This window comes from Podarcis pityusensis (assembly GCF_964106645.2).
Source record: "Podarcis pityusensis genome assembly, chromosome: 2".
In the NCBI taxonomy this organism is placed as follows: Eukaryota; Metazoa; Chordata; class Lepidosauria; order Squamata; family Lacertidae; genus Podarcis; species Podarcis pityusensis.
Window position 1 is genome coordinate 10984175 of NC_138029.1, and position 142372 is coordinate 11126546.

General features: G+C 45.6%; 5 protein-coding genes and 1 long non-coding RNA gene across 12 annotated transcripts in view; 2 read left to right on the forward strand and 4 right to left on the reverse strand.

Annotated features, from left to right (window-relative positions):
- Positions 1–7088: 7088 nt before the first annotated feature.
- RACGAP1 (Rac GTPase activating protein 1) lies at positions 7089–66102 on the forward strand. Of its 5 annotated transcripts, none has more exons than XM_080994591.1 (17): positions 7089–7220; positions 46671–46770; positions 47896–48098; positions 51073–51203; positions 54194–54263; positions 54548–54601; positions 55476–55553; positions 56495–56612; positions 57313–57440; positions 58311–58475; positions 59806–59901; positions 60117–60315; positions 61575–61680; positions 61843–61975; positions 62104–62239; positions 63486–63594; positions 64424–66102. In XM_080994591.1, the coding sequence occupies exons 1-17, from the start codon at positions 7200–7202 to the stop codon at positions 64497–64499; spliced, it is 1923 nt and encodes a 640-aa protein (XP_080850717.1). In that variant the 5' UTR covers positions 7089–7199; the 3' UTR covers positions 64500–66102. The 5 variants fall into 5 exon arrangements, with proteins under 5 accessions (XP_080850717.1, XP_080850720.1, XP_080850718.1 ...); XM_080994594.1 differs by lacking the exon at positions 7089–7220 and adding an exon at positions 7287–7308; XM_080994592.1 differs by lacking the exon at positions 7089–7220 and adding an exon at positions 35145–35300.
- On the reverse strand, positions 22885–34960 carry LOC308471198. Of its 3 annotated transcripts, none has more exons than XR_013982781.1 (3): positions 34845–34960; positions 33013–33174; positions 22885–26481 (listed from the first exon to the last, which is right to left on the reverse strand). It is a non-coding gene; the product is annotated as an uncharacterized lncRNA (long non-coding RNA). The 3 variants fall into 3 exon arrangements; XR_013982782.1 differs by having other exon boundaries at positions 32918–33174; XR_013982783.1 differs by having other exon boundaries at positions 32918–33174; positions 34865–34959.
- A 3541-nt stretch (positions 66103–69643) lies between the features above and the next one.
- On the reverse strand, positions 69644–79197 carry LOC308471093 (uncharacterized protein). The gene is made up of 5 exons (XM_080995046.1): positions 79039–79197; positions 74595–74700; positions 73605–73711; positions 71052–71224; positions 69644–70062 (listed from the first exon to the last, which is right to left on the reverse strand). Exons 1-5 carry the CDS (start codon positions 79145–79147, stop codon positions 69784–69786), a joined length of 774 nt encoding a protein of 257 aa, XP_080851172.1. The 5' UTR covers positions 79148–79197; the 3' UTR covers positions 69644–69783.
- Positions 79198–84692: 5495 nt separating this feature from the next.
- Positions 84693–91879, reverse strand: LOC308471082 (aquaporin-5-like). Its single transcript, XM_080995027.1, has 4 exons — positions 91415–91879; positions 88046–88207; positions 85710–85790; positions 84693–85560 (listed from the first exon to the last, which is right to left on the reverse strand). The coding sequence occupies exons 1-4, from the start codon at positions 91775–91777 to the stop codon at positions 85324–85326; spliced, it is 843 nt and encodes a 280-aa protein (XP_080851153.1). The 5' UTR covers positions 91778–91879; the 3' UTR covers positions 84693–85323.
- A 31069-nt stretch (positions 91880–122948) lies between these two features.
- LOC308471087 (aquaporin-5-like) lies at positions 122949–134166 on the forward strand. The gene is made up of 4 exons (XM_080995038.1): positions 122949–123382; positions 127732–127896; positions 129692–129772; positions 133548–134166. Exons 1-4 carry the CDS (start codon positions 123020–123022, stop codon positions 133743–133745), a joined length of 807 nt encoding a protein of 268 aa, XP_080851164.1. The 5' UTR covers positions 122949–123019; the 3' UTR covers positions 133746–134166.
- Positions 134167–142084: 7918 nt separating this feature from the next.
- The window catches only part of LOC308471089 (aquaporin-6-like), a 6384-nt gene continuing 6096 nt past the window's right edge, over positions 142085–142372 (reverse strand). The window contains exon 4 of the mRNA XM_080995040.1: positions 142085–142372. This exon is cut by the window's right edge and continues 1613 nt beyond it. The gene's annotated coding sequence lies outside the window, so the exon portion shown is untranslated.

The window sequence follows — 142372 nt, forward strand, 5'->3', positions numbered from 1 at the left end:
CTTCACCTGCTAAATTTGTGCCTGGCAGGCACCTCTGATGTACAAACGCTCTTGTGAGAGAACTTATGAATTGCATGCAGTAAATATTCGACAAAAGCTCCCCACTGAGGAAGCTCAGGTCTACCTTTCAGACATGCAGGGGGGAAGAAGAAGAAGAAGAGTTTGGATTTGATATCCCGCTTTATCACTACCCTAAGGAGTCTCAAAGTGGCTAACATTCCCCTTTCCCTTCCTCCCCCACAACAAACACTCTGTGAGGTGAGTGGGGCTGAGAGACTTCAGAGAAGTGTGACTAGCCCAAGGTCACCCAGCAGCTGCATGTGGAGGAGCAGAGACCCGAACCCGGTTCCCCAGATTACGAGATTACCGCTCTTAACCACTACACCACACTGGCTGTGTGGGAGAGAGAGAGACCTGGAGGTAAGGTGATATCTGAAGACTGAATGAAGAACTATTGTATTCATCCCACTTCCTGCTTAAGTAGGGACGCTTGGAGGGTCTGTGTCTCCTTTGATAAGCCATAGTAGACCAAAAGCAATCGTAAGTGGATTTTGCTCTAGAATTCTTCAGCATATTTGTCAAAATAAAGGAGGACGCTATCTATTCTTTTCTCTTTTTTTAATTTTTTTTATTCAAAATTATAACAAGACATATTATCCAAAAACACATCATCCTTGCCCCCCCCCCCCAATTTTTCCTCCCGGAAGTCCTGCCCGGAAGTCAGTTCTGTCCCCTGGCGGGGGGACAGATAGTCTTAACCAATGCCTAAACAACCACTCACATTTATGTATTTCAATAAAGTTGTGACCAAAATTATGCCAAAAACCTTAAAACAAAAATTATGTGTGTGTTGTGAGTTATTAGGGAGGTGGCTTGGGGACCTCAACACGCAAATACTTTGGACCTACATGCTCTGTCCATTGAGGATTTAAGCCCCATTGGCTTGGAAGAGGTGTGGGGAAAATGAGTGGCACACTTGTCATCTTACCATCCTTTGCTACATTGCATCTGCTGTTTACCAAGCACCGTGCCATAAAGCAAGAATGCACAACCTGTTGCCCTCCGGCTCCCATCAGCTCCAGTCAGCAATGCCAATCTGGAGACCACGCAGAGTGGCCATGTTTGGTCCAAGTCTGCTTTCAGTACAAATAAACCGAAGAAGGGAGAGCAGGGACACCTGGTCGCGGTCTTCCCCTAGGCGGCGAGAGATGTATTGAATTTCTATTTAAATCACAGCAGTCATTTCTAAATGTGCCTCTTTACATATCCATTTGCACATGCTAATTTTGTGAAAATTGGTGCCGTCTCTTAACTCCTTTCCGGTGATGTACTCCTGTTTTGTTTTGTTTTTGGCCACTCTAGGGCCACTGAATAAATGGACTCCATGAATTATCTTTTCGTCCTGCCTTCTTGCCCATAGGTCAGGACTCAGTGGCAGAGAACACAGGAGCCAACCTCTAGGGGCTGAGGAGTCTTCATCTCCCCTAAATAAAATATTTGAGGGGTTCAGGGGGGCCCAAAGTTGATGGGCATTGCCAGTGCTTTCCCCCCCCTAAAATAAATGTCTAGGGGTACAATGGTACCTCAGGTTACATACGCTTCAGGTTACATACGCTTCAGGTTACAGACTCCGTTAACCCAGAAATAGTGCTTCAAGTTAAGAACTTTGCTTCAGGATGAGAACAGAAATCGGGCTCCGGCAGCGCGGCAGCAGTAGGAGGCCCCATTAGCTAAAGCGGTGCTTCAGGTTAAGAACAGTTTTGGGTTAAGAACGGACCTCCGGAAGGAATTAAATACTTAACCCAAGGTACCACTGTACTCTAATTTTCACTCAAGAAAATCACCATTTTATAGTTCAAATCAGGAAAAATAAATACAGTAAATGGACAAACCTACAGATTCACAAAATGTTCAGCGGTATGCGTTCCCCTGCGTCGTCCCCCCCCCCAGAAATAAAGCACTGGGCATTGCCACCACATCATGTGATCAGTTCTGCAGGACAAGGCTTACTTGGGCCTTCCAATATTTTATTCAAGTTGGCACCCCTGGCAGAGAACCTGTTACAAATCCAGAGTCATATTCCTTCTTGGGTAACCTTAAGGGGAGTTGGGGGCACATGTCAAGGGTGGGTGGGGCCAGAAGTGAAAGTGGGTGGAGCAACGGACTCTTCCCTTTACAGTAGACCAGGGGTCAGCAAATTTTTTCAGCAGGCTGGTCCACTGTCCCTCAGAACTTGTGGGGGGCCGGACTATATTTTGAAAAAAAAACAAAGATGAACGAATTCCTATGCCCCACAAAGAACCCAGAGATGCATTTTGAATAAAAGCACACATTCTACTCATGTCAAAACACCAGGCAGGCCCCACAAATAACCCAGAGATGTATTTTAAATAAAAGTACACATTCTACTCATGTAAAAACACGCTGATTCCCGGACTGTCCACGGGCCGGATTTAGAAGGTGATTGGGCAGGATCCGGCCTCTGGGCCTTAGTTTGCCTACCCATGCAGTAGACTGTATTCTATCCACAGAAAAGCCAGTGGTTTCTACTTACACCCACACCTCTCTGTCCTCCATCCAGGTAGGAAAGAGGCCTTAGCACAGTTCAAAAGCATATTCCAGCCAAGCAGAAGCACCTGAGAAAGGTGTGCAGCCAAGGCAGTAAGGATTCTGGTCAGAGGAGAAGCAGCATGGTGGGGCTATAGCACCTGGAGAGTCCTGAGGGCTAAACAGAAGGTGCTGGGTTCAGCCCCCAATCCTAAGGCTCCCCACTGTTGTAGGGGTATTATGTTGGGAGACCTAGCAGCATTCACTGAAAACAAAGGGTTGGTCCCTCCTTGGCAATCTGGATGCTCAGTGGGCTTCAACCAGTGTGCTGTGGTACCCTGGGACGCCTTGAATGATGAAATATACTCGGAGTCGAGAGTGGATTTCATGCTCTTTATTCAGCTCATAGTGGTGAGGAGGAACGGGAGTTCCCCCAGAATGTCTGCTTTATATACATTATTTACACAATGGGCCCAACGTGATTGGCTAATTCCGGGATTCACCTGTAGGCCAATCAGGTTGCGGATTCACTTCCACCTGGAGCTGGATTGGGTGGCTCCTGTGGACCAATAAGACTGCTGCATTATGGACCCTATTGTTCTAGGACCAATCAGACTGCTGCATTCTGAATCCTATTGTTCTAGGACCATTCAGACTGCTGTGTTCTGAATTCTATTGTTCTAGGACCAATCAGACTGCTGCCTTTTGGATCCTATTCAACTCAGTACATAACAAATGATGGTCTGGTGGGCCATGGGCAACACTGGCCTTCATCTCTCTTTCCTTCCCTCCTTCCTCTGATGCCCTCTCACGTTTCTGCTTCCCAAAAGCTTGCCCAGCTGTTCATTGCAGCAGCCCTGGCTACAAGTTCCCCAGGCGAATGGTGTCTCTGGGGCTGGCCTGCTGCCTCCACTGTTGCCTCCCAAGGGAAGAAAGATGGCAGCCTCATGTTCACCTTCGGCCAGTCTCCACTGGGCCACTAAGGCTGGGGGCATCCTCTTCCCAGGTCCCTGTGGGGCGACATGAGGAGACAGCTCTCTTTGGTGTGGGGTGTGTGTGGCTCAGAGACCAGGGGTTGACTGTGGCAGCTACCTGGTGGACTCCCAAGGAGAGGGGAGAGACGAGGAGGCTGAGGGAACCTTCCACAAGGAGGGGTGTTCGAAAAGAGGTGAGGGGCTGCCGGCTCTGCAGGCAAGGGGTGACATAACTGGGCTTCTGAGGCCAGAGAGTGTTTCCCCACAGGGAAACCACAGAATGAATGTAGTTCAGACCCTCCAAGTGTCCCTATTTTCCAGGGACATCCCTGATTTAGAGAAGCTGTCCCGGTTTCTGATTTGATCCCGGAATATCCTGTTTTTCCTTAGGATGCTTCTATCTTCATTGGAGAAATGTTGGAGGGTATGGACCTATCCAACCCCCAGCCCTCTGAAGAAATCCTCTATAGGGAAGTTTTAAAAAAATGTTTAATGATTTTATATGTGTTGGAAGCCGCTCAGAGAACCTGGGGCAACCCAGTAAGATGTGTGGGGTACAAATAGTAAAATTATCATTATGGAATGGGACGTCCCTATTTTCATCGGAGAAATGTTGGAGGGTATGGTAGTCAGTCAAGGGAGCTGTGGACTCAAAAAGGTTGAAAACCTCTGTTCTATAGGAGTGCCAGACTGGTGAATAACACCTGCAAATAAGTACAGTAGTACCTCAAGTTAAGAACTTAATTCATTCTGGAGGTCCGTTCTTAACCTGAAACTATTCTTAACCTGAGGTACCACTTTAGCTAATGGGGCCTCCTGCTGCCATCACGCCGCCAGAGTACGATTTCTGTTCTCATCCTGAAGCAAAGTTCTTAACCCGAGGTACTATTTCTGGGTTAGCAGAGTCTGTAACCTGAAGCATCTGTAATCCGAAGCGTCTGTAACCCGAGGTACCACTGTAATGGATGTGGCGAATTAGGTGCGGCTATGGTTGTAGTTCAACAGTGGCGGCACCACCCTGACTTGGCCCTCCTGACTGTGGAAGAAAGGCTGGGTAATTCTTTATAAATGAAATCTTCATCGCGGAATTCAGTTAATAAGCTGCCATTATGCCAGATTTCAATAAATTATGGATACAGTTTGTATGTGGCTTAAGAGCTATGTTAATCAGCTAGATAATGATCTCCCATTTATACAGCTCCTTTCCTGAATAAGGAACCCAAAGTGCTTAAGACAGGATATAGATAGGCATCTCTTCACCTGACTCTGAAATCCAAGTCCCTGTGGGATGAGAGGAAGCAGCTATTCTCCAGAGGAAGGATGAAAGCATCGCCTTGCATTTGCAGAAGGGACTCGCAGGCCTGCCCAAAACACATTTCTTAAACTGGAACGGGGCCAGGACACGGCTGCCAGCACCCTTTCTCTTTTGCAGAGAGGCTGGGTGGCCGTGAGTGGTTTAGTGACCCTGCGAAATGGGTGTCCTGGTTTGACATTTTTTGCAGTGGAGAAGGCATTGCCTCTGGTGGTGCCAAGTCCTCCTTGCAGGATGCTGGGGCGCTGGAGTGACTTCTGACACGGAATCATCCTTCCTTCCAAAGCTGGTAAAACAGTGGTCCCTTAGCACTGCTTTAGGACACAGGGAGCCAGCAACGAATGAACTGGAAGAGAGCTTTCTCGTTCCTCCCAAAGGCAGCTTTTTAAAGGCACAGGTTCACACGCAAATGTCTAGGGTTTTGTTCAGCAGAGGCTGATCCACCCGGGCAGATTGGGCGCTGCTCCACCAGCCTCCTGCCAGCCCATGCTTGCATAGCTGTCGACTTACAGATTTGAAAATAAGGGACCAGCAGCCTTGAAAATAAGGGATCAGCAGCCAAAATAAGGGATTTTCTGGGTACAGGTATGTTCAACTTCTGAGCCCCTCCGAGCCAAAGGCAGAAAGCCCAGCCAGCAGCCAAACGAAGCCTCAAGCGGTGGCTCCCACAGCGCAGCAACCCGGCAAAGGGGATGCAGCAAGGAAAACCATCGTCACCTCTCTGCTGGGAAGCGCTGAGCAAAGGCGAGTCCCCAGGCAACGCGGCCGATTTGATCGGCACAAGGCATGCAAGCTCCACCCCCCCAGTCGTTCTTAGACTCCTTATTGGGTGAGCAACGCAGCCAAGCAACACAGTTGGAGCCTCCCTCCTCCCTGGCCGGAAAGCAGGGAGGGAGAGGAGCTGTTTCCTTTGAAACCCGGGAAATTTAAGGGACATCATCAATAAGGGACAGCAGCGGGGCACGGCGCTGGGATAAGGGACTTTCCCGCCAAATAAGGGACGGTTGACAGCTATGCATGCTTGTCTGGCCTTCTCATTCATTCATTCATTCATTCATTCCACACCTTTTCCTTCAAGGAGCTCAAGGTGGCATACATTTAATCCCCACAACAACCATGTGAGAGAGGCTAAGCTGAGAGACAGTGACCGGCGTCAGGTCACCCAGTGAGCTTCACAGCTTAGCAGGGATTCGAACCCTGGTCCTAGTCTGATGCTCCAACCATTTGTTTAAAAAAAAAAACTCCTTTTCTTTTTTTATACTTTTCTTTTTCCCTTCCTGATGCTCTAACCATTACACCACACTGGCTTCCTCATATCCTGCCCTCCTTAGCCACAGTGTTTATTAAAAATATTATTTATAGGCCTCCCCCCACTTCTGTATTGATACCAACACTTGCATGCGCCCCCTGGAAGGTTCACTCTGGAAGGGTTTCTACAACAGCAAGGAGATGCGGGTGGCGCTGTGGTCTAGGCCGCTGAGCCTCTTGGGCTTGCCAACCGTAAAGTCAGCAGTTTGAATCCCTGCGACGGGGTGAGCTCCCGTTGCTCTGTCCTGCCACCCTAGCCATTCGAAAGCATACTAGTGCAAGTAGATAAATAGGTACTGCTGCGGTGGGAAAGTAAAAGGCGTTTCCATGAGCTCTGGCACTTGTCATGGACCTCTGCGCCAGAAGCGGTTTAGTCCTGCCGGCCACATGACCCAGAAAGCTGTCTGTGGACAAACGCCGGTTCCCTCGGCCTGAAAGTGGAGATGAGCGCCGCAACCCCATACAGTGGTACCCTCAGGTTACATACGCTTCAGGTGACATACACTTCAGGTTACAGATTCTGCTAACCCAGAAATATTACCTCGGGTTAAGAACTTTGCTTCAGGATGAGAACAGAAATCGTGCGGCAGCAGGGGCAGGCCCCATTAGCTAAAGTGGTGCTTCAGGTTAAGAACAGTTTCAGGTTAAGTACGGACCTCAGGAACGAATTAAGTACTTAACCTGACGTACCACTGCAGTTGAATTCGACTGGACTAAACCATCCATCCATCCTACAACGGCTTTATGGTGTGGTTCACCCTGGTAACAATACAGAGGAAGGATGGGCTATAATAAACATTTTAAATTAAACACACACACACACAAGTCACTTGCGCACACAAATAAGTGGCTGAGGCACACCCACCATTGTGAGGCTTCCCGAGCTGTTATCATTGGTTACGAAGTACCGGTGATGTCACAAAAGCACTTGGCAACTGAGTGAGTCTAAAGGTGGGCCAACAGATTGCAACAACAATAATAATTCAGCATGGCCCAGTTTTCCTCCACCTGCAGGAGCCAAATTGGCAGATGGACCTGGGCGGCCATCCAGCTGCGGGATGCTGTGGAGCATTAATAAGGCAAGTTCCTTTGCTGAGCAGGACTGTGGCTTGAAGGCATCTGATATCACGGACAGAAGCTGGCTACGCTGAGCAATGGAACTAGCAGGTTGGTCGGTGGGCGCTTGTGGGTTCTGCATTTGGAAACCGGCGGATGTCGCAAGGCTGAAGCAGGCTGATGTTTGCGGGTGTAAGCTGGTTGAAATTCACTTTCAGGAGCTGGTTGGCAGAAGTCGGTGGATATTTGTGGGTTGAAGCCAAGGCGCAAATGTAAACGAGTGGAGAGTGAATGACGATGTGGTGGACATGTAAAAGGGTAAAAGAGTATTGGGAAATAATCCATAATGAATTGAAAAAAATGTTTAAAAGTACTTTCCCCAAAAAACACAACAGAGTCCTTTTCGTTGGGGATAATTCAGACTGAAATTCCCAGGTGTCAAAAAAGGTTATTTATGTATGCTACTACTGTGGCCCGTGTTTTGTTAGTCCAAAAATGGAAAACAAGTGAGGTCCTAACTAAAGAAGAGTGACAACTTAAGCTGACAGAATATGCGCAGCATGCAGACTTAACATATAGAATAAGGTAACAAGAAGAACATACATTTAGAAAAGATTGGAAAATGTTTATTGAATATATGAAGGGGAAATGTGTGTGCGTCCTATGGGGCAAATGCAGGCTTCAGGAACTATCCGCAAGCCTTGGGAGCCCGTGGGAGTTCCTGCAGGGCTCCCTAGGCTTGCGGATAGCAGCCTGCTGCCCGAAGCCCGGGGCGCGCTGAAGCAGTGCACCCCGGGCTTCGGGCAGATATCCACAAGCCTGGGGAGCTCCCGCCAGGCTCCCAAGGCTTGCGGATAGCAGCCTGTTCTGGGGCCTGGGGGGGGGAAAAATATTTCCCCCCCCCCAAAAAAAACCCTAGGTGCGCCCTATAGGCCGGTGTGCCCTATGGGGCGAAAAATACGGTAATTCATTCTGGAGGTCTGTTCTTAACCTGAAACTGTTCTTAACCTGAGGTGAGGTACCACTTTAGCTAATGGGGCCTCCCGCTGCCGCTGCACGATTTCTGTTCTCATCCTGAAGCAAAGTTCTTAACCCAAGGTACTATTTCTGGGTTAGCACAGTCTGTAACCTGAAGCGTCTGTAACCGGAGGTACCACTGTATACGACTATGCCAAGAGTGGACATTGATGGATGTCGTGGTAGAAGGCACACGAGGCTTCCTTTCCAGTGTTGAAGGTGCTGTTCCAGGACTGTTAGCTATGCGAGGGGAGAGCTACAGTTACCAGGATTCTTGGTGAAGGGGAAGCTTTAAATGTCTTTTGAAGATAAGATGTCTCCACAACGTTCATACCACTTGAACGGTCATGGCTTCCCCCAGATGATTCTAGTTTGTTAAGGGTTCTGGGAATTGCAAATCTGCGGAGGCTCTCTCGGCACAAATTTCAATTCCTAGGATTTTTTGGGGGGTGGGAGGTGGGCTGGGGGAGCTATGGCTGTTAAAAGTGGAGTAAGACTGCTTTGGGTATATGGTGCGGATGCGGCCCAAGTCTTAAGCACCGACACAGCCTATTGCAGCGGCAAGGAAGCAACTTGCTCCCATTGCTGCATGAAAATAATTATCTGCACAGTCTGAGTCACCGGCAATTTTCTCTGGAGCACCATCACTGCCCTGGGCTTTAGGATTTTCAATATCTTGTAGGGAAGAACTGCTCCCCGATGCATTCTCCTGCATCGTAGCAGCACTTCTTCTTTCGCTGAATGTCTCCCTCTCTCAAACGCAGACTTTGCCCGACTTACATAAGCTAGATCCTCAGTGGCTGTAAAACTCCAAAATAGCTGGCACAGGGACTGGAAAGGGATGGGGGTGAGGACTAGGGACTCACTGTGAAACGGATTATTTGCCCAATAATAGTTTCGTTTCAAATGCAGATAGATCCGTGGACTCGGTTTGATTTTAAAGCCACACATTTAAATGGCAAGAAGCCCCACTATTGCTTCGTTTGCCACATTCAGAAATAAAAAGCGCAGAACTGTCTGTCAAAAGGCTTGTTTTGAGATCAGTGGGGGGGGGGGGGAACCTTCCATTGTCTTCTTTGCAGAAAGCTTCCCTTCTCTCCTGACTCAGAATCTCTCCTCTCCACTGTTGGTAAATCCTTTTGCTCTTTGAAATGAGAGACCAGATTTCACATTTCATGCTCCCCGCCACTCCCCCCCCCCCCGACCCCGGTTTCCCTCGCAGAGTGCGCACGCCAGTTTAGCGCCACAGGAACGATTCCAGATTCCGAGCTCGGAATAAGGCCGTGAGTTCTTTAAACAGCAAAATTCCCTCCTTGGGCAGGATTGTTTAATGCTAGGCTGGTCAAGACCCTAACAAAACACGCTGCGGGGTACAGTCGCCGGCACGATCTCTACTCCGGAAACGCTCCGTGATTCATCCCAAAGGCTTACAGCGCCACCTGATGGAGTACAGTGGAATGAGCGAATACTCGCAAGAAAAAGACTAGGAAAACTCTAAAGCTCATATAGACTGAATGCAGAATATTTCTTCATAGCTGACGAGGCTCTTTTGAATCCCTGTGTACAGCTTTCTTTTAAAATACAGCATTAAGAAAGAGTTGCAGGCCCTCAGTCTTGTTTCTTTGTGATTAAACTCCTCAGGCATGTGTAGCTACTTCCTAAAATTTATGGTAACTGAACAGACTGCATGTTCATAGAATCATAGAATTGGAGTCAGGGCCATCTTAACCATAGGCGCCAGGGGTGCAGGGCACCCGGGTGCTGGGCTCTCGGGGGTGCCAGGCCGTGAGTCTGGGGCCCAAGCGTTGGAGTCCCAGGAAGAGCCCATCCGTCGGTTGGAGAGCCACAGCGGGCTATTCTGCTGCGGGCATCTCTGCGCCGTGAGTTCAGAGGTGAGCAAGGCAGCGAGGTGCTGAGGTGGCCGGCCGGCTCCGCCCTCTTGCGCGCCTGGGATTGGCGTAGGGCCATGGAGAGGCCCGCCCAGCGCACGCTGCTGACACCATGAAGCGCCCAGCTTCGCTCAGTCGCTGATGCCTCGGGCTCCTTATGTTACGTGTTTTCTTTTCCTGAGCAGATCTTTTCTTTTCCTTTTTTTTTTTAATAAAAAATAATATTTATTAAAGTTTCATAGGAAAAAAAGATCACATTAATAAAAAAAAAATTAGTAATAAAAAAGAAAAATACAAAGTAGAAAGAAAAAAGAAAAAAACAGTTAAAAACAATTCCATCTTTTCCTCACTTCTTTTACGCTTGTTTCCCGGACCTCCTCATACCTCCCTCTTTTGTATTCTAATTCAATTGTTAATCCAACAATTCCTTTCCCTCCTTTTTACTCCTACAGATCTTTTCTTTTCCGGGCGGATCTTTGCACCCTGGCGCCACATATGCTTGCCCCTGATTGTAGTGTTAGAGGGGACCACAAGGGTCATCTAGTCCAACCCCCTGCAATGCGGGAATCTTTTGCCCAACATGGGGCTTGAACCAAAGACCCTGAGGTTAAGAGTCTCATGCTTTACCCACTGAGCTAAAGGTATCTGCTTGAGCTTCCAACTTATTACTTTGCCCCTTAGTTCACCTCCAGCGTGAAGAGGCAACCCATCTATATTTGGCTTCAATGACAGATGGTCCCCCTCTGCTCAGTCCCCACCTTCCCCCTTAAAACAACTTGCAACCACCAGATAAAGGGAAGGATTTCCCCCTACAAAGCTCCTCCTTTATAAATAAGCTTCCTGGGATGTCTGGAAGCTCCCCAAGACAGTGCAAGCTTTGGGGCGTGAGGGTGCTAAAATAAGAGAAACAACACCAAGTTTTTGAAACAAGCTCTGGAGAATGGAATTTGACATAGTACTAAGCACGGTATGAATGCACGGAATGAGGGTCCACTCTTGTAGCGAGACGCTCCCCTCCCCCTGTGCCCCCTAAACCTGTTTGGGGGCTTCCCCCACCATCCAGAGCAGATTTAAGGTTGATGTATGATTGAAGGGACGCAGGTGGCACTGTGATCTAAACCACTGAGCCTCTTGGGCGTGCCAATCGGAAGGTTGGCAGTTCGAATCCCCACGACGGGTTGAGCTCTCGTTGCTCGGTCCCTGCTCCTGCCAACCTAGCAGTTCAAAAGCACACCAAAAAGTGTAAGTAGGTAAATAGGTACCGCCCCGGCGGGAAGGTAAACGGCGTTTCCATGCGCTGCTCTGGTTTCGCCAGAAGCAGTTTAGTCATGCTGGCCACATGACCCGGAAAAATTGTCTGCGGATAAACGCTGGTTCCCTCGGCCTGTAAAGCAAGATGAGTGCTGCAACCCGAGTCATCTGCAACTGGACTTAACTGTCAGGGGTACCTTTGCCTTTACCTTATGATTCAGATCTCAGATTTCTGCCTGACATCACACCTTTTCTATGACATACCTGCAATGTCTTGATGCTGCTGTGTGAAATGTATTGTGGGAAGTCACAGGAACTTTCAAAAATACACGTAAGCTTTGTTCTGAGCTTCTTATTTGTTTTTCTTGGAGGTTGTTGCAACAAGGATAAACGATCAGGCTTCTTAGCTGCTGTTTTGCTTCAGTTTTCTTGGCTGCGGCCTTTTGCTTGCACCTAACTGATCCTTGAACCCTAAGGGCTAGAGTCGCTGGTGAATTTGGGAAACGCTTTAAGTAGTGTACCCCAAGATTTTGTCCTTAACAGGGGAGCCATGAGGGGAGGAGATAAGAGAAAGTCCAGCAGAGCGAGCAGACTTCGTTCCATGTGCGCAACAACTTAGTTGACTCTCACTTTCAGTTTACTAAAAAGAGAAAGAATGGAGTTTGAGAAAGAATGGAGTATGTGCAAAAAAACCCAACACCCTTTATGTTCCATGTGGAACAAAACTGAGAAAACAAAATAAATTAAAATGCATCCACTCTTCCTGGATATCTTCCTTGATATAAATTCTCTTTAATAAAAAAAATCCTTCCAGTAGCACCTTTAAGACCAACTAAGTTAGTTCTTGGTATGAGCTTTCATGTGCAAGCACACTTCTTCAGATACACAGATACATGTGTGTATCTGAAGAAGTGTGCTTGCACACGAAAGCTCATACCAAGAACTAACTTAGTTGGTCTTAAAGGTGCTACTGGAAGGATTTTTTTTATTTTGACTATGGCAGACCAACACGGCTACCTATCTGTAAATAAATTCTCTTTGTCATTAATACGATTCTACTGTCAGGTTACAGGTTCAAGGCGGTTCGGAGCATTTAATTTTCCCATCCTGAGAGGAGGGATTTGCCCTACAGCACATACCTATGAAATCTTAAATATTTGAGCCTCAGGTTGCAGCTAGTTAACCGTATAATCCCCAGTGAACAAACTGGTCAAAATATGTATCCCAAAGAATACAAGCAGTCCATTTAAACAAAGCCTGAAAAGATATGCACAGTTGTACCTTGGTTTTCGAACAGCTTAGTTCTTGAATGTTTCGGCTCCTAAACGCCACAAACCCGGAAGTGAGTGTTCTAGTTTGCAAACGTTCTTTGGAACCCAAATGTCCGACGGGGCTTCCACAGCTTCCAATTAAGTACAGTAAGCTCCTGCAGCCAATCAGAAGCCGCGCCTTGGTTTTCAAACGTTTTTGGAAGTTGAACGGACTTCCGGAACGGATTCCGTTCAAGAACCAAGATGTGACTGTATTACCATAAAATACACGAGCCATCCAGGACAGTCCAGTTGAATTCCTTCACAAAGTTCCTTTCCAAATCTTTACTCTTCCTTCTTCTTCCCAGCACATCTTACCCAAGGCTCTCTTTTCCTGTCACCTCACACCCAGGTACACTGGCAACCTTCCAAACTCCCCCCCCCCCCAAATCTCTGTTCACACCTCAAGGCAAGGGGGGAGGCCAGTTCTCTTGCACTGCCAATGGCTCTCAATGGCCCTGTATTATTTCTTCATGGCCCTAGCCTGGCCAGGTCCTTTTGCATAATTGTTGTTGTTTAGTCGTGTCCGACTCTTCGTGACCCCATGGACCAGAGCACGCCAGGCGCTCCCGTCTTCCACTGCCTCCCGCAGTTTGGTCAAACTCATGCTGGTAGCTTCAAGAACACTGTCTAACCATCTCGCCCTCTGTCGTCCCCTTCTCCTTGTGCCCTCCATCTTTCCTGACATCAGGGTCTTTTCCAGGGAGTCTTCTCTTCCCATGAGGTGGCCAAAGTATTGGAGCCTCAGCTTCAGGAACTGTCCTTCCAGTGACCACTCAGGGCTGATTTCCTCCAGAATGGATAGGTTTGATCTTCTTGCAGTCCATGGGACTCTCAAGAGTCTCCTCCAGCACCATAATTCAAAAGCATCAATTCTTCGGCGATCAGCCTTCTTTATGGTCCAGCTCTCACTTCCATACATCACTACTGGGAAAACCATAGCTTTAACTATACGGACCTTTGTCGGAAAGGTGATGTCTCTGCTTTTTAAGATGCTGTCTAGGTTTGTCTTTGCTTTTCTCCCAAGAAGCAGGTGTACTGTTTATTAATTTCTAGGGTTTATGAAGGTTCCCCCCAAATCTATAACACCATGGTTTTAAAGAAAGGGGGATGTTGTGACAACTGGTGTCAAGATGACGCCAGGCCTGTTTGCTTACATGCTGGCCTCCCTCATCATCATCTGCTCTAAGGCAGTCCTTTGAGTCTCCTCTCAGGCTACGGGTTACAAATCAAGCCCCAAGATCCAGCTCTGCGTGTGCCACTGGCCATTGTCTTCCTGCAACTCACTCTGCCTTTAGTGTTCAGGCCTTCCTGGGTAAAAGAGTTTTGGTAGGGGAAAAGGCCGTAGCTCAGGGACAAAGCATCTGCTTTGCATGCAGAATGTCCCAGGTTCTGTCCCCAGCATCTTCCAGTGGGGTTGGGGGAGAACCCTGTCAATAATAATAATAATAATAATAATAATAATAATAATTTTTATTTATATCCTGCCCTCCCCAGCCAAGGCCAGGCTCAGGGCGGCTAACAAGCAATAATAAAAACAAGTTGAATGAATGCAACTTAAAAACAAGATTAAAATACAACATTAAAATACTGAAACATTAAAATGCAGCCTCGTCACAGGAGGAGAAAGGAAAAAGAAAGAGGGGGGGGGGAATCAAATTGACTCCAAGCCAAAGGCCAGGCGGAACAACTCTGTCTTACAGGCCCTGCGGAAAGAAATCAGATCCTGCAGGGCTCTGGTCTCATGAGGCAGAGCGTTCCACCAGGCCGGAGCCAGTGTTGAGAAGGCCCTGGCTCTGGTTGAGGCTAATCTAACTTCCTTAGGGCCCAGGACCACTAGGGTGTTGCTATTTATGGACCTTAATGTCCTCCGTGGGGCATACCGGGAGAGGTGGTCCCGTAGGTACGAGGGTCCTAAGCCTTGAAGAAAGGTCAAAACCAGCACTGAGCAAGACAGGCCGATGGGTCTGACTCATTGCTTCCTTGAATGCTTATGAAGCGAGGTTTTGGAGACCATTCAAAATGGCAGGGGTAGATACTTCCTCGACACCCAGTGGCGTAGCATGGGGGGTGCAGGGGGGCCGGCCGCACCGGGCGCAACATCTGGGGGGGGCGCTTGCACTCGCAGCTCTCTGCCCCTACCTGGCTCACTCACTCTAGGGGGCGCAAATTACTTGCCTTGCCCCGGGTGCTGACAACCCACGCTACGCCACTGTCGACACCCTCCGAGAATGGGCACAGAAGCAGCCGTGGGTGTTGGATGAAGCCAGCAATTGGCCTTTAATGGGGCTGCGGAGACGCAGTCAAACATTTTACGGCTTGCAAAATATGAGCAAGGCACTCCCTCTGGTAATCGCCGGAATCATCAAATTAGCATAAATTCTATTAACAGTTTCCCAGACGAGACTTTCGGAGGCCTGGTCCCCTTGACGCAAACAAAAGGGAAGATAATTGCTTTACAATAAAAGGAATGGCAAAAGGGCCAGTGATCTGAACTTGCTGTTTAATTCTTTCCTTCTTTGAAATCACATTGTGCATGAAAGGACCTTCTGATTCCCTCTGTTCTTGTCGTGTGAAATCAATTGCGCTGCCGCCGGCCATTAGACGGCAGGCCCCCTTTTTTTTATTATTTTAACAAAGCCTTTGTGGAGCAGTGGGAGGAAATGTGCGTTGAGGGAACCAGAGTAATAGGAACAGAAACAGCCCAGAGAGAACCCTTGATCCCTGCTTACCGTGCTAGAGGACAGGAAGATGTTCTGGGAGGATATATTTTGCAGGATTTCTCCCTTTCCTAGCATGAATCCTAAAAGACCTAGGTTAAACCATCATTAGCAAATGAATGCCTATTTCCATCCCTGCATGGTTGCAGAGATACGGTTGAAGACAGACTCGCAACATTTTCTGTGGCTCTCGGTGCTGAACAAATTCCCTGTTCTTTTTCGAAGCTGCAAGCAGCTCATCATTCATTGCTATCTTTCTGTGAAGTGACCTTTGATCACTATAGAAAGCTGTTGGTGCCATTTGACAAATGTCTTTTTCTCTCTCCTTTTGTTCCTTTTTTTTTTACCTAGTACCCTAACTCTGGTACTCTATGTGGACCAAGAGGCCTTCTTTTAAGTCAAGGTCACGACCCTTTGCATCCCTCAAGTTCTTCCTGAGAGCAGTGGAGGAGAGAGGCAGGGATGAAGAAGGACCACTTGTTGCAAAGCTGGGGCAAAGACATCATCTCCTGAGGATGTTACTGGCCAGTCTCTCCTTGCCACAGAGTTGTTGTCGTTTAGTCGTGTCCGACTCTTCGTGACCCTCTGGACCAGAGCACGCCAGGCACTCCTGTCTTCCACTGCCTCCCGCAGTTTGGTCAAACTCATGCTGGTAGCTTCGAGAACACTATCCAACCATCTCGTCCTCTGTCGTCCCCTTCTCCTTGGGCCCTCCATCTTTCCCAACATCAGGGTCTTCTTATGAGGTGGCCAAAGTACTGGAGTCTCAGCTTCAGGATCTGTCCTTCGTGTGCACTCAGGGCTGATTTCCTTCAGAATGGATAGGTTTGATCTTCTTGCAGTCCATGGGACTCTCAAGAGTCTCCTCCAGCACCATAATTCAAAAGCATCAATACTTTGGTGATCGGCCTTCTTTATGGTCCAGCTTTCACTTCCATACATCACTACTGGGAAAACATAGCTTTTACTATACGGACCTTTGTTGGCAAGGTGATGTCTCTGCTTTTTAAGATGCTGTCTAGGTTTGTCATTGCTTTTCTCCCAAGAAGCAGGCGTCTTTTAATTTCGTGGCTGCTGTCACCATCTGCAGTGATCATGGAGCCCAAGAAAGTAAAATCTCTCACTGCCCCCATTTCTTCCCCTTCTATTTGCCAGGTGATGGGAGCAGTGGCCATGATCTTCGTTTTTTCGATGTTGAGCTTCAAACCATATTTTGCGCTCTCCTCTTTCACCCTCATTAAAAGGTTCTTTAATTCCTCCTCACTTTCTGCTATCAATGTTGTGTCATCTGCATATCTGAGGTTGTTGATATTTCTTCCGGCAATCTTAATTCCGGCTAGGGATTCATCCAGCCCAGCCTTTTGCATGATGAATTCTGCATATAAGCTAAATAAGCAGGGAGATAGTATACAGCCTTGTCGTAGACCCACCCAAATCGGCTAAGCAGAGGAAGAGACAGATTACCTTAGCATGGTTAAGAATGCTAAAGGTTAAAATAATAGAATAAGTGTGCATGCACATGAAAGCTCATACCAATAACAAACTTAGTTGCTCTCTAAGGTGCTACTGGAAGGAATTTTTTTATTTTGTTTAGAATAATAGAGGGTCATCAAGTCCAGTCCCCTGAAATCCAGGAATCCCAACACACGGTCTCCCATCAAACCATATTGGACCCTGCTTAGCTTTGCAAATGTCCTAGCAGTTTTATTGCTGCACCACTAGGAGGGACCCCTTTTATTTCAAACAATTCCAGAGGGATCGACCCATAATGTCACAAAATTGTGAGCAATCCACCGGGGGAGGAGGGAATGGACCAAATGTGCATATTGGTCAAAAGTCCATCTTTCATGATTATGGGGTCGTGTCACGAACAGCACCTTCACTTTGGAATTTACCTCCATACCACTGCTTGATAGTGCAAAGGGATCACTTTAAATGCTTTAACATCTCCGTCCTGCATCTTCAGGCTCCCCTCTTACATCTGCCAGCCTGCTTCTATTTTCCTCTGGTTTCCTTCGCATTGCTGCTACCTATGCACAACAGCAATTTGGAAGCAGAATCATTTCAGAACCGCGCTGGTAAAATGCTCTGCTTAGGCAGCTGCCTGGATATTGTTCTGGAATGTTATTATGGTAATAACTCAAAGTGCTTCTCGGGTGGGGGGAGGGGAGTGAAAATACCTAAAATGATTGGCATTCATACTAGAAACGAAAATTTCCTTTGAAAGGGAAGGTTCCTGGAGAACCATTTCGCATGGGCTGCCCGGCCATCTTTGTCCCAGGCACCCTTCCCATAGGTTCTTTGGGAAATTATCAGTAAGGTAAAGGTAAAGGGACCCCTGACCATTAGGTCCAGTCGTGACCGACTCTGGGGCTGCGGAGCTCATCTCGCTTTATTGGCCGAGGGAGCCGGCATACAGCTTCCAGGTCATGTGGTCAGCATGACTAAGCTGCTTCTGGCGAACCAGAGCAGCGCACGGAAACGCCGTTTACCTTCCCGCCGGAGCGGTACCTATTTATCTACTTGCACTTTGACGTGCTTTCAAACTGCTAGGTTGGCAGGAGCTGGGACCGAGCAATGGGAGCTCACCCCGTCGCGGGGATTCGAACCGCCAACCTTCTGATTGGCAAGTCCTAGGCTCTGCGGTTTTACCCACAGCGCCACCCGCGTCCCTATGTAGGAATAGAATAGCACATTATCATTGCTTGATCAGGACTAGCTCACTGCCGTGAGCATCATCAAACAAAATGCTATATGGGTTTTAAAAAATGAATCTGGGAAGGCTTCTAGGCATTCCGCCTAACCCATTAACAATAGTACCACACTAAATGGTAGGAAAATACAGGGGGAAACTGCCATTTTGATGGGCAAATCCAGCACTTCCCAGCATGGCACAACTAACTATCAAACTATGAGGCTGAAGAGATGACCTTGTGACTTAAGATTCATGTGCTTTATTTTCCGTAAAGCAAAATTGCACTGAGGTCCAGTGGACATTTCTTCCTCCTCTTTGTCTACTTCTGCTAAACGCCTCTAATCAAAATTAAATTAACTGGTTCCAAGAGCTGCTGGATCACACAAGAATCCTTTGTTGCATCTGTACTTTCTCCATCCGGTGACTATGCCATTCAAAAATCCTTTGCTGTGATCAACAATTGACAAAATACCGTTCTATTTTCTAAGCTAGGGCACTTGAGGGGGGTCAGCTATGAAGAGGCGGAATCTTTGAGAGACAAAGAAAGCTTTATAAAATGGGGAGAAATGTAAGCAGGAGATATGCAACCAATCCACTTGTAAGGACCTTGAGCCAAATAACTGCACATGTTCTCTATTCTCATAGACAGCATCCACCTCTCAAACTGCTGCAAATTTTCTCAGCAAGAAATTACTGAAGGTGAAACCAGGAAACTATTAGTATGCTTCCAGACATGAAGAATTAGCAACAGCCACTCATTGTTGTTTTTGAATTATGGTGCTGGAGGAGACTCTTGAGAGTCCCATGGACTGCAAGAAGATCAAACCTCTTCATTCTGAAATCAGCCCTGGGTGCTCACTGGAAGGACAGATCCTGAAGCTGAGGCTCCAATACTTTGGCCACCTCATGAGAAGAGAAGACTCCCTGGAAAAGACCCTGATGCTGGGAGAGATGGAGGGCACAAGGAGAAGAGGACGACAGAGGATGAGATTGTTGGACAGTGTTCTCGAAGCTACCAGCATCAGTTTGACCAAACTGCGGGAGGCAGTGGAAGACAGGAGTGCCTGGCGTGCTCTGGTCCATGGAGTCACGAAGAGTCGGACATGACTAAACGACTAAACAACAACAACTCATTGTTCTAAGCTGGAAGGAGAATAGCAACTCTGATTCCCAACTTCTGGAATTCAAATGCCATTCTGCAGCCAAGGAGATGGTCCACTTTTCTTCAGTCCCATATACTGTTGGAGGCAATTTTCATTGGGACCTTGGTATGTAAGGATAGCGTTAAATATATCCTCCTCCCCGCCACCATCATTGAAATCCTGATCATGAGCTTCCCCCCTCCCCACAGCAATGTGGGAAAGAGAGGAATTGATTTAAGGCAATGTTATTTGGAAATTATCGTGTTAATTCCTAGAGTGGAGTGAAGGACCATAGAGAAGCAGATGCTGCAAACCCGACAGAACAGTTGCACAATGAGTCATCCACACCCAGTGGCATAACATGGGTTGGTAGAGCCCGGGACCATACAGAAGGGTGCGATGGGAAAGAGGGGCATGGACAGAGTACGCATGCACATTCATAACAGCATCTGTGCCACCCAGGAGATCGAAGCCACAGAGATAAGAAAAGAAGAGCCGTTCTGTTGTCTGGAGGGGTCACTTCCTGGTTTGCATGGAGAAGCCGTTTTCAACAGAGCCCAGTGACAGAAATGCACAGCTGTATTGAGGCAGCACCGGGTTTTGAAATTTTGTGCCCCTAACAATTTTGTGCCCGGGGCAACTGCCCTGTGCCACCACCACCACCCCGCTATGCCACTGTCCACAACAGAGGTGATTGTTCCACTGTGTCAAAAAAGTTAGATTTTCTGAGCTCTGAAAAATGGAAAACAAAAAGCAAACGGGCAGAAGCTGAACAGGGAAAAGCTGGGAAGAAGATATTTTAATCATGACATTATGCAGATGCCTTGAAGGAGTGAGCAAACCAGTGTGTGGCTGTTCCTCTGTAAATGCTCTAAGTAGAAGCAGCCCTGAGTCAGTTGGATGCTGACAAAGTAACTATATGAAATCCCTTTTGCACATATTGTTGGGAAAAAGCACCAAGGCAAAAGCCAGCTCCAGATGGCTGGAATGCAAAACAGGTTTGCAGATGTACTGTTGGAGAAAAGGTGGAGCCTATTCTCTGTACTGAGCACCGGATGTTAGCTCAGTGTGTCATCTGATCTGTACTGGAAGTACAGGGGAGGAGTAGAGACTCTTCTGATGGAGTCTGAAGGGAACAGTCACATTTCTATGTACTGTTGAGTGACAGGAATAAAACATGTAGAAAGGACTCCTGTCTGTCTCATTTCTCCTCCCTGGGAGAATGCAGGGAGGGAGAGAGAACCAGAGAAGCAGAGGGTGTGTTCTTCTCACGACTAATGAGAAGAATCGCCGGGTTTGTTTACCTAGCCCTGCCGGGGTCGCAGACGGACGGTAAACACAGAGTATCTCACTCAATTGCCTCGGGGGAGGCCAGGTACCTCTGCCTGTGAGATGAAGATACTGACACATATTTTGCCCCTTTAGCCAGTCTTTTCCTCCACTCACTTAACATGGTGCATCCAGTGTCACCAGCCCATTGCATCCCAGTGTTCTGTATTAACACCCTCTGTGACTTTTCGAACCTAATTGGTGATGGGTTTTTTCCTTAATAAAATACAACTGCAGCACCGATATGAACAGGGAAAGTGCTGTTGAGGTTTTTAAGGGCTGCCGATCATTAAAGACTTTCTGTTTACAGGGACAATCCATGTTATTGCTCGATAAGCACGGGGGGGGGGGGGAGGACTTGTAAGAAATTAATTGACCCTTGAATAGACTCTCTTAGTTGCTCCAATTTCAGTTCCTGTTTCACAGGAGGAGGTTATATTTACTGGTTTTACTCTCATTTTTTTAAAATAAAAGTAAAATTGCACTATTTTACTATAAAAACAAAAAAAGTGAGGAAATCAGTATTTAAAAGCCCCTTCACAATAGGAAGCGATACTGATATTCAGGCCTGTTCAGGGGACAACCAATAGGCTATTAATCACAAATCACCTACCGTACCCACATTTCTCAAGAAGCAATAAAGCTAAGTGAAACTGCAAGTAGGAAATTCTCAGCTATCACTGCTGAGAGACTTCACTGAACAGGATTTACATGTGAATAAATATTATAAGAGGATCGTGATAACGGGAAAAGGCATTGATGGATAGTGCTGTATAAGTGATTGTCTAAAATCTCTATTTTCATTCTGTTTCCCGCTGGTTGAAGAAAAGCAAGGTCTCTGTCGTGGTAAAGAAACAATTGTGTTGGAGCAACTAAATCCTATGCTCACTTACCTGTGAGGAGGCCCCATTGACCACAGTGGACATTGCACATAAATCCGCTCCAATTCCCAGTGGGAAGGAGTTGCGGTGGACTGCGTGGCCACCCATTCCCCACCGGGGGCGGGGGACCCTGGCCACATCAGAGCCCAGCCTGCCAATCCGCTGGCTGGGTGTGTGTGGCTGGGGCCGTTTAAACTGAGGAGCGAGCCAGAGGACTTCCACTTTGGCTCGCTTCCTCAATCACCCGCCCTCCCTCCCTATTTTGCAGGATAGGCAATGGACTTGCTATGGACCTCGGTTGGTCGCCTTGGTTGTCCCAGGGGCCTGGTAGGAATTTTTCCACTTGGCAAACTGGCACTGGCCACTTGGTTTTCGCCTACCTCGTAGCAATCATCACAACTTTGTTAGGGTTGCGGTTAGGCATTGTTTGACCTTGTGTGGGGGAGGTGAGGTGTGGCCATCACCTGCCCCTCCATGCTTAAGGGTATTCCGTTAAAGGAATCCAGGGGTGTTGATCTAGTCTGAAGCCCGGCTGGGGGCTAGGGCCTTGACACGACCCCAGCGGGAGCTTGAGTTGGTTCGCATCTACAGGGCTCCCCCTACCGGTGGCTTACCCTTACCGGACTTCCTGCACAATGGGCAGGAGTCAGATATAGTCAGGTCCAATCATTGCCTAAGCCAATACCGCTCACATTCTGTAATTTCAATAAAGTTGTGGCCAAAATTTGCCCAATAACATAAACCTAATATCTGTGTCCTGGTGTGAGTTATTTCCAACGAGGGGGTAGCTGCGGGGTCTCCACAAGCAAACGACTTGACTTAGTCAGTCAAGCGTTTCTCTCCCCTTTATGGTTGGCAATGTCTATCCTTCAATTTGTGCTCCAGACTTAAGAGATTAAAACACATCCTCATTTTACGGTTATGTGAGCCTTCTTGGAGTATTTCTTGGAATGTGTTTGTTTTATTAGCATTGTACTCACTGAGACTGTTCCACGTCTCTGACGGGAACCCCTAAACAGAGGAGGGAGCCCTAGATTTGGGATTCAAGAATGGATTGGATGGGGCATTTATTCAAAATTGTGCCCCACCCAAATCAAAGGGGGTGGGGCAGGGAAAAGGAAACCCCAGGAGGATCTTTCTTCTGAAGTGCATCTCTTTAATAAATGGTTTCATTTACATTCTAAAGGGTTCCCAGGGAGCAGTTTTATTGAGTGGATAAAATAACAGCATATAGTGATGGAAAATAATGCATCAGATTATCCAGCTGTTTCCTCATTTTCCTTCTCTCTCCCCCCACCCTCTTTTGAAAAGCCCCCGGAGCTTTGAGCTTCTGTGCCTCAGTTGTTGACTTAGTCTGTGTCCCTTTCTAATTAGTTTTCTCCCAATAAAGTTGCTTTTAAGACAAAGACGTAGAATGTGTCCATAAAGAAAAACCCATAAACTAATCAAGCTGTTTCCTTTACAAACTACAAAGAGGTATTTGCATTTTTATTTCTGGTTTAAAGTGTTGGCAAGGAGCGCCAATACCGCAGAGGAGGGAAATCATAAACGTTACCTAAATACCCACCCCCGCAATGCCTGTAAAAGCGTGGAGTTTTGGACTAACCAGCAGATTGGCTGACTGACCTTTCGCAAGTGGCTTTATCCATATCTCTCTCCCTGTCGCTCTGACAGCTCCCATCTGCAACATGGCGCTAATCCACTCTGTCCTAATCTAAATGTCTGCCAGTCTGTCTATTCTAATTCTTTTTAACCTGGATTAATCAATCAGTTTTGCTGGGGCTATTTGTTCCACGTGGCATTTTCCTCGTTCTGTCCAAGTAATGATTAGGGACGCTTAGGTTCTTTGCACATGTTTCGGACAGTCCTCTAAAGCCAAAGAATATAAAGGTGTGCCCTTTAGCAGCAGTACAGTGGTACCTTGAATTACATACGCTTCAGGTTACATACGCTTCAGGTTACAGACTCCGCTAACCCAGAAATAGTGCTTCAGGTTAAGAATTTTGCTTCAGGATAAGAACAGAAATCGTGCTCCGGCGGCGCAGCAGCAGCAGGAGGCCCCATTAGCTAAAGTGGTGCTTCAGGTTAAGAACAGTTTCAGGTTAAGAACAGACCTCCGGAACGAATTAAGTACTTAACCCGAGGTACCACTGTACATAAGGTAAAGGGTAAAGGAACCCCTGACCATTAGGTCCAGTCGTCACCGACTCTGGGGTTGCGGCGCTCATCTCGCTTTACTGGCTGAGGGAGCCGGCGTACAGCTTCTGGGTCATGTGGCCAGCATGACTAAGCCGCTTCTGGCGAACCAGAGCAGCACACGGAAATGCTGTTTACCTTCCCGCCGGAGCGGTACCTATTTATCTACTTGCACTTTGACGTGCTTTCGAACTGCTAGGTTGGCAGGAGCAGGGACCGAGCAACGGGAGCTCACCCCGTCGTGGGGATTCAAACCGCCAACCTTCTGATCGGCAAGTCCTAGGCTCTGTGGTTTAACCCACAGCGCCACCCGCGTCCCTCCACTGTACACATATATATATATAATTAAAAATACAGTAAAATGGCTACATACAAATTCAATAAAACAGAACACAAATCACAAAGCAATATGTAGCGTAACAACTGCTATCGTGCATACAGTGGTACCTTGGTTCTCAAACGCCTTGGTACTCAAAAACTTTGTTTCCCAAACGCCAAAAATCCAAAAGTAAGTGTTCCGGTTTTTGAACGTTTTTTGGAAGCCAAACGTCCGATTCGGCTGTCGGCTATTGTTTCCAGGGCGCCTGCATCAGTCAGAAGCTGCGCCTTGGTTTTTGAACATTTCAGAAGTCAAATGGACTTCTGGAATGGATTAAGTTTGGTGCTTTTGTTTTTGCTATTTATTTTGCATTTTTGTGGCATTTTTGGTTAATTTGTTTTTGTGACTGTGTGGAACCTAGTTCAGCTACTGATTGACTGTGTGACTGTGGAAATGGATAAGAGCCCCCCATACAAACAATGACTATCATCAGTGCAGGTAAGGGGGGAAAATAATTTTAATTTTTATCATCTACAATACCGTCTTATTTATTTTATAGTACAGTACATTGATTATTGCTTTCATTTTATGGGTCAACGGGCTCGTTAGATAGTAAAATTCATGTTAAATTGCTTTTTTAGGGGTTGTTTTTAAAAGTCTGGAACGGATTAATCCGTTTAGCATTGCTTTCTTTGGGAAAGTGCACCTGGGTTTTGGAACAGACTTCCGGAACGGATTAAGTTTGAGAACCAAGGTACCACTGTATTTGAAAACCGCACTGCAAAGGCGCTCAGATATTCATTTGAGTTAAACTGCAGTACTAAACAAAAGAAGCTTCAGAGATCTTTTTTTAAAAAAAATTAAGCCTTTTTTTCGAAACGCGTGAAGTTTGAAGAAATGCATGCTGTTATATTTTAATGAGGTATTTGCACTAGTAATGTCAAGGCTGGACGCTGCCATTAGGCTGGAGGATGCAGGATGCCTGAGGCTACAGCAATAGTGAGGTACCATTCAAGAACAGCCAGCTGTCAATTATTTAGTTTATTATTACATTCTCTACCTTGGGTGAGAGACACCATGTGGCTTTTCTGCCTTAGGCACCAATATTTCTTGGTCTGATTGTGAAGTTGTTGTTGTTTCTTTTTTGTTTTTAAGAAAAGGCTGACAGCCAGTTATATTTTCTGCCCTGAGCATGAGAGAAAAGGGGAAGTCAAGGCAGCCTGAGTTGCTAAATGTGTACTTACTCCTAAAAGTGGGCTCAACCCATGACTGGGTGCGTGCGTGCTCTGAACTCTCTCTAAAGCAGCAGCAACAACTTTTTTACATCTCTCTTCACTCTGTGAGTCCTCAAGATCAAATCCCTCCGCAAAGCGTAGATGCTGTTCCTAGTGGTTCTGAACCTGCTCAGCTCAACGATGCCAGCTCCCAGGGCTGAAATTTCACGACGAGAAAAACTCTGTAGATTTCAGGGGCTTTTAAAATACGTTTATTACTCACACAGCAGTCCAATGATAGAGAAATAGTTGCCCACTTTCTGCCCTAGGCAATTGGAAGGCGTATTTAAACTGCATTGGCCATCGTTACTTTGAGTCATAGATGGATGCATTTGTTTGTTATACAGTGGTACCTCGGGTTAAGAACTTAATTCGTTCTGGAGGTCTGTTCTTAACCTGAAACTGTTCTTAACCTGAAGCACCACTTTAGCTAATGGGGTCTCCTGCTGCCACTGTGCCGCCGCTGCACGATTTCTGTTCTCATCCTGAAGCAAAGTTCTTATCCTGAGGTAATATTTCTGGGTTAGCGGAGTCTGTAACCTGAAGTGTATGTAACCTGAAGAATATGCAACCCAAGGTACCACTGTAGATAGATAGATAGATAGATAGATAGATTTTTTAACATATCAGTTCCAACAATCATTTAACATAACTTCTTATCTTATACAATATTTTAGACTTCCGTCAACAACCTCTGATTTTCCGTTCTTTATCACTTGTTCTACATTTCTTAATTTCTCTATTACTTTTAATTGCCCTTAACTAATCATTCTTTTCAAAGTCTTCCTTGCAATATTTCACAAAATCCTCCTTACAGAACTCCTTGCAGTCCTACTAGCACAATCTGTTTATTACAATTGCTTTTCAAATAGTTCAAATATTTACTCCAGTCCTCTAAGAATCTCTGAGCCCGCAGGTTTCGAATCCTTCCTGTTAGTTTATCTAATTCTGCATAGTCCATTAATTTCATTTGCCATTCTTCTTTCGTCGGTAATTCTTTCTTGCTTCCATTTTTGTGCCGCATTTGTTTGTTTAATTAGGTCATTAGCTCAGCACTGTTCTCCCTAGTTGCTATCTTTCAAAACTGTGCGATCCAGGGTTCTAAATCATAGGGTAGGGACACAGCCTGTAAGTACAGAGCAAGCTCTCAAAATATGGGTGGTTCGGGAGGTACAGGCCCTCTAGGATTGTGTCATCAGGCATGCCTTGATCTCTTCCTTCACAGGATGATGGTGGCTTGGAGGACAACACTTGCAGGCAGCTAATAAGAAGCAGAGAAACATAGAATTCGATAGTTGGAAGGGACCCCAAGGATCATCTAGTCCAACCCCCTGAAATGCAGGAATATGCAGCTGTCCTATATACGGGGATCGAACCTGCAACCTTGACATTATTAGCACCTCACTCAAATCAGCTGAGCTAAAGAAAGGGCTATCCTGGCCAGGGCCGGATTTAGGTTTGATGAGGCCCTAAGCTACTGAAGGGAATGGGGCCCTTTATATGTCCAGCTGTCCTTTGTCAGCAACAAATTGTCCCTGTTTTCTGTGTTGAATATATGCTATATGGTAATTTATGGACCTAATAGGTATCTAAAGCCATTTGCACATGCAGAATGTAGGCACCCTATATACAGTGGTGCCTCGCAAGACGAAATTAATCCGTTCCGCGAGTCTCTTTGTCTTGCGGTTTTTTCGTCTTGCGAAGCACGGCTATTAGCGGCTTAGCGGCTATTAACGGCTTAGCGGCTTTAAGAAAAAGGAAACAAACTCGCAAGAACTCGCAAGACGTTTCGTCTTGCGAAGCAAGCCCATAGGGAAATTCGTCTTGCGGAACGACTCAAAAAACGGAAAACTCTTTCGTCTAGCGAGTTTTTCGTCTTGCGAGGCATTCGTCTTGCGGGGCACCACTGTATAGAAATGAGCAAACCAGTGATATTTTAGGGAGCAGGCTAGCAGGCGGGGCCCATTACTTACATCATAGGAGCCTACACAACACAAAACACTGTTGCTGTATGTAGGTTTTATTTTATTTGTTTTTTATCTTATATTTTGGAAATGTACATCCAGTTTTTTTCCTTTAATTTTTTAAAATTAATATACCGTATTTTTTGCTCTATAAGACTCACTTTTTCCCTCCTAAAAAGTAAGGGGAAATGTGTGTGCGTCTTATGGAGCGAATGCAGGCTGCGCAGCTATCCCAGAAGCCAGAACAGCAAGAGGGATTGCTGCTTTCACTGCGCAGCGATCCCTCTTGCTGTTCTGGCTTCTGAGATTCAGAATACTTTTTTTCTTGTTTTCCTCCTCCAAAAACTAGGTGCGTCTTGTGGTCTGGTGCGTCTTATAGAGCGAAAAATACGGTAAGCTTGTTTAGCTTATACTGTAACTAAATGAGTCATAACACTGGTTGGTCTCTGTGACAACGGAATGCCAGTCAAATGTACCATTAGCCTCATCCAGCAAGTTCTTAGTTTCTTTCTGTCTTAAGACCCATGTGATTGCCAGTTTTGAGTAATTATAAGCAGGCCAGTATTTGTCAGTCTTACGAGATTTCATTTTTATTGGCATTGTAACTTTTCGTTAGCTTCCCTGGGAATCTGTAGAAAGGTGGAGTTAAAAGTAATAAACTTCATTAGAAAAATAATTAAAGGTTTGAGCAAGCCCTGGGGCCTCATTTGGCAGTGGGGCTTGTCTGTCTTGTACATTCATCTTTGTAGATTAATATTAACTTAGTTTAAGATTCCCACTGCACCCCCAGCTAGGTAACTGTGGTTTTGCACAATGTCTTTAGCCTTACATCTTGCACTCACACCTAGACTGTACATTTCAGGCTGCTGCTGATGGAGGACTGACTGCTACAACACATTTCATTGCTTGTTCAAATACATCCTGCTTCATGCTGTGACTTCTCCTCCTCCCAAGCCCTGTATGGCGTGTAAATAAGCGTCTTCCTTTATGCCAACTCCTGGATGCAATCTCCATGTGGGTTGTACGTGCTAAAGCACTTGAGCACCCTCCACAATCCACCTCAGTGTTGTTCTGCCAACTCATAATTTAAGCGCCGGCATATATTTTAGAATCCTGCCCTCAAAGCTCACTGCTCTGTTTCTATTTTCCTGCTATGCTTCTTGTGAGATCTGTAAGACACTTGCATATATGAGCTTAGTTAAAAAGTGCGAAACATATCTCAAGGCTCTGGAGAAAAATAGTGGTGCAATCCAGATAACATCGTGTTGCAACAGGAAGGTCACATTCATATGGACAGCAGATACTTGGCTATCCTAAACTTACAACCCAAGGATTGTGGAGTACGTAGGTAAAGTGGAGCTGGGGAAATCCTTTGTTGCGAAGAATGCCTACCCGTATTTTTCGCTCTATAGGACGCACCAGACGATAAGACGCACCTAGTTTTGGGGGGGAAAAAACAAGAAAAAAAAAATCTGAATCCCAGAAGCCAGAACAGCAAGAGGGATGAAGGCTCCCCTTGCCTGGAAGAGGCTGCGCGCGGGTAAACTGCCCTCTGTACCTTCCCCCATCTCCTGCAACAACCGCACACTCGTTAAAGGGAGCGCGGCTCTTGGGGGCTTTTCTGGGAGGTGGGGGAAGGGACAGAGTCGCGCGCTCTGTCCCTTCCCCCCACTTCCCACAAGAGCCGCGCGAAGCCTCCACAGGACAGCGGGGAGCCTTCATCTCGCTGCCCTATGGAGGCTTCGCAGGGGCTATCCAAAAGCCAGAATAGCTAGAGGGAGCGCTGCGCAGCGCTCCCTCTAGCTGGTCTAGCTTTGCGCCTTCATCCCCGTGCCCTGCGGAGGCTTCTGGGACAGCCCGCGAAGCCTCCAGAGGGCAGCGGGATGAAGACATCCCGCTGCCCTGCGGAGGGTTTGCGCAGCTAAGCCCGAAGCTAGAACAGCGAGCTGGAGCGCTGCGCAGCACTCCCTCTCCCTGTTCTGGCTTCTGGCTTAGCCGCACAGCCTGCATTCGCTCCATAAGACGCACAAACATTTCCCCTTACTTTTTAGGAGGGAAAAAGTGTGTCATACAGAGCAAAAAATACGGTACTTTATCCGCTCAGCACCCCCCGCAATCTCCCTACATTGAAAGGATGGTGGAAACTTGTTTTCCATCATTCAGTCTTCATCCTATCTTTTACCCTGGAAGGCCTGACAAAGAGCGCAGCTGGAATATTGATGGCATGCTATCACAATACAATTCCCGCCCCCGCCCCCACTCTTCAGTGATTGTACTTGGCTAGAAAGATGCAATAGAGAAAAGTGGCCTTGACACCAATCTCCATCAATTGTCATCTCTGACGTCATGACACAGACCTGGAGATGCTCTACAATGAGGGCTACAGGGCAAAAGCACTAGTAGTGAAACTTAAAATAGAACTAGGATCTATTCAATCCTTGCTTTTTTCTATTCGGGAACAAGATGGCTTTCTGGATTTAATGCAAACCCACAGTGCTTTCTTTTATATTGCTGTTTTGTGACATGCTTATTGGGGTGTTCTCCTTATAGCATCGTGCAAGAAACCAGAGCAACTGCTGAAATAAGCTTTAACGGTCCAATTTCTAGTAGCAATGATTAGCCTTGAACACAATGGGCAAAATAAATGGTTCCAATGCCCCGCAGCTCCAGGGCCAGAGTTATTTCTAGGTTCTCACTGGCAAATTTCTCATTGGTTTACCTGTTACATGTGCCTGATCATACACATGTGATAGGTAAGGAAGTAAAATACATATGCAAAGCATGAGTTGCTACTTTGGGGTGGATCAAGAATGCTCGTGTTCCTTTAATGGTACTGCTGCAGAATTTGAATTTCTCATTGTTCTGTAGTAAGGGTTGTTTCAGATGGTGGTGCTATCTCACAAATGTGTCATCTGGATCTGACTTTTCTGTGTATGCAGATTAAATCTAATGTTTTTCATAGCTATACCACTGATTCTCACCCATATCTCAGTCCTTTGTGACATGTTTCGGTGCTGTGTGTTCTAGACCTTCCCCCAGCCTCTACTACCCAATTAGCTACTGGGCCCAATTCAAAGTGTTGGTTTTGACCTATAATGCCTTAAAAGGCTCAGGACCGCAATAACTCAAGGACTGGCTCTCCTTGTATAAACCTTCCCCAACTCTGCATTCATCCTCTGAGGCCCTTCTCTGTGTGTCTCCTCCGGAAGGTGGCAACACGAAAATGGGCCTTTTCTGTAGTGGCTCCCCGTTTGTGGAATGCTCTCCCCAGGGAGGTTCATCTGGTGCCTTCTTTATGTATTTTTAGGCGCCAAGCAAAAATGTTCCTCTTCAACCAGGCCTTGGGCTTACAGTGGTACCTCGGGTTAAGTACTTAATTCGTTCCGGAGGTCCGTACTTAACCTGAAACTGTTTTTAACGTGAAGCACCACTTTAGCTAATGGGGCTTCCTGCTGCCGCCGCGCCGCTGGAGCACGATTTCTGTTCTCATCTTGAAGCAAAGTTCTTAACCTGAAGCACTATTTCTGGGTTAGCGGAGTCTGTAACCTGAAGTGTATGTAACCTGAAGCGTATGTAACCTGAGGTACCACTGTATTAAGATTCTACGTTTTTTAAATGTGTCTGTGGAAAGGGGGGCATTGTTTTGCTGTTTTGTTTTAATTATTTACAGTACTTGTTTCTAGCTTGTATTTTATTCTTTGAAATGCCCTGATGGTAGTATATATGTGTGTGTGTGTGTGTGTGTATAAAATAAAAAACCTCTTCCTACTTGGAGCAGATGCATAGGTATTTATACACATTTAACATTTAAAAAATCCTACATAAAGTATAATAATAATAATATTTAAGGTCAGCAAATGTTAGCTGTCCTAAGTTATGAAGTTTCACAACAGGTCCAGCGGAGACGTATGCTTTGGGGGTGGGGGAGAGGGAGGCAACATCCATTTCCATTTGCTTTTTAATACTAATACAGAGTTCTTTTGCAATACTGATTTATATTTTTAAGATACTGAAATTATCATACAGAGAACTTGCACAAGACCCATATAAAGTTCCAAAGTATGTACTCTGCATGTGTTGAGGCTTTGAATGAATGGCTCCTCTCACCTGAAATTGCACCGTGTGCATACAAATGACACACATGGCAAACTGTTCACCCCCAAAAATAAAATAAAAGTGCTAACAAGTTTCCACTGCAGATGCATAAAGGATTATGTTCACTTAATGGATTTTCCAGGGTAAGAGAAAATCCGGATTTAATGTAAAAAGCAGAGGCTCGCATTTTGATGACGACAGCCTCCTGCAGATGGTGCAAAAACGTGTGCAAGAGCAGCACCAATTCCATAATAAACCTCCATCTGGAAGCACCTTAATTCAGCTCAGAGGCTACGGTACAAAACCCCTGCAGGGTGCTGTTGGTCTATCACAAAATGCTTACCAATGCCATTTGCCTCTGAATCTCTCCTTCCCCTACCAAAACCGCTTGGCCTATTGCGCTCACTAAGTTTTCCTAAGCAACCGTTATGTCTGGACTTCTACCTACAACTCTGAAAACATATGTAATATAATATTATTGTACTACATATATAATATTATTGTAATAATTCCTATACGAGACAAAGAATGTTTGCATCCCTGACCCTGTCCGTGTAGTACCTTCGTAAGAAAAGGCCCAAGGGTTGGGTGCAAATTTCAGGCCCCTCTTTTCTTCTCAGTTGGAGTGTACTGCGTGTCATTGGCAATGTGACCCCATCCATGTGTCACGGGGGGGGCGTGCCCATTATAAATCTTGGGTATATACTCATTCATAGCTGTCAACTGTCCCTTATTTGGCGGAAACTCCCTTATCCCAGCACCGTGTCCCGCTGCTGTCCCTTATTGATGATGTCCCTTAAATTTCCCAGGTCACCCAGCTCAGGAGGGAAGCAGCGGCTCGGGGTCCTCCACTGCGAGAGAGGGCGCGCGCTGGCGCCGTCATCCTGGCGCGAGGAGTTCCCCACCCAAGAGGGGGGGGAGGGAGCGAGACTCTCGCCCACGCTGCCCGCGAGCCCGGAGGCGGCAACAATGGTGACAGCTGAGGAGGCGGCCTGAGGGAGGAGGAAGAGGAGGGGATGGGGAGGGACATAGAAGGGCGGCGCTTCAGCGGTGCAACGGCCTCATGCCGGATTGACAGCATCTGTCAATCCTACCAATGTATGTAACTCTTTACAATAGCAAAATCCCTTATTTTGGCTGCTGATCCCTTATTTTTGAGGCTGCTGGTCCCTTATTTTCAAATCTGTAAGTTGACAGCTATGTACTCATTCCATCTTTGCCCCAGTTACGCTACTACAAAGCCTTTTCCCACTCCTATTGCTTATTAAACACCAATTATTGCTGTTAACATCCCCCTTATTTATTTTTATGCACCTGGTGTTTTGTGAGCATATCTGCAATGAATGCCAGACATGTTTAACCGGAATAATTTGGGACTATACATAGGTTTGCGTGGGGTCGTGTGTGTAGTAAGGAGGTACTGCGCGCTGCAGTTTCAACTACGCAAAACGTTTCAAAATTTCAATGGATTAAGAAATGAACGAAAGCAGATGGGTAGAACAAAAGGTAAAATTAAAGCAGGCAGTTTTACAGACACTAACATTACTGAGCTCTAGGACTATGATTAGCTCATTACTGTGAGCAGTAGGGAGTGGGAAAAAGCTGTCATAACCACTCTTTTCTTGATAAGGAACTTACATCTTTCTTTCTTTCCTTTCTTTTTAAATCATGGAACTGTGGACTAATAAAAATAATATCTCCTCTCAGTCTGCTTTCTTCCAGGCTAAACATACCCAGCTCCTTCAACTGCTTCTCATAAGGCTTGGTTTCTAGACCCTTGATCATCTTGGTTGCCCTCCTCTGCACATGTTCCAGAAGTACAAAAACTCTTGCAGGTGGGTGGGAACTCAAACACATCCCAGTGAGGTGCTGAGTAGCCACAAAATGAGGACTCACTGTTGAGAAGATTGAAACAAAAGGGGTAATGAGAACCATCTCACTATTTGGATAGGTCATTTTTTAAACTCACACTGAGAAGCTCTTCCTCAGTCCTGTTGCTGTGCTGCTGGCTAAGTGTGTTATCCAAACCCCGGCTTGTGAATTGTCTCTGCCAGACAAATCGTGAGCCCTAAACCCAAGACCAAACCTTGGGTACAACCACGAGCCCAGGTTCGGATGACATGCTAAGCCCAAACCATGTGTACTTTGTTTGTATGTGCTATATTATGCTTTTAAAAAATAATTACGGGTTGTTTTTGAAAATGAAATATGGATAGTTTATTTTCTATTAGTTTGCACTAGAATTCCACATCCCTATAAGTTGCTCAAATTGTTAGGCAATTGGGCATCTTTTATTTTTTTATACCCCACATTGATCAACAAAATTATTATTTTCTTGTGAACCACCCTGAGATCTTTAGAGCAGGCATGTCCAACCCGTAGATTGCGATCTACCAGTCGATTGCGGGGTGTGCCTGGTTGATTAAAAGAAAAGCAAGAAGCAAAAAAAAGCTCAACTACTTTGGGTCTTCCTCCCCAGTGGCGGAGGAACCCATACTGGCACCCGGGGCGGCGCAGTCTGAACGGAATGCCGGACATGCGCAGTCTGTATGGGCTGCCGCTTGCACGTGGCGGCCATACAGGCTGCCGCTTGCACAGCGACTGTACAGACTGCCGCACAAGTGGTAGCCTGCATGGATGCATGTATGGACACCACGTGAGTGGTGCCCATACAGATTGCGGGCACCCTCAGCCACTCTACAGCTGGGGGGGGGAGGCAGGGGCCATCCTGTCACCCCTCACAGAGTGCCACCCGGGGCGGCCCGCCCCCTCCACCCCCCCTTCCTACGCCACTGTTCCTCCCCAAAACTTTGGTCAATCCAATGGGTAGACCACTGCCAGTTTTTTTTATAGTGGGAGTAGATCGCAGTCTCTTGGGAGTTGGACATGCCTGCTTTAGAGGAAGGGCAGTATATAAATATAATAATAATGGCTTAGCTCACAGCAGTGCAGCAGGAGTGCCGTGTCCACAGTAAATGTTTGGCTTACCATTACTTGTGAACCGGGTTTATGCGGCTCCAACATTAAACCACCCTGCCCCATTTTGATTAACATCCAGTATGATGAAGAGTTCTGGAGCTTGCTCACTATTTGGGGACATTTTGGCTGGCCCTCTAAAGGTAATGTGGATTTTGAAACACAGACACACAGTGCTTTTTTTTCTTAAAAAACATTTAGAGGTACTCTCATTTTCCTACTCATATTGAAATACTGCTCCTCAATGAGGCAGTTAAATTCACAAAATGTTTAGGGGTATGTGTACCCCTGCATCCCCCCAGAAAAAAGCACTGTGTGTGTATATATATATATATAATATATTCTTAATCCACGCCCCCCCCCCCGCAGATATTAAATGCACACGAGTCCAAGCTGGGAAACCCTATTTTTCTTTTAATTTAGGAGTGGGGGGGGGGGGAATTGGTCGTCGTCCCTGCCCTCCTCTAATACAGTATAGAAGAGAAAACTCAGCCTTTTCAGCAATGAGGAATTTAAAAAAATGTCCACTAGAAGCAAATATAAAAGCAGTGCTATGCGAACCACAAGAAAGAGATTCCTTGTCGCTTGCCTTTAATGTTAACCTCCTACCCTTTTCCCGCCTCATGGGCTTGATTTGTCCTGCATGAATGGAATAGGAACTACAGAAGGTGGGAATTGGCCTGAGGTGAGACGGCTATCACAAGAACACCGCCTACCTAATTGGGCCGCGTGGGCACTTAATAGAGGTGAGCGGGGCGGGGCCGGGAGGAAAGAAGCCCTTGCCCTTGAGAAAGACGGCGCCGCGAGCGTCCCGCTCCGGGCTGATAGGCCAAACGCGCGGTGTCGTCACGCTCAGCTTCGCGGTGCCAGTACGGCGCAGCCAATCGGGATCTGGAGAGGCGTCAGGCTGGCGCGATTCAAACTGGGAGGCGGTTGCCAACGGCCGTGCGAAGCCGTTGGGTGACTGGAGAGCGCCTGTCTCTGCGGGCTGAGGGAACAACGGTTCCGCGACGGCAGAAGGGCATTTCCTCTCACGCCGACGCCGGTAGGTAACGGGGGTGGGTGGGTCGGTGGGGGTCTCTCTGGTCCCAGGCCGTCGGGGCTCTTAGAGGACGCTTGGCGTGGAGCGAACATCTGACAGAAAAGGAGTGAAGTGGTTGGAAAGAGCAGGGCGGGCGTCCTGTAAATAATTGAAATAGCATTATTATTATTATTATTATTATTATTTTATTATTATTATTATTATTATCTATTAATAATAATAAAAAATCTGCGTAGTTACGAACTAGCTATTGTGGGGCGAGAATGTGGAAGTTTCCAAATTTCTCCCTTCAAGTGTACTTGTGTCATATATTTTACTTACTCGTTTATTTTATTTATTCTGCCCCCCACTCCATGAAACCTTCCCGCCGCAGAAAGTATTACCAAAGGCTTGTTTTTGAAAAAAATATATATATTCACTTCTGAGGAATGGTGATGGGAGGCGAGGCTTGATGAAGGTTTCTAGCTTGGTGATTTCTAAAGCGCCTGAAAGCTTGCGCATCTTGATCTAAATCCCCAAAATTTATTTTATATAGTTAAGTTTTTACCTTTCTCTTCTGTACATTTTATTTTATTGGCTGGTGGCTGATGCAAATAACGTTTATGTTGATTCTTGGAAACACGAACACCCCTGTGTTATCCATCTTGAGTTCCATGATGAAACAAAGGAAAGAAATGTACAAAATAAACATTAATAAGATATTATGGGAGGAATCTGCAGGCATTGGGAACAGATAGGGAGAAAGGGCAGAATCCATATAGGAAACAGAACACATTCAGTACCTTCAGAGTGTGGCAATGAATGAGCAAAGATCACAGGCAGGTATGTTTTAGGACCTGAAAGCAGAAAGATAGCGTGGGCAGGCCACCCATAGGTTTTTGAATGTCTTATGTAGATTTTTTTAAATTTTGTTGTCCTGTATGGGACAATGACAATAAAGATTATCGTATCAAAGGTATAGATAGACAAGTGAGTATTTGCTGGATACAAGAGTAAACAGGAGGTCAGTGTAAGGAGAGGCATCATGTGAATCTTGAGTAATGAGAGAGGTGGATTTGGTTCCAGAGTGAGAATGGGCATTCAAAGAGGAGATTGTTATAGCCACAGCTGGAAGTGCATGAATTAAAGTTTTTGCTGACAGTGGAGGGCTGGATTTTTGCAAAATTGTCTTTGGAGAAATGACCTTGATAGAAAGAATAGCTGAGGGCAGAGAACAAAATTTCTGATTGACCCCAGTGGAGTAGAGGAAAGCTGAGGAAGAACTTCCCTCTGTGAAAAGGTTGAGTGAGCAATAAGGTCAGGACAGAGTTGCAAGAACCAAGAGCATAAAGGTTATCGAGAAAGATCAACTATATAAAATGTAGCAGTGCACTCTAGGACAAAGAGAAGTACTGTAGAATCATTTTATTTGGCAGCAGAATAATCACTGGCCATTTTGGTGAGGGCAGAAGTCAGATTGTATGTGTGTGTTAAGAGTAGGAAGGCTGAGTCAGCAGGAATAAGTGGTGCGCTTTCAGGAGTTCTGAGGAAAGCACAGAAGAGAAACCAGGCACTGGTTGGGGATGGCAACATGGGTCAAGGGATTCTTTACCACAAGATGTACTAATGGCTGCCAGGTTGGATGACTTTAAAAGATGATTAGATAAATTCATGAAGCATAAGGCTGTCTGTCAGTGGCTACTAGCTACACTGGCAATCTTCTTCCTCCACTAATAGAGACATTATGGCTTGGATTTCTAGCTGGTCCTTTGGCCTGATCCAGCTGAACTCTCTTTTTTGTTGTTTCTTTCTTTCCCCCCCAGAAAATAGTGGCATGTTTGAATGCAGTACAGAAGGAGCCAGTGGAGAATTATAAGTTGAAGAGGAGAGGAGAGGAGAGTGGAGTGGAGAGGAGGGATAATGACAAGGCAGTGACAACCAGAAGTTGAAATGGGATAGGATCAAGGCTAGTCAATTTGCCAAATATGGGCTGGAATGCATCTCGTTCCTGCATGATAAGAACTTCTCCTTGCCTTCCTCTTTTTGCTAAAGTCCTTGCCCTGAGGACAGCAGTCCTGCTTGCAATTATTCCTTCAATAATCTGATAACACCTGCTTCTTTTCTGTGTCTTAGGAAATTCATTCTTTAAGGCCTTCTCATGCTGCTGTCTGAGCCTCCAGGGTGCAGGAATCGAGGAGCGCGGGTATCATACTGCCTTCTAATAGGTGCCTCTTGTATGATTGTGAAACTTTATGACAGTGTCCACGCTTAGACTTAAGCTTAAGTATGGTTTATAGCTAGTGTTATTAGTTTGTGTTTTTTTTATTTTATTTTTAATATAGATTTTTATTGGTTTTACAGCATTTTTTAAACAATACAAACAAATAAAAAGACAAACAAACATGTATAATTTCATAGCCTTTTTTCCATAACCTTCGTTTCTCGGACTCCCCCATACCTCCCCTTTCTGCATCCCTGTTTGCAAAATTATTTCAGCAGCTTTTGAGCAATTTTATCAAATATATGTCCCCTTAGTCCTTTCTCTAACTTAATCTTATGTCACTGTTTCCCCTTTTCTCTCAGCACCTCGGCATTTTAGCATTCATCAATTTTATAATAGCTCTTAAGATAAATTTTAAATTTCTTCCAGTCCTCTTCCGCCGTCTCTTTCCTCTGATCACGTATTCTGCCAGTCATCTCAGCCAGTGTCATATAGTCCATCACTTTCATCTGCCATTCTTCCACGGTGGGTAGGTCTTGTGTCTTCAAATACTTAGTGTTATTAGTTTGTGCACGAGCTCCCTGTTGGTGAAAGCAGCTCGAGCAATTTCTCCCCAGTCCAGGAGCAGCAAACTATGAAGTATTGGCTTAACGTTTGCATCCAAACTAGCACTTGTGGCTGTTTTCCCCACACATATCACATTTGGGAACTTAGGTGTGTTCTTTGGTTCCTGATCATGGTCAGTTAAGCTGATTTGCTTATGTTGCATCTGAAACTGGCCATTGTAATGTTGCTGTTATGTTGCTGTTTATATGCCACCTTTCAGCCAAAAGATACCTACAAAGACAATAATGCAAATACAAACAATAAAATAGTACAAATTCAAAACATTTCAACAGTGTTAAAAAGCAAACACATCCATGTTCCTGCCCAAAAGGCAAATAACATTCCTTACAAACATGTTAAGAGCAGGCAAAAATACTTAAGCAGCATCTTTGCTTTATGGGGGTCCCAGGTGGGGTGGGGCAAGGCACTGTGTCCCCTGTAGTAATGCCTGCCATACAGCATCTCTTTGCTATATGGGTATCTATATTACTGTCTGGAATAGATCTTATTGATACTCAACTGACAACATTTGGCTACTGGCTAATGAATTAAAATAATTTATAGGCAGTTTCGTATTAAAAAAAACTGATGTGGTTTACCAACTAAAATTCTGTTATTGTTATTATTAAATTGAACCACTCTTCAGCAGCGGGTCCTAGGGTGGTTTACAACCTAAAATTCAGAATACTCTCCTTCGCAATACTCTACGGTGTTCCCCCTCCCACCTGTCTCCACCCCTACCCCACCAATGGTCTTTCAGGATTCCATGGCCACTGAGCATGCTTAGCTTCCACTGGGTTATCTTAGTGCGCCCCCCCCCCCCCGGTTTAGGGGGTGTTAAGAGATTTTCTCCCTTATTTCTGCAGAGCTCAGATTGTTGTCTGTTTATGACCAAATTCTAATTTAAACTCATTGGTCTATATGACCTCACTGAGCTGTAGAATTTCTGAATCTGGGCATTCCTGAAGATGCCTGTGACTTGGAAGAGGTTGAAATGGAGTCAGCCACTCAGCATATGGGAATTGCCTATAACTAATCCTGTACATGACTGAGCAGCTAGCTTTGACCCACGGTAAGAAGAACACCTATGATTTGCTGCTTTTTCTTGTGCCTTATCTGTGACCTTTCTGAAAACATGGCATTTACAAAGCTTTCATGGATTTGCAGAAGAAAGACGTTCTGTTGAGTAACCTTGGCTAACACATACGTATGGTGCCTGTCAAAAATGCCTTTCCATTCTCATTTCTCTGCAAAAGTTTTTAGCCCTGGTTTTTCTAAATTTGCGGTATTTAAAATAGGTTTCTTCCTTCATTGTAGTAATAATTTTAAAAAGGAAATAAGACTATAGGCCCACAGTGTTTCCTATGTGGATGAAATAGTGACTATAATTGGATTGAAAATGACAGTACTACTTTGCTGCTATCCAGTATGTATTTACTTAGGAGTTAGACCCATGAGTTCAGCAAATCTTACTTCTGAATAGACAGGTATATGATTGTGTTGTTGGTAATAATGGGTAATATTTTAACGTAAGTATTTGGGGCAGGGGAAAAGAATTGTTTTGTGCTTCCCCAAGCGCAAGTAGTAGCCTTTTGCAGAATATTCAGACATGGCACTTTCTGCAGTATCTACTTGTATTAAAATATACAAGTAGATACTGGCAAGTTTTGATTGTTAAAGCAGCTTGCATTTACCCCAAGGCAACAGCTATGGCTCCTTGTCAGCAGGGCTTATTGCAAGAATTTTGTTTACATTCCTGCTATTTCCACACCAGTCCTCATCCAAGCTAGTAGCCATCAAATACCACAAATGCTCATTTGAGCAAACCTCTTGTAGTCATCAGTGCCGATTTAAATGAATATCTTTAGCTATTGCCTTTACTCTGGGCTTTCATACAACTAATTTCTCACTTGACACAATAATCACATTTTTGTTCCTGTTTGCATGCTGTAATACTGAAAGCTTCAGCCAGTTGTACAAATGCATTTCTCTCATTGGTCCAGATTTATAGCTGGGAGAGAGAAGGTCATATCTGGATTTTCTGGGTCTGGCGTTTTGAGTAGTTCTTTATCAGCATTACATCCACCATAGTCAGACTTACAATGATATAAGGAGTGCAGGGTTACTTCAGCCTGCAGATTTGGAGAGCCATTAATGGTGGTAATTTTGTCTGGAGTGGCAGAAATGGAAGAGGGAAAGGAATAAGGTGATAAAAAGACAACAGGCAATTTCTTCCAGGGAAAAAAATGTGACATGGGCATAGAGATTGCCAGCCTTTTTGGCCCATGATCACATACTCATGCTAGTTGTTTCTTTTTGCCCCTCTCCTGGATCAATCTCCCCTTCTGTCTTGGAAAGACCAAATAAAGGGAGTGAGGCAGAAAGCACCCATCCAAGGGATCTGGGTAAAAGTCAGTTTTCAGCAGAATTAGAATAAATATGCTTGAATTTGCATCATGTGAAGTGTAGTTTGTTAAGGGTGCTCAGAATTGTAGCTCTGAGAGGGGTAAACTAGGAGACAAGTGGCTTCTGGGACCTGAATTGTGGGTGCCAAAACAGAAGGTCTACTTGCCACTGCGGGGGGGGGAGGGGTCGGCAACACTTTTTATTTATTATTTTGAAAAGCATGAACTAATACGCAATTCACATGACACATTGTTAACATCGCATTGTTAACAGAAATTGTTAATACATGTTTAATTTGGTGTTTATAATAAAAAATATTGGTACCAAACTTCATTTTCAAAACACTGTACTCCAGAGCTTTCTAAACATTTCATGTTGGTGACACTTTTTAGACATGCAACACTTTGTGACACAGTGATTCAGTTTTACTAGCAAACCGGAGGCTAAACTAACCCCTTTCCAGCCCCTTGGGGAGCATTTGTGCGACACGCCGACACATTAACGTATTGCGACACACAGTTTGGAAAGCTCTCCTCTACTCTTTATTGTTAAACTCCTTAACGTATTGTCCTTCCTTAACATATACTTCAAAGCTTCTAAGCACATACATTTCTGTAATCCTTGAGTGTCAACCAGGTGCAGAAAATGGCACCCAGACCTCTTGAGGTGCTTGCAAATGGAGAATCTTTAGGCACAAAATGCGCCTAGAGCCCTGCTAATTTCGAATCCTGGGATGTGCCCTCTCTGCTCTCTGATTCCTGTGACATCCCCCTTTCTTCAATCTACCTGGTCATTCCATGTTCATCCTTCCAGTCTTCCAAATCACACCCCTTTCTCTTCTTCCTTCTTAGTCACTCAGTTTTCTGTTCAGCTACTTAGCTGCTAAGCTGAGTCTCAAAAGCACAAAGAGCTGAAATGAAATGAGAAGGAACGCTGCTTCTCCAACTTGCATCAATTCTATGTATTTTTCGAGGGTTGAGGTGTGGGGAAGATAGCCACCCTTCCACCTCTTGCTGAACTGTGCAGCTAGCAAGGTTGGAATTACTTGGGTTTTGCCCTCAAGGTGACCCCAGAATTAAGTTCTTGAGACACCTTAAAACCCCCATCTAATCCTTAGGCAGATCTTACAATTTATTTCCTAATGGTAAGGTGTATATAGAAGGGTAATGTATAGGCATCAACTGTAAGTCTGAGAGTTTTTCTTATTGCATAGCACTAGCTATGTGGTATGTGATTAGAGACTTGGAAGCATTCATCTATAATGGAAAAAAATAATTGTGGCATTTTGTTTGAGTGGGGCAGAGAGGCAACATTCTTTCAAAAACCTGTTCTTCCTGCAGAGATGAAAACAGGGCTGTTTCTACTTTCCTTTTTGTGCTTTCCATAATTTATATTTCAGCTGCTGGCATAAATTGCTAAGATACCAATATTTAGACTCTTGATAAAATAGTTGGCATTCCTGTATGCAGCCTACTAGAGAGGCTAGCCTTTTCTGATGGTTCAAGAGGCTGAAGTGGAATCTGTTACATGTGATTTTGAATAACAGACTTAAACTTTTCCCCATTGTAACAGTTGAAAGGTTCTTGGGCCTGGTTCATATGTGCTAAAATACTCCATGTGGGGTGGCTGCAGCTAAATTGAGAAATAAGTGATACATGAACTAGTACAGTCATACCTCGGGTTAAAGTTGCTTCACGTTGAACGTTTTCAGGTTGCGCTCCGCGGCGACCCAGAAGTAATGGAACGCATTACTTATGGGTTTCGCTGCAGACACTCAAAATGATGTCATGCGCAGAAGCGGCAAATCGCGAGAGGCGCTGACGCGAGTTGCGTTCTGCTCAGAATGCAAACGGGACTCCGAAATGGATCCCGTTCGCATCCAGAGGTACCACTGTACCTGTAGTATTATGTTGTTGCACATCACCCCAGTCTCCACGCAGTAAAAGATTCCAGTTGCTAGTGCTAAATATCCCAAGTTTGTAGCTTGAAGTTTTACTTTTATTAAGTTGAAACAGAAGCTCTTTGGTTAGGTGTGGCTGTTGATTCTGACCATCATGCAGAGAAGTTAACGTAACGTGTTAAGTAGTAGAGTAGTCTGAAATTGGCTTGTTTCAACAAACCCTAGTTAAGATTAAGTACAGATTGTCTAGGTTGGGTGATGCAGCAAGTTGTGGTTAATAAATAATGGAAGCAAAAGCTTTGGCATTTCTTGTGGCTCTGTCAGAGAGAGAGCATGTAAACCCAGAGGGATACTAGGCTCGTTTTTATAACAGTAAACTGCGATGTGACATTATGTCCAGGGTGGATTTGATTTAAATCAAATCAATTTAAATCAGTAGTCAGTAAGACTTGATTTAAATCCCTTTTTTACAGAAAGGTTCAACCTTGCTGGCATCCTCTTAATATTGACAACCGGAGGAAGGTTTCATTTTTGGAATAATAAATTTTTACAGTTATATCAAAAATTACTGATTTGGTTATACTATTTGAAATACATAGACAGATAATTATGAAATTATTGTGAGGTTTAATAAGTTAACTGTTTATAATTGGACAACTTTTCTGCTATACTTTATTGGAAGGAGAAAAATAACCATTTTCTTAATAAAAATTTAAACAATTTATTTCACTAAAACAATAACATTATAGCATGTGGATCCAAGTTTGTTAACTAACGTGGTTAAATTATTTTTTAAATAAAAAAAACACCATAGACTGAGTTTTAGCACACATAAAAACTTAAAACAAATCCTTATTTCCTGATGAATAGCCTTTGGCTAGAATGTAACTTAAATAGAAAATTATCTTTAGAAAGATTTTTCCTCCAAAAGCATTTTTTTAAAAAAATCCGATTTAAATTTTTTTTTTATCCGTCCTGATTATGTCTGAACCTAGCGCAGTGACTGACCCAAGTTCAGCTAGTTAGCTTCATAGCTGAGATCTGGATCTCCTCAATTCTAGTCTAACACCCACTGCACTGGCTTATTTATTGAACTCTGGAGCTGTCAGAAATCACAACTTGTTCTGCAGTCTAACAGTCTACAGTATATACAGTGGTATCTCGGTTTACGAACATAATCCGTTCCAGAAGTCTTAAACCGAAACATGCTTTCCCTAATGAGGCCTCCCACCACCAGTGCCCTTCCACCGTTCGGATTCCATTCTTAGACCTGGGTAAAGTTTGCAAACCGGGACACTACTTCCAGTTTTGCGGAGTTCGTAAACCAAATCATTCTTAAACCAGACTGTTCGTAAACCGAGTTACCACTGTACTGTAAATTCAATGGTTTTCTTTTAAGCAGTGTTAGAAATTAGCCAGGTGCGTTTTGCTACTGGCATAGGTCCAATTGTGACTACGTGGAGATTTCTGAGTGCCAGGTTGGCGACCACAATTTTAAAACCTCTGTCATAGTTCAGAATTACAGTGGTACCTCGAGTTACAGATGCTTCAAGTTACAGACTCCGCTAACCCAGAAATAGTACCTCGGGTTAAGAACTTTGCTTCAGGATGAAAACAGAAATCGTGCGGCGGCAGCGGGAGGCCCCATTAGCTAAAATGGTACCTCAGGTTAAGAACAGTTTCAGGTTAGGAACAGATCTCCGGAACAAATTAAGTTCTTAACCCGAGGTACCACTGTAATACCATTTCCCCTGTGCGTGTTTCTTCTTGCATACAGGGACAAGTGAGTTGTTGTAAGAGCAAGCTACAGTCAAGCAATGTAGTTGAGATCGTAGAATTGTAGCATTGGATCTGGCCCTCAAGGGTCATCTAATCTGACCCCCTGGCGAATAGATATTTTGCTGAGGCGAATGTAACCTAGATTTAAGGTGTCATCTGGCACCCAGCTTATATATCTGAGTTTTTAACTCTGCTTTTAAAAGTATTGCTTGAAGCATGTGGGGAGTGAAAGTGTGGGGGCAGGGGCATGGCCAGAAATTTCTATAGAAACCTCATTCCATTCAGCCTTTTAGAACATCTAAAATCTTACAAGCTGAACAGCTACTGTAGCATGCTTGCTCAGTCAGGATGCTTTTTGTAATTTGCACTTAAAACATTTTTCTGTGGCCTTCTTGCTGTGAAGGTGGTGTTTTGTCTGCAGCAGATGCCAGCAGTATGGTACAATGCATGTGTTGGCCTCTACTTGGTGATAATTTATTAGCCATAGTTCCCATACACATTTCCAGCAGCTACATGGATTGAAGAAGCAATTTCCGCACTGCTGAACTAGCAATTTCTCCTTTAATCACTGCTATGATGTCACAGGCTCTGCTGCTTGAAAAATGAGCTGACCATGTCATGGATTTTAAAAGCAACTTGAAACAGGAACAGTAGCTTGCAAAAATAATTTTTTCATCCCAAGCCTCTTCAGAGATCTCACCAAAATACACCTTTTATATTTGTTAAACATTGCACTAATTTTAGGCTTCACTTGAAACATTTCTAATCCTCCAGATGGTTTTGACAGAAATATCCTGATTTGTATTCCAGCCCATTGTGAATTTCGAAGCATCCAGTTTAAATTATTAATTTAAGTCAGATTTTCTATTTTGTAATTCATATATTTTCTGAACAAGCACTTTTGTTAACTAGTTGTTTGGACAGTGAAAACACTGCACTTCAGCTAAGCAGTCATTTAATACTAGCTAGGAATATACTTGGGAAAATATGGATACGCAGCAAAAATGCATTTTGCATATAGACTCAGCTGCTTTCACAATTATCCCATTTCTCTTAGCAGTGGATTTCTGTTTAGCTCCCTCTGGACTCATGCCAATCAGCTATTTAAAGATTAAGGCCAGGATTGTGTGGTAAAGCACATTTTCTATACTGTGTAGATTTGTAAAAGTAATATATATTTGTAGCTTTCCGTATTATTATTATTATAAGATTAACACACATAATTTGTTGTCATGCTTTATTTACCGTATTTTTCCATGTATAAGATGCCCCCTATTTTGGGGGACTCAAAATTAAGAAAATGGGGGGAGATTGCCCTCATGTATAAGACTACCTCCCCTTTTAAAACATTTCTTTTAGTAAAAAACAACAACCCTAGTTTTATATACAGAAAAATACGGTAATTTCGGATATTATCTCCAATGTTAAATTAAAGGCTGTTTTTAATGTGACTCTTCGAGTGTCGTGAATTCAGTTATAAGATATTAGGTTGGGGTTCCGCTGGTGTAATGGGACTTTCATTTTATCTCTGCACCCTGCAAGCACCCCCAAATCTGCTCCAGGGGGTACCTCAACCCCCTGGAGCTGATTGTGAAATTCCTTGCATGCATGGAAGCCTGTAGTGCCAGCAGAGCTGCAGTGCTGGATATGGCCCATTGAAAGTTAAACTTCCTTAAATGTTTGTATTTGTGTTCTACTTTAAACCAGTGATACTTAATTTTTAAAAACTGTGACCAAACCCGAGTTCTCTTCCTTTAGATCCTTCCTCTAAACTTACATTTTCTTGATGCCTTTGACTTGGTTATTAAACAAAGAGCGATATTCAGCTAAATTGTTGAGTACACAGAATGAGGTCTGCTTGTGCAATGGAACACCCCCTCCCCTAAATCTGTTGCAGAGGGTTGGGGGAATCCAAAGAGCAAGTTTGGGGGGCATTGTCGGAGGGAGGCATGTTTCTTGAGTGGGCCTCACTTTGTACATGCAGACCCCATTTAGCCCAACCTTGAATTATACTATTAATTTCCAACTAACACAATCAAAGTACAGAATCTCCAACATTTCTCTGAATAAAATTGACACATCCTAAGGAAAAGCTGGACTTCCTGGGATTAAATCAGAAACTGGGGTGGCTTCAATAAATCTGGTTTTATCCCTGGAAAATAGGGACATTCAGAGGGTCTGAAAGTATTTGCACCTTTGTGCCTTCCTTATTGTCTCTTCTACAGTGTAAATACGTTGTGCTCCAGGACCTATTTTGTGCCTATAAAGTTTTGTAAAGCACTTTATTCATTGTGTTAATAAAACAGCGCTGCATGGTGTCTCACATTGAGGTTGCAGATGAGAAGGGATGTTGATGTCTTTCAGCAAAAGACAGCATCTATAATGTGTTGATTCTTAAATTGCAAACTTAACCTTGCTGGTAAGAATTGCTATGTCTGGTAGAAGAAAAGGGAATAACAAACCAATTTCTGAATTATTTCAGTTTCTAGGCACAAAGATGGAGACCCCAATGCTGAATTTACGGAATATATTTGACCAACTGATACGCCAAGCAGAAATCCTAAGTGAAGGCAATGAATTACGTAAGTTGTCATCTTTGTAGATGTTGTGTAAGTGCAGAAATCTATAACCTATTCGTAGGCTTTTTCCTGCCCTGTTATTCAAGGAGTCTCTTAGATGACTTGGTTGGAGTGAGATTTTTAAAATTTCTTAGAGCAGCCAGTTAATATGTTAAATTACACTGGAAGCTTGATGATTGGGATAATGCCTTGCTTCTGTAGAAAACTGATCTGCATACCAGCTAGTGGGTTTTGTAGAATGTGGTTTCTAGGCAACCAGGCAGAACATGTGGTTAAAACATTACAGTTCCAGTAGTTACCTTATTTTATCTGTTGCCTTAGGGATGTGATGTTACATTGCCATGTACTATTGCAGGTCTCAAAGAGCCCAAGGGAAGTCTAGTGCTGTGTCACAGAGCAATGACATCCGTAAATAATAGTGGTGGAGGGGGCATTGGCTGGAGGCAGGTTTGTCCAATCTTCTATAGAAGATTGTAGCTTTGCAGGATGGAACGTTTATATTCCCCTTAGGGCAGTGTTAAGCAGCTAAAGGAAATTGGCTTTTTCCTTTTAAATCAATATTTGTATAATTATCTAGCTGAATAGAGTTTCTGGCCCAGACATCTATAATACCAATCTACATCTACTGAAGCATATTACAGCAGTTACATTTAAATTTTGCTTTTGAACGTCTTTCTGGTGTGCTAATCTGTGACCATAAAATAATCTGTTCTCAAGTTAATTATAGCTGCAGTTCTATCCTTGGGTATGACAACCGTCAGCAAGTTCATATATTTATTTAAGTTGCCTTAGCCACGTGTATCTTCTAAGACACTATGTCTTCAGTTGTTCTTAACAAGTTATCTGACTGAGTAGCCCAATATAAATCTTTTTATCTTGATAAAGGGGGAAACTGGCTTGATTTGTGATTATAACTCTTGTGGCACCATAATTTGGATGTTTATTCAAAAGGAAGTCTCAGTATGTGTAAGTTGTGAGATCCTGTGCCTACATTCTCTCTGTTCCGAATAATACCAGCACCTCTGTATTGTAAAATAGAAATGATTAGACTTCTGTTGCAGGGATATTTGAGGAAATGCAAGAAAATAGTCCTTTATAAATGAATTCCGATGTGTATGCCCTTCACAGAGTTTATCCAGCTAGCCAAGAACTTTGAAGAGCACAGAAGAAAGTGGCAGAAAATGGATCTTGAGTTGGCCAGGTACAAAGATCTGCTGATGAAAACAGAAACTGAATGTAGTGCCCTGGATGTGAAGCTGAAACACGCCCGAAATCAAGTGGATGTGGAGATTAAGCGAAGACAGCGAGCTGAAGCCGAATGTGAAAAACTGGTGCATATAACATTTCCTCATTTAGTCTTAATGAAGTAGAGTGACAGGCTTAGAGTGCAATCCTATCCAAGTCTACTTAGAAGTAAGTCCTATGGAATTCAGTGGGGCTTCCCCCCAGGTGAGCAAGATTAGGATTGTAACCATCGAACAAAACATAAAAGCCTTGACTGGGGGGTCATCTAGTCCAGCATCCTGTTTTCAGTAGTGACTGACGGATTACCTCTGAAAAAACTATCAGTACATAAAGAAGACAGCAGCCCTCCCTTTTTATGTGTTCCAAGCACAGAGTGTTCAGATACATACTTCCACTGAACATGAATTTATTTCCGGGAGAAAAGCATAGGGGTTTTCTAGTCACGGTGTATAGTGCAACAAATGCCCAGTTGCTGGTCACCTCTGTGATAGCTTGTTCCAAGGAAGTGCTTCTGCTTCCAGGATATTGCAGGTTTTTTCCAGCATGCCAACACAGCTTGTGAAAATACGATTGTGTTCTCAGCTTGTCATTCAGTTTGGAGTGATGGGGTGGCTTGGGTACTACAGGTTGCTATTTGTTAGAACTCCAAATATTACAGATGACAAATGATGCAACTTCCCATTGTATATGCCATATTGTGATACAGTGCTCAGCCTGTAAAGAGTGGACTACTATGGCAGCTGAAATGTGACTAATTTCAAGAAAACAAGCCACTTGCCAGCTTCACTATGGTCAAGTGAGCTTACGTAGGTGGTACTGAAACTTGAGTGTCACTTGTGGATGGGCTCTCATCCATACGGTCTTTGGATTGAGGCTTGTAAAACTAGACAGCAACAGCAAACATATGATAGGGCAGACAGGCGAGTCATTACTTGGATGTGGTCACATTGCAACTCCCTGTCACTCCATGTTTTCAGTCCTCTGTGCACTTGGCTAAACACTGTCTTGTATTAGGCAAAATTTAGCCAAGCCTGCACATGGCTCAGGCAGGAAGGAAGAAGCCAATTCCCCATGAATTCTAGTGCTGCCTAAGTACTTGAGCATTTTAGGTACTCCAGGGCTCAGAGGGCACGAGCTCTTGAAGTTTGGGAAGAGGGAACAAGCCACTGGTTCCTCACTTATCTTTACTGTCTTGTGTGGAGGACATCTACAGAGTGGGAAGTGAGAAAGAGTTTGCCCCAGCCTAGAGTAGCTGGATTTGCCTGCTTGGTTTACTGCTGGAGAATGCATGCACTGTGATAGAGGCATCATCCAATACTACAACTCTAGAAAGGGGGAAGAGAGGGCCCTGTTCTTAGCTGCCTTATTGTTGTCCTTCATTTACACAGGGCTGCATTATAAAGGCTACATGCAAATCTCTTTATCAGCCTTCTAACCCAAGTCAGCAGTTTTTTAACCTTCTGTTAAATCCATCATGGTGAGTTTAGGACTGTCTCGCAAGAGTGGTGCATGCTCTGGTTATCTCCCGCTTGGACTACTACTCTACATGGGGCTACCTTTGAAGGTGACCCAGAAACTACAAATCCAGAATGTGGCAGCTAGACTGGTGACTGGGAGTGGCCGCCAAGACCACATAACACAGTCTTGAAAGACATACATTGGCTCCCAGTATGTTTCCGAGCACAATTCAAAGTGTTATTGCTGACTTTTGAAGCCCTAAACGGCCTTGGCCCAGTATACCTGAAGGAGCGTCTCCACCCCCATCGTTCTGCCAGGACACTGAGGTCCAGTGCCGAGGGCCTTCTGGCAGTTCCCTCGCTGTGAGAAGCCAAGTTACAAGGAACCAGGCAGGGGGCCTTCTCAATAGTGGCACCTGCCCTGTGGAACACCCACCAGATGTCAAAGAGAAAAACAACTACCAGACTTTTAGAAGAAATCTAAAGGCAGCCCTGTTTGGGAAGTTTTTAATGACTGATATTTTAATGTATTTTTAATATTTTGTTGGAAGCTGCCCAGAGTGGCTTGGGAAACCACTGGGGAAATTGTTGTTGTTGTTGTTGTTAGTATTATTATTATTATTATTATTACCCCGCCCATTTGGCTAGGTTTCCCCAGCCACTCAGGGCAGCTTCCAACAAAATGTTAAAATACAATAGTCTGTTAAACATTAAAAACCTCCCTAAACAGGGCTGCCTTCAGATGTCTTCTAAAATATGGTAGTTGTTTTTCTCTTTGACATCTGGTGGGAGGGCGTATGGAAACGTACTAGGAGCCAGTGTAGGTCTTTCAAGACTGGTGTTATGTGGTCTCGGCGGCTACTCCCAGTCACCAGTCTAGCTGCCGCATTCTGGATAAGTTGTAGTTTCCGGGTCACCTTCAAAGGTACCCCCACATAGAGCACATTGCAGTAGTCCCAGCAAGAGATAACTAGAGCATACACCACTCTGGTGAGACAGTCCATGGGCAGGTAGGGTCTCAGCCTCCGTACCAGATGGAGCTGGTAAACAGCTGCCCTGGACACAGAATTGACCTCTATGGACAGCTGTGAGTCCAAAATGACTCCCAGGCTGCACACCTGGTCCTTCAGGGGCACAGTTACCCCATTCAGGAGTGCTCCACACCTGCCCGCCTCCTGTCCCCCCAAAACAGTAATAAAATAATTTATTATTATTATTATTATGAAAAAGATTATTTACTCCATCCCTTGGCAGATCAGAATTGTTCGTTCTTGGCCTCTTGCAGAAGTCCCTTCCTCTGCTTGCAAAAAGAAGCTCAATATGGTAGAAACTATTGTTATTTGCAAATAGAATTGGGCAAATTGCTTTATGGCTCAAAGAAATCTATTTGGAGTACCTTATCTTTTTACACTGGGTAGCAATTTGATCTAGCTAAATCTTTGTGCTGCTGCTTTAAACTAAGCTGATTTGAGAGACAGGTGCAGATCTCTTTATAGATATTAATATGTTGGTAGTGTAGCAGCCTTCTTCATGAGGCTTTGTGTATTATGGACTGTCATGTAAATGCAAAGCAAGACTATTTTTGATGTTTCCTAACTTGCAGGAGCGACAGATCCAGCTGATCAAAGAGCTGCTTATGTGTGATTCATCGGGGAGTATTCAGCTGAGTGAAGAACAGAAATCAGCACTGGCCTTCCTAAACAAGCCTCATACTTCTATGGGAGGGAATAAAAGGTCAGCTGCTGAGATATTACCTTTGCTGGAGGGTGCCCCTTTGGTGGGCTGGGTTGTAAAGAAGGTAGATGTGACAACCTGATTTTATTTCGCTGGGGCTAGGAACATGTTTTCCAGACCCCTGGAAACCTTGTATGGGGCCAGAAAATGTACAGAACAATCCAAACCCTCGACCCCTCAAGGGAACTTGGATGGAATGGAAGTGTTTCTCTGCAAGCCCCCCGGGAGCTCCACTGTTAGCAGGAAAACCGCGCCAGAATAGAGCAACTCAATGGGTGCCCACCCAAACATTGGTTGGAGGCCACCATCTCTTCCAACAGCAGGCAGAGGAAATCCCAGTAGTGGCAGTGCTGGCACAGGAATTGCTTGATCCTGCGTAGACCCTGCTGCCGTCACATGGCAGTAGTGGCCCTCGTCCAAGCCTCATTGTGCCGGCCTGGGAGTAGGCACAGTAAAGAGCCATTCCTTTTGCCGTGGCCTTTGTGGGCAGTGCAACTGGGAGTGTGGCTCTGGCTGCCAGCTGGGAGTTAGGATTTGGCCTTAGACTTGTTCACACAGAAGAAAATAATTTTAAGACCTCCCTTGTTTAGTCCTAACACAATTTGTTCAGTGCACTCACAAATTGTGTTAGGAGGACTAAACAGATGTTATCTTAAAATGACCATCTTCTGTCTAAACAAGTCTAAAGCCAAATCCTAACTTAATTGCATCTAAAACATCTGTATAGAAGTCTCTGAAAAGGTAAGAACCACACCTGTTGTTTCATCCACTTTTGCCTCTTGTCTCGGCTACCACTGGCATGTGGCCCTCGGTAGGTTGCCGAAAAAGGAATTCAGCCCTTGAACCTGAAGTGTTTCCCCATCCTTGGCTTAGAAGCTACTCTTTAGAATACCAGGGCTCTGCAAATTGTTCCAGGAAACACTGTTTCTTGGCAGAGAATATGGGGGTGGGGCGCGTGTAGTATTGTTTCAGGTTGTAGCTATAATCCTACTTCTTGTTTAAAGGTTTTTTTCTGTGATGTAGCAATGTTAAGCTGAATGTCAATAATTCTGTCTCTACATAAGTAATTAACCTAAAGGTAGGGACAGTTCAGCAATACTTCTTTCAGCAACTGACCTAGTTCTAAGCAGCAGTCATATTTCTTGTCTGGCAAAGGTTATTTATCCGAATCCAGTAGATATTGAAAGGGTTCTTATTTCTTTTTGGTACTATTAAGCATATATTTCTGCTCTGTGCATCAGTAAATGAAATTTAATACTTCAGAACTGCAAGGAATTGCAGAGGAAGACTCTGATTTATAACAGTACTTGAACCAATATTTATATATTAAAGTTGTATGATTTTGCTGAGAATGTTGAGATGCAGCCAATTAGGCCCTCATGTCTAAACAGAAAAGGACTATATAGGAAAAGGTAGAAGACATCAGACATACTTACCTTAATTATAGAATGATCAAATAATGTAATGTAATTTGAACATTCCTCATTACGCAGACTCAAACGATAGTCTAGATTAGAAAAAATCCTGAATGTCGATACTACTTGTATTAAGCTTCCCTACTTATCTGTGTTTATAAACTTATGCACTATGTGCATTCTTTGATAGATGCCACCGTTATTATTAGTCTTCTGCAGCAGATAAAGACACATTTCTGACCAGAGCAAATGATGCCTTGAAGATACAGGTTTTTAAATAACTTGTTCTTCTGGTCAAGGGTTGGAGTGATAGGGGTCATAAACGAAGCAGAATGGTGGAGAGGGAAAGGCATAAGCATGGAAAAACGGGCAAGGGAATGAGTAATACCAATAATTGGCAGCCATGTAGAACATCAATATAACCATTCCAAAGCTCTGGTTTAATTTCTGAACTTTCAGTAGAGATCCACAAGTTGCTAAGAGAATTTATCTCTGATTTATAAGGGTGGGCGAATTAGAATCATATTTTCTTTTCCTTTTTTAACTGTAAGCTGGCATTCTCAGAATTGAAAATTATGCACCAGATGCATCAGTTTCATGTATGAGCATGGGTTGCATAGCTCTGCATGCTAAAAGAATCCAAATTATTCAAATAGAATGGATTATACCAATAACCACATTCCTCTTACTATTGCAATCTCCTTTCAGGAGCCTGTTTTTTTTTTTTTTATTATTATTATTCTTTCGCAAAGATTACGGGACTGGAGGGGAAGAAAGGATATGGCAATTAGAGACCCCTGTGCTGTTAAGCACTTCTAAGCCCCACTGATTGTACAGGAGAGTATTAAGAGACAAGCTTAACTTTCTCCATTGAACCAATGAGATTTAGATGTGCTTAACTCTAGCTGTTTATATTATATAAAAAAATGTGCAACTCTTAGTATACTAATTTCTTATATACCAGATATTATACCCTATGTTTGTATTATATAGGGATGCAGGTGGCGTTGTGGTCTAAACCACTGAGCCTCTTGGGCTTGCTGATCGGAAGATCGGTGATTCAAAACCACGCAATGGGGTGAGCTCCCGTTGCTCTGTCCCAGCTCCTGCCAACCTAGCAGTTCGAAAGCATGCCAGTGCAAGTAGATAAATAGGTACTGATATGGCAGGAAGGTAAACGGCGTTTCTGTGCGCTCTGGCTTCCATCACAATGTCCCGTTGCACAAGAAGTGGTTTAGTCATGATGGCCACATGACTTGGAAAGCTGTCTGTGGACAAACACCAGCTCCCTCAGCCTGAAAAGCGAGATGAGCGCCACAACCCCATAGTCACCTTTGCCTGGACTTAACCGTCCAGGGCGTCCTTTACCCTTTACCTGTGTTTGTGTAGCGAAGTTGCATATGTATTGATTACATATAATTAGGAATGTGCCAAGCTAGACTTCTTTCAGAGTCTGCCTGCCTTCAAATACTAAGAAATTGAGCTAGTAATCATAAGGCCTTGACAAGGGTGTTATCTGGAAGAATGTTACATGCATATGTGTGATTTTTACATTTTTCTTCTTCTTGTATTTAGATTATCTACAATAGATGAATCTGGTTCAATTTTATCAGACATCAGTTTTGACAAGACCGATGAATCACTGGTAATGTTACCATGATCTGCCTTTCTTGTTCTCTCCTTGAATGATGTAGAAATAGGACCGTGTGTAAAGAGAAGTGTGGTGATCATGTGAACTATCTTTGTCTGTACTTCTGTATTAACCTTTTGCTCCTAGATTCCATTCAGTGCTATACCAAATAGTTTTGCGGTCTAGCAGGTCATAAGAGTCATAGATTTAGTAACATAAATTGAGGATAAAACCAAACAAACAACACATAGAAATTTGCTGCCTTCATAATGCCAATCAGATTTTTCTTGTATCTTCAGGAATGGGATTCCACAGTGGTAAAGACTGTCAAACTGAAGAAAAGAGAGAAAAGGGTATGTCCTTTTCCCTTTACTGACTTGTAATGGTCTAATGCAAAAATGAGTTGTGTGTGTGTGTTCGTTCACACAGGTTTCAATTCTCCATTGGTATCCATATGCATATTCACTACTTCACTTAGGTGTCTTGGTATCAAGTGGCAATAGTTACAAATGGTCAAACTGGCAAATATTTTCTAAACTCCTTGAGTGTGAACTTTTAAAGTGTACATCAATATACATATGCAATAATTTGTCCTCTTTTTTTAACGCACATGATGGATAGATTTCCTAGTCAAGTGTGTGCTTCCCTTATGTCAGCAATACAAACAGCCTTTCCAGGCTGGCATAATCTAGAGAGCCACTTAAATTTCAAGATGTATTCCTCTGAGCTGCTTGTTTCAAACCTGGAATTTTCTTTTGAAATGCTTTAATGCCTTGTACAAGGGCTTTGAGATCAAGTAGGACAGATCTGAAGACAGTTTCATGACATCAAAGATAGAAGTTACAATTTCCGTCTCATTTTGGCTTGCAGGATAGCACAGCTGAAACTTTGAGTTCTGTTTCATATATACTAGTGGGGGGTGGGGGTGGAATCCTAAAGCAGAGTGTGTCTTTTCTTCCTCCCTTCCCATTCAATTCTCTTCACTTTCGTCTGGTTACTAGGTGAGAAGTGTATCTTCTCGGCATATCTCAAGCGGGAAAGGGCACTTCAGAAAGGTTTACTTAAAATTCTACGCAGATCATTTCAAGAATATCGCATCTCTTGTAAATACAGATATATATAACATCATTTAGTGTCTTGAGTATTCCAATAGAATGCATTTTCTGCTTTCTCAAAAATTCTGTAGTGTTTTGACCCAAACATGGAATTGCAATTTTTTCTTTATAGCGCTCATCCAGACAGTTTATAGAAGGCCCACCAGGTTGTTTAAAGAAAACTCGTTCCATTGGTTCTACCGTGGACCAGGTATGCAACTTTGCATAGTTTATACAACCTTCCTTTTGTCAGAAGTGCCTGTGGATTTTGGGATAGGTGGAGCGGTGCTTAGTATTATACATTACTTTACGACATAACATGTACCACCCAGAGTGCAATGTAGATGATATGACTGCTTCTCCATACCCAAAATGAAAGGTGGAGAAATGCTGTTGACCCTGATCAGGTGGCAAATCTCCAACTCTGTGCTATCGTACAAATTCATTGCACAGTGGGAATGATCAGCACAATTGGCACCTCAACATCTATACAGAGTGTATCAAATATTGTATGGGTCAACATCTACTTTTTATGAACTCACGGTTCAAGTCTTAATATAGAGCCCTATCTGATATTGCAGCCATTTGGCTATTTACATTGTCATTTATTGTATTGTATTGTGTTTTCCCTGCAGTAAAGCTCTGAGTGGCTTATGTGGTGCTCTGAATAGTTTCCCAGACAATAGTCCACATTCGCTTAACATCAGAATAGCGCTGCATTGTGTGCTCCCAGATACATCATTCAGTGGATCTACCTTTCGATGGCACACTTTGTGAATGACTTATGTATTCTGTTCTTAGAAAATCCTGTAAATGATAAAACATCAGATGTAAGAAGGCTGCTCATCAAGATGCCAGTCATATGTAGGAGTCATCCATGCACTACCATGCCTGGGCATATTTTCATTTTATCTGGTTGGAGCAGGATATAGCAGTAATATAAAGTGTCCAACTACAATCTAGCGGCCAGCTCCTCACTTTCACTGTGGATGCCTTTATTTTGAAGCCAAGATTTTCATATGCTGAGTAGGTGCTCAAGGCTGCACCATTAACATGGATAACAGGTTGCATATGCTTGGGCAGAGAGAGATTCTTATATATGACCCTTAGGTGCATCTTGCACCCGTTAATCTCTTGGCTGTCTCATTTCAGGGAAATGAATCAATAGTTGCAAAAACGACTCTCACAGTGCCTAATGATGGAGGCCCAATTGAAGCAATCGCCACTATTGAAACTGTACCTTGCTATATTGCAGACCGTAGAAAGGCAGGTAAGTGCCTGCTTTCAGATTATTACTTGCATTTCAAATTTAATACTGTGACTTCCCTGTAACCACAGCCGTTAATCCATTTTGCAGCCAGAAGGTTGCTGATACAAGTGAGAGTCATTTTCTGTGACTAAGCACTGCAGAGGATACTGTTGGCTACCGAAGTTCAACAGGAAATGGCAGCACATATTTGAATTACGTTTCAAATCTGTTATGGATAAACTAAGAGCATACTTTCCTCTGTCACTCTTATACTGCATAGTTTTATTCCATTTCGTATTTTATAATATAGAGTAGGGGAAAACACTCCTGAAACATTTTATCTGTTCTGCTTAAATCCATCCCACACATCTGTTTCTATTTCTACTGTAAGAAGGATTAAGGAGGTACACTGAAAGCTGACCGCCAAATATCCCTCCCTCTCAAGCCTGAGCTGCTGTGATGGGAAAAGGATCTAAATGTAACCCTTGTGTGTGTTTAAAGTGAAATCGTCATTATTTTAATACAAAAAATAGGAAAGATGAGACAAAATTGGATATCTTGAAACTTCTTTCTAGTTGCATTAGCTTGCAACTAGAGTAGGGGTAGCTTTTGTGAGAAATGGTATATTCACCCGCTTCTAAATTGGGGGTCCCTATTCTCCCCCTGAAACCTATTTCAAAGGCAGAATCTGTAAAATGACTGTGACTTGTCTCCTCCCAAGCCATTCTACAACCTTGGAGCAGTGATTCAAGCCTGGGAAGCAGGAAGCAGGAAAACAAATCTGAAACAGATGGATCTAGCACTCCTGGGAACACTGGGATGAGGCTACATGAATTTGTATCAAAAACGGTGAGCAAGCAGGCAATGATCAGCCTGTGTGAATTCCTCTTTTGTTATTTTGAGCAGGTTTATTAGTGCTGGGCAGGGTACCAGTTTGTGGACCCTTTTCAAAGTGTTGGCTTTGTCTTTTTCAAAGCCCTAAATATTTTGAGCCCAGAATACTTGACAAATACTTGACAAACACCTCTTTAGATGTGAACCTCTCCTCTTCTCCCTGGGGTTCCTGGGAACCTGAGTACCATCATCTTTTGAGGTAAGCAGGACATCTGCGTTGGTACCCTTTAGCACAATGCAAACATATTTAATCAATTGTTGCTGTAATCTTTTAAGATACCAAGCATACAGTGAAATCATGGCTTAGCTAACTGAGCCCAGCCCAGGGATGCATGTTTAGGGAGACATTAGCAAATTCTGTCTGACATCTCGTAAGCAGAGTAGAGAAACTGTTTTAAATCTGGCTTGCCCACGAAGCCTGCAATTGCAATGAGACTATTGTGTTGTGCAAAGTAGCTCCCTAGCTGCTGCATCATAGCTGCCAGTGTACCCACTTACCTGCCCAGAGTGGCTCATATGTCAAGCTTACTGAGTCAGAAGTTGCATTCAAAGCCTTCTTGCTCATGAAGGCATTTGACTGACTGACTCACGTTGCTGCTGTGGTTTGCACTTGCTGTTCTTAACCAGAATGATATTATGTTTTTCTAGATTGACTTTTATGTCAGTTTTGGTGATTAGCAGTTTTGAGAGCCTCTCTAGCTGACTGGTGGGATGATACTCAAATGAATAAGCTACTGATTTGGATAAGGGTCCTTATCTGGACTAAATATATTTCAGTGCTTATTTCAGATCAAGCTGTTCCTAACATGTGTAGTCTCTCTCCAGGTTATTAAACCTGAGTCGTGTGTTCCATGTGGCAAGCGGATAAAGTTTGGGAAAGTGGCCTTGAAGTGCCGAGACTGTCGGGTAGTGACACACCCAGAATGTCGAGATCGCTGCCCCTTGCCCTGCATCCCTACCTTGGCAGGAACCCCTGTCAGAATTGGAGAGGTATGCTTCTGTATGTGCAGTATCTTCAGTGGCCTACAACTGAAAAGTTTTCTGTTGGATCTAAAGAACAAAATGGTTTTTTTAAAATTTATACTTATTTGTCACTTCTTACACAAAGAGTATCCCAAAGTGACTTGCAGCATATTAAAGCAAAATACTTAAACATGCTTCTCCAGGAACATTTTTAAACTTACAAATCTTACTCAACCTATTGAAAGAATACATACCGTATTTTTCGCACCTGACCATAAGACGCACCTAGTTTTTAGAGGGGGAATGCAAGAAAAAAAATATTTAAAGGGAGCGCTGAGCAGAGCCTGTCTGCATCCCAGGCTCTGCTCAGCTCTCCCTTTCACGAGCCGCGAGGAGCTTGTGTGCAGCGCTTGCAGGCTTTTCCCCAAGAGCCGCACACGCTCCACACGGCTCTTTAAAGGGAGCGCGGCCTTTGGGGTTTTTTCTGGGAGGTGGGGGAAGGGACAGAGCTGTGCCCCACCCCCCAAAAGCCAGGGATAGCCCCGCAAAGCCTTTGCAGGGCACGGGGATGAAGGCTCCCTGTGCCCTGCGGAGGCTTCACACAAAGCTAGAACAGCTAGAGGGCCAGTGATTTAAAGAAAGTCTAAAGCTGTATGCTTCCTATTAGTAACTTTAGGATTATGTACAAACATAAGGTTTCCATGCTGCTTTGGGGTGCTTGTACCTAGCCAGATGTAAAGTGAAAGATGAGCAGAACAAAATAACTGCTAACAATGTCTGCCACCTTTTTCCTAAGGGAACCAGGAGTTAACAGCTGCTCAGTTAGATCTTATCATTTTTTGTGCATGCCTAGGGTTTTTCAGAAAGGTCTTGGGGATGTTATCTTTAGATTATGCAGTTTTAAGTAATGTGGGAAAAAGAATGTGATGTCTCTGTGGTAGAATCTTTGTTACACCTGTGCTATTAACAAGCACACATCCTTCACACCAGCCAGAAAATGTATGATGTTTCTCCAAGCATTTCTAGTGGCTCCACCACTAACAATTTCACAGGTTTATACTCATATTTCTTCATATTTGTACTATGATCTATAACAGAATTCAATAGTAGGATTTGCACTTGAGATTTTGATTGTGGCACTTGGTTGCAAAAATCAGTTTAAAGCAATTTTGCTCCCTATTTTCCTGGAGTGCAGTTATGAGCTGTTTTCCATCAAGGATTCTGTAGGTAGGTTATGGTCAAGTTGTCTGTTGGAAGACCTGAAACCTGTGCCTTTGTCCTCTTAAAGAATCTTTCTTCTGTGAGACTTCTAGTGAGTAGGGTATGGATGGAAAATCACTGTGTTCCTCTTTTTCAGGGAGTGCTAATGGATTTTGTATCTCTGACGCCTCCCATGATCCCCTCCATCATAGTTCACTGTGTGAATGAGATTGAGCAGCGAGGGCTGCATGAGGTAAGAACTTGAAAAGTGTGCATCATCTTGTTTATGCTATTTGGAATGAAGAGAATTATATACTGTCTACCTTTTGGGGCCCTATGAGAGTTTGCAGCCATTGAAGTAAAAAAATGTTTGTGCTGTTATTAAGATCATACCCTTATGCACTGGGAGATGGGGTCCACCAAAGCTAAAAACTTTGAACATAGGTTAACATACTGTTCTTTCAACAGACAGGCCTCTACCGAATTTCTGGTTGTGATCGTACAGTGAAAGATTTGAAGGAAAAGTTCCTTCGAGGGAAGACTGTGCCCCTGCTTAGCAAGGTGGAAGATATCCATGCTGTGTGTGGTCTCCTGAAAGACTTCCTCCGCAACCTGAAGGAGCCTCTCCTCACCTTCCGTCTCAACAGGGCTTTTATGGAGGCAGCAGGTAAGAATTATGGCTGTCCCAAGTGATATGGGCATTTCTTCAATGCGCAAGCTTACAAAACACTGGCTCCCTGTCTTTCATCATACGGAGTCATCCCCTATCACAAGGAAGATAACTATTTGATTCTCTGTTGTTGCACCAGGGACAAACAGAAATATATTTTACAGCTGATATTGATGGTTGGATAGTGGAACTCTTAGAACTGGCTTTTTGAGAGTGAGTAACAGGCACAAATGAACTATTTGCCTAAATGTAATGCCATTCTGGACTTATTTGATTATTGATTACAATATTTTCCCCAAACAGCAGCTGCTATGACCTGGTACTAGCTGGTACTCCTAGCCTAGCTGACACAAACATCCTCCTACACACCACTTTCCATCTCTTGTTTCACTTGCCTTCTGTTTTTTGATAACTTCCTACTTGTCTGACTGAAAATCCAGTTAGAAAACCTCCTACTTGTCTGACTGAAAATCCAATAAGAAAACCTCCTACTTGTCTGACTGAAAATCTATTTTAAATAACAGGCCCTTAAGACTATAACAATAAGGACATAATTACATTATTAGAAGCCTCTTTTCTTACCAACGGTGTTATGTCACCCAAAGGGATGATACCCATTTTTCAATGAAGCTCTTCCCTCTCATTTTAGTGTGCTAATTCTTCTCCATTTGTTTCACTCTTTATTGTGTGTAATGAAAAACCTTAATACAATACTAATAGGAAAGCAATAGACTATGTTGCAAGGAGCACTTTTATATCTGCTCTGTTGCAAACTACCTTTTTTAAAAATCCCCCAACAGAAACCCTGGTATTGCAGCAAGTCTTCAAATATAAGTTGATGGGTTCATTTAGCTCCTAGCACAGTTCAGCACACATAAACTAGGCTGGACCTATGCGTGCTGCCCTCGTTGGGATAGTGTCATAGAGTAGTTTGACTCCCCTAATAATTTTCCCATGCATCATGTTGAGCACTAGGCGACACATAGCAGATAGGTTTTTCTGTCTCATTTGTCTTTGTTCTGTAGATGTTACAGTAGTCGGGAAAATTCCAATTGAGTTGCCTATTTCAATAAATCTTCCCTTTCCCAATATTGAGATGGGACATTCTACTGATTTGATAGTGATGGTAACTCCTGTTGCTTTGTATTTGTGTTATTAAACACATGAGACACAACTTGTGTCCTGTCTCTTAATGAAACCCTATTGATATGTTGAAAGCAGTCATAGAAATGCTATTTGTTTTGTTTTGTTTAAAGAAATAGTTGATGAAGACAATAGTGTGGCAGCCATGTATCAAACAGTTGGGGAGCTGCCGCAGGCTAACCGAGACACTCTGGCTTTCCTTATGATACACCTCCAGAGGTGAGTCCAGTTGGGATATAGATTCTGGAAGAGTTAGTGTGGAAAAAATGATATAATTCTGTTGGCGTGGGGGAATGAGTTAATAAACCAATGATCAATGGGCTTGTGAACCAAGAAGAATGGCAGGCTTGCTTTACACAAATGCTCTGTCTCTTTGTCTAGAGTGGCCCAAAGTCCAGATACAAAAATGGATGTCTCCAACTTGTCCAAGGTCTTTGGACCTACAATTGTTGGTCATGCTGTGCCAGATCCTGAACCCATGACACTACTCCAGGATACAAAAAGGCAACCCAAGGTAGGTCAGCAGTGTAAATTGAGGCAGAATGTGAACTTTTGGCAGCCAAAATGTATCGATTGCATTGCTGGTATTTGTCTATGCTGTTCTGAAAGAGGAGTGAGTCACATGCCAGTGTGCTTCTGTAGGTGGTGGAGCGGCTGATCTGCTTGCCTGTGGAATATTGGAGTCAGTTCATGATGGTGGAACAGGAAAACATTGAACCAGCACATATCATTGAAAACTCAAATGCCTACTCCACACCCTGCACACCAGATGTTAAAGGTAACCATGCCCTATTTAATGGCTACCTATTGGGAATTAAAAGAAAAATGGTCCTTTCAACAAACAACCTAGCCTTTTCATTTCTTAATGCCAGATATTGGTTTTAATAATTATTCAGGCTGTTGTGCTAATGTTACCTTTTGTCCATTTAACTCCTGCCGACAATCCCCTTTTCTTCAATTCATTCTTGGTCATCCCTGCACTGCTAAAGCTTGAGGCTGCATCATCCTAAATGCATATTCCTGGAGCAAAAAGCTAGTGTGTGTGATTAGATATGCCTCAGAATGTGGTGCTCCTGCCAGAAATGGCAACTTCCTGTTGAATTCACTCGCCTCTTGCCTGCAACATTCTGTAAGGGAAAACTGCATTTCCGTGCATTCTGGCTTCCGTCATAGTGTCCTGTTGCGCCAGAAGCAGTTTAGTCCTGCTGGCCACATGGTGCAGAAAGCTAGCTGTGGACAAACGCCGGCTCCCTCGGCCTGAAAAGCGAGATAAGCGCCGCACCCCATAGTTGCCTTTAACTGGACTTAACTGTCCAGGAGTCCTTTACCTTGCCTTTTATACCTTACTGTAAGGGAAATTCATAGCAGCATCATATTGCACTTTTCCCTGTCTGCTGGCAGCCAGTGCTGAGAAGCAGATCCCAACACTATCACATTATGCATTTCTGTTGCAGTGCATTGTAGGGGTGGCCAACGTGGTGCTTTCCAGATGTTGTTTGGCTACAATTCTCATCCCAGACAGTTGGCCGTACGGATGTGAGTTGGAGTCCAATATATGAAAGATTGGCCGTGCATTAAACAGAGCAGGGTTTGACATGGGGTTGCCATTTCCAGAGACAACACTCTTTTTTTACATTCTGGGACTGTGTTTGATTAGGAGAACCGGTTACGCTACTTGAATCTGCATAAACTGTGCTTCGTTGTTGCAAGAGCTGAAATTCTTCGGCAGAAAAACGCATAACATTGGTGGGCTGTTGGGAACGTACAGTATTCCTTAGTGAACAGTAGGATGTGTATACTTGTGCCTCATTCTTTTCAACCCAAAAGAGGGTGACTTCACCCCCTCATGAACTGGGCAATAGCAACCAGAATGAGAAATGCTGCCTCTTAAAATTGTTTATTATTAGTTCCTTCAGAATGTTCACAAGTATGTCTCTAAGGCTGAAACTACTTTATCTGAGATAAGATATTGCTGATTAAGAATGCTAACTACGGTGCTATGCTTGTGTCTTCTTGCTTCAAAGTGAGCATGTTGGGACCACTCACCACTCCAGAGCAACAAATGGTTAAGACCCCTTCAAGCAGTTCGCTCTCCCAGAGGGTCAGGTCTACATTCAGCAAAAACACACCCAAGTAAGTTGGGCCGTTGCTTCCTTGACCTAGCAGACAGCATTTTCCTCCCATGTTAGAAAGGGCTCCAGGACTCTAGCAGCGCCACTGTAGCCGTCAGTTTAGCTCGGCAATAGGCAGAAAGTATTGTTGCTGCGGAGTTCTGTGGCTTGTTTCAAGCAGATGACGGGGTGGTCTGGAATCAGGCAAAACAAGCTGGCAATGAGTAAAACAAAGCGAACAGTTGATCCATGTCTAGAGTGTAATGTTCTGAAAGAACCACCACTTGCCTTCAAGCAAAGTTGACTGCTATGCTTGAGGCTGCTCATAAGGGAGCAATGGTATTTGGCTTGGGTATGGGTCTTGAACATGAGGCGGGGTACCACAGCTGCTCTCCCGTGCACCTGCCTCTAGCTAGTTTTGCTGTAGCTAGGAAAAGGCAAAATAGCTCAGTTGCTAGGGAACTGCAATTCACAATCCCATTTGTTCCAACTTCATCAAAGTGGCCAGCCTGGAGGTAATCATGACTCCTGGAGACTGCTGCATACCCTGAAATGTTGGCAACATCACTTGGGTGGGGTTGGGGCGAGAAAGCAATATATGTAAAGAAGATTCTTACTTGTACTAATCTTGTCTTGGGCTGTATCTGCTCAAGTACTTTGAAAATCTGCGGAATTTCCATTGGGCATTTTCAGCATTAATGGCATATGAGTTATTTGTTAAGTGCTCAACAAAAGTGAAAATGTGGGTGCAGAAACAGTCATTGTTTGCTCAAACATGTTCATCCACCAAAGCAAATGCTAGGACACTGAAAACCATTTCATGCCGAGTCTCTCCCTTTCTTTTTCCCTAGATTTGCCAGCAAAAGCAAATCTGCAACCAGCATTGGACGCCAGGGTAATTTCTTTGCCTCTCCAATGCTGAAATGAAGCATGGTTTCATACTGAACATCATCCTGCAGTCCGATTATGAACAGCTGCAATAAAATCTGAAATTGTTCCTTCGCTTGTTCCTAGCAACATTGTGTACTAGGATCAACTGTATACCATTTTCAGTTAAGAGACTTTATTTTTATTCTGCAGTGTATAGTATCTATTGCCATATTACATTTATGAGAAATAACTGGCAAACCCCTATATAGGGAAACTGCAAAAAGTTCTTTTTTAAATGTTTTCTGTAGCTCGGATATTATCTCCACCTGTTCAAAGCACCCCATTCTTGTTTCAGTTGTGCATTGTTGTTGGAAATGATACATTTTTGCACCAGCAGTAATCTTCCTTGTTTCAAAGAACTGTGCATGTTGAACTTTCCTGGTTAGTCTTTTTAAGTGATTTTTAAGTAAGTAAACTCAGAAGTTGGTTACGTGAAAAATGGAAACCCAGTGTTCCATAGTGCATTCTTGAGCTTCTTCCTTGTGCACCAGAGGAGGGCACAGAGTAAACAATAGGATACTGAATTGAGCATCTTAATCTTCACCTGCAACCTTTCAGAAACCTGGCTTGAATTATTTTAACTGCCTAGATTGCTGATAAAAGCATGTGTTAAGTGTGGAAACGTTTTAGTCATGTTGTAGCCATAGCAGTTTGGTTTTACCCTTGTATTTATTTTCGGTAAAATCCTGGGTTTTTAGCAGGATACTTAATGGATAGAAGATGAACATATTGTTTGTTTGTGAGATGCAATGGAAGACTCAACCAGTTTAGTTTTTCCCACAAAGGTTTGTCTTACCACCACTTGTAAATACACCACTGATTTTGCAAGAGTGTCTTTATTTTGTGTTGTGGCCCATCAAAAAAAAGTTTAATTGTATCTTAACATGACCCATATTATTTTGTGGAGTATTGAATTGTATTTCCATAAAGTGTGTCAATTTTCAGGTTAATGTTTGCAATGCTCAGTGTCTCCCCCAAATGCAGCAGCGTTGCCAGTCCATCAGATTAATAGTTTTGTACTTCCCTGTTTGCGCATAACATTTTAACCATGGTTTAGCACAAGCAAAGTGCCCAAGAAAAACAGGGCTCCTGGGCTCCTCCTCCTGGGTGGGCAAAAGAAAGACTTCACTCACATTTACTTTCATTTTCCAGAATCATGGCTTACTGCATACGAACCAGAGATTGTAGCAGAAAACAAACTGTTCAGTTTCTAAAGAAATAAACTTCAAGCCATGGGTTTTGAAGCTGGCTTGCTTAACTAACCAGTTTGTTTTGAACCACAATCTCTGCCTTGTATGTAACAAGCCATGGTTCTTGAAAAGTAAATGTAAACACCATCAAAGTCCTTCTGGTTTTATGACATAAGCACTAAACTAAACCATGGTTTAGAATTATGTCAACCAACCCAAAGATTTTCAATGGCCATTGTCGTCGTACCATGCTCAGAGCAGTGGAAGATGGGAATAAATGGAACTAACACCTGCAATTCCTGTATCTCATTGAAAAAGGCTTGATTAGGAAAACCACATTTTTCCAGCCTATGTTTGTTGCCGTTCAGTGCAAACTGCCCTTTATCATTAAAACAACTGTAGACAAGTCACTTGAGTTAATGCAGTTATTTTTTGTTATATGGAACCTTCTCAATAACGTTTTAATGACAGCTAAAAATATTAAAACTCTTAGATCATCTTGCTCTGTTTCTGGAATGACATGTTGAACTAACTTATAAGCTACATTCCCCTATCTTTACTTCGAAGTGTTCTCTGCTTCCTATAACAGATGGATATCTGCTCTGTGTTCTGTTGCTCAGAATGTTAATGGCAGTGGAACCCATTTTTAAGTCCTCGACATTTAAACCAAAGAACAAGGATCAACAGGAAGCTGGCAGAAATAAATGGCCTGTTTTTGCAATGGGGGGGGGGATAGTCCCCATAGGATCTGCTGTTGGATACTTACTAATTTGCTCAAATATTGCCTAGAGTTTGGGTGGGTGAGAGATCCGAGTTTGCAAAGAACCCCCAAAATTGATCCCTTGAAACTAGGCACAAGGGCAGCAGAAGGGGCGATCACATTCAGTAGAAGTGCAAAGTAATGCATGTATGGCCAGAAACCTTGAACTTCTCATACAAATGCATTCTCCTTGGTAGTTATAGTTATTTTGAGGTTAACGGTAGAAAACAACTATGCTGTAGCCGGGAAAAGGTGATAGGAAAAAAAGTAAAGAAATAGCATGTTGCAACCACGGTTAAAAATAACTAGGAGTATTCATCTCCCACACAAACACTGTATCCTGGGAGGTAGAAAAGTGCAACTAAAATGACTTTGGGGTTCAAGCCACTTTTGCAATAAAGCTCATATCTCTTGAGTACAAACAAGATAGAAGAGACAGCAAAGAGTTATCTGTTAAATAAGAACTTATGGCACTTCAAATGGGCTTGAATTACAGTTTCAGGTCAATCATAGTTTACTTCATAGATGTATCTTATGGAATTTATTGCCACAAAATATGGAGATAGTAACTTTTTAAAAATAGGTTTGTGAAGGGAAGAATTATCAAGTGCTGTAGGTTCCTCTTGATAAATTCAGTCTTGATCAGAGGAAATAAACTGCCCATGCTTATCATGTCGCTGCTTGAATTTCACAGTCTTATATGGCTATGGTTGGAGACTTAATGATGCTAGACTCAATAGAAATTTGGCCTGGTCTAATTTTTTACTGCTGGCGGTCCTGCTTTTTAACTCCACCTTGTGTGCAGTAAGAGCAGACAGCATATTTCGGGAAGAATGTTACACAGAACCAAAACCTAGCAGCAATGAAAACAAATCCAGTTTCTTTCAATCCTACTTTCTCAGAATGTATTTGCCCTCACAGCTGAAGATTCCTTCTTCAGTTAATTACACTACTTTACAGCCCTTTTAAAATGTGTGTGTTTTTTGGGGGGAGGAGTATTGGGTAGTTGTTTTTATTTTGATTATATATTTTGTGGTTTTGTATTTTTATTTTGTTCTGTGAACTGCCTCGAGACCTCAAGTTATAGGGCAGTATATAAATCCACTAAATAATAATACAGTAAGGAATGTATACTAAAATGTAGCAAGGCTGACTGAGAAGCAACAAGTCTTTACTTAACATTTTCAGTGTAAAGAGACTGCTGCAAAAGAATCTCCTTCTAAAAGCATGCCCTGCCTGTCAGAATACAGATTTCAAGGGGTAGAGGGCAATACCTAATACTCTGTAGTTGCTGAAACAAACTCTAATTACCAGCAGTACAGCTTTATCAAAGCCAGAGGTTTTATAAGGGTGGCTTTAAATAAAAATACAAAAGGGAATGTTGACTTTTCTACAAAGTTGGACACGGGCAGAATGGCTCTGCCATAGCTGGTGTGTTATCTGCTGCTAACCCAGCTTTGGCAGGTTATATTCATACTTCTTTCTACAAAAGGTGAACTTACTGGCTATGATCTCCTCTTTTCTCCGTACACTGGATTATTGGGATTAACGCCTCAGGCAGCTAGGCAAGGGGCACCCACTTACCAAGAAGAGAGCAAAGCCTTCCAGCTACTTTATGTAATTGAAGCTAAAAGACCAGCACTGCCTTCTAATCTCAGATTAAGTGTTTTATGCCAGACATTGCTGTTCCAGGGCGACGAGGGAAATGCTACTGATGTAACGATAACTAACAGACTACTCTGTGTGCTGAAACACTGGCACTTGTTCCCTGAGGAAGGGCGCATATGAAATAACTACTCCAAGGGTTAGCGTTCACAGTGCCCCCCTTAGCAATTTGGGCCCTCTAAATTATTGGATTACAGTTCCCATCATTCCCGACTACAGACCATGCTGGTGGGAACTGGGACTCCAACATCTGGAAGGCCAGATGTTAAGCCACCCAGGTCAGTGGCTGCCTCTGCATGACAAGCTATTTGCATGTACCACCTTACAGCACAAGTTGTGGAGCTTTCACCACATAAAACACAGGCTTTTGTTAAGCCGGTGGTTTTCAACCAGTATGCCGTGGCATCCTGGGGTGTCTAGAATGATAGCCGTGGGCAACGTGGGCCTTTGTTCCCCTTTCCCTCCCTCCTCTGATGCCCTCTTGCATCTCTGCCTCCCAAAGGCTTGCGCGGCATATCAGTTAATACCTTTAACCCTGCTCCACTGAATTGAAATTTCAGCCTTCCCGACATAGGAAAACAGCCAAGTAAACAGCTATTTTCGTGGAGGAGGGTCAATATATTAACTGATATGCATGAAATTTCAGATACAGCTATATAATCCCTAGTGAGGCATTTTTCCAAAAAAAAGTTTTTTATGAACTGCCCTACTGAACACCCAATGCTTTTCAGTGGAGCAGGGTCAAGATATTAACTGATGTGCATGAAATTTCAGATATAGCTATATAATCCCTAGGTAAAGGTAAAGGGACCCCTGACCATTCAGTCCAGTCGCGGACGACTCTGGGGTTGCGGCGCTCATCTCACTTTATTGGCCAAGGGAGCCGGCATACAGCTTCCGGGTCATATGGCCAGCATGACTAAACCGCTTCTGGTGAACCAGAGCAGCGCACGGAAATGCCATGTGCTTTTGAACTGCTAGGTTGGCAGGAGCTGGGACCGAGCAACGGGAGCTCACCCCGTCGCAGGGATTCGAACCGCCGACCTTCTGATCAGCAAGCCCTAGGCTCTGTGGTTTAACCCACAGTGCCACCCGCGTCCCTAGTGTGGTAAAATAAGACCTTTGGAGCAGGCATTTTTAAAAAAGTTTTTTATGAACCACCCTAGTGTGCAATGCCTGCCTGGGAGCCAAGTGCCCAGCACCGAAGGGGAGCCTTTCCTCCATGCAGGCCCACAGCTGCCTCCCAAGGTGAGTTAAGTTGTCTGCCTCATGTTCACCTTTGGCAAGTCTCCCAGGCTGCTAAGGCTGGGAGCATCCTCTTCCCAGGCCCCTGGGCATGAGGAGACACCTCTCTTTGGGGCGGGGGGCAGCTCAGAGACCAGAAGGGAGAGTGCTTGAAAGGGGTGAGGGGCTGCCAGCTCTGCAGACAAGGGGTGACACAACTGGGCTCCCGCAGCTCAGAGCACGTTTCCCCACGGGGGAGCCTTAGAAAGAACGCAGTTTGTCAAGGGAGCCGTGGACTCAGAAAGGTTGAAAAGTTGTGGTTTAAGCCATTGCATGAGAACAGCCTGGGAGCTAAACACAAATGCCACGGCTGTGTACAATTTAAAATGGTCCCTGTGCCACAGCTGTTTTGTGTTCAATGTCCCAAAGAGCGTTTCTCTGATCACTTCAAGCTGATAGGCCACAGCACGGGAGTCTTCTGCAAGTAAGCCTGAAACGCCGCCTCTTTCCCCCATCTCTTCATGGCTGCTTTTTCGAGGATTGGAATCCCACTGATAAAATTGAGCAAGAACCACACCAGCAGCGGTGAGGTGACGCTGAAGTATTGCCAGCCACGTAGTACTGGGGTGGCCGACACAAAAAGTCCTGTCCACAGCAAGATCTCGCCCAGGTAGTTGGGGTGACGACTGTAAGCCCATAGGCCACTCTGGATAAACTTCCCCTAGGGAGATTTTAAAATAAAAAGTGTCAGTTTTATTGTGCAGCCTAACTCCATAGCTGGTTCCAATTATGAAAGAAATTCACTGGTTGAATATATGTGCAGAATTCAGTCGGCTTATCCAAATCAATACCAGTGAATACCCACATACTAAGCAGGATCTCTTTTCCTGCCTAGCTACCTTCAGCAACGAATACGCATTGCCAATTCCAAAGCTAGCATCCCTATTAGCAGGATTGCTGTTATCACAAAGAGCCAATCTCCCCATGCTTGATTGGCTAAGATTTCCAAAGCAAGATTCTGCCTAATGAAGTGTCCCTTTTTTGTGAGAACATAGCTTTTCCTAATTGGACTCTTAGACATCCTACATTAAGGAAAAGGTATTTCAGTAGAGTGATGCGAGTACGTTGTCTCTTAGCCCAAGCTTTAATTGGGTGGCTCTGCAAGCTATTATTAATGTAAGAACAGTAAAGAAGTTGGAACCATGTCTACCTTTAGATTTATTTTCCTCTTGTTGGGTCTGTGCCTTTGATTCTTGCTTTGCCAGAAAAGCTAGCTTTTGATTGGTTTAAATGCTTCAAACTGATAAAACCATGTTACATCTAGGTAAACTAGCAAATCATGTTACATCACCAGTTGAGTTGTACATCTAGTCTCTGTTATGCATATGAGGTCAATTCCTCCATCCACAATCAAGTCATGGATGGCAGTGGTCTTACGAATCATTGACCTGGCATTGCACAACAGCACCTTAAGGTCATGTGGGACACCCTTGTTGATACTGTATCCTTCTGGTGAGGATCAGAGTAGCAGACAGGGATGGTCTTCAGAGAACGACTAAACATGCCTCCTTGGTAATGACATGGTTTGGTCCTAGTGTACAAACTCCTCCTGCCTGTGAGCACTGAGATCCTGTGTCCTATTGCATCTCCCCCTATAGTCAAGGGCTCCCTAAAGCCAATATAGCAGAGAACCTCACAGCCATTACTCACAGCGTTGTCAGGGTTGCTTCTGAAATGCCACTTCTGTTGGTCAGCTATAGCCTCTGTAGCAAACCCCACGGCCCAAATGCTCCATCCAAAATAGTCCCAGAATCCAAGAGGCTTCTGGTGTTTCTCCAGGTTCAGCAACAGAGTGGGAAGCAATGTTACAAACACCCATATACCTGTCAAAACATGAAGCCAGGATAGATTAGGCTGTATACATTTGCAAAAACAACAGGGCAGACAAGACTGCGCACTTACTTGGGAGAAAGTTCCGTCTTACTCCTGAGTAGAATTGTGCTGTAGGCCTGTAACTTAGCAGCTGCACCCAGAAATATTATTATTTATTGAATTTATATACCATCCTATACCCAGAGATCTCAGGGCGGTTCACAAAAAAATAATCAAAATATAAAACCACAAAATATATAATCAAAATAAAAACAACAACCCAATAACACCCCCCCCCCAAAAAAACCACATTTTAAAAGGGCATAGAATGTCAATCAAATCAACCAAAGGGGCTGGTTAAAATGGAACGTTTTTGCCCGGCACCTAAAAATGTATAATCTTTTCTTCCTCTTAAAATGTCACCACATTCTACCTTAAAGTCCAAAGTCCCATTATTTTAGCAAAGGCCTGGTTTGTATATGTTCAAGTGCATCCTATGTCTTCTGATCACAGGGACGCTGGTGGCGCTGTGGGTAAAACCTCAGTGCCTAGGACTTGCCGATCGCATGGTCGGCGGTTCGAATCCCCGCGGCGGGGTGAGCTCCCGTCGTTCGGTCCCAGCTCCTGCCCACCTAGCAGTTCGAAAGCACCCCCAAGTGCAAGTAGATAAATAGGTACCGCTTTATAGCGGGAAGGTAACGATGTTTCCGTGCGCTGCACTGGTGCTGGCTCGCCAGAACAGCTTTGTCACGCTGGCCACGTTACCCAGAAGTGTCTCCGGACAGCGCTGGCTCCCGGCCTCTTAAGCGAGATGAGCACGCAACCCCAGAATCGGATACGACTGGCCCGTACGGGCAGGGGTACCTTTACCTTTACCTTTTTATGTCTTCTGATAATTCTGTAAGCTAAATTCTGCGATCTGAATAAATGTGACTGCTTGGGCACAGGTTCCCCCCAACCCTCTTCTGCTAACCAACTGGAAGGTGCTCTCCAGAACATTAAGGCACACTAGACCCATCGATTGACGCAAGTCCTGCTCAGTTCTGGCTTCTGATTGTTAAAGACAAGCACCACTAAGAGAAACAACTAGGGTGAAGCTAAAAGATGTGAAGCACTGAAAGCCAGCAGCAGGGGCACGAAAAGACATTGTACATTAAAAGCCCATCAAAGCAATATTGACTTCCACTGCTTAAGGAAAAGGCACAGAGGGAGCCTGATGGATCTTGATGAGAAGAGCATTCCAGAGCTAAACAAAAAACATATTGCATTCACCCAGTGGCTATCCTGAGGTGGCCTCAGAATTTGATTTGAATTCCCAGGAAGGTCCATATTACAGCAAGCAGCTCCTAACAAGGGTTACTGGACCCAAGCCATTCATAGTAATAATAATAATAATAATAATAATAATAATAATAATAATAATAATTTATTATTTTCATGCTGCCCATCTGACTAGGTTGCCCCAGCCACTCTAGGTGGTTTCCAATGAATTAAAAACATTAAGCACAGTAAAACGGCAAGCATTAAAAGCTTCCCTATACAAGGCTACCTTCAGATGACTCCTAAAAGACAGATAGTTCTTTATTTCCTTGAGATCTGATGGGAGGGTGTTCCACAGGGCGGGCATGACTATTGAGAAGGCCCTCTGACTGGTTCCCTGTAACCTCACTTCTCGCAATGAAGTTAACAGCCAGAAGGCCTTCAGAGCTAGATCTGTGTCCGGGCTAAAAGATGGAGGTGGAGAAACTCCCTCGGGTATATGGGGCCAAGGCTGTTTAAGGCTTTAAAGGACAGCACCAACTCTTTGAATTGTGCTCAGAAACGTTCTGGGAGCCAATATAGATCCTTTAGGACCGGTGTTATATGGTCCTGGCAGTCGCTCCCAGTCACCAGTCTGGCAGCAACGTTCTGGATTAGTTGTAGTTTCTGACTCACCTTCAAAGGTAGCCCCACGTAGAGCACATTGCAGCAGTCTTTAGGGGTTTCAAGGTTAGTAGAACCAGCTCTTTGAGCCCAGAAATAAATCACATAGCACACTAAGCATGTGTAAGTTACCGTATTTTTTGCTCCATATGACTCACTTTTCCCCTCCTAAAAAGTAAGGGGAAATGTGTGTGCGTCTTACGGAGCGAATGCAGGCTGCGCAGCTATCCCAGAAGCCAGAACAGCAAGAGGGATTGCTGCTTTCACTGTGCAGCGATCCCTCTTGCTGTTCTGGCTTCCAAGATTCAGAATATTTTTTTTCTTGTTTTCCTCCTCCAAAAACTAGGTGCGTCTTGTGGTCTGGTGTGCCTTATAGAGTGGAAAATACGGTAAATTGTTCAATGCTTCTGGCCAAATTTCACTGGTGAGGGGATATAGGTTTCAGTTCCAAACTATCTACGCCTTCACCTTGCATTGTCCAGTATAGGAAGAAAGTGCCGGAGTTTTCTCTGACGCCGTTGAATCGCCTGTCATGCCCCTCTTTCAGGATCCGTAGGAAGAGGAAGAGCCCCAACCTGAGAACAGCAGAGATAATTGAAAATATTTGAAATGGTGTTCATCATTACGTGGAAGCAATCAGAGCCTTCCTAGGCCTCGGATAACAGCTGGCAGTGCCTGCAGCTTCGCAATTGCCACATTTTTGGTGATCCTGGTCTTCTGTTTCAACAGTAGCCTAATAAAAAACAAATATAGGAGAAAAAGCCATTTCTGGCATAGAAATAAGTCATGGGGAAAGCTGTGTGCAATGCATTTAAAAATAAAAATCCTGTACTAAAGAATAATGCTGCAACCTGAACAAACTAAGCAAATCCATCTGATTGTGCGTAATTATTCGGAATTTTTACTGTTACAAATAATATGTTGCTTCTGGGAAGGATAAGAACCTTTGAAGAAAACTCAAGCCCTGCCACCGCCACTGAAAATTGCACCGAACAACAACTCTGATTTTAAATAGGCATTGTCCACACACTGTCAAACATATCTTGACAACTATAAGGGCTAGAAATCTGTTCCTTTGTGATTTTAAAAAAGCAACAGAACATGACAGCTAAGATTCTCGGGAAACCCAACCCCCTACTTGTATTTCTGTACTTGTGCAAAATCACAGCATAAATGCAGCCCACTTGTGTGGGATCATAGCTGGAGCTGCAGCCATAGGCTGAAGAGGAAATCAATCGGTAAGAAGTGACTGGATTTTAAAAGCCTTAAAAAAAAAAAATGCAGTGCTTTGATTTTTACATTCAGTTCCATCAACACTGTTAACCCCAGAATAGCATTCATTGGCAATTCCATCAGGCTCTCCTGGCTGCAGGCACACGAGTCGAGGTGATGCATCGTGGAATTGGCTCAAACTCATCGCTGCCTCTGAAACGAATACACAGCTCATTGGAAACTCACCTGAGGCCCCAAATAGTCACCAGCCCTGTCTGGACCTGCTGCCGAAGATGCTGTGCATTGCCCCATCTGAGGCTCAGGTGTGCCAGCAAGATGAATGTCCCGCTTCCTAGAGAGGCAGAAAGAGCAACATCAGAAGCTAAAACAGGCCAAAGTCATCACAGGGGCTCTTGAATGCTGCACTGGTGTGATACAGGCCTTGCATTTCATAGAATCATAGAATCGTAGAATTGGAAAGGACCGTGAGGACCTAGTCCAACCCACTGCAATGCAGGGAGAGTTCACCTGACATGGGACTCCAACCCACAATCCTGAGATTAACAGTCTCATGGTCTACCGGTTCTCCATCCTTGTACTGAGCTATCCTCAAGGTCTGTAGCAGGGAAGCATTAATAAACTCCTTTAGTGCAGGGGTCAGCAAACTTTTTCAGCAGGGGGCCGGTCCACTGTCCCTCAGACCTTGTGGGGGGCTGGACTATGTTTTGAAGAAAAAAATGAATGAATTCCTATACCCCACAAATAACCCAGATATATATTTTAAATAAAAGGACACATTCTGCTCATGTAAAAACACCAGGCAGGCCCCACAAATAACCCAGAGGTGCATTTTAAATAAAAGGACACACTCTACTCATGTAAAAACACGCTGATTCCCTGACTGTCCGCAGGCCAGATTTAGAAGTTGATTGGGCCGGATCCGGCCCCCGGGCCTTAGTTTGCCTACCCATGAGTAAGAGGATGCTATATTCTCTCCACCCAAGTAGCGGCGACTGAATACTACTGTTTCATATTCCACTACATCTAATCGCTATCTTACAGATATTAGCCATTTGCAGCTTCTACTTGATCTCTGGCGTGCTTGCTCTATAGAGCTGCCGTCTTAGAAACACGGCAGTGCTTTCTCTTTTTGGAATCTGAATGCTACTCTTATATTCCGGCCTGCCTACCCCACCCCACCCCAACAGCTGATTATGATGAAAATAATAATAAGAAATGAACATAATTTAAGTGTTTGGGTACAGAGGTTCTCAGTGTTTCTAAGGAGAGGGCTGCACAGACTTCCCACAACCCTCCAATACTATGATCTGGCCTCAGTTACAATAGGCCTCTGACAGAGCTGAACACACTGCGTTTGTGAGCTAAAAGCTTTCCAGTCCTAGGGGGCATCGCCAATCGCTCCACAGGGCGGCTGGGAAGCTAGTTATTTGTGTGCAAGTGGTATACCATACAGATTAGGCAATATTCACCCCCATAAAGGTAAAGGGTAAAGGGACCCCTGACCATTAGGTCCAGCCGTGACCGACACTGGGGTTGCGGTGCTCATCTCGCTTTATTGGCCGAGGGAGCCGGCGTACAGCTTCCGGGTCATGTGGCCAGCATGACTAAGCCGCTTCTGGCGAACCAGAGCAGCACACGGAAACGGTGTTTACCTTCCCGCCGGAGCGGTACCTACCGTATTTTTCGCTCCATAGGACGCACTTTTTCCCCTCCAAAAATGAAGGGGAAATGTGTGTGCGTCCTATGGAGCGAATGCAGGCTTTCGCTGAAGCCTGGAGAGCGAGAGGCATCGGTGCGCACCGACCCCTCTCGCTCTCCAGGCTTCAGGAAGCTATCCGCAAGCCTTGCAAGCCCGGTGGGAGTTCCCGCGGGCTCACAAGGCTTGCAGGCAGCAGCCTGCAGCCCCGGCGAGTGTCCGCAAGCCTTGCGCGCCCGGCAGGAGGTCCCGCCGAGCGCGCGAGGCTTGGGGCAGCAGCCTGTCGCCCGAAGCACGGGGAGCCCTCCGGAGGGCTCCCCGTGCTTCGGGCGAGTGTCTGCAAGCCTTGCGCGCCCGGCAGGAGGTCCCGCCGAGCGCGCGAGGCTTGGGGCGGCAGCTTGTCGCCCGAAGCACGGGGAGCCCTCCGGAGGGCTCCCCATGCTTCGGGCGAGTGTCTGCAAGCCTTGCGCGCCCGGCAGGAGGTCCCGCCGAGCGCGCAAGGCTTGGGGCGGCAGCTTGTCGCCCGAAGCACGGGGAGCCCTCCGGAGGGCTCCCCGTGCTTCGGGCGAGTGTCTGCAAGCCTTGCGCGCCCGGCAGGAGGTCCCGCCGAGCGCGCAAGGCTTGGGGCGGCAGCCTGTCGCCCGAAGCACGGGGAGCCCTCCGGAGGGCTCCCCGTGCTTCGGGCGAGTGTCTGCAAGCCTTGCGCGCCCGGCAGGAGGTCCCGCCGAGCGCGCAAGGCTTGGGGCTGCAGCTTGTCGCCCGAAGCACGGGGAGCCCTCTGGAGGGCTCCCCGTGCTTCGGGCGAGTGTCTGCAAGCCTTGCGCGCCCGGCAGGAGGTCCCGCCGAGCGCGCGAGGCTTCGGGCGGCAGCCGCCGCGGGGGGGGGAAATAATTTTTTTTTTCATTCCCCCCCCCCAAAAAAGAGGTGCGTCCTATGGGCCGGTGCGTCCTATAGAACGAAAAATACGGTATTTATCTACTTGCACTTTTGTGCTTTCGAACTGCTAGGCTGGCAGGAGCTGGGACCAAGCTACGGGAGCTCACCCCGTTGCGGGGATTCGAACCGCCGACCTTCTGATCGGCAAGTCCTAGGCTCTGTGGTTTAACCCACAGCGCCACCCGTGTCCCATATTCACCCCCATACAATGGCTCCAAGTCTGCTAAATCTCCCATCAGCTCTAGCAAGCAGGGCCAGAAATCAAGGATGATGGGACTGTAGTTCGGCAACATGAGGAGGGCGATACATTCCCGGTGCCAGCTCTAAGGACACCTGCTCATACCTTTTAAAGTCAAAGCTGGAAGAGGGAAACTGGCATGGGTACCAAGAGCCATCTAGTCCAACTCCCTTGCAATGCAACTTGTCATTGCACCAACTTCGCCTCTGTGACGTTTACCCCTGGTTATTGGAAGTCTCCCTTCAGGGGGGGACTTTGGTAATACGGTGTGCTGTTTTGGAAAACCGTTTCGGGGGGGGGGAAATGGTGCGCTGAGTGAGGACAAAATTTGGCACTGTAAATATTTATTTGGCGCCCTCTTGCTAGAAGTGCATGCTCTCAACGCACTACGTCACAGTTGTGGCAACTTAACTGCCTGCCTGACCAGGGTCTAACTTTGAGTAGGTACCCATATAAATATTATTATTATTATTATTCACCCCTTCAGCTCGGCACCCTGTACAGAACCACTCTCACTGCCCTAAATCCGGCGTTGCTCCCTTCCGCATCAGCTTCCAGCATGCTACCCTATACAGTGGTACCTCGGGTTACAGACACTTCAGGTTACAGACATTTCAGCTTACAGACTCCGCTAACCCAGAAATAGTGCTTCAGGTTAAGAACTTTGCTTCAGGATGAGAACAGAAATCGTGCGGCAGCCCCATTAGCTAAAGTGGTGCTTCAGGTTAAGAACAGTTTCAGGTTAAGAACGGACCTCCAGAACAAATTAAGTTCTTAACCCGAGAGACCACTGTATATCATATGCTCTAAAAGCCCAAAGGCAGCAGGGACAAAAGGGATTAATTTCCCCCTTGGCTGATGAGACAATATGATCCCTCCCAGCAGCCCTACTTATTTTGATCTGTCAGCGAAGGCTTGTTCATGTAGAAACCACTCGGTAGGGCGTGGTGCTTTATAACCTTGGCTAGCAAAATTCTTTGACTTAACCAGGCTTGGAGTCCTTTAAATAACAGTGCCTGGAGCGCAGGTTTAATCAATGTGAGTCAGTGAGTGCAATTCTCAGCACCCTTCTTTGCTTCTTGGGGGACCCCAGAGAAACTGGGGTTGCTGATGACAGGGAAGAGTTGAAGGGGCCCGCAAAGAAAAAGTAACATTTTTTGCCCGGAAGAGCTTGCTATTTATTTGGTGTCATTTGGGCTGACCTGAATAAAGGTGGCTGTGGATTTTATTAACAACCTTTCCCCCTTTTTCTTTTTCAAACTGCGCCTGTGTTACCTGTCATCCCAAACGGGTCTTCTTGATAGTGGCGCCTGCCCCATGGAACACCCTCCCATCAGATGTCAAGGAAATAAGCAACTATCTGACTTTCAGAAGACACCTGAAGGCAACCCTGTTTAGGGAAGTTCTTAATGTTTGATTTCTTGCTGTGGATGGCATATAAATTAATTATAATTATTATTAGCTACACAGACTTGATTCCGAAAAAGAAAGGGGGGAGGGAATGAGCGGGATCTGGCAGTTTAATTCTATTTATTTCATTTATTTTATTAATCGCATCCCGAGGGAGGTTAATGCGCATTTACATGGCCTGGAAAGCAAGGTTTCTCGCAGAAGAAACCTGCAGATGCGAGAGGCGGGCAGAGCAGCGAAAGGGGCGCTGCAACAGGTCCAAAAACACGGGGAAGCGCGGCCGCACGAGCCGCCCTGCAGCGCCCAGATCGCTCCCCACGAGGTCCGCCAGCAGATCCCGCGCCGTGATCCATCCCAGGTCGGACCCGGAGCCCCGAAACCCCGCTCACCCGCCAGGTCGAAGAACTTCTCGGTACGGAGCGCGGCGGCGGCCGCCCACAGGCCCCACTGGAGCGCCAAGTCCACGGACGCCAGCCAGGCGAGAGGGACCAGCGCCATGGCGAGCGGATGTCCTGGAACGCGGCGAGGACAGAACCCTCCGAGGTATCCTAACTGGACGCCGCCAATCGCCGGAGGGCGGCTCCGCGTCGTATCCAATCGGCAGTCGAGCGCCGCCCCCATGGGGAGGAGCACGTGGGCGACTGAGATTGCTGTACTCTAGCTGTTGACCGGAGGGTTTTATGAGATTAGCAGCAGCGTTCTCCTCCTCCTTATAATGCAAACGCATTTGTGGCTAGGGTAACTTTTAGTATTTGCAGGAGATCAAGGCAGTGGGTCGATACCAGGGCCGGATTTAGGTTTGATGAAGCCCTGAGCTACTGAAGGGAATGGGGCCCTTTCTATGTCCAGCTGTTCTTTGTCAGCAACAAATTGTCGCTGGTTTTTGTGTTGAATATCAGCTATATGGTAATTTAAGGACCTAAGAGGTATCTAAGCCATTTGCACTTGCAGAATGTAGGCACCCTATATATAGAAATGAGCAAACCAGTGATATTTTAGGGAGCAGGCTAGCAGGCAGCAGGGCCCATGACTTACATTATAGGAGTCTACACAACACAAAACACTGCTGCTGTATGTTGGTTTTATTTTATTTGTTTTTTATCTTATATTTTGGAAATGTACATCCAGTTGTTGTTTTTCTTTAACCCCCCCCCCCCCGCAAGAGAGTGGGACCCTAAGCGATAGCTCGTTTAGCTTATACGTAAATCTGGCACTGCTAGGCTGCTTCAACAGAAGTCCATCGTCCCCGATCAAGGGAATTAATAGTACCACTCGATCAATTTATCATTTCTTGTGTTTGACTAAAAGCTGCCACAAAACCAGCCCAAAAAATCTGCAAATCCAACTAAGAAAGACCCTGAAATAAGCAACCATTTACTATAAATCTAATTAATGAATCTCCTGCATAGTTTTTTATGTGACAAGCAAAAATACTTTTAGCAGCTTTTGCAAATAAGGCTGTTTTTATACTGTATGTGACAAGCGGGTGAGAGTCAGATAATTGTACCACTCGGTCAAATCACACCTTGGTCAAATCACACCTGGAATACTGTGTCCAGTTCTGGGTGCAACAGTTAAAGAAGGAATTAAGTACGTTTCTGAGCACAGTACAGAATGTTGGTGCTGACTTTTAAAGCCCTAAACGGACTTGGTCCCCACCCCCATCGTTCAGCCCGGACACTGAGGTCTAGCTGTGAGGGCCTTCTAGTGGTTCCATCACTGCAAGTAGTGAAGTTACAGGGAATCAGGCAGTGGGTTTTGTTGGTAGTGGCACCCACCCTGTGGAATGCCCTCCCATCAGATGCCAAGGAAATAAACAACTATCTGACTTTTAGAAGACATCAGAAAAGTTTTTAATGGTTGATGTTTTACTATGTTTTTAATATTTTGTGAGGAGCTGCCCAGAGTGGGAGGCATATACATATGATTATTATTATTATTATTATTATTAAATTGATAAGCTGGAATATGTGCCGAGGAAGGTGGCCAAGATGATCAAGGGTCTAGAAAGCAAGCCTCAAGAGAAACGGCTGAAAGAGCTGGGTATGTTTATCCTGGAAACGTGGAGACTGAAGATAGATGATGGCCATCTTCAAATAGCTTAAGGTTTGTCACACGGCTAAGACTCGAACCAATGGCTTCAAGTTACAAGAAAGCAGATTCCGACTAAACATCAGGAAGAACGTTCTGACGGTAAGAGCTGTTTGACAGTGGAACAGGCTGCCACAAGAGGTTGTGGACTCTCCTTCCTTGGAAGTTTTAAAGCAGATGTTGGATGGCCATTTGTCATTGATTCTTTAGCTGAGATTCCTGCATTGCAGGGGCTTGGACTAGATGACCCAACTCTACAGTTCTGTAGAAGAAATGGCTCTCTCTGTGTGTGATGCAGTACAAGTGAACTGAACGATGAGCTGATTATCTGGTGACCAGAAGCAGTCACCCCACTGACAAATTTGGTTGGGCCTTTTAAAGCTCCTTTTAAACAGGAGCAAGTTCAACAGTCCATCATCTGATGCAATGATCGGCTGGGGAGGGGGGCCGAGAAGCAGCTGGGAAGGTAGCCTTGGAAAAATCAGGCCCGTCTGTCGATATGAGCAGCAACGCCTCTATTCAAGCCACTTGTAGCTCAGCACTTTAGACACTGTGTGAGTGCCTAGAGGCGGTTGGAGGATGGATGGCGGCTAACAGATTGAGGCTGAATCCTGACAAGGCAGAAGTACTGTTTTGGGGGGATGGGGAGGGCAGGTGTGGAGGACTCACTGGTCCTGAATGGGGTAACTGTACCCCTGAAGGACCAGGTGCACAGCCTGGGAGTCATTTTGGACTCACAGCTGTCCATGGAGGCGCAGGTCAGTTCTTTGTCCAGGGTAGCTGTTTACCAGCTCCATCTGGTACGCAGACCAAGACCTTACCTGCCCGCAGACTGTCTCGCCAGAGTGGTGCATGCTCTAGTTATCTCTCGCTTGGATTACTGCAATGCGCTCTATGTGGGGCTACCTTTGAAGGTGACCCGGAAACTACAATTAATCCAGAATGCAGCAGCTACACTGGTGACTGGGGGCGGCCGCCGAGACCACATAACACCGGTCTTGAAAGACCTACATTGGCTCCCAGTATGTTTCTGAGCACAATTCAAAGTGTTGGTGCTGACCTTTAAAGCCCTAAACGGCCTCGGCCCAGTATACCTGAAAGAGCATCTCCACCTCCATCGTTCTACCCGGACACTGAGGTCCAGCGCCAAGGGCCTTCTGGTGGTTCCCTCGCTGCGAGAAGTTACAGGGAACCAGGCAGAGGGCCTTCTCAGTAGTGGCGCCCGCCCTGTGGAACGCCCTGCCACCAGAAGTCAGTGAGAAAAATAACTACCAAACTTTTAGAAGACATCTGAAGGCAGCCCTGTTTAGGGAAGCTTTTAATGTTTAATAGGTTGTTGTATTTTAGTGTTTTGTTGGAAGCTGCCCAGAGTGGCTGGGGGAACCCAGCCAGATGGGCAGGGTATAAATAATAAATTATTATTATTATTATTAGTAGTAGTAGTAGTCCAGATGTGGTTAACTGTGGTTATTCACTGATGACTGCAATACGCTCTGTACATGGCAAGAGGCTCCCTCCTTGATTATTGCACCACTTTTTCCAGGACTGAGTCCTGGTGTTGAAAAGACGTTTGGGGATAAAGGCCTTGACTCAAATGGAGATGTGGAATCCATCAATGCCAGGGGCTGTGCTGTCAGTGGTACAGCAATTTCTCCTCTCTTTATAATTGCCTCAACAATCTCTGTTTAATCTCTGCAGCTCATCCATCAGTGGAATGAGATCTGGGGATAAAGCAAGGATATGCACCACCAAATTCGAGCCATTTGTAATAAACCCTCTGCTTGCACTCCAGCCCGGTGAACATAAATCTCTGGGTTTGTGGTTGTTGTTGTTGTTTTTAAAAAGCCCACAAAGACACACAGAGGCATGCAGGCTTTCTCGCAAATATCAGGCTTTTAATAAAATCTTGCCCATTAGCTCTGAACAGAAGGGATTTTTGCCATCTGTTGAGCCGCAGACACCAAGATTGACAAGGTTATTATTGCTGAGACAGAAATATTCGCTCTTTGTCCTTTATCTTTTCTGTATCTTCTAGCCGAGGGGAAAAAAAAAATACAAGGGGTCTGTTATTGCTGAAATACATCTTATTTAATGCTGCTTGCCTCAAATCAGCGGCAATCATGAGAAATTGCAAGGTCAGGAAGAGTGGAAAGCGAGATGAAAAGAGGAATTTATGGCAATGGAAGCTTGTGTTGAAGAGGCGAGAGACTAGACTGTTTGGGCGAGATGTTTATTAAGAGCCCAGCACCTCCAGTGCCCTCAGGATACAAAGGGGAACAGATTTCTCCTGCTTAGAAAGAGAGAAGGCAATAAGATTCCAGCAATTGAAGCTGCTATGGGCTATTTAAAAGTCCACCATCAAGAGATACAGAAGCAACAACAAAGGGACAAAGAGAAATTACCTACAGGATGCAGAGAAAGGGGGAGCCGAAAAGCATGCGGAGGATGCCGTAATTAGAATTAATCAGACATATTAAAGGTAAAGGGACCCCTGACCATTAGGTCCAGTCATGACCGACTCTGGGCTTGCGGCACTCATCTCGCTTTATTGGCCGAGGGAGCCGGCGTACAGCTTCCAGGTCATGTGGCCAGCATGACTAAGCTGCTCCTGGCGAACCAGAGCAGTGCACAGAAATGCCGTTTACCTTCCCGCTGAAGTGGTACCTATTTATCTACTTGCACTTTGACGTGCTTTGGAACTGCTAGGTTGGCAGGAGCAGGGACCGAGCATCGGGAGCTCACCCCGTCTCGGGGATTCAAACTGCCGACCTTCTGATCGGCATATTAATTTCATACAAATGATATTAGTAAATTACTGGGTGCCTGAAGAGCACAACTGGATGGTACATGACACCAGTCAAGCTTGCAAAAATCCACCATTTGCCCGATAATAAATGTTGGAAATGTAACGAGACTGAAGGCACATTCTTTCACCTTTGGTGGACATGCCCAAGGATTAAGACATTCTGGGAGATGATTTATAACGAAATGAAAAAGGTATTCAAATATACCTTCCTGAAGAAACCAGAGGCCTTTCTCCTGGGCATGGTCGGCCAATTGGTGTTAAAGAAGGATAGAACTTTCTTTATGTATGCAACAACAGCAGCAAGGATACTCATCGCAAAATATTGGAAGACACAAGATTTACCCACCCGGGAAGAATGGCAGATGAAGTTGATGGACTATATGGAATTGGCGGAAATGACTGGCAGAATCCAAGACCAGGGAGAAGAGTCGGTGGAAGAAGATTGGAAAAAATTTAAAGATTATTTACAGAAATACTGTAAAATCAATGAATGTTAGAAAATTGTTGGAATGAAGCTACATGGCTTTAGTAGAAATGTTATAAGGAATTAAATATAAATAGATTAATAGAGTATCAAAGGGAAAAATAAGGTTAGAATGAGTTAAGATAATTATAGGATAAAAAACAGAGGAAGATGGAAAGGAATTGCTGAAATAATTAACAGAAGTGGAATACAAAAAGGGAGGTGTGAGGAGATCGTGGAAATAAGTGAATGAAAGATGGGATAATGAAATTGTTTGATTTATTTTATTGTTTTTGTTTTGTTTTGCTAGTTTAATGTATCGTATTGTATTGTATTGTATTGTATTGTATTGTGGTTTTTTTTCAGTGTTTAATTTTTTTGGAAAAGTAATAAATATTATTTAAAAAAAGAAGAGCACAACTGGAATACTGTGTCCAGTTCTGGGTGCCACAATTTAAGAAGGATTTTGACAAGCTGGAACGTGGGCAGAGGAGGGCAGTCAAGATGATCATTCCCAGAATTTGCTGATGAAAACCACGACAATTTAAAAAATGAAAACAAAACCACAATAAGGTTTTTAGTGTGAGTATGCCCAGGGGCATAGAAAGCGGGGTGCGGGGAGTGCGGCCCACCCCGGGTGTCATCCCTGGGGGTGGGGAGAAATATGGCACACCCCCATCCTGAATCTTCCCAGGAGCAGAAGGACAGTATAGATTTGGAACAGTGGTTTGCAGAGGGGGATAGTTCCAAAGGCAGAAGCTGGGAAATCCTGGAAGGGGAACAGCTAAGAGAAGATGCACCGGGAGAGAGAGAGAGAGAGAACAGATTTGCTGTCTCTGGTAAGCATCCATCCGCTCAGCCCAAGGTCAAGAAGAGCAGATAAGGTGGCAGCACAGAAAGCACAGTGGTTACAAGCTCAGGTTATAAGACGCGGTAGTGACATGGGTGAGTAGGGAGGAAGTGGGTGGAACCCTTAATTGGGAGCACCGCCATTCCTGGGAATTCTTTGTTCTCTTGCTGTGATCATTAAAGTTCTAACTGGTAAGAAGACTCCTTTTCCTTTGTTCTGCTTATCTACTGCCAAGGGGTGCGGGGTGCGGGGAGGGATTCCCTGAAGCCTGACAGCTAGAGCCTGTCAGCAAGCAGCATTTTGAAAAGTCACATGGGCAAGGAAGGTGCCTTCTCCCACCCAATCCTCTGTTTGGAGGTGAGACAAAGGCGAGGCATTCCTAGTCCACAGAGCTGGATCCTGAGCGTAAGGTTAGCTGCAGCGTCCATCCCACTGCATAAACAAGAAGGCTGAGCCTGTCCCCTTTAAGAGACCAACCCACAAGCCTTATCATCCGTGTCGATGAGCTTGGGAAGGGTGTGGACAGAGTAGGTCTTCAAGGACTGCTTCTTCTGACGTCCATGCTCTGCTTCTTTCTCAGGATCACGGTCTCCTCTGAGGATGGCAATTCGGTCTGCCGTGCTCCTGGGATGCGGGCACAAAAGATAGTCGTACAGCATCATGGCTACGATGGCACCAGCTAGCGGTCCAATCCAGAAAATCTGTGCAGAGAGAAGGAAAGGATGCTTTGGTCAAAGCTAGGGCTAGGACTTTGCCAGCAGCTGCTGTGTGGGTCTAGCTGCAAGGGCCTCGCTTTGAGATATGCTCCTCATCCCATCTCTTTCAGAACAGAGGCAGAGTCTTCTCTTACCCAGTGGTTAGCAAAGTTCCCCATGACCAGAGCTGGGCCAAAGGATCTAGCCGGGTTCATAGAGCAGCCAGTGTAGTAGATCTAGGGAAACACAAAGAGGTGGTTGAGAGGAGGGAAGGAAACCAAATACATGCCCCCCCAAATTTCTCCAATGAAAATAGGGACGTCCTCTTCCATAATAATAATAATAATGGCAATTTTATTATTTATACCCCACCTCTCTGGGCTGCCCCAGCCGCTCTGGGTGGCTTCCAACATGTACAAAAACATAAAACATTAAAAAAAATCCCTATACATGGCTGCCTTCAGATGTTTTGGATTTGGATTTGATATCCCGCCTTTCACTCCCTTTAAGGAGTCTCAAAGCGGCTAACATTCTCCTTTCCCTTCCTCCCCCACAACAAACACTCTGTGAGGTGAGTGGGGCTGAGAGACTTCAAAGAAGTGTGACTAGCCCAAGGTCACCCAGCAGCTGCATGTGGAGGAGCGGAGATGTGAACCCGGTTCCCCAGATTACGAGACTACCGCTCTTAACCACTACACCACATTGGCTCTCAAGGTTGTCTTCTAAAGGTTGTGCAGTCGCACCTTGGAAGCTGAACGGAATCTGTTCCGGAAGTCCGTTCGACTTCCAATACGTTTGGAAACCAAAGCACGGCTTCTGATTGGCTGCAGGAAGCACCTGCAGCCAACTGGAACCCACGGAACCCGCATCAGACGTTCGGGTTCCAAAAGAACGTTCAAAAACCGGAAACTCCCTTCCGGGTTTCTATCTGGAGCCGATTTGTTCGGGAGCCAAGGCGTTTGAGATCCAAGGTATGACTGTATAGTTAATTATCTCCTTGGATATTGCATAACTCCATACCCTCCAGCATTTTTTGGATGAAAAATGGGGTGATGTCCTAAGGGAAGGCAGGACATTCTGGGATTAAATCATAAACCAGGACAGCTTCTGTAAATCTGGGACTGATTCTGGAAAATAGGGACATTTGGAGAGTCTGCAAGCAGTTTTCACTGCATGTGAGGATTTTGCATTTGTGATTTTCTGCCCCAGCTGTGCAGAGAACCGGGCACAACTCAGTTTCCTATTGTTCATGACCTCATGAAATATCCTCCAGCATCCAATACCCATGGCAGCCTAACACCGCCCCCCCCCCCAAAGCAGGCTTGGAGCTTGCCAGAACATCCTCCCAACTGTAATATTCTCATTTGATTTCATTTCACTTTTAATTTGTACACCGCCTTTCTATATTGCTATACACAACGCGGTATACGGCAACAAAACACACAACAAAGAACGCACACCTTATAATCTGATCCAATACAAACAGTCATAATAAAACATAACTACTAAAGCATGGACTACTGCAATGTGCTCTAGGTGGGGCTACCTTTGAAGGTAGCCCAGAAAATACAGCTAATCCAGAATGTGGCAGCCAGACTGGTGACTGGGAGTGGCTGCCAAAACCATATAACACCAGTCCTGAAAGAACTATATTGGAACCCAGTATGTTTCTGAGCACAATTCAAAGTGTTGGTGCTGACCTTTAAAGCCCTAAACGGCCTCGGTCCAGTATACCTGAAGGAGCGTCTCCACCCCCATCGTTCTGCCCGGACACTGAGGTCCAGCTCCGAGGGCCTTCTGGCGGTTCCCTCACTGCGAGAAGAGAGGTTACAGGGAACCAGGCAGAGGGTCTTCTGAGTAGTGGCGCCCGCCCTGTGGAACTCCCTCCCACCAGATGTCAAGGAAATAAATAACTATCTGACTTTTAGAAGACATCTGAAGGCAGCCCTGTATCAGGAAGTTTCTAATGCTTGTTTTATCATGTTTTTAATCTTCTGTTGGGAGCCGCCCAGAGTGGCTGGGGAAACCCAGCAAGATGGGCGGGGTATAAATATATTATTTATTTATTTATTTATTTATTTATTTCAAAAATCCATGTAAAATTACATAATTTGTGTCACATGGTTTCTCTGGCGCCTGCCATAGCTAAGGCTTTCCTGTTCACTCAGTTTCCCTGATAAGCATGATGATTCCCATCTGGTGATCTGCAGACCCCCTCATAACCCACCTGGGGGGGGGGTCTGTGGCACCATTCTCACACACACACACACACACACACACACACACCACACACATATATGAATGACCCTGTTCCATGCCAAGGTCAGCGTTGATAAGACCCTGGACTGGAGTTGCCACAAAACACAGCCTAAAATGTGAGATCCAACTGCAAGTTTACAACTGAGGATCTTTGAGGGAAGAGCTAAGCGTTTTGATATAAGCGGTTGATTTTCACAAGAGGGACCCATGCGTCTCTCTCCCCGATACCCACCCCTATCAGGTGTCCTGCAGTGACTGACAATCCAATGGACAATGCTGGGAAGCCAACATCCGTCCTGCGGCTGTCGGTGGACGCAAAGACGCAGAGGACCAGCTGGAGCGTGAGGAACATCTCAATGGTCACAGCCTGTCCTGCCGACGTGGTGTTCTGGGGCTGGAAAAGAAGGGCACGTTGGTGAGAAATGTCCCTAACTGCACTTTTGGAGGCTGAAGGTCTACTCGACTGTCCGGGTGGACTTTTGAGTGGGTCCAACCAGCTGCATCGGTTGCGAGGGGCTGACACAGTGAACCGCTTCCACAACATAGCACCATCGGCTGCAGTGAGGACATGGGGTATGGCAGAGGTGTCCAACTTCCAACAGACTGCGATCTACTCCCACTATAAATAAACTGGCAGTTACCTACCCATTGGATTGACCAAAGAATTATGGAAAGAGAAACAGATGGACTATGCAGAATTGGCAAAACTGACACATAAACTACAGGACAAGGATAAATGTGACTTTAAAGATGAATGGGAACCTTTTACAAAGTACTTAAAGAAGCAACAAAGTGAACTGGACTCCTTGGCAGGTTTTGAATAAACTAGGGGAGGGGGGAAATGGGGAAAAAAATTAAGGATGGTACGTTGTAAGATAATATGCTTTGTTCAAATTCCTAATAACAAATATATATATATATTTTTTAAAAAAAGGATTGACTAAAGTTGTTGAGCTTTTGGGGGGGGAGGGTGACCAAAGTTTTTTTAGGGAAAGATTTAGAAAAGATTTTCAGCAAATCCAAAAAAACTAGTTTTAGTTTGAATAATAATACAGTGGTATCTCGGGTTAAGTACTTAATTCGTTCCGGAGGTCCACTCCTAATGGGACCTTCTGCTGCCACTGCGCCGCCAGAGCACAATTTCTGTTTTCATCCTGAAGCAAAGTTCTTAACCCGAGGTACTATTTCTGGGTTAGCGGAGTCTGTAACCTGAAGCGTATGTAACCCGAGGTACCACTGTAATCATAATGAAAAAAGGTGTTTCTTTGTAATTTTGCAAAATATACTCGTTAACCGCACGAAAAGTACTCCCTGGTGTTTTTTATTTAACGTCCTAGTTTTCAAATGACTGGAGATTTTGACCAATTTTTCTGAGCACTTGGGGTCAAAAGAAAGCAATTTAAAACCACTGTTGTCGAGATGTTTCATTCCGAATCTGCTAGACAGAGCCAGACAGAGATTATGGTGGCAGGTGGGTGTCCTGTCCTGCCCCCCCCCCCATCCTGGCTACACCCATGGTCACAGGGTAGTTCTCAGCAAAGTGAATCTTGAGTTGAAGTGAATGGAAATTGAACAGGAGAGGAAAAATCAAGGATCCAGTTCAGGGCATGGGAGGGGCCCGGCTTGCCTTGCATAACTGGGCAAAAGGACAAGAGGCGACGTCTGCTCTGCAAAAGCTGGTATTAGCGAGAGCCGAGACAAAAATATACCAAAGATTTCGGGGTCGGAGATCACTGGCGGTGAAGAACAGAGAGAAGCATCCTTCGGACTGGGCCCTCTGTGACTTCTCTGCAAAAGAACAAAGCCGAGGCGAGAGAGCTCTGTTTCATTTTAACTTCATCCAGCATTTAGAATTGCCTCCTCCAGGCAGATTCTGCCGACCGACTGATAATTCAGTCTCATAAAAACACTTCCAGAAAAAACGAGCCGGTGGCTGAGGTTAACCGAAGGGACTTGAGAGAGAGAGAGAGAGAGAGAGAGAGAGAGAGAAGCAAAGTTCTTAACCTGAAGCAGTATTTCTGGGTTAGCAGAGTCTGTAACCTGAAGCGTATGTAACCCGAGGTACCACTGTATGTTGGAAACAACCCTGAGTGGCTGGGGCAACAGTCAGATGGGTGGGGTATAAATAGTATAATAATAGTAATAATAATAATAATAATAATAATAATAATAATAATAATAGTTGTTGAATAGTGTATAAATAATAAAACAATAACAATTATTATTATTATTATTATTATTATTGAATAGCACGGTCCTTATTTTCATCAGAGAAATCTTGGAGGGAATGTGACACTAACCATATACCTGGTACACACACATCACCATCAACCCCAATCGTAGGAGAATCAGATGTCCAAAAATCTCCCGTCGTTCCTAAGCATCTTAATAAATGCACATGCACGAGCTCTTCATCACTCTAGATTACTGAAACAGACCAACAGAGTCTCAAACTACTGTGCAGGGAATGAGAGACAGTCAATGAAGGCAGCTGCTTCTGTTGCTACCAAGGGGAAAGGATTCTGGCAAAGCAATAATAGCAAAGAAGAAACACAGCTCCTTTCTCCATGGATATGGCTGCTCCAAGGCACCCAAAGCCCTGCTTGGATGTGCACATCCTTACAGTGACCCATCAAGCGTCTCCAAAATCTGCAAAAGAAAACGCGCACTTCTTTTATTTTAAATTCACAGCAGGGTTGAAAGGGCATGGGCTTGCGCAGGAATGCCAGAATTCGGTGAAGTTTTCCATTAGATGGACGAAATTCAAATTCAAGCCCATATGAATAACTGCTGTGGCAACATCTCAAAAAAGACCGGAGAAGGTAAGGTTTGGTTTTCAAGTAAGATGGAAAATTTGGGGCAGCCAAATAAATCCAGAGGTGCTTTGGACTCCAGGGTTATATAGTGGTACCTCAGTTTTCGAGCGTCTCCGAAGCCAAACGTTTCGGAACCCAGACTCTGAAAACCCGGAAGTAAATGCTTCCATTTTCGAATGCACCTTGGAAGTCAAACGGCTTCCACTGTGTGTTTTTCAATTTTCTCCACTGAACTTTAAACCAGCCCTTTGTGCCTCGGTTTTTGAATGTTGCGAAACTCAAACGTTCTTCTGGAACGGATTACGTTCAAGAACCGAGGTACTGTATGTTGTCATTCATCCTACAAAGCACATTTCCTTTCCGCACTGTCTGGCAATCTCTTTTTGCGGCCTATTCATCATCATCATCATCAACTATTATTATTATTATACTATTTATACCCCACCCATCTGACGGGGTTGCCCCAGCCACTCTGGGCAGCTTCCAAAATGTATAAAAACATAACAAAACATTAAACTTTTCTTTTAAAAAAACTTTCCTATACAGAGCTGCCTTCAGATGTCTTCTAAAAGTTGCAGAGTTACTCATCACCTTGGCTCGGAGGTCCCATAACTCCGTACCCTCCAACATTTCCCCGATGAAAATAGGGACATCCTAAGGAAAAGCGGGACATTCCGGGATCAGATCAAAAACCGGGACGGTGTCTGTAAATCCGGGACTGTCCCCGGAAAATAGGGGCACTTGGAAGGTCTGACCTCCCCATCAGTGATCATTCTCAGACTCACCCCATTGACACCCAGGCTTCCGTGGACCTGACTGGGGGTCAGTTCATACAGAAGAGCAGCTCCCAACACTGCTCCGAGGAGCTGAGCGAGGACGTAGGAAGCAGCTTTGCAAAGGGAGATGCGAGAGCCCAGCACGAACGCGGCGGTCACTGCAGGGTTGAGATGGGCGCCGCTGACGTGGCCCAAGCATTGGGCCAAGGTGCCGATAGCCAGGCCAAAGGCGAGAGCGACTTGCAGGACCGAAGGGGAGGCCAGGGGCCAGGGCAGGGCAGAGCCCAGGCCTACGAACACAAAGACCGTCGTGCCAATTAGTTCGGCCAGGAAGGCGCGAGTCAAGGCCCTCGAACACAGTTCCCGCTTCATGGTGGCAGGTGCGCCGAAGGCCGCAGGGATCCACGCTTGCCTCGGCGGCTGCTCTGAGCCCGCAGGCAGGAGAGGGAGCCCGGGAAGCCTTTATATGTGTCCTTGCCCCAGGCGGAATGAACCTGGCCCAGCCTCGTAAGAACCAGAGCTTCAGGTGGGAAACTTTTGGAGCGTCACCCCAAACACCACATCACATGGGAATGAGTCAGGCGGAGGCCTGTCTGAACCTGTGATGTACTCTCCCATCCACATTTTATAAAACACGGGCTGTCAGCTTCTGAACTGATGTTCCCTGCCAAGGGAAGCCGCTATCCAAAACCCGAAGGGAGTAATTGTGCCACACCCGAGTCCCATTTGTCATTTTTTAATGCAATTATATCCCATCCGCCCTCTAAGGAAACCAGAACATTATAGAGGGAGTTATCCCATTTCCCTCCTTCGCAACAACCTTGTGAAATACAGTGGTACCTCAAGTTACATACGCTTCAGGTTACAGACTCCGTTAACCCAGAGATAGTGCTTCATGTTAAGAACTTTGCTTCAGGATGAAACCCAAGAATTACCAATGATAGAAGAATGGCAGAGGAAGATGATGGATTTTTCAGAGCTAGATGACCTAACCGGAAGAGTCCGTGACCAGAAGGAGGTGTATCAGGAAGAGTGGATTAAATTTAATGATTACTTAGTTAAAAATGTTAAGTTAAATGAACTGAAAACAGCTTGCAGATACTTAATTGGCTTAGGATTTTATTTATGTTAAGTGATGAATTAATATGTTTAATTTCATAATATGAAAATCTAAGGTTGTTAATGTTTACGTTAAATTTTATAAGAACTGTGATTTGGAAAACCGTTAAAAGGCTATCCAATGAAATTCAACCAAGCGGAAGCGAGGAAGTCACTTAACAATGTTAATAAGTGTAATTTTCAATAAGGCTATGATTTATGTTTGTCTTATGTGTTTGTTTGTTTGTTTATAATGTTGTGAAAACCAATAAAAAATTTTTTTTGGGGAAAAAAAGAACTTTCCTGCAGGATGAGAACAGAAATTGTGCTCCAGTGGCGCAGTGGCAGCAGGAGGCCCCATTAGCTAAAGTGGTGCTTCAGGTTAAGAACAGTTTCAGGTTAAGAACAGACCTCCGGAATGAATTAAGTACTTAAGCCGTGGTACCACTGTAGGCTGGGCTGAGAAATCCTGCGCTCACTTACGTAATAAAGAAAAAAACAGCTCCTTTTCCCTTATGGGGTATCCAAGAGCCCATATAGAGTCCTTAAGTGGGTTACCTATCGGAAGGAGAAAATAACAGAGGCCAACCAGAGTATATTGAGAAGCAAAGCAACTAGTAAACCTGATCTTTATTGCAATAGAAAAGTACTGTTGCCACAGGGTCCCCACTCCCCACACACAGGAGGGAGGGGAACCCTGAACAATGGTGAAAAAGGTAAAGGTAAAGGGACCCCTGACCATTAGGTCCAGTCGTGGCCGACTCTGGGGTTGCGGCGTTCATCTCGCTTTATTGGCCGAGGGAGCCGGCGTACAGCTTCCGGGTCATGTGGCCAGCATAACTAAGGCGCTTCTGGTGAACCAGAGCAGCGCACGGAAACGCTGTTTACCTTCCCGCCGGAGCGGTACCTACTTGTCTACTTGCATTTTGAGGTGCTTTTGAACTGCTAGGTGGGCAGGAGCAGGGACCGAGCAACGGGAGCTCACCCTGTCGCGGGGATTCAAACCACCGAAATTCGGATCGGCAAGTCCTAGGCTCTGTGGTTTAACCCACAGCGCCACCCACAAGCCCTTATATCAGGGGTCAGTAAAGTGTTTGTGGCTTGGGCCGGTTCACGGTCCCACAGACGCCGCGGTGGGCCAGTGTGTGTGCACATGCGCATACACTCTTTCTGGCGCTCTTTCTGGTGTGGAGGAGGCGTGCGCAACTTCCCATTGGCTGCAGGAGCTTCCTGTAGCCAATGGGAAGCCAGCCAGCGTCATGGAAGGCGGTCCCTGCTCTGCTCCGCGCCGGTTTAGCATGGCGCATGGGAGCTGACTGACCAGGTGGCAGGGGTCCCTGAGCAGGTGTGGCATCCATGGGCCAGTTAAACGACCCCCACAGGCCACTTGTGGCCCATGGGCCTTAGGTTGCTGACCCCTGCCTTATATAGACTTTCTGAAATTGCCCACTCTGTAGTCCATGACCACCCCCCAAAACATCATACAGTGGTACCTTGAGTTACAAATGCCTCAGGTTACAAACTCCGCTAACCTGGAAAGGTTACCTCGAGTTGAGAAGTTTGCTCCAGGATGAGAACAGAAATCGTGTGATGGTGACACAGCGGCAGCAAGGGGCCCCATTAGTGAAAGCATGCCTCCAGTTTCAGGTTTAGAACAGTTTCGGGTTAAGAACAGACCTCCGGAACGAATTAAGTTCATAACTAGAGGTTGTTGTTTAGTCGTTCAGTCGTGTCCGACTCTTTGTGACCCCCTGGACCAGAGCACGCCAGGCACTCCTGTCTTCCACTGCCTCCCGCAGTTTGGTCAAACTCATGTTGGTAGCTTCGAGAACACTGTCCCACCATCTCATCCTCTGTCGTCCCCTTCTCCTTGTGCCCTCCATCTTTCCCAACATCAGGGTCTTTTCCAGGGAGTCTTCTCTTTGTAACTAGAGTTACCACTGTACATACATCACAGAAGGAGGCGGTCTACAGTAGAAATCCTGTCTGCCAGAATACCTGACAATGGTCGTGGATTGCAGTCTGGCCATTCTTTTGTGATGGTTAATACTTTAGTTCCTGAATCCAGGTCACAGGCTCACCCTATTCATACACAAATACACCCTTAAGACAGGATTTGTAAGTGAAAATACAATGCGAAGGCTTTTCCCATTTGCCTCCCTTACTGCAGAGGAATATTTGAGGTCATTGGGAAGAGTTAAAATGGCTACAGGATTGCTCTTCCATACTATATCAGACACATAGTTTATATGTTTATGTATGTGTTTGCCTTATCCATTCTGAAGGAAATCAGCCCTGAGTGCTTACTGGAAGGACAGATCATGAAGCTGAGGCTCCAGAATTTTGGCCACCTCATGAGAAGAGAAGACTCCCTGGAAAAGTCATGCTGACTGTACGCCGGCTCCCTCGGCCAATAAAGCGAGATGAGCGCCGCAACCCCAGAGTCGGCCACGGCTGGACCTAATGGTCAGGGGTCCCTTTACCTTTAGGGAGTAGTTGGGATGATGCCTAGGGATCTGAAACGTTTTAAGGACATTCCCTCCCATCCCACCCATAAGGGCTATCGGTCCTGTTTCCTTTTAGGTAACCACAGGATTCTTCACAATGGGAAGAAGTATGGCGCCACCTATTGGCAAATGCACAGCACAGTCCAAGGCTCCTCGCTGTATGTGCCGCTGATGGGCTGGGATAAGATTGATGGCAGAAGATCTCCCCGTGTGTGTGTGTGTGTGTGTGTGTGTGTGTGTCTGCAGTGGGGCTGTTGTTATTGATCAGAGAAGCAGCCCTGGGGAGAGAAGGCATTTACCTTCCCCCACCCTCCCTATGAGGCAGATGTAACCAGCAATTGCTAAAGCTGCTTATTATCTAAAAATGTGTGTGTGTTTCTTTTTCGGAAGCATTGTGCAAGTGAAGGGGGTTGCTTCTTTTAAGAGAGTGGTATTTACCCACAGTTGTTTGTTTTTTTTTTTAAATTATTCAGGTTGGAAGAGAAAAATACAAACCTTGAGAATAGAATAGAATAGAATAGAATAGAATAGAATAGAATTTATTATTTATACCCCACCCATCTGGCTGCGTTTCCCCAGCCACTCTGGGCGGCTTCCAACAAAGTATTAAAATACAGTGGTCTGTTAGACATTAAAAGCTTCCCTAAACAGGGCTGCCTTCAGATGTCTTCTAAAAGTCTGGTAGTAGTTCTTCCCTTTGACATCTGGTGGGAGGGCGCTCCACAGGACGGGTGCCACTACCGAGAAGGCCCTCTGCCAGGTTCCCTATAACTTGGCTTCTCGCAGGGAGGGAACCGCCAGAAGGCCCTCGGCGCTGGACCTCAGTGTCCGGGCAGAAGGATGGGGGTGGAGATGCTCCTTCAGGTATACTTCCCTCCCCTCTCCCCCCTTTTACCAAACCAGGACAGTTATCTAGATACAGTGGAACCTTGGTTTTTGAATGTAATTCATTCCGGAAGACTGTTCGACTTCCGAAATGTTCAAAAACCGAGGTGCAAAGGGCGGTCTGCGATTTCTTTCTTTCTTTCTTTCTTTCTTTCTTTCTTTCTTTCTTTCTTTCTTTTATTAATCTTTATTAGTTTCCCACACAAACATATATACATAGATAACAAGTCATACAAAGCAAAAGCAGTAAAAGTAAAGAGAAAAAGGAAAGGAAAATACAATATATTATAATTAGATAACAAGTTAAAATGTAAAACTTCCAATCCTTCTCATTATACTGCTTATATTGCCTATGTTTTAGACATTTTTTAGATATCTTATTGGACTATATAAAAATAATATGAAATAATATAAATCTGTGCGAGAAAACATGCCATTTCAATGGAGAAAATTGAAAAAACCTCAGCGGAAGCCGTTTGACTTCTGAGGCGCGTTCGAAAACGGAAGCAATTACTTCTGGGTTTTCGCCGTTCGAAAACAGAAATGTTCAGCTTCCGAGACACTCGAAAACTGAGGTTCCACTGTACAATAAAAAAGAGAAAGAGAGAGAGAGAAAGAGAGAAAGAGAGAAAGAGAGAAAGAAAGAAAGAAAGAAAGAAAGAAAGAAAGAAAGAAAGAAAAGAGGTTAAAAGAAAAAGATAGAAAAATAAGATTCAGAAATTAAAGAACTTTCTGAAGTATCTACCAACAATTTTGGAGTGTTAAGATAATTACATTTTTAAAAATTAAAAAAAAATCTGCTGCCTGATTAACTGGGGACTTCTTTAGTAAATCAAAAGTGCATAAATTGATTTATCAACTGAACACAGTCCCAGTGTATGCACCCATGAATCAACCCATAGCAATTTGCTGTTGGGTATATCCATCATCATCTGCTTATTTGTATCTACAGCCTAGCAGCCTGCCCTTTTCATTCCGTGCAAGTATATCCACTTTGTAAACAGCCAAGATGGACTGAACAAAGCCTCTCCCCAAAGGGAAATTATCGCATTTCTCTTCTGTGCACCAGAGCCGTTTGTTTCCACTTGAGCCTGGGGGCAATAGTGCAGCCAAGTTGGAGCAAAGCCAGTTCCAGGTGGTTGGAGGCCCTGGGGCCAGAGACACCAGATTACTCCCAAGATTGGGGCACATGTTGTGGGCGTGTGATGTCACACAATGTTGTGACATATGGAGGAGGCCGATCGTTCTGGAGGAGCCGGCCACTGAAGCTGTGATGCCCAATGCGTGTGACGTCATGCGTGTGCCGTGCATGTCAGGCCTGTTAAGTTGTGGGTGAGCATATCAGACGACACAGCGATTCTTCAAACATCTCTTGTTTATTCACAAGCCAGAACTGAACTGTACCAGCTCCATCTGGTACGCAGACTGAGGCCCACAGACTGTCTTGCATGCTCTAGTTATCTCTCACTTAAAAGGTAAAGGTAAAGGGACCCCTGACCATTAGGTCCAGTCGTGACCGACTCTGGGGTTGCGGCGCTGATCTTGCTTTATTGGCTGAGGGAGCCGGCATACAGCTTCCGGGTCATGTGGCCAGCAGGACTAAGCCGCTTCTGGTGAACCAGAGCAGTGCACGGAAACGCTGTTTACCTTCCCGCTGGAGCGGTACCTATTTATCTACTTGCACTTTGACATGGGGACTCGAACCACCGACCTTCTGATCGGCAAGTCCTAGGCTCTGTGGTTTAACCCACAGCGCCACCCGTGTCCCATTAGCCTGCATATTGAAGTCCAAATACACATCAGAGTTACTAGAGATCAAGGAGCCTAACACAAAACTGGCCGGACCTGCATAAAGACCATCAAGAAACTGGCAAATCGGGTCCTCCCTTAAAGAGGGCGCGTATTGTGGTGAGACCTGGAAAACCGACACCCTGTGTTGTGGGTGGGTATGATTGGTCAGCCACAACACCCAATTGGTAGGTCCCTCGTAGCTGGGAGCAATCTGGCCAATGGGATGCAGTCTAAACTGTTAAGTTGTGGGTGAACATATCAGACGACACAGCAATTCTTCAAGCAGCTCTTGTTTATTCACAAGCCAGAACTGAACTGAAGGGTTCAGCCAGCCTGCTTATATAGAGCTCCACTACAACGCAACAGTAACCACTTTGTGTAACTATCCAATCATTGAACGCAACTTTCAATCCATTATTTGCATATGTGGACCTGGGTGAAAACTATCTACAGTACCCCCCTGCTGGCCCAGGGTGAGAACTTCAGTACATAACAAGGCCCCCTCAACATGGAAGGGGCACGGTCCCCTTCCGACAAATACTGAGGGGGCTGAAGACACCTCAGGCCCCTAGAGTTGGTGTGCCTGCCTAGTGCAGTTCCCAAAATAGGGACCCCCTTCTCCAAAAAAGAAATGCATGATATAAGAGACCAGAAAATATATACTGAGGTGTTTTGAAGACCAACCAATTTAACTTTCATGCACTACAAAATAATAGTAATAATACTTTGAGCACATGCAGTTTTGCAACGCTCAGCAAAACACAACCGAAAAACATTTCGGCAACCCTAATAAACAAAATGGTTGGCTTATTTTACAGAAATAATTTAGAAGGGTGTCTGCACATTTTGCTTTATATAAATCAATCAATCTTTAGTATGGTCCAGAGACCCAACAAATTGTTACCAAGCAATGGACAATTCAGACAGCCTACCTCCAGGTTAAACAAGCATTTTGTTCAGGCTTAAAAATAGGGATCATTGGTTCTTGCAACCACCAATAGAAACTTTGCCACTGCTAATGTTCTAGCTTTTGCCCGGTCTTCCAATAGGAACCTGACATAGCAAGCCCCTGATTTTCCCGGGAAAGGTACCAGCAAGGGTAATATCAGTCCAGCCCTGGCTTGCTCATATTTTGCACAGTGCAGCAAAATATATTTTATAGAATCGATGTCTTGAGCACACGAGCTTTATACCTTTCCTTCTACCAGGACTAGAGGCTTACTATTTTTTTATTAAGAAAGCTTAGAGCCTGGACTCTTGCAGGCATGGTCCCTGCTGCAATTGCTCCCAAGAGAAGTTTCAGGCCAAGTGTCCTTCTCTAGCTTTGGAGATGAGAGAGGAGGGGAGCTACCCAGTGCAGTGGATTCACTGGTGAAAGCCCCAGCAGAAATGTGTGACAAAGTGAGGTTGGTGTATCATAGCTTTCAGCGCAAACTTGAACCCCTTTAAAGTGGCTCAAGGTTGCATGGAAACCTGTACCTGGTAGGACCTTGTCCCTTCTTAGGTTTTGTGAAGAGGGGAGGGGCTATTATTTGAGACCATCCCACCTGGAGCCGAGGCACAAAGAGGATGAAACAAGAGGGCCCTTTGCAGGCATAGCCCATGGAGTGCTCCAATTCCAACATTATAATCTGGTGTTGAGTAGAAGCATAATAATAATAATAATAATAATAATAATAATAATAATAATAATACTTTATTATTTATACCCCGCCCATCAGCCACTCTGGGCGGCTCCCAACAGAATACTAAAAACACGATAAAAGATCAAACATTAAAAACTTCCCTAAACAGGGCTGCTTTGAAATGTCTTCTAAAAGTCAGATAGTTGTTTATTTCCTTAACATCTGATGGGAGGGTGTTCCACAGGGTAGGTGTCAGTGTTTGTAAAAAGCAAAAAAGAAGGAAAGGGTTCTGACCTCCCTTTGTCTCCTCAGCCTGGTCCTCGGACCCTTGTCGGCACAAAAAGAGTCCACGAGATTATCCTTGCAGAGTTTTATTCTTAAAAGTCTTTGTGCAAAACACGACTGAATAACTATACACACCAGCACTAACCAACCAACCCAACCTCCAGACACCAGCCTCAGCAACAAACTAACATTTCTCACTTATATATACAACTTGGTGCAGACCGCTGAGTCATGCTGACCCAGCTTTATTCGCATTAAAGAAACAGCAGCCATTTTAGCCGTGACAGTAGGTGCAACTACCAAGAAGGCCCTCTGCCTGGTTCCCTGTAACCTCTCTTCTCACAGTGAGGGAACCGTCAGAAGGCCCTTGGAGCTGAACCTCATTTTCCGGGCTGAACGATGGGGGTGGAGACACTCCTTCAGGTATACTGGGCTGAGGCCATTTAGGGTTTTAAAGGTCAGCAGCACTAACACTTTGAATTGTGCTCAGAAATGTACTGGGAGCCAGTGTAGGTCTTTCAAGACCGGTGTTGTATGGCCTTGGCGGCCACTCCCAGTCACCAGTCTAGCTGCTGCATTCTGGATTAGTTGTAGTTTCTGGGTCACCTTCAAAGGTAGCCCCACATAGAGCGCATTGCAGTAATCCAAGCGAGAGATAACTAGAGCATGCACCACTCTGGCGAGACAGTCTGCGGGCAGGTAGGGTCTTGGTCTGCGTACCAGATGGAGTTGGTAAACAGCTGCCCTGGACAAAGAATTGACCTGTGCCTCCATGGACAGCTGTGAGTCCAAAATGACTCCCAGGCTGTGCACCTGGTCCTTCAGGGGTACAGTTACCCCATTCAGGACCAGGGAGTCCTCCACACCTGCCCTCCCCCTGTCCCCCCAAAACAGTACTTCTGCCTTGTCAGGATTCAACTTCAATCTGTCAGCTGCCATCCATCCTCCAACCGCCTCCAGACACTCACACAGGACCTTCAGCACCTTCACTGGTTCTGATTTAAAAGAGATGTAGAGCTGGGTATCGTCTATAAGCAGAAGCCCCTGATGCCATGGCAAATGATGCAGAAGATGAGACCAGTGTTGCTGACCATCCTTGGACCAGGCTATTTCCTAACCCTACAGCCCCTTTGGGATGCGGGTGGTGCTGTGGGTTAAACCACAGAGCCTAGGACTTGCCGATCCGAAATTCGGCAGTTCGAATCCCTGCGACGGGGTGAGCTTCCGTTCCTCAGTCCCTGCTCCTGCCAACCTAGCAGTTCGAAAGCACGTCAAAGTGCAAGTAGATAAATAGGTACCACTCTGGCAGGAAGGTAAACGGCATTTCCGTGCGCTGCTCTGGTTCGCTAGAAGTGGCTTAGTGATGCTGGCCACATGACCCGGAAGCTGTACGCCGGCTCCCTCGGCCAATAAAGCAAGATGAGCGCCACAAGCCCAGAGTCGATCACGACTGGACCTAATGGTCAGGGGTCTCTTTACCTTTACAGCCCCTTCACTGGATAACAAGCAAGCGAAGGAAAGTTGTAATGCCAGTTAAAGGGATAGGATGTTGCAGGTTCATTAGGTCCAGGAGGATGCACATTTGACCTTTGATTAACATCCTGCACAGATGTGCCCTCCTGGGAAAACAATGGAACTGGCTTTCCTCCACATCAGAGCTCTGATTCAGGATTCCTCCCCTGACCTCTCGCAATCCATTCCCTCCTACTCTTGGCCTTTGTTCCCCAGAGCCCATCCCAGGGAGGAACGGTAGTTTCTGGAGTTCAGATCGGTGCAAATCACTGCCTGTCACTCATCCATTCAGCCCATCCCCTGCGAGGAATTCATTGCCCATGAGGCAGACAGAAGAGTTCACAGCGGGGGCAGTGGATCGGGCAGCAGCAAAGCTGGCGGGCATCCACACTCTGTTTGCCTGGGTACTTGTCCAACTTGCTTGATATAATGCACAGCCACAGCAAGTTCTCTGTGGTGTTCTGTTCCCTTTCAAATTGTAGATACCCAATGCCCCCATGTGATTGCGGATCAATGTGATCCATTGCTACACCCAGCATGTGCAGGTAAAGTTGTCCTAGTGCCTATGTCATGTGTTGTTCGGCTCTGTGATAATAGGGGAACATGTTCCAAATCAGGGATGAATCTTTGGCCACCCCGATGTCGCTGAACTATCCTTTTTGACAAAAAGTGGAAAGATTTTATTTATTTGTTGAGTTTACATACCGCCCTATGGGACGCGGGTGGCGCTGTGGGTTAAACCACAGAGCCTAGGGCTTGCCGATCAGAAGGTCGGCGGTTCGAATCCCTGCGACGGGGTGAGCTCCCGTTGCTTGGTCCCTGGTCCTGCCAACCTAGCAGTTTGAAAGCACGTCAAAGTGCAAGTAGATAAATAGGTACCGCTCCGGCGGAAAGATAAACGGTGTTTCCATGCGCTGCTCTGGTTCGCCAGAAGCGGTTTAGTCATGCTGGCCACATGACCCAGAAGCTGTATGCGGACAAACGCTGGCTCCCTCGGCCTATAGAGCAAGATTAGTGCTGCAACCCCAGAGTCATCCGCGACTGGACCTAATGGTCAGGGGTCTCTTTACCTTTACCTTCTTACCGCCCTATACCCGGAGGTCTCAGGTACAGAAAAGATCACAACATATATAATCAGAATAAAAACAACAACCCAATAACATATACACACACCCAGAAAAGAACCACATTTTAAAAGGATACCGGACAGTGGTGTCCAAACTTCTTTCAAACAGGGCCAGATTTGATGAAGTGAAGGGCCATGAGGTTTTTTAGGGTTTTACCCCAGGAAGTAAACTGCCACAGGGGCCAGATTAAACCGACCGGTGGGCCGGATTAAGCCACCGAAACAGACTTTGGACATGCCTGGTATAGGATGTCAAACAGATCAACCAAAGGCCTGGTTAAAAAGGAACGTTTTTGCCTGGCACTTAAAGGTGTATAATGAAGGCGCCAGGCAAACTTCCCTGGGGAGAGCATTCCACAGACGGGGAGCCACTGCAGAGAAGACCGAGCGATCCCACAGCTCTTTCCCACTCCTGCTAGCTCTTCCCAAGATTGCTTGACCCTCAAAAAGAAACGGATATACTCTAAGACACACAACACGCTCATGCCATTGGGCTGAAAGTTTTACATCTCTTACAGGTGGCTGCAGCACACTGTGGTTCTGTCCACATTTCTCCCACAACTTTAGATTTGTGTAATCAAAGTGCTCTGCCATCCTGGCACAATAATATATATATATATAAAAGCCGCCTCCACAATCAGACTTTTTGCAGTTTGGAATTGACAGGGAAATGCAGGGAAATGCGGAAGGAACAAATGAACTAACTGGAAGCTGCATAAGCACCCAGCAATCAGGATGAATGTTCCTTGCCATATAACTGCTACATAAATGAATCGGAACGAAAGCTCAATGACTGGACATAATCTCATAATAATCATAATCCCTGTGTCAATTTTGTGCAAGGTAATCAGAGTGAATTCTTTACAAACAGGTCGTCCAGAGAGAACTAACCTCAGGAACTGCTGAGGCACACCTCTTCCTTTATGCTGGCAATCTCCGTAAAGGTAAAGGAACCCCTGACCATTAGGTCCAGTCGTGACCGACTCTGGAGTTGCGGCGCTCATCTCGCTTTATTGGCCGAGGGAGCCGGCATACAACTTCCGGGTCATGTGGCCAGCATGACTAAGCCGCTTCTGGCAAACCAGAGCAGTGCACGGAAACGCCGTTTACCTTCCCGCCGGAGCGGTCCCTATTTATCTACTTGCACTTTGACATGCTTTCAAACTGCTAGGTTGGCAGGAGCAGGGACCGAGCAACGGGAGCTCACCCCGTCGCGGGGTTTCGAACCGCCGACCTTCTGATCGCCAAGTCCTCGGCTCTGTGGTTTAACCCACAGCGCCACCCGTGTCCCTCGGCAATCTCGGTACTTCCCTGTAAATTTAAAGAGAAGTGGGCAGCTGCAGAACTGCTTTATCCCGCTTGCTTTCATAAGGCCAGATTAGATATTCATAAAGTGCTTTGGCGATGATCTGCAAGGGGCATTATCATCAACGCAGATCCCCCGCCGTGAGAATGAGCCGGGAGGCTGAATGGGGTCAGCTTTTCTCTGAGAGAATCATGCCACATTGATTCTCCAAGGAGGCCATCCCCGGAATATCACGTCCTTAATACAAGGTCTACTGCTGGCCTTCTTATCTCCCCATAAGCTGGGATGTTATTGCTACTTTCTTTGTCATGAATCCCCGCAATTAACACCGACGGCCTTGTAATGTGCCGTTTAGCCCAGTTTCGCTTTAGTGCTGAACAATGATTTCCACAGTAATTATGCCTTTGAAAGAATGGCAATAATTAAAAAGTATAAATGCAACCAGGCTAGCACGCTGCGATGAGAGGAGAAGGCCAGGAGGGGAGAATGGTGGGAGAAGTTATTGAAATGAGAACTGCTCTTGTCGCCGCTGTTTGGGCTGAGAGACGGCCCAAAACGCAGGGATCATGGCAGGTGGAAGAGAGAAGACAGGTCTATATATTAATTAAAGTCAGTCTGTGAGTGAGCCTTGCAACACAAGCCCCATGCAGTGAACTCACAGGCTCCTAGAGTTGGAAAGGACCCTGAGTCATCTAATCCAACCCCCTGAGATGCAGGAATCTCAACACATTGTCCCCCATCCAATTTGAAACCAGACCAGACCCTGCTTAGCTTTGCAATTGTGCTAGCACATGCCCTCCCAGAGAGGAAAATCAGGCTGTGCTTCTTTGGGGGCTGCACTCTTATGGGAGACAGGTGACTCTTGTGAGAGCACAACCTCCTCCCCCAAATGGGCATCTTTTTGAGCCGTGTTTTCGCGGGACACCCTAGGATACAATCAGAAGCCAGGGAGGGTTTCTGTAATTCCGGGGTGTCCCTCTCGAAACGGGACAGTTGAGATGTATGCTAGCAGTTTTATTGCTGCACCACTAGGAGGACTCCCCCCCCCCCCCGCTCGCAGGCTCTGTCCTGCCCCCATACCTGCACCCCAGCTACTCAGTACACCAAGGGGGAGCAACACTTGCCACGCCCTGGGCACCGGCAACCTACGCTATGCCATTGGCATGCCAGTATATCAGTCAAAAAGCCACAGTTCCATACTGCAAGAAGTACTGCATCAGTTTCCATAACGCAAGCGGTAGTGTGAAAAGTACTTTAGAAAACAGGGCAGAAGTGCTAGCATTTCAATCGGGGGGGGGGGGGGGGACCACAACATTCCCCATGTCTGAATGTGCTCGCCCTATGGGCTCCTCCACACTTCCACTTGTTCCATGCCCAGAAGGCATGGGTCCCAGTGGTTTCTGGGCACAGGTCTGAACAGCTTTCTGTCTGTCTCAACACTTCCCATGGGAAAACCCACTCTTTAGTGCTCAATCGGAGCAAACATCAGTCTGTGAAAACACAATTGACATTTGTTCCAATGAAGATCAGGGTTTCCTGGGGGAAATGGCAGGACAAGCGGAAGTCTGAATGAGCCCCATGTTGTGCCTGGCAGAAGAGGACACGATTCCTCTAATGCTAATCAAGCTTTTTATGATTGGACCAACATTATGAAAAGCAGCTGTAGTCACAGTTCTGCTTATAAGGCTGCACTGTAGAGGAGGAGGAGCAGCATTTTAATAGTAGTATTTTCCTTCCAGAGAAGCAAAAGAACTATCAGATTTAGAGACCCTGATGTTGGGAAAGATGGAGGGCACAAGGAGAAGGGGATGACAGAGGACGAGATGGTTGGACAGTGTTCTCGAAGCTACCAGCATGAGTTTGACCAAACTGCGGGAGGCAGTGGAAGACAGGAGTGCCTGGCGTGCTCTGGTCCAGGGGGTCACGAAGAATTGGACATGACTAAACGACTAAACAACAAAGCAAGGGGGAGGCAGTGCTTTCTCTTTTCCATAAATTCCTGCATCTGTTATGCAAAAAGGGTGTAGCAGTTACACCAAAAATCAACAAGACAAAGTGCACCACTCAAAACCCACAGCCGAAAGAAAGATGAAGTGTACACACTTGACCATGTTCACATTGCATTTTCTCCACTTCTTACTGCAGTTGCTCACCTCAAGTGACTTGGAAATACATGCCTAATAGACCCGTCTCTTGTTTTCTGCACTCCTTGTTTTGTTTTGCTTTCCCTTCTCTCAAAACGTAGCTCATCGGCTGTTTGCCATAAGGATCTGTCTTTCTCACTGTCTCGCTCTGCAAAGCACCAAAGTTTGGGAGTCACTCTTTGGAGCCATGACGGTATATGTTTTGACTCCACAGTGTGGGAAGTGTCGGAGAGAGGATGTTTGTGTTACTGTGTTCCGTGAAGTGGGACTATTGTCCTTTTTTCTTTTACTCTTTGCTGTCTGATGCTAGAAAGAGAGGGAGCCATGTTGCAGTGCTCCATGTGTGTTTATATGTAAATAAAGTAGATTAGCCAAAATGCTGAGTTGCTGAGGTCTGTCACACGAACTGCGAAGACTCTGCGGATCCCTAAGTGTGCCGATGTCTGTTGGCATCAGTCGCTGTGATGTTCAGGCTGAAGAAAGCTTTTGAAGCTCCCAAACGGAAGACCAGGAGGGAGAGAACATGCCAGTCGGGCATATGTCTCTGCCAGGGTCCTACTCGAGTGTAGGACAAGCTCCTGACATCTTCAGCCTTTTTGAACCCAGGACCTACTTTTAACCTAAACATGAATTTGGACACCATTTCTTAATTCCCCCCCCATATATTTGCATGGTGTTAGTGTTCCTTTTGCAACCCATCTGAATGTAAAAGCAGGTTTTGGAAGGGGGGAAATACAACTGAGGTGGGGGGTGGGGAGAAACGATGAGTGAGAAATTGTTTTGTCTCCTGTTCACAGCGGCAAAGAGAGATCCTGCTCTCTTTCTCCCTGGCAACGTCGCAATTGAGGCATGATAGAGATTACGCTGATGTGAAGACCTTTCAGGAGATACTAGTCTTTGTTTAAAAAACCCGAGGGAGGCCTGCAATTTGTAAAGAAGGCAGAGCAGGGAAGAAAGAGAGGCTTGCAAAGATGCGCGAGGTCTGTTCTGGCGTGCGTGATCAATGCCGGCATGGAATTGAAATGCCAATACCATTTATTAGAGGGAAGGGATTTCGATAATTCTGCTTTCTCATTGCGATCCTGAAGCTCGGGCTGCTCAGCACCAGGCACGATAGGTTAGCAAACAGGTCTAATCTCTCCTGTGATGATCTAAGAGGACCCATAAAGTCAATGGGGGGGTGCAATTTGTACTCACGTGGGACAGACTGAAGGATGGTGACTGTCTTGCGAGAGGAGGGGGATGTGTATGAGAGGAAGCTGCTGGATTTGCATATGCTAATTAATTCACCCACTTGCACACGGTGGCTTCTTATCGATTAAACAAATGGTTTGGAAACCACTCAGGTGATAACTGTTTTAAAGGCAAAAGTTATCTCTCTTCCCCCCCACCCAAAGAAACGCTTTAATGAGCTGTTTCGTTGGTTATCGTCTCACCCCACCTTGCATCTTCCCTTCGGTAGCCCACAGAGAGAATTCAAACTATTAACTATTGACAAATCCCTTGCCTCTTAATTAAAGGAAATGTCAGTTATAGATGGCTGGTGTGGTATAATGAAGTAGCCCAGGATGTAAGCGGTGAAATCTCTTGGCTGTCGCCACCGAATCACTAGCGGACCTCTGGCAAGGTAGGATCCAGCAAGGAAACTTTTGAAAACTTGTTGTCCCATCCTCCGGAATGCCACAGAACAGGTGTGGTGAATCCTTGGCCCTCCAAATGTTGCTGGACTACAACTCCCAACATTCCTGATCATTGGCCGCATTGGCTGGTCCTAATGGGAGTTGTAGTTCAGCAACAACTGGCAGGCCAAAGGGCCGAGAAGGAGAACAGGTCGTTCACAGATCAAAGAAAGAGAGCAACACACTTGGCTAACTTACAGTTCGGCTGGATCTAGACATATAAAAAAAAAAACGTTTCAGAAAAATACATTGTAAACCTCATAGTGGGAAATCACATTGCCGGAAAATGGAACTCTATAACACCATCTGGTGTCACAGCTTTGTTGTTTAGTCATTTAGTCGTGTCTGACTCTTCATGATCCCATGAACCAGAGCATGCCAGGCACTCCTGTCTTCCACTGCCTCCCGCAGTTTGGTCAAACTCATGCTGGTAGCTTCGAGAACACTGTCCAACCATCTCGTCCTCTGTCATCCCCTTCTCCTTGTGCCCTCCATCTTTCCCAACATCAGGGTCTTTTCCAGGGAGTCTTCTCTTCTCATGAGGCGGCCAAAGTATTGGAGCCTCAGCTTCAGGATCTGTCCTTCCAGTAAGCACTCAGGGCTGATTTCCTTCAGAATTTTGATCTTCTTGCAGTCTATGGGACTCTCAAGAGTCTCCTCCAGCACCATAATTCAAAAGCATTGGTTCTTCGGCGATCAGCCTTCTTTATGGTCCAGCTCTCACTTCCATACATCACTACAGTGGTACCTCGGGTTAAGAACTTAATTCGTTCCAGAGGTCTGTTCTTAACCTGAAACTGTTCTTAACCTGAAGCGCCACTTTAGCTAATGGGGCCTCCTGCTGCTGCCACTGCGCCACCGCTGCACAATTTCTGTTCTCATCCTGAAGCAAAGTTCTTAACACAAGGTATTATTTCTGGGTTAGTGGAGTCTGTAACCTGAAGCGTATGTAACCCAAGGTACCACTGTACTGGGAAAACCATAGCTTTAACTATATGGACCTTTGTTGGCAAGGTGATGTCTCTGCTTTTTAAGATGCTGTCTCGGTTTGTCATTGCTTTTCTCCCAAGAAGCAGGCGTCTTTTAATTTCGTGACTGCTGTCACCATCTGCAGCTTTATAACGCATTTAAAATGCTTTCTTTTCTTTTCTTTTTTAAAAATGTAGCTGATTACTCTGTTTCTTTATTAAGGAGGCAGAACAGAGAACACACAGAGACATCTAAGGGTTGCTGCTGTCTAGCTGAAGCAGTTGTCTGAACTGGCTTGTAACTGCCCCTTCGCTCCCTAACCCTCTGTGTCAGGTCCCTCCCTCTCCTTACCACAGAAGTTCCCAAACTTATTTGGACTACTGCCCTCTTTTTAGAAATTTATTTTTACTCAGCATCCCCCTGGAAGTCTACTTTCTTCAAGCAAAGGGGCGCTGCAGCCCACCTGCCAATGGCCAAATAGGCAGGCAAGCTGCCACCCTCTTCCTGGGCCGGGGTGAAGCTGAAAAGGGTTCACGCGAGCCCAGGAAAACCCTTTGCCTCCAGCACAACTGCCAGATCCAGGGGACATGTTCTTGCCCTCCCTCAACAGCGCCTGACCTGGCGGTAAGCATCATTACACAACAGATGAAACATGTAGAATGGTTTCTCAAAATTTTCTTCTCTTTTCTTCTTTCTTTATGCTTTCACCACTCCCTTATTATTATTCTATGCCCACCAATTGCACCTGATGGCTTGGACTACTGCCATGCACTCTATGTGGGGCTACCTTTGAAGGTGGCTTGGATTACCAGTGTGGTGTAGTGGTTAAGAGCGGCAGACTTGTAATCTGGGGAACCGGGTTCGCGTCTCCGCTCCTCCACATGCAGCTACTGGGTGACCTTGGGCTAGTCACACTTCTTTGAAGTCTCTCAGCCCCAATCACCTCACAAAGTGTTTGTTGTCGGGGAGGAAGGAAAAGGAGAATGTTAGCCGCTTTGAGACTCCTTCAGGTAGTGATAAAGTGGGATATCAAATCCAAACTCTTCTTCTTCTTCTTCTTACTGCCATGCGCTCTACATGGGGCTACCTTTGAAGGTGACCCGGAAACTACAACTAATCTAGAATGCGGCAGCTAGACTGGTGGCTGGGAGCGGCCGCCGAGACCATATAACACCAGTCCTGAAAGACCTACATTGGCTCACAGTATGTTTCTGAGCAGAATTCAAAGTGTTGGTGCTGACCTTGAAAGCCCTAAATGGCCGCCACCCAGTATACCTGAAGGAGCATCTCTACCCCCATCGTTCAGCCCAGAAACTGAGGTCCAGCTCCAAGGGCCTTCTGGCGGTTCCCTCACTGCGAGAAGAGAGGTTACAGGGAACCACTGCCTTACTTGGTCCGCTCTCCTGGCTATGCCTCCTCAGTCGCGATTGGTTGTTTGAACTGAGGTTTGGCGGGAACCTCAAGGTTTGTGACTTGGGAAGGCAGTCCAGGAGGGCTCTGACAGGAGTCATGTAGGATGGGGGGCTGCTGCTCGTGGGCACGCAAAGGGCGCCCTCCATTTGATGTGGAGAGCGATCATTTTTGGAAGTCACACTCCCCTGTGCTGCTTATGTTGGTATGGAGTTAGGCAGAGTTATTTAGGCTGCCACTCTGTTCAACGTTTGTGTGGATCGCTCCTATTTTGAGGAGCAATGTCTATACTAGGTAGAAAAGCTTATTATAGATGGAACTCACTCACATTCTATGGCGGCTGCTGTGGCTGCTGCCATCATTTAACAAAAGAAACGAAATCTCCGTGGACAGCAGTAACCTTTTCACCGCTGCGATAAAGCAAATTTGAACGAAGTGCTCTGCGCAATCTACATTTCCACCAGTCTCCTGTCACTGTAATAAAACGCTGCCTGATACAGAAATTTATCACTCTCTGTGTGTATACACAGGAGTCCGCTTAAGGCATGGGTCGGCAAACTAAGGCCTGCGGGCCAGATCAGGCCCAATTGCCTTCTGAATCCGACCTGCGGATGGTCTGGGGATTGCCGCAGGGACTGCAAGCATGTGGATCGCCAGCATGTGCATTCTTTTCCTCTCCTTCCCTCTCCCTCACATGGCAGTGGCAGTGGCGCCTCCTCCCTCCCTCCTCCTGGCTTCTCCCTGCCCTGCCTAGAGGAGGAAGGGGGCTGGGCTTTTTTGAGCCATAGTTGGCTGAGTGCCCCTCTTGAGTGGCCACCATTTAAAGCAGCCCCTCTCCAGAGCCAGCCCTTCCGTGTGCCACTCATTGTCTATCCGCCGCCGCCGCCACTGCCAGCCCCTGCTGCTCGCAAGGCACAGGTAAGCCTGCCTGGTGCTCTTGCATCACCCCCCCCCCAAAAAATATAGTCCAGCCCCCCACAAGGTCTGAGTGACAGTGGACTGGCCCCCTGCAGAACAAGTTTGCTGACTCCTGGCTTAAGGCAAAATGAGAAATGCTGCCCTGCCTAGCCACTGCTGCTGCAAGCCACAAACCTGCTGTTGCCACAACCTGAACTGCTCAAGCGACCACATCCACAGCTGGTGGAAAAGTGCTGCCACCATCACCGCCGATTTCAGGCCAGGGTGAGATCTCACAGGAAGTAGTGTGAGCTCAGCAAGGTATTACGCAGTTTCAGGGAAGATCTCGCCCAAAATGGACGCGATCTCATTCGAAATCATGCCAGTGCCACCTTTTCTCCCTGGTGGAAGTGTTAAGGCAGACAGGACACCTGCAGGGGTGCCACCGCAGAAGCTTCTGCTGCCAGAGGCAGCGGGCTCACCCTGCCTAATGGCTGGGTCGGCCCCTACACAACACACACACACACACACACACACACACACACACACACAAAAGGCTACTGCTTATTCTTAAGGTCGTAATAAGCTACACCCTGATGGTCTGCAAGAAACTGTTCACCACTGCACAGTAGAATTGCCAGACCACCAGGGTTGACCTGAAGTCTCCAGGCTTCCCTGGGTGTCTCCAGGTGGCAGGGGAGGGCCTGACTCACTAGGTGGGTGAGAGTGCCTTAATTTCCTGTTTGCAGAACACTATGCATGCAGTTTGCAAGCTTCAGTCCAGCAGCAGCCAGCTACAAATTATTACATAGACTCTCTAGGGAGTCTCTCCTTCTCCACTCCCTCCTTCCTTGTCCCAATTAACCTCCGTCTCCAGGGCTTGGTGATGGGAGAGAGCACATGGGAGGAATCACCAGGGGCTGCCCCGTGACATCATCAGGGTCTGCCAGCCATGACGTCACCAGAGGCTGCCCCTAGCCATCAGGTTTCAGCCTTGAAATCTCGGGGTCTGAGATGCCCCTGACCTGGAGACCCTAATGCATTCCTACCTTGCCTAGTAGCCAGAACAATGGGAAGATTGAACTGGTGTGGTAAAATCTCTCAATTTGCCCAAATGGCTGGACAACCCACGAACCACAGGGTAGAAAGTGGTGACCAATGGCCAAGCATCATTTATCTAGGCACCCCCAGCTGTGTTAGTGACTGGGAAGGGTTGTTTAAGATGGCTTTGAGTGCCTAGAAGTGGTGCATGCTCTAGTTATCTCCCGCTTGGACTACTGCAATGCGCTCTACGTGGGGCTACCTTTGAAGGTGACCCAGAAACTATAACTAATCCAGAATGTGACAGCTAGACTGGTGACTGGGAGCGACTGCCAGGACCATATAACATCGGTCCTGAAAGACCTACATTGGTTCCCAGTACGTTTCCGAACACAATTCAAAGTGTTGGTGCTGACCTTTAAAGCCCTAAACGGCCTCGGCCCAGTATACCTGAAGCAGCGTCTCCACCCCCTTCGTCCAGCCTGGACACTGAGGTCCAGCTCCAAGGGCCTTCTGGCAGTTCCCTCACTGTGAGAACTGAGGTTACAGGGAGCCAGGCAGAGGGCCTTCTCAGTGGTGGCGCCCGCCCTGTGGAACGCCCTCCCGTCAGATGTCAAGGAAATAAGCAACTATCTGCCTTTTAGAAGACATCTGAAGGCAGCCCTGCATAGGGACGTTTTTAATGTTTGATGTTTTATCGTGTTTTAATATTCTGTTGGGAGCCGCCCAGAGTGGCTGGGGAAACTCAGCCCAATGGGCGGGGTATAAATATTATTATTATTATTATTATTATTATTATTATTAGGAATAGGATTTGGTGAAGGTGGGAGCAGCCTGTATGGGATGCTGTATCCTTAATGTTCTTTTTCTGCACCTACATTCATATGCAGGCAACACTGTACAACCTGGAGGGAAAAGAGGCCTCCATGACCTTCTGAAATGAGACTGCCATGTGCCATCTAACTGGGGCAAGTAAGGGACTGAATAATACAGAGCAGAAGCTGGTTATATAACCAGCAGGTTTTGCAATGCTCTGTGCAGCTAGAGAAGGAAGTTCCAGATACATTTCATACAGGACAAAGGAACAGCAGAAGAGCAGTAAAACAGCCGGGCTTCCCTGTTGCATCCTGTCCTTCTAGGGAAGCTACCCCAAAACGGGTTTAGGATCAAGATCACTATCACTGCCTGGGCTAGGACTCTCTGTCAGGGTCTCGCTTTGCTTTCCAACATGTGTTCTGGGCTCTCCAACATGTGTTCTAGTCACTCTGCCATTCCACAGGTTGATTGAGGGCTCCACAATGAGGAAAATGCTACAGGCAACTTGTCCACCGCTGCTTATCTTCCCTTGCAATCATTGGTGTGTGGTCAGTGGCCTAGGGTTACTAGACTAGTGCCCTAAATGTCCCCCTGGCGTCTCCTTCCCAGAGCCCAGGAAGCTTCTGGGAGGCAGGTGTGATTCTCGGACGGGGTCCAAGAGCCCTCCTGCCACCTTCCCAAAGCCCACCCAGTTTTGGGAAGAAGGTAGGAAGGCCCCAACATCCTATCAGAGGTCTGGCACCACCTTCCCAAAGCCCAGGTAGCTTCTGCACAGCTTAGGGAGGCTACAACTACAACTCCCATCTTCCCTGGTCATTGGCGACGGTTGCTGCAGCTGCTGGGACTAGTTATCCAGCAACATCTGGAGGGCCAGATGTTCCCCATTCCTGCATCACACAAAATCAGAAATGGATAGGAAGAGTAAGGAACAGCACGGTTTGCCTGTCCACCTTACTTAACACAAACCTGAGAAGGCAGCTGGGAAATGCAACAAGCAGCCAGTTTCAAGCAATCCAATAGTTCGTTGCACAAAGATCCTGATGCAGCTCATCATGATGACATGTCCGAAACCAATGGAACAAGTTAGACATGAGTTGTTACAGACCCGCTGTTTTCAGCTGGATTCAGCCACCTTAATCTGGATTGGAGCTCTTAGCGGAGAATTCTCCCTGGGAGTGCACCATTGACCAATACCTTGTCCTTCAGATCAGCCTCCATAGGTTGGAGGAAAAGAGGGACACTTGGAGGGTCAGGCATTGGTGTTTCCTGACGACCAGAGCAAGGACTATTGTGCTAACCTAAAGCCAAGAATGACGGTTGCACAATATGAAATGCAGCTCAACAGTTGCACGGGTGGAAGTAGGTTGTGCAACTGGAAATATCAGGGCTACAGCAATCTGTTGAGCAACCTCCTATGAGAACCTGTGCTTTCCTCCTGCACCATTTATTGTGCAGGTCATTCGATTTAGTACATTGCTAAGGGACTTCGTAAATTACCGTATTTTTTGCTCTATAAGGCTCACTTTTTCCCTCCTAAAAAGTAAGGGGAAATGTGTGTGCGTCCTATGGAGCGAATGCAGGCTGCGCAGCTATCCCAGAAGCCAGAACAGCAAGAGGGATTGCTGCTTTCACTGCGCAGCGATCCCTCTTGCTGTTCTGGCTTCTGAGATTCAGAATATTTTTTTTTCTTGTTTTCCTCCTCCAAAAACTAGGTGCGTCTTGTGGTCTGGTGCGTCTTATAGAGCAAAAAATATGATAATATTTCTTGGAGTTTTATGAAGAAAAATTTACAGGGAATGGGGGTAGGCCAAAGTTTTGAAAACGGTATAGGTGCAATTTATTCGGAACAAAAAGCCAAGTTGATTGTAAATAATGTAGTTACAGAAGAGTTTAAGATTGAGAAAGGAACAAGACAGGGTTGCCCAATCTCCCCATTGCTTTTTATATCGGTCCTGGAGGTTCTGCTTAATATGATCAGGAAAGACCAATTGGTTAAAGGTATACAACTCGGAGCCAAACAGTATAAATTGAAAGCTTTTGCTGATGATCTGGTTTTGACATTACAGGAGCCAGAATCCAGCACTAAAAGAGTATTGCAATTAATTCAAGAATTTGGTCAAGTAGCAGGATTTAAATTGAATAAGGTGAAAACCAAGGTGTTAGAGAAAAATCTTACAGAGATTGAGAAAGAGAGGTTTCAGAAGGAGACAGGATTAACATTGGTCAAGAAAGTGAAATATCTAGGGGTTCACATGACTGCTAAAAATGTGAATTTATTTAAAGATAATTATGAAAAATGTTGGATGGAAGTGAAAAAGGATTTGGAAATATGGTCAAAATTGAAGTTATCATTGTTGGGCCGAATTGCTGTGATAAAGATGAATGTATTGCCTAGGATGTTGTTTTTGTTTCAAACATTGCAGATTTTGGACAAGATGGACTGTTTCAAGAAATGGCAGAGAGATATTTCGAGATTTGTCTGGCAGGGCAAGAAGCCAAGAATAAAATTTAAGATTTTAACTGATGCTAAAGAAAGAGCAGCCCCCCGCGACCCTCTCCCGGCTGGAGAGGTGACGCGCGGCTTTAGAGGCTCCTGCCATAGCCGCGCGTCACCTCTCCAGCCGGGAGAGGGTCGCGGGGCTGTGGCTTCTTTAGCCCCACTCGCGCTCTCCCGGCTGGAGAGGTGACGCGCAGCTATGGCAGGAGCCTCTCCGCTGCGCCTTTCCGCTGTTCCCTGACCTGCTCTTTAGGGCTGGTGGTGGGCTTCCCCCCGCCAGCCCCAAAGAGCAGGTCGAAAGGAACCTGAAGCCTGGAGAGCGAGAGGGGTCTGTGCACACCGACCCCTCTCGCTCTCCAGGCTTCCAAGGTAGCCGCCTGAACGCACCTTAAACGGCACCTTGTTTTAGAGCGGGAAAACAAGAGGGGGAAAGTTCTCCCCCTCTCTGTGCAGCGCCTCCTGCTGCTTCACTGAAGGGGCGCTGGGCAGAGAGGGGAAATTTTTTTTTTCTTGTTCTCCCCCCTCTCAAATAAAGTGCGTCCTATTGTCCGGTGCGTCCTATGGTGCGAAAAATACGGTATATCCTTTGCATGGCCCTTCTGCACTCTTTTTAACCTTGGCGCTCTAATGACTACTTTGCTTTCTGCAGGCAACGAGGGGAATAAGAGCCCTAAGGGGAGAAAAATATAATGAATCACTGTAATTATTACTTAATCCATTGGCTCCTCTAATGGTTTTCGTGACTGATAATTAGTCAAAGCAGAGCCCCGCGTAATTGCCACGTAACCACTAAACAAATGGCAAAATGGGGAAAGCTGTCTGGCAGCTCCCCAAGAGACACAGGGAACGGTAAGTTGGGGCGCACAGAGAATTATTGCACGGCTGTAATTATATGACCCATCTGATTTCGGTGTGTTATTACAACACAATGCAGAGGTTTCAGGGCAATTAATTGTTTCCAGCTCCCTTTTCCCCCATTTCTGCCAAGACTGAACAATCCTACCTGATCTCACCTTATTCTTGTTTGTTTTGGTTTTTTAAGAGATAGAATTACAAAATAGCAATTCCTTCCCATTATAACTTAGTTCCTCTACAAGATCTTGCCTTGGCTAGCTGCATTTGGACAGGAGCCAAATGCAATTTCTTCTCCCGTGGTATGTTTATTATCAGGACCTGCATACAACGTGCTGCAGAATCTAAGTGATATATGAATGCAATTAAGCTCAGATTGGCTGGAGATTTATTTATTTGTCATATTTTTAAACCTCCCTTCTGCTGAGGTTCTCAGGGCGGGCTACAAATCATAATAAAAAACACTGAATGAAACATCCATCATGAAAGCATAGGAATGCAATTATCTTAAAACCAGCAATGGCAGAGCATGAAATCCCATAGGAGTGGGAAGCGCGAATCCTCTTATGAACCTCCAAAGTCCTGATGGAACAAATATGTCCTCAGTAAACGATGAAGAGAAGCCAAGAAGTGGGACTCTCCAAGCAGAGAGCCACAAGAAGAAGATACCACCATGATGAGGCTCAGGTGGCCTCAGTGGCCCGGAGTGCCTTCCATCAGCTTCGGTTGGTGGCCCAGCTACACCCCTATCTGGGCAGGGATACCCTAACCACTGTTGTCTATTCTCTGGTAACCTCAAGGTTAGATTACTGCAATGCGTTATACGTAGGGCTGCTTCTGAAGACAGGTTGGAAACTTCAGCTAGTGCAGAATTCAGTGGCCAGGTTGCTCACAGGAGCAAGACTGTTTGAACATATTGCACCAATCCTGGTCCGCCTGCACTGGCTTCCAATTAGTTTCCGGGCCCAATTCAAAGTGCTGGTTTTGACCTATAAAGCCTTAAATGGCTCAGGACCGCAATATCTCAAGGACCACCTCTTTCCATATGAACCTACCTGGACCCTGAGATCATCTTCTGAGGCCCTTCTTCGTGTGCCTCCTCCTCAAGAGGTCCAGAGGGAGGCAACACGAGAACAGGGCCTTCTCTGCAGTGGCTCCCCATCTGTGGAATGCTCTTCCCAGGGAAGTTTGCCTGGCTCCTTCATTATACAGTGGTACCTTGGGTTACATACGCTTCAGGTTACATACGCTTCAGGTTACAGACTCCGCTACCCAGAAATAGTACCTCAGGTTAAGAACTTTGCTTCAGGATAAGAACAGAAATTGTACAGCAGCGGCGCGGTGGCAGCGGGAGGCCCCATTAGCTAAAGTGGTGCTTCAGGTTAAGAACAGTTTCAGGTTAAGAACAGACCTCCAGAACGAATTAAGTTCTTAACCCGAGGTACCACTGTACACCTTTAGATGCCAGGCAAAAATGTTGCTTTTTAACCAGGCCTTTGGTTGATCTGATCCTTTGCCCTTTTAAAATGTGGGGTTTTTGTGTTTTATTGGGTTGTTGTTTTTATTTTTATTTCGCGGTTTTATATCTTGATTTTATTCTGTGAAACGCCCTGAGATCCCTGGGTATAGGGCGGTATATAAATTCAGCGAAGAAGATGTCACTGGGGTTCAGGCTGCAGTTATGGTCTCTTCCCAGTAGATCTCAGATTACAGTCTGGAGGATACAGAAAGAACTGCTCCTTTAAGCACTCAAGTGTTTTATGCACCACAATGAGCACCTGTCAGAGCTGGCTCCAGGTCCCAGCTCACAGAGGACCAACGCTAGCCGGCAGTAATGTACAAAAGTCTTTATTGAAGTACAGTTTCCATTTTCAAGCCGCAGCGCCCCAGCTCTACGTCTAGGGGTTAGATCGGCGAAGCTCCATCTGAGTCTCCGCCCCCTGTACACCAGTTTAAGATTCTAGCCTTACTCCACCTCTTCCGTCTCTCCTTTCTCCTCTGGGTCCTGCTACCCCCCGGGGTCCCTTCCTTCCTGGATTCTTCTGACGCTGACGTTGACCCCCCTGACTCCTCCCCCTCTTTTCGGCGGGCTTTGGGACCTGGCTCCCTATCCGGGCTGCCAACTGCGCCACCCTCCTGTACATTTGAACTTGGCGCGCGCGCCCAGCCTTCAACCTTCCTCTCGACCGTTTCCTCGCTCCCCGATGGAGGCGTGGCCAATCCTGACTCATGTCCTCCCACTGGCAGTGCGCCGCCTGATCCCGATGCCTGGGACTCCTCCCCCCTACTGCACTCTGGTGTGGACGCTGGTCCTGATTTCCAACTGCTGCTCTCTGAGTCCCCTCTGGCCCCTTCTTCCTGGGGTGTCCCCCTAGGCACCCCCCTTGCTCTGACCATGGGAGCCCCTTTCTGTGAATCTTCCGATTCGCTGGAAAGACTCAGAGACCTTGGACCGCTGTCATCGCTAACATTTCCTTCGGACTCCTCCCCCTCGCTCTCTATTTCCTCCCTTTCCTGTGCCTCTGCTCCTGAACCCCTGACAGCACCTTAAATGCCACCCCGTCCATTATCACACCTAGTTCTACGGCTCAACCATCTGTCGGCAACATTTCGCACCAAGCTGTCTTCAAAGGCAGCCCCATGTAGAGCACACTGTAGCAGTCTAAATGGGAAGTCACCAGTGCAGGTATTATTGTAGCAACACTACCCTGGTCCAGGAAAGGCAGTGGCTGGTGAACCTGCTCTAACTCCTTATTCCACTCATCTCGAAGATCCTGAACATCCACTTTACGATATTCCAATAAATATTTATAAACAAGAACAGATCTGCCGTTCTTTAAATATCCAATTATTCCCTCTAGCAATCTAGGAGCTACTGAAGCACTCAAAGCTGACCATCCATAAACAAACACCCAAAGGCTGTAAATCTGAAGATATTGCCATTCACCACTTGTGGATTGGTGGTTTCTTAACAGCGATATTGAAAATGGCAAAAAAAAAAAAAAAAAAAAAAAAAATACTCCATCTAATCCTATTAACTGGTCTGATGCATAAATTCCACTTTGAGTCCATTTCTCAAACAGATCTTCTTCTCTGTCTTCAAATCTGGGTTACCCCATAGACTTAATTCAGCATGAACACATAGGTCAAAATATAACTGACGAAGCAATATAATCAGTGCCTTCCCAGCTGCTAAAACTGCAAGGGGAAATACTCCTTTCTTTTTATATACATAGATTCTAGCGCCATCCATCCATAAAGTGATGTACATCATTTCTGTGATCACCCATGCAGAGGTCTTTGCAGGGGGGAAATCTTACCAATCACTTGTATAAGCAAAAATGTATTCCTTATGGTATAAGGAATATAACCCTGAAGGATTTCACTAATGCCACTGGGCCCAGACTCTTTGCTTTCAACAATAATAATAAAAAGAAAGTATATAGACCTATGAGAAAGTTTGGGGGTAAAATGTGCAAAATCTAAGTGATTTCTGTGAAATGAGAGTGAGTGTGATGTAATCACCTTGTGAATTTTTCCTGATACTGACAGCAACAACATCAGTGTGTCTGTGCGTGTGTAAAATAAATATTTTTGTGATCACCACAAGCTTGACTAGCAGGACATAGCTGGCTTGCCATGGTAAACATGTTGTTGGGGGTGCCTGTCTCTCTAATTTTGTATTATGCCCCGTACCCCATGGCAGCCATTTTGTGTTATGCCCTCTCTCAAAATTCCAAATGTGTCCACTGGTCTAAAAGGTTGGTAACCCAGATATGAACTAAGATCGGGAAAATTTAATCCTCATTTCGATACGGAGAGCTGCATTTTTAAAGAGTAAAAAATGAGGTGGAGAAGTCCCTCAAATACACTTCTGAAATACCGTGTTAAATTTTTGAAAATATACTTGGGGAATATATACAGTGGTGCCTTGCAAGACGAAATTAATCCGTTCTGCGAGTCTCTTCATCTTGCGGTTTTTTCGTCTTGCGAAGCACGGCTATTAGCGGCTTAGCAGCTTAGCGGCTATTAGCGGCTTAGCGGCTATTAACGGCTTAGCGGCTTAGCGGCTATTAACGGCTTAGCGGCTTAGCAGCTTAGCGGCTATTAACGGCTTAGCGGCTATTAACGGCTTAGCGGCTTTAAGAAAAAGGAAACAAACTCGCAAGAACTTGCAAGACGTTTCGTCTTGCGAAGCAAGCCCATAGGGAAATTCGTCTTGCGGAACGACTCGAAAAACGGAAAACTCTTTCATCTAGCGAGTTTTTCATCTTGCGAGGCATTCGTCTTGCGGGGCACCACTGTAAAAGAATACCATGAGCACATAAATTTTCAATGGCAAGATATTCATATTGTGTAGTAACCATACTCCAAATACTAAGCCTAAATAACAGCCACCTTACTAAACTGAGAAATATCTCTGTCATCAAACTGTTTAAATTCAGTTTGATCATTCGAGGAACTTAATCATCTCTGGGAACCAAAATACCCATGCTTTTGTTGGCTACTTGTGGCAAACTCTCTCCATACTAAACCTTGACATTTTTCTTCCTCTTCACTCTGACATGGCTGCTTTTACCTTTTGCACCCGCAAGGACACTGAGGTGGCTCCATTTGTGCCTTTCACAATGCGAAACGCATTTGGCCAGGGCGTTCCCACAGAGGGACTTTATGGACGTGATTTGTTGCTTTCTCTAAAACAGCACGCAAGGGCCTGGTGCCAAAGGCAGAGCTGAATTCTGTGCCAAAGGCTTAAGGCTGCAAGTAAGGGGGAGAAATGATGGGCGTTCATACCATTATTTGTGGTATGAAGAAAATGGGTGGAGGAATGTTTTTCTCCCTCTCTAGTAACACTAGAATTCGTGGGCATCCAGGGAAGCTGAACATTGGGAGGTTCAGGCCAGACAAAAGTGCTTCTTTGTGCAGCGCAAAGTTACTCCCTTTCCAGATCTTGGGAAGTTAATAAAAGTAAAGGTAAAGGGACCCCTGACCATTAGGTCCAGTCGTGGCTGACTCTGGGGTTGTGGCGCTCATCTCGCTTTATTGGCCGAGGGAGCCGGCGTACAGCTTCCGGGTCATGTGGCCAGCAGGACTAAGCTGCTTCTGGAGAACCAGAGCAGCGCATGGAAACGCCGTTTAACTTCCCGCCGGAGCGGTACCTATTTATCTACTTGCACTCTGACGTGCTTTCGAACTGCTAGGTTGGCAGGAGCAGGGACCGAGCAACGGGAGCTCACCCCGTCACGGGGATTCGAACCGCCGACCTTCTGATCGGCAAGCCCTAGGCTCAGTGGTTTAACCCACAGCGCCAACCACGTCCCTCAGACAGTTAAACATGGGATTTTGCTATTATATCCCTGTAGCATTCCTGCTCACCTGCGGGAGCCCTCCAAGCACCCAGATCTACACACTAGACTTCCTTTCACACAGCTGCCAAATGCATGGTGACTGAGGTGGGAGCTAGCAAGCGCATTATGGGGCAACATGGCAACTGAAGATGAGGCAGGTGGCAGAAGTCCCCGCCCAGAGGTGTAGCAACAAAACTGCTAGCATACCCCTCAACTGTCCTACTTTGAGCAGGACATCCCGGAATTACACAAGCCTGATTGGAACCTGGGATGGCCCCTTTTGATTCCCATGAGAACATGACCCCAAAAGACACCCGTTTTCGGGGGTTGTGCTCTCTCTCTTGAGTCACCTGGCTGCCACAAGAGTAGAGCCCCCAAAAATGTGCATCCCAATTTTCCTCTGCAGGATTTTGGAGGGTCTGTTATACTAGAACATGGGTAGGCAAAATAAGGCGCAGGGGCCGGATCTGGCCCAATTGCCTTCTCAATCCGGCCCGTCGACGGTCTGGGAATCAGCGTGTTTTTACATGAGTAGAATGTAGAATGTTTTTTGTGGGGCCTGCCTGGTGTTTTTACAATAGCAGAATGTGTGCTTTTCTTTAAAATGCATCTCTGGGTTTTTTGTGGGGCATAGGAATTCATTCTTTTTTCTTTTCTTTTTTCAAAATATAGTCTGGCCCCCCACAAGGTCTGAGGGACAGTAGACCGGCCCCCTGCCGAAAAGGTTTGCTGACCCCTGTACTAGAAGGATTCCTTCTGATTTTATCAATGACTCCTAACAAAGACTTAAAACTGTGGGGGGAACAGGAACCTTGGGAATCTATCTGAAAAAGAAACGTAAAACAGGCAAACAAAATCAATCTGGATGCAGAGTATATACCCAGCCAGATGGACTGGGCATCATAATAATAACAATAATAATAATAATAATAGCCATGCAAAATTCAGCAGTCCTTGCACAATTAATTCCAGACTCTTGGAGTGCTCACAGACTGTTGCTATTTTCAGGTGGGTTTCAACCTAGCAAATTTGAGTTGTGCAATTATAATGGATTGGAGCTCTTGTGCAACAAACCCACTCCCCTCCCTGTTTGCTGGAAGGAAAGTAATGTAGAAATGCACTGGAATGCGCACATAATGTCTGCTTGGTCCAATGCCATCTAACTTCCCCCATAAACCCATCAGGAAGAATGCTTGAAAAACAACACGAAACAGGTTGCTTGGAAGCGACCTTGAATATGCTTTATGAAGTATGCCCATCTTGTGACCCAACAAGCAGAACACAGCCTGCTAGCTGTGTGCACTGTGGCCTGGCAGGTTCTTGGCAATGCCACTGTTGTGTGTGTGTGTGTTTTGTGTTTTTTTTACTGACTCTGATGGCAGGCAGCAAAACCAGCACTAATGTCCCTGGCAAGCAGCCATTCGAAACTGGCGGGCAGCATTTAACTTGGTGGACCGCAGGCTGGGCAGGTCTGCGTTATGCAAAGGGACCGAGAGGATACAAATCGAAATCGAAGGACGCTTTGCGGGAGTTTTCTTTGGAAGAATTCAGGAGGATCCTTCTCTGCATGCAACCGAAAGTTAAGCAGGGTCATAAATCACCAAGCAACAAAATGGCACAGCTGAGTATTACTAAGAAGGAAGGTCAGGGTTTCAGAGGCAGGAGATGGGCGCTTTCCCAGGAACCGCATCTCCCGTTCCCAGTCCCACCCTATTTTTCATCCTTTCCCTAGATATATATTCTGCCCATCCTTCCTCTGGCAGAAGGAAAGATCGTGGCAACCCCTTTCTGCACCGTGGCTTGACTTCCCCATTGCCGCTTCTGCCATGAAGAATGAAGCTTGCTCGTTGGCCTTTTTCAGAGCCGTCTTTGCCGAGTTCTTGGCCACCATGATATTTGTGCTTGTCGGGGTGGGCTCGGCCTTGAATTGGCCGTCGGCACTCCCACAGATGGTGCAGATTTCCATGGCCTTTGGCTTGGCCATCGCCACCCTCGTCCAGTCCGTGGGCCATGTCAGCGGGGCTCACATCAACCCAGCGGTGACAGTGGCCCTCCTCGTGGCACAAAAGATTTCAGTGGTACGATCGGTGGCCTACGTTGTGGCTCAGATGTTGGGAGCGATAGCTGGGGCAGGGGTGATCCACCAGCTCACTCCAGCCGATATCCGAGGGACCCTGGCCGTCAATGCGGTAAGTGCTGCTGACACATGGATTCCTATTGTCCTGGCTGAGGAAAATGACAAGGGGTCAGTCCTGCTAAATTTCGTGGGTCTTAATACCAGGTAAGCATACGCAGGATTGAACCACCTAATGCAGGGTTAGAGAACCTGAGGCCCTACCAGTGTTGCTGAACTACAACTTCCATCACCGTAGATCATGGGTAGGCAAACTAAGGCCTGGGGCCAGATCCGGCCCAATCGCCTTCTCAATCCTGCCTGTGGACAGTCCAGGAATCAGTGTGTTTTTACATGAGTAGAAAGTGTCCTTTTATTTAAAATGCATCTGCGGGTTATTTGTGGGGCATAGGAATTCACTCTTTTTTTCTTTTCTTTTTTCAAAATATAGTCCGCCCCCTTTTTTTCAAAATATAGTCTGAGGGACAGTGGACCGGCCCCCTTGTTGAACAAGTTTGCTGACCTCTGCCGTAGATTATATACCCTCCAATATTTTGCCGATGAAAATAGGGACATCCTATTCCATAGTATTATTATTATTATTATTATTATTATTATTATTATTATTATTAATATTATTATTATTATTACCACCCCACCCTTCTGAAGATGTTAAGCTTTTTCTTTTTTCCCCAAAAGCTCAGAAAAGAAAAGAAAATTTTTTGAGTTATTTTTAAGGGGTTTGCCAAAATCAAGACTTCTACTGGTTTTCGCCCAAAGACTGTTTCTGACTGCCATGTTCTGGTTACGTCTGGGAAATTCCAGACATATCGCAGCCCTACTCTAGGCGGCTTTCAACATATATGAAAACATTATAAAGCATTAAGAAAACTTCCCTATACAGGGCTGCCTCCTGAAAGTTGTATAGTTAATTATCTCCTTGGTTTGGGGGGGTCGCATAACTCTTTGGCCTCCAACATTTCTCTGATGAAAATAGGGACGTCCTAAGGAAAATTGGGACATTCCAGGATCAAATCAGAAACTGGGACAGCTTCTGTAAATCCGGGACTGTCCCTGGAAAATAGGGACACTTGCAGGGTCTGTGACTATTGACCATGCTGGCTGGGGCTAATGGGAGTTGGAGTCCAAAAACATCTGGAAAGCCATAAATTCCCCATCCCTAATGCTACCTGGAGGGAACATGTTATGCCCTCCCCTGGCTGGAAGAACATCATATCGTGGGGCACACCATGGCCAAGTGCTGTTCTACAAACCCATTGGCATTATAGCCAATTTATAGTGCTGTGAGTGTGGAGACTTCAAAATCCATCAGGGTTCATGATGAGTGCTGGAGATTACCTCTATTGTCCTTCTCAGTGGTGGCTCACTGCCAGTTATTATCAGCAATTAGAGGATTTTGTGCAGCAGCAAAAGCTTGTTGGCACAGGATCCTGTCTTAATTTAAAAATTATTAATACTTTATGTTGTTTTCTACCATTATAATATAATTATTCTATATTTCCCACTGTTTTTTTTATAAAAAATTACATTGTTTTTAATTATACAGTTAATATTGTACTTAATATATTATGTTGTGTTTTATGTGCTTTGTTTTCTTCCTGCTTTCTTTACACACAACAACAACAACAACAACAACAACAACTACAACTACAACTACAACAACAACAACAACACATATACAGTCGTACCTTGGAAGTCAAACGGAATCTGTTCCGGAAGTCCATTCAACTTCCAAAACATTCAGAAACCAAAGCACGACTTCCGATTGGCTGCAGGAAGCTCCTGCAGCCAATCAGAAGCCGTGGAAAACCCGTGTCGGACGTTCAGGTTCCAAAAGAATGTTAGAAAACCAGAGCACTCACTTCCAGGTTTCAATCGCTCGGGAGCCAATTTGTTCAGGAGCCAAGGCGTTTGAAATCCAAGGTACGACTGTATTGCCAGGCCTTAGGGGTGTCTACACCTTACATTGAACAAGTGTGCAGTCTGTGTGCCTGTGTACACAATAGCTGGACTGCACAAATGCACAAATGCACAAGTGCACATTGTTTTAGACAAGCACTTGTGCAGGTGTAGAGTACGATGAACCTGTGTCCATCGTAACGTGTGAACAACCCTCTTGCCTAAAGCCAATAGGGTTAGCCTGGAGAGGAGATAGCTGGGGTGATGCCAAAAAAGCCTGAGCTTTGATTGCAGAAGGTTTTTGGCAGCTATACAAAGGGATGTGGAGTTCAGCCAAGGGATTGTGCTTGTCCTCAGCTACAATCAGAGCAGTGCAAGTTGCTTCTGGTTATTTCAGTGGCCTGGCGAATCTAGATCATTTACAGGCTCTCCAGCAGAGTGCTATGAAAACTTTGTCACACCGGCATGGTCTTGATTCCAACTACAGTGGTACCTCAGGTTAAGAACTTAATTCGTTCTGGAGGTCCATTCTTAACCTGAAATTGTTCTTAACCTGAGGTATCACTTTGGCTAATGGGGCCTCCCACTGCCGCCACCGCGCGATTTCTGTTCTCATCCTGAAGCAAAATTTTAAACCCGAGGTACTATTTCTGGGTTAGTGGAGTCTGTAACCTGAAATGTCTGTAACCTGAGGTACCGCTGTACAATTCTCTTTGGATGTTTAGGTAGGTACAATATCACCATCCCAAGGGACTGCATTCCCTTGTTTGACAAAGTGGGAAGGGATCTTCCCTCGCTACTGCAGCCAGAAATCCAGAATCAGAATGGAACATCAGAGAAGTGACTAGAGGCTTCTCCAGACTGATGTGTTTTATTGTGGACATCTTCTGCAGCATATTCTCAGTGCAATAATAGTACATTAGTGGTGTATTTTTCAAAAGAACACAGCAAAGGGAAAACAGTATACTTATAGGGTTGTTGTAATGCATACAGTTTAAAACAAAGGGCAAATCACCTTAAAGATGCTAAAGGGGTGTCTCCACACCCCACCATCGTTCAGCCCGGACACTGAGGTCTAGCTACCAGGGCCTTCTGGCGGTTCCCTCACTGTGAGAAGCGAGGTTACAGGGCCTTCTCGGTAGTGGCACCTGTCCTGTGGATGTCAAGGAAATAAACAACTACAGTGGATGCTCGGGTTGCAAACGTGATCTGTGCGGGAGGCACGTTCGCAACCTGCAGCGTTCACAACCCGCAGCGCCACGTCTGTGCATGCATGGGTTGCAATTCTGCGCTTCTACTCATGCGCAAAGCGTGATTTAGCACTTTTGTGCATGTGCGACCGCCAAAACCCAGAAGTAACCCGTTCCGGTACTTTCGAGTTTCGGCGCATCTGTAACCCAAAAAAACGCAACCTGAAGATTCTCTAACCCGAGGTATGACTGTATCTCGTTTTTAGAAGCCATCTGAAGACAACCTTGTATCAGATGTCAAGGAAATAAACAACTATCTGATTTTTAGAAGGCAACCTTGTATCGGGACGTTTTTCATGTTTTATTATATGTGCTGGAAGCTGCCCAGAATGGCAGGGGAAACCCAGCCAAATGGGCAGGGTATAAATAATAAAATTATTATTATTGAGACATAACGAAACCACCAGAAACCACCCTTTTTATCTCTAAAGTGCCCAAAGAGGTCAGTTACAGGTTTTCCTTTAAACAACAGGGGATGTCGGCCTACGCATCTTGCCAAAGAGGAGTGAGAAAAAGCAGCACTTGCCAAAATTCTGTGCAACCGGGACAGGGGGTCTTTGTTCTCCACTGAATCCAGCCACCCTACAGCAGGGATGGGAGCAACCTGCTGTTCTCCTGATGTTGGCCCATTCCAGTTCCCAACAGCACCAGCTGACACGGCCAACGGTCAGGAGAGTGATGGGGGTCTGTAGTCCAGCAACCCCTGAGAGGAGCATAGAGGGTTCTCCATCCCATGCCCTAGAGAACCAGCACTGTGTGCTCCTGCGATGATGAAGCTGGCCGGCAGGTTAGCAAGTGTAGAAGCTTCTAAGCCGACTTGTTATATCCAGATACTCCTATTTCCTTTAGAAGTTAGTTGCTGGCAGGGCTCCAGCGAACACCAGCACGACTTAATTACTAGACTCTCGATTTCTCCTTTGGTGCTGATCCTGCTGGAAAAACACACATTTGGGCCTGGGAGGGCTTCCGAGACGATCAGACGGATGGGCACATAATTAGCTGCGTCGTTCAGCAGGGCAGCCCGTCCATGCTAAGCCGGCAAGTTGGTGTTTTATGGCCCGACCAACCCTTGGAATTGTCAGCTGTTCCTGGAAATCAACCCCATGGGAGCCACCTAACTTTTGTTCACTAAACGCTGCCGCCTGGGGGAGATGGATGGTAATTGTGTCTGCTGTCTCTCTCTGCCTTTGCCAAGACTCAAAGGCTGCCTCTTCCCGTGCTTCCTCCTCCTTCACAACTTCCCTAATCTTTGCAGCTTCACAACAACACAGGAGCCGGACAGGCAGTGGCAGTAGAGCTGATTCTGACCTTCCTGCTGGTCCTCTGTGTCTTCGCCTCGACGGACAGCCGCAGAACTGATGCTGTGGGCTCCCCAGCGTTATCTATCGGACTGTCAGTCACGGCCGGCCATTTCCTAGGGGTGAGTGTTGTTATCTCAGCCGGGCAGAGCAATGGTACAGGGTGTGTTCCTCAGATGAGATGGCTCCACGGTTCTTTACCATTGCATTCCAGCAGGGGGTGCTATGGCAATTGGGGTGGGGGTGGTGGAAGGCAGTGTTGGGAAACTGCTGAGAAGACGGGGGCATCAGGCAGGCCCCCAGCTGGCTCCAGCCCCCGGCCGGCAGTCGGTCTCCCTTGGAACAGCATCAATCAGCGACACGAGCCTCAGATACGTTTAGAGACCCGTGCACACTCTATCAGCAGAGTGTGTAAATCTTCTCACAGCTGAAGAGGCGGACAGAGAAATGTGTAAGCATAATGTACAGCATTTTATTCAGCATAGTTCAGGAACAGAGGAAAACATGTCTGCTTCCCTTCGTCTCCAGCAAAACAGCAGTAACACAAAAGCTATATACAAACGGAAGTTCCCAGCAAGTGCTGGAAGTAAACAGGCATGTGGCACACCAGTCATGCGTGCTCCTTTTAAGGTGGAACGGAACTACCATATTGTTCGCTCTATAAGACGCACCAGACCACAAGACGCACCTAGTTTTTGGAGGAGGAAAACAAGAAAAAAAAATATTCTGAATCTCAGAAGCCGGAACAGCAAGAGGGATCGCTGCGCAGTGAAAGCAGCAATCCCTCTTGCTGTTCTGGCTTCTGGGATAGCTGCGCAGCCTGCATTCGCTCCATAAGACATTTCCCCTTACTTTTTAGGAGGGAAAAAGTGAGTCTTATAGAGCAAAAAATACGGTATATCCTAACAGGCAGGTCCCTGGTGCTCCTATTAGCCAGTAATAAGTGTATGGAGGAACCATGTGTGTAGAACCAGTGGCCTGGTTCCTTCGTATAAAAGCTATCCAGCATTTTGCCAGTGAAACGGTCAAGGAGACTGTTTCTGCACATGCTGTAAAGGGAAGTGAGGAGAAGATGGGGCCAGTCAACCTGGGAAGGTAGCCCATCTAGGAGAAGCAAAACTCTGGTCCCAAACCTCCACTGCCTTGCGGGATATCTTCAGGAGAAGAAAAGGCTAAGGGGTAAACTCAACACACATCTGGAGTGGAGTCCCTAAGACGGTTGGATGGCGTCTTGCACATCTCTTCAACTCCTGCCTCCAAGCTGGGGTCAAACGTATTGCTCTGCTTTCCTTTGGATCACATCTGCGAGGCCGAGAAAGCAGTATTATTCTCTGGGCAGCCCAGGACCTCCATACCCACTGCCCAGGCTTGTGCCCCAGGGAGGTCATGTCAGTGATACTATTGCAGCGGTTTGAATTCACCTCTGGAGGCGCACTCCATTGTCTCTGTGGGTGCCCATAACGACAATTACTGTTGTTGCTATTTGATTTTTGTACCTGCCCTTCACCCAGTGGAAGCTGGTCTGTTGGGGTGAATGGGGCATTGCCCCACCAACCTCTGTCTGCCCCTAACCAGCCCCCCATCTGCCTGTTTTCCAAGTGTCATCTAGGGCTAGGGGTGGTGCTAGCTGTCATATTCTTTCTCCTTTGTGCTGCCATCATAGAACTCAGCAGGAAGAAGGATGGGAGCAAAGCCAGTATCAGTTGGCTCTACCTGTCATTGGCTCTCTGGTGCCACCTACAGTTGACCTCCCTGCTGTTTTCCCTGCCAGTCCCAATGGCCACCAGATTGCCACTACCTTCACCGCTAGACCCCAGGGCGAGTTACTTACAAAAACATTGCAATAAAATATGGAAAGCTGTTAGGACGTTTTGCATCATTAAGCGATGGCATTTCCCCACCATTATTACCTTCCAGATCTATTTCACGGGCTGCTCGATGAATCCTGCACGGTCTTTTGGCCCCGCTGTCATAATGGCAAACTTCCAAGATCACTGGGTAAGTGCTTCCATCCAGCTACCACCTGAGACTTCAGGCTTGTGATGGGCCCTGATATTGCTAGGAGATGAAGGACACAAGTAGACATTCCCACCTTCCCCCACATTTTCCGACGTTTCTTTGATGAAAATAGGGACGTCCTATTCCATAAACATAATAATTTTATTATTTATACCCTGCCCGTCTGACTAGGTTGCCCCAGTCACTCTGGGTGGCTTCCAACATATATAAAAACATAACAAAACATTAAACACTAAAAAACCCCCAAAAAAACTTCCCAGCACAGGGCTGCCTTCAGATGTTTTCTAAAGTTACTTATCTCTTTGGCTCGGGGGTCACATAACCCTCCAAGTGTCCCTATTTCACGATTTCTTAGGATGTCCCTATTTTCATTGAAGAAATATTGGAGGGTATGGAGTTATGCAAGCCCTGAGCTAAGGAGATAAGTAACTATACAACCTTTAGAAGACATCTGAAGGCAGTCTTTTTTAGGAGATTTTTAAAAAAATGCTTAATACTTTATTATGTTTTAATATATGTTGGAGGGACGCGGGTGGCGCTGTGGTCTAAACCACTGAGCCTAGGGCTTGCTGATCGGAAGGTCGGCGATTCGAATCCCTGTGACGGGGTGAGTTCCCGTTGCTCGGTCCCTGCTCCTGCCAACCTAGCAGTTCAAAAGCATGTCAAAGTGCAAGTAGATAAATAGGTAACGCTCCGGCAGGAAGGTAAACGGTGTTTCCATGCGCTGCTCTGGTTCACCAGATGAGGCTCAGTCATGCTGGCCACATGACCCGGAAGCCACAAACGCCAGCTCCCTCGGCCAATAAAGCAAGATGAGCGTCGCAACCCCGAGTCGTCTGCAGCTGGACCTAATGGTCAGGGGTCCCTTTACCTTTACCTTAATATATGTTGGAAACTGCCCAGAGTGGCTGAGACAACCCAGTCACAGATGGCCAGAATATAAATGATGGTGGTGGTGATTGACTACATCTCTATTTTCATCAGAGAAACATTGGGGGGTATGCCATATCATCCAACATTTCTCCAAAGAAAATAGGAACATCCTACCATACCCTTCAACATTTCTCTGATGAAAATAGGGACATCCTGAGGAAAAGAGGGACATTCCGGGATCAAATCAGAAACCAGGACAGCTTCTGTAAATCCACAACTGTCCCTGGAAAATAGGGGCACTTGGAGGGTCTGATTTTCTACCACCCTCATCCTCGATTAGCAGCAGATTTCCAGGGTGTTAGAAAACGGGCAAAGAAAGGGCAAGATCCTGTCTTCCAGGCCCTGGCACATGGATGAATGGCCGGTGCATTAATTAGATGTATACAAACAAGACTCAATTCTTGTTGGGCTCTGTCTTAATTAAAATCAGTTGTTTATGAAATACGGGTGTGGAAATTGATAGATGAGCTATGGGCCTTATCTTAGGGCCCCTGTTTAGACAATCTGTTATCCTGAGATAATCATTCCTCCGTTTGCTTCAGCCTTTAATTTGCTTACATGCTCAAGTGATAAATTAGATGCTGGAGTAATGTGAAAGGAAGTCAGCCAACTCTAGCAAGATCAGGGACTCGACGTGGCTCACCTTTCTTTCAGCCCAGAATAAGGAACAGAAGAATCTTGGGTCACTGGAGTTCCTTAATGGGTAAACAACAGTTGCCAGAATTCTGGGAATTGTAGTTTACCTCTAACAGAGCTGCACGTTGCAGTACCCTTAACAAACTGCAGTCCCCATGATTCCTTGGAGGAAGTAACATGCTTTAAATTATGGTGCGCGTCTAGGATTTTTCTTCCACTATGCTTTTTCACAAAAGGGTGTTAGGCTCAGAGTTGTTTTGAGAGTCTCCTGTGATTATACAGAATTGGAACAAATAGTACTGTTGTGCCCCAAGAATTTCATTGTGTAGCGAGTTCCTGCCTCCCACCAGTAGAAATAAAGACACGTGACACCACTATTTTAGGTTAATGGGCTAAGATTGGCCACAACTTTATTGGTTACAGGTAAAGAACGGTATTGGCTTAGGCATTGGTCCTATCCGACTATCTGGCTTCAGCCTATTTGCTTGAAGACCGGGAAGGGTTAACACCAGCAGGGGGAGCCCTGCTGATGCACATCAACTAGGAACTCCCCCGGGGTCACCGCTCAGGGGCGCGCTTTAGGCCCTGGCCTCCATAGGCTTCGGACGAGGCCACGCCCCCCGGAATCCTTTACCGGACTACCCTTCAATATTTGGGGGAGGTGATGGCGCTCCTCCCCCCCCCCACATCTACATAACAATACCCCTACCAATGACTAACCACCAAAACCAAAAGAGTTGTGACGATTTGCTACGAGGTAGGCGAAAAACCAAATGGCCAGTGCCAATTTGCCAAATGGAAAAAATTCCTACCAGGCCCCTTAACGGCGACCAACCGAAGTCCATAGCAAGGTCAGAAGGGGAATCTTAAAGGGTGGGCGGGTGGGAAACCTCAGCAGCTGAGCGGCCAAAAGAGGGAGATCCCGGGGCCGCGCTCGCCTTAAGTGAGGCAAGCCACACACCCCAATCGGTCAATTGTGTATAATCTCTGGCAGCAGCTCCAGTTGATAATGTTGATGTGTGATGTCAGGAGCTGACGTTGGCCATAAGTAACAGGAATGATGAGCACAAAACATAAGAGAATTTCAGAGTATAGCTACACTGTGCATGGATCCAGAACCATTTCCTTTGAGCACCTCGAGACAGTCCCAAAGCCATTTGACTCTGCTCTGGCCAACTGCTATGTCCCAATGGGATGGGCTTTAGCAAGACTGCACTTGGCAGCAGAACATGGTTGGCATATCTTGGCCCCATCATCCCATTATGCATTCTGAGCAGAGGATGGAAATAATAATAATAATAATAATAATAATAATAATAATAATAATTTATTATTTGTACCCCGCCCATCTGGCTGGGTTTCCCCAGCCACTCTGGGCGGCTTCCACAGAGACCAAAAATACACTAAAATGTCACACATTAAAAACTTCCTTGAACAGGGCTGCCTTAAGATGTCTTCTGAATGTCAGGTAGTTGTTTATCGCTTTGACATCTGATGGGAGGGCGTTCCACAGGGCGGGTGCCACTACCGAGAAGGCCCTCTGCCTGGTTCCCTGTAGCTTTGCTTCTCGCAATGAGGGAACCGCCAGAAGGCCCTCGGCGCTGGACCTCAGCGTCTGGGCAGAAGCCAATGTAGGTCTTTCAAGACCGGTGTTATGTGGTCTCGGCGGCTGCCTCCAGTCACCAGTCTAGCTGCTGCATTCTGGATTAGTTGTAGTTTCTGGGTCACCTTCAAAGGTAGCCCCACATAGAGCGCATTGCAGTAGTCCAAGTGGGAGATAACTAAAGCATGCACCACTCTGGCGAGACAGTTCGCGGGCAGGTAGGGTCTCAGCCTGCATACCAGATGGAGCTGGTAGACAGCTGTCCTGGACACAGAATTGACCTGCGCCTCCATGGACAGCTGTGAGTCCAAAATGACTCCCAGGCTGCACACCTGGTCCTTCAGGGGCACAGTTACCCCATTCAGGACCAGGGAGTCCTCCACACCTGCCCTCCCCCTGTCCCCCCAAAACAGTACTTCTGTCTTGTCAAGGTCCTTTCCAACTATATGATGGTGTGGTGTACCTCAATAGCACCCTTACTGGCCGAGAAGGGGGGAAACAGCTCTGTAGCTGCTCCAATTGGGAATGATTCCATTGAGGAGTGACTCACCAAAAACCTATGTTTTGTTTGCACTTCTTCAGATCTTTTGGGTGGGACCTCTGGCGGGCGGCATTGTGGCCTCTCTGATCTACAACATCATCCTCGCTCCTGACACAAGAAGCCTATCCGAGAGGCTTGATGTTCTGAAAGGGACCTACCAACCTGAAGATGACTGGGTGGAGAAGAATGATCAGAAGTACTCAACGGAACTGGTGGATCACAGGATCATAGAATCATAGAACGGTCGAGCTGGAAGGGACTCTGACGGTTATCCAGCCCAAAACCCACTGTCAAACAGCGCTTACTGTCAGAAAGTTCTTCCTGTTTAGTCAGAATCTCCTTTCTTGTAACTCTCAAATCTGCTCTCGTCCAGGATGAATGAACCCAGCTCCTTCAACCGTTCCTCATCAGGCTTGCTTTCCAGACCCCTGATCATCTTGGTCGCCTTCCTCTGCACACGTTCCAGCTTGTCAATATGCTTCTTAAATTGTGGCGCCCAGAACTGGACACAGGTGTGGTCTGACCAAGGCAAAATACAGAGGGATGCGGGTGGCGCTGTGGGTTGAGCCACAGAGCCTAGGACTTGCCGATCAGAAGGTCGGCGGTTCGAATCCCCGCGACGGGGTGAGCTCCCATTGCTTGGTCCCTGCTCCTGCCAACCTAGCAGTTCAAAAGCACGTCAAAGTGCAAGTAGACAAATGGGTACCACTCCGGCGGGAAGGTAAACGGCGTTTCCGTGCGCTGCTCTGGTTCGCCAGAAGCGGCTTAGTCATGCTGGCCACATGACCCGGAAGCTGTACGCCGGCTCCCTCGGCCAATAAAGCGAGATGAGTGTCACAACTCCAGAGTCAGCCACGACTGGACCTAATGGTCAGGGGTCCCTTTACCTTTACTTTTATTAACTTCCCAAGATCTGGAAAGGGAGTAACTTTGTGCTGCACAAAGAAGCACTTTTGTCTGGCCTGAACCTCCCAATGTTCAGCTTCCCTGGATTCTAGTGTTACTAGAAAGGGAGGAAAACATTCCTCCACCCACTTTCTTCATACCACGAATAATGGTATGAACTCCCATCATTCCTCCCCTTACTTGTCTTTTCTCTAAACTAAAAAGTTTTAAGGTGGAAGGGAGTAGGTTAAGAAGGGGCTACTCTGCACCACTCCTCCAGGCTGATAAAGGACCAAACAAAAACAGTACAGCGGTACCTCGGGTTATGTACTTAATTCGTTCCGGAGGTCCGTTCTTAACCTGAAACTGTTCTTAACCTGAAGCACCACTTTAGCTAATGGGGCCTCCTGCTGTTGCCACGCCGCCAGAGCACGATTTCTGTTCTCATCCTGAAGCAAAGTTCTTAACCCGAGGTACTATTTCTGGGTTAGCGGAGTCTGTAACCTGAAGCGTATGTAACCTGAAGCGTCTGTAACCCAAGGTATCACTTTACTCACACCATCTCCCTAGGGCAGGGGTCAGCAACCTTTTTCAGCCATGAGCCGGTCCACCGACCCTCAGACCATGCGGTGGGCCGGACTATATTTTTTGGAGGGGGGAATAATGAATAAATTCCTATGCCCCACAAATAACCCAGAGATGCATTTTAAATAAAAGGACACATTCTACTCATGTAAAAACACGCTGATTCCTGGACCGTTTGTGGGCCGGATTGAGAAGGCAATTGGGCCACATCCGGCCCACGGGCTTTAGGTTGCCTGCCCCTTCCCTATTGTTTAATAGCCTTCCATGTCCCTGGAGCATGGGAAGTCTCAGCTTGTCCACTGCCTCCAACATCAACTGATGCATCTAGTCTTTTGACATCCCTAGGTCTCTCCTTCCCGGCTCTGTTCTTCAGTGAATGTAGATTGTAAGCTCTTTGGAGGCAGAGACTCTGTTACTTCTGTTCAGTGCCTAGCACACTGCTAGGGCTAAACTAAACGCTAAATAGCCGTAATAACAATAAAGCAGTAATAATAAATGGAGCAAAAGCAGCAGCATCAAACTGGCCACCACACAACAAGCCGGATTGACATATAAGCAAAACAAGCTATAGCTTAGGGCTCCACTCTCGGGGGGGGGGGGGGGGGCAAAAAATTAAAAGAAAAAAACACTGGATGTACATTTCCAAAATATAAGATAAAAAACAAATAAAATAAAATCTACATACAGTAACAGTGTTTTGTGTTGTTTTGGCACCTATGATGTACTGTTAAGTAATGCTAACCTGCTCCCTAAAATATCACTGGTTTGCTCATTTCTATATACAGTGGTACCTCAGGTTAAGTACTTAATTCGTTCTGGAGGTCCGTACTTAACCTGAAACTGTTCTTAACCTGAAGCACCACTTTAGCTTATGGGGCCTCCTGCTGTTGTTGTGCCGCCGGAGCACGATTTCTGTTCTCATCCTGAAGCAAAGTTCTTAACCTGAAGCACTATTTCTGGGTTAGCGGAGTCTGTAACCTGAAGCGTATGTAACCTGAAGCGTATGTAACCCGAGGTACCACTGTATAGGGTGCCTACATTCTGCATGGACCGGTTGCATGGCAACATGTAGCACGGAGCTACAGACTGCAGTGTAGCCCAGTTGAATGTCGGCCAAGCTGTTGTACCTGTTATCTAATATTAAAGAGCGCCTGTAGACTGATGACCAGGCAGCATAGACTAAGGGTATGAGTCTTATGCCTACCGATTGATTTCATGGAATACATAATTTATTTATTTTGATCCCATTATGGCTTAGGATACCTATTAGGTCCATAAATTACCATGTAGCATATATTCAACACAACAAACAGCGACAATTGGTTGTTGACAAAGGACAGCTGGACATATAAAGGGCCCCATTACCTTCAGTAGCTTAGGGCCTCATCAAACCTAAATCCGGCCCTTATGCAAATCAGACCTGGTAGAGCATGAGATTCTTAATCTCAGGGTTGTGGGTTTGAGTCCCACCTTGAGCCCTGTTTCCTTATGCAGAGGACGGGGCCTTCCACTTACTTAACCTCAGTCTCTCCAGCACCTTGGAGCAGCCTCCCCCAGCCTGGTGCCCCCCCCCACAATGTTTTGGACTACAACTCCCATCAGCCACAGCCAAGGCGGCGGAATGCCAGGGATGATGGGAGTTGTAGTCTTTTTTTACAAAAAAGATATCTGGAGGGTACCACATTGGGAAAAGCAAACTTGGAGGGGCAGCAAGAATGTGCTAGGCCTTCAGTTGGCTTCTAGAGACTGTGTGAAGAAGAAGAGTTTGGATTTGATATCCCGCTTTATCACTACCCGAAGGAGTCTCAAAGCGGCTAGCATTCTCCTTTCCCTTCCTCCCCCACAACAAACACTCTGTGAGGTGAGTGGGGCTGAGAGACTTCAGAGAAGTGTGACTAGCCCAAGGTCACCCAGCAGCTGCATGTGGAGGAGCGGAGACACGAACCCGGTTCACCAGATTACGAGTCTACCGCTCTCAACCACTACACCACACTGCCCCCCACCGGGGTATCTGGCCTTTGAGCAGCACCAGAAATGAAACAAAGGCATGGACTGGGAATGGTTACAGCCAGTACAAAGAAGAGACATAATTTTGCAAAAACACTTTCCAGCTGGACCAACTGGACTAACAGCAAAAATAATTTTTCATTGGAATGGCACAGCATAAGGAATTTGTAGGAACGTGCCGCTGGAGGGAGGGCAGAGGTGCAAGCCACTTGACAAAAAAGTCCATTTTCTTAATCATTCCAAAGAAATGGGCTGTCATTTTTGTAACATGAACTAAGCTGGGAAGACAGCGGGTGAATTTGCAGCCAGAGATAAATTGTCTGCAATCGGAATGTCCTCGTGCCCCCGGACCGTTCCTGCTGTCAATAGAGCAAATGAAATTTCAATTCCATGCAAAAGCTGTCTCAACAGGACTCTGGGCTTGTAAGAAAAGAGAAATCTACAAAGCGGGGGGCGAGAGATTGTAAGTGGATCACGAAATGAAGGCTGGCATTCGGTCGGCCTCAAAAGCGAACGTGCTTCCCCTTATTGACATCGCTTATATGGATTTTAGGAAGGGCTGTCTTTATTCTTCCAAACTGCTCTGAATCATATCAAGATGAATGATTTCTCTTTTTGGTAAAGGAGCCAGTATCCTTTTCTAACCATATTTTCTCTGTTATATCCTGGTGGTGAAAAGAACATGGAGCAGCCCAGGGCAGCTGGGGATACAAATAATAAAATTATTATACAGTTGCTATGAAGCCCCTTTATAATAAACAAAATAACATACTTCTTCACACACATTGGCCAGTTAAACTAAGGTGGAATCCAGACGCATAAAAAAAAGTGTGAAAATGCTTTTTTTTAAAAAAAAGTTTTTAAAAATATATTGAATTTGCCATAAGCTCGCCATCTAGTGTCAGATTTGTATAATGCACTTAAAACACACTAAACACGGTACTTTTGCAGCGGTATAGCTGAATTTACTGCTGCAAGATGCCGTGAAGAGAACCAATTTGGATGTTTTTCAAAGAGGATAAGACCAGTTCATAGAAGTTAACCCTAGTAGTCATGATGGCTGTATTGTCTCCAGTATCACTGTCCATGTGGAACTTAATAATAATAATAATTTTATCATTTATACCCCGCCAATTGGCTGGGTTGATTCTAGTATTACAAGAGGCAAAGGGAAAACCACTTTCTCCATTTTCCCCACACCTTGCATAATCCCTGCTTATTTAACTTATATGCAGAATTCATCATGCAAAAGGCTGGGCTGGATGAATCCCTAGCTAGAATAAAGATTGCCGGAAGAAATATCAACAACCTCAGATATGCAGATGACACAACCTTGATGGCAGAAAGTGAGGAGGAATTAAAGAACCTTTTATTGAGGGTGAAAGAGGAGAGTGCAAAATATAGTCTGAAGCTCAACATCAAAAAAAAAAAAAGAAAGATCATGGCCACTGGGCCCAGCACCTCCTGGCAAATAGAAGGGGAGGAAATGGAGGCAGTGAGAGATTTTACTTTCTTGGGCTCCATGATCACTGCAGATGGTGACAGCAGCCACGGAATTAAAAGACGCCTTCTTCTTGGGAGAAAAGCAATGACAAACCTAGACAGCATCTTAAAAAGCAGAGACATCACCTTGCCAACAAAGGTCCGTATAGTTAAAGCCATGGTTTTCCCAGTAGTGATGTATGGAAGTGAGAGCTGGACCATAAAGAAGGCTAATCGCGGAAGAATTGATGCCTTTGACTTATGGTGCTGGAGGAGACTCTTGAGAGTCCCATGGACTGCAAGAAGATCAAACCTATCCATTCTGAAGGAAATCAGCCCTGAGTGCTTACTGGAAAGACAGGTCCTGAAGCTGAGGCTCCAATACTTTGGCCACTGCATGAGAAGAGAAGACTCCCTGGAAAAGACCCTGATGTTGGGAAAGATGGAGGGCACAAGGAGAAGGGGACGACAGAGGACGAGATGGTTGGACAGTGTTCTCGAAGCTACCAGCATGAGTTTGACCAAACTGTGGGAGGCAGTGGAAGACAGGAGTGCCTGGCGTGCTCTGGTCCATGGGGTCACGAAGAGTCGGACACGACTAAACAACAACAACAACACCATGTCCCTCAACTGAAAAGCGTCAAAAGTTCGTATCTTTCCTCATATGGGGGTTGCTCCAGCCCTTGGTCATTTTGATTCCAAAGCAAAACATTTGCTCATATTAGAAGGAATATATCTACCCTCAGGCAAAACCCAGCCCAGCCAAGACCAAATATCCTTTTTTTTTTTTAAATTATTAAAGTTATAAACAACAAAGAGAAAAACGAAAAACATACACAATACATATAACAAAAACACGAAAAAAACACAAGATTCAACAGTAAAAAAAACAACAACAAAAAACAAAACAATTAAAAACAATATCTCTTTTCCATTTCCATTTTTAAGTTACTTATTTTCTGGACTTCCTCATACCTCCCTCTTTTGTATTCCAGTCCAAATTGTTTGTCCAGCAGTTTCTTTTTCACTTTTTTAATCCCAATCTTTAGCTTTAATAAAATATTGAAATATATAACTTCAACTTCTTTAAACCTGATCTTTAGTCTTAGTATCATATAACATTAAGATTTTTCCTCTTAGTATCAATTTTCCATTTCTTTAAACATCTTTAATCCTAATCTTTATTCTTAGTCTATCATTAACTTTAACCTGTACAGCTGGAAACCACTTATTTTCAGTCCAACATCACTCTAACATTCTTTAATTTTGCAATGTTTCTGAAGATAGTCTTTGAATTTCTTCCAATCTTCCTCCATCGACTCTTCTCCCTGGTCACGGATTCTACCAGTCATTTCCGCCAATTCCATATAGTCCATAAGTTTCATCTGCCATTCCTCCAGCGTGGGAAGTTCTTGTGTCTTCCCAAGACCAAATATCCTGGGGAAATGCAACAGGAACTGAAATGCCCAATGGCTTTGAGTCTTGCTGTTATGTAAACAGCAACATTGTCTTGAGATCCCATCTTCTAAATGTCTTAAAGTCCTGCGTTCTAGCAAAACACCCATCACCGCGATTGGCAGGAGATGAATGCCACAAGGTTAACAACACAGGCACAACTCATGTGTTTTTAGCAGTTTCCTCACACACAGAAATTAAGACAGTGAAGTGTCTCTCCCAGCACTTATCGCTGTGCCATTAAAAGCTTTGCCTGCTCCTTTATGTGTATCAGGAAACGGCTGTAAGCAAACAGATGGAAATAAGGTGGCCATCATAACATGGAGGGTTTGCCAGCATCTTGCAGGGATATCTGGGTGCACAGAAGTTGGGGAGGAACTGCATTTCTGTGTGCTGTGTTTGGAGCGAAACATCATCCTCAACCTTTGAGGTCTCTATCAGCAGAGTCTGGATCACCTGCCTGCGGACTGTCTTGCCAGAGTGGTGCATGCTCTAGTTATTTCCCGCTTGGACTACTGCAATGCGCTCTACTTGGGGCTACCTTTGAAGGTGACCCGGAAACTGCAATTAATCCAGAATGCAGCAGCTAGACTGGTGACTGGGAGTGGCCGCCGGGACCACATAACACCGGTCCTGAGAGATCTGCATTGGCACCCAGTACGTTTTTGAGCACAATTCAAAGTGTTGGTGCTGACCTTTAAAGCCCTAAAGGGCCTCGGTCCTGTATACCTGAAGGAGCGTCTCCACCCCCATCGTTCAGCCCGGACACTGAGATCCAGCGCCAAGGGCCTTCTGGCAGTTCCCTCATTGCGAGAAGTGAAGTTACAGGGAACCAGACAGAGGGCCTTCTCGGTAGTGGTGCCCGCCCTGTGGAACGCCCTCCCTTCAGATGTGAAGGAAATAAGCAACTATCTTCTTTTTAAAAGACATCTGAAGGCAGCCCTGTTTTTAATATTTAATGCTGTATTGTTTTTAACACTTGATTGGAAGCCGCCCAGAGTGGCTGGGGAAACTCAGCCAGATGGGCGGGGTCTAAATAATAAATTATTATTACTGTATTATTATTATTATTCTGGAGGGACAATGGACAAATACAGCACTAATTACAGCACTTTTATTTCCTCACTGGGTGGAAGGCAGAATGACAAATCCTATATTCCTATAAAGATCAGCAGTGTCCCCTAAAAGATCTCCAATCAGGCCGGTTCTCTGGAAGTCTGCAGCAGACAGACATCCTATTTGTTTTGTTTTTATTCCCCAGCAAACACCCTCAAGTTAATCTACCCCCCTTTTTTACATTGATTCTAGTGAGAACTGGCTAGCCCTTTTAAGTGCAGGGTTTATAAGGTGGTTGATCTAGCTTCTAAATAAAGTTCTGATTGGCCACAGAGACCATCAGAGACTGAGCATAACTCACCAACAAAACAATAGTCTACTTCTGTAAAGGACCCTTTTTGTATTACTTCTCAGATTTCCTATAAAAATGAGAGGCTTCACTCTCAGGTTTCGATCTCCTGAAATCAACTAACCAGGATTCTGTGAGAAACTCTGTGTGTGCTCTGAAACCCACCTGTTATGTATTCAGTGGTCTGTGTTTGCCTGAGCTTGAGTCTGGACTAAGGATTCTGAGCCCTGTGTTCTGATTCGATACATTATATTCAATCACAGAACAATTCAGGATTTGGGCCTCTGCCATTGGCCCTTAAAATCTTGAGTTATGATTCGCAGCTTGGAAGTTTAGCCAGCCAATCATGTTGGGAGTGGGAGTGGCCCAGGCCTTCAGAAATGTATATAAGCAGTTGCTTTGCCCCTGTTGCCCAGTTCTGTTAGTTAAATAAAGGTTCTTGCTGTTATCACTGTGTCTTGCCTCGCGGGAACCCACCTATACTTCATTGCCTTTGCTTAAGTATATAACATGCAACTAGCTAATTTAGACTGAGTTTTTTTTAATTTCATATTAAGTCTCTTTGTGTGATACGGTGCTTTAATTCTCCCCTCCTTTCCCCGAATACCGTATTTTTTGCTCTATAAGACTCACCTTTTCCCTCCTAAAAAGTAAGGGGAGATGTGTGTGCGTGTTATGGAGTGAATGCAGGCTGCGCAGCTATCACAGAAGCCAGAACAGCAAGAGGGATTGCTGCTTTCACTGCGCAGCGATCCCTCTTGCTGTTCTGGCTTCTGAGATTCAGAATATTTTTTTTCTTGTTTTCCTCCTCCAAAAACTAGGTGCGTCTTATGGTCTGGTGCGTCTTATAGAGCGAAAAATACGGTATTTGGCTTCACTGGCCTATATTATGCACAGCAAAAGATGCAGATGAACCTCCTTCGATCATTGTCCTTCTCCCATGCCAGCAGTAAAGGTCTCAGACTAGGAAATCACTCCATTTGCTGCTGCGATAAGGTCATGGCATCCCGTAAAGAGACACTCCTTCTGGAAGTACTTTGGAAGTGT

Excerpts from the sequence above, each read along its gene's own strand:
- LOC308471082 (XM_080995027.1), bottom strand. The coding sequence starts at position 91,777 with ATGAAGCGGGAACTGTGTTCGAGGGCCTTGACTCGCGCCTTCCTGGCC. Across the intron at positions 88,208-91,414 it reads GAAGCCTGGGTGTCAATGGG|CCCCAGAACACCACGTCGGC; the intron begins GTGAGTCTGAGA and ends CTTCTTTTCCAG. Across the intron at positions 85,791-88,045 it reads CTGCAGGACACCTGATAGGG|ATCTACTACACTGGCTGCTC; the intron begins GTGGGTATCGGG and ends GTGTTTCCCTAG.
- RACGAP1 (XM_080994591.1), top strand. The coding sequence starts at position 7,200 with ATGCTGTGGAGCATTAATAAG. Across the intron at positions 61,681-61,842 it reads CTTATGATACACCTCCAGAG|AGTGGCCCAAAGTCCAGATA; the intron begins GTGAGTCCAGTT and ends CTCTTTGTCTAG. Across the intron at positions 62,240-63,485 it reads CTGCACACCAGATGTTAAAG|TGAGCATGTTGGGACCACTC; the intron begins GTAACCATGCCC and ends CTTGCTTCAAAG.
- LOC308471087 (XM_080995038.1), top strand. The coding sequence starts at position 123,020 with ATGAAGAATGAAGCTTGCTCGTTGGCCTTTTTCAGAGCCGTCTTTGCC. Across the intron at positions 123,383-127,731 it reads GGACCCTGGCCGTCAATGCG|CTTCACAACAACACAGGAGC; the intron begins GTAAGTGCTGCT and ends TAATCTTTGCAG. Across the intron at positions 127,897-129,691 it reads CGGCCGGCCATTTCCTAGGG|ATCTATTTCACGGGCTGCTC; the intron begins GTGAGTGTTGTT and ends ATTACCTTCCAG.
- LOC308471093 (XM_080995046.1), bottom strand. The coding sequence starts at position 79,147 with ATGGCGCTGGTCCCTCTCGCCTGGCTGGCGTCCGTGGACTTGGCGCTC. Across the intron at positions 74,701-79,038 it reads GAAGTTCTTCGACCTGGCGG|GAAGCGGGACATTCATCTTG; the intron begins GTGAGCGGGGTT and ends CTGCCTCTCTAG. Across the intron at positions 71,225-73,604 it reads CCTATACTGGACAATGCAAG|GTATATGGGTGTTTGTAACA; the intron begins GTGAAGGCGTAG and ends ATGTTTTGACAG.